This window comes from Cetorhinus maximus, chromosome 13, assembly GCF_964194155.1.
Source record: "Cetorhinus maximus chromosome 13, sCetMax3.hap1.1, whole genome shotgun sequence".
Taxonomy (NCBI): Eukaryota; Metazoa; Chordata; class Chondrichthyes; order Lamniformes; family Cetorhinidae; genus Cetorhinus; species Cetorhinus maximus.
This window is the reverse complement of record NC_135891.1, coordinates 75,308,580-75,452,758: the sequence shown is the minus strand read 5'-3', so window position 1 is coordinate 75,452,758 and position 144,179 is coordinate 75,308,580. Positions and strand designations below refer to the sequence as shown.

Here is a 144,179-nt window from a genome sequence, read left to right as displayed (position 1 = left end):
CATGATTTCCTTTCCACAAAACCATGAAGACTCTGCCTGATTGCCATGAATTTTTCTATATGCCCTGCTATAAGGTCTTTAATAATAGCTTCAAACATTTTCCCTAAGACAGATGTTAAGCTAACTGGCTTGTAGTTTCCTGCTTTCTGTCTCTCTCCCTTTTTGAACAAAAGGAGTTGCATTCACTATTTCCCAATCTAATGGAACCTTCCCTGAATCTAGTGAATTTGGAAAATTAAAACCAACACATCAACTATCTTACTAGCCACTTCTTTTAAGACCCAGGGGATTCTCCACCAATTTGCTAACTACCACTTCCCTGGCAATTGTAATTTTCATGAGTTCCTCACTTGCTTCCACTTCCTGTTTTACAGCTATTTCTGGGATGTTACTTGTGACCTCTCTCGTGAAGACTGATGCAAAATACCTGTTCAATTCATCTGCCATCTCCTTATTTTACCTTATTAATTCCCCAGATTCACTCTCTATAGGATCAATGCTCAATTTGTTAATTCTTTCCTTTTTTAATATCGATAGAAGCTCTTACTATCTGCTTTTATATTCCTAGTCAGCTTTCTCTAGTACTCTGATTTTTCCCTCCTTATCAATCTTTTAATCATTCTTTGCTGTTTTTTATATTCTGCCCAATCTTCTGACCTGCCACCCATCTTTGCATTCTTATATGCTTTTTCAGTAAGTTTGACACTATCTTTAACTTTTTTCGTTAACAACAGATGGTGGGTCCTCCCTTAGAATTTTTCTTTTTTTCTTGTTGGAATGTATCTATTCTGTGTATTCTGAAATATCTCCTTAAGTGTCTGCTACTGCATCTCTATTGACCTATCCCTTAACCTAATTTGCCAGTTCACTTCAGCTAGCTCTGCTTTCATGCCCTCATAATTGCCCTTATTTAAGTTTAAAATACTAGTCTTGGACCCACTCTTCTCTCCCTCAAACTGAATGCAAAATTCAGTCATATTCTGATTGCTGCTACCTAGGGGCACCTTCACTATGAAGTCATCAATTAATCCTATCTCGTTGCACAATGCTAGGTCCAGTATAGCCTGCTCTCTAGTTGGCTTCAGAATGGGCTGTTCTAAGAAACTACCCCAAAAGCATTTGATGAACTCTTGATCTAGGCTACCTATGCTGATCTAATTTTTCCAGTCTTATGTAGATTAAAATCCCCCATGATTATCGCCGTACCTTTCTGACAAGCTCCCATTACCTCTTCCTTTATACTGTGTAGTTACTTTTAGGGGGCCTGAACACCACTCCCACAAGTGACTTCTTGCCTTTATTATTTCTCATCTCTTCCCAAACTGCTTCTACATCCTCGTTTCCTGAACTTAGGTCGTCCGTCTCTAATGTGCTAATACCATCATTAATTAATAGAGACACCCCTCCACCTTTCCCTAACTTGCTCTCCTTCCTAAATGTCACATACCCTTCAATATTCAAGTGCAAATCTATTTCATCCTGCAGCCATGTCTTTGTAATGGCCATCAGATTGTATTTATTTATTTCCATTTGAGTTCTCAGTTCATCTGTTGTGTTTTGAATGCTATGTGCATTCAGATACTGAGCCTTTAGTTTAGTCCTTTTTATTATTTTTGTAACCTCTAGCCTTATCTGCTGATTTACTTTTAAATTTGTACTCTCTATCCCATTCTGTCATGTTCTGTTTATCATTTCCCATATTAATACCTTTGTCTCTTGCCTTGTCCCCACTCTTTGATTTACCACATCTTCCCAAATTTGATCCATTGCTCACACAATTTAGTTTACATTTTTAAAAATTCATTCATAGGATGTGGCTTCGCTGGCTGAGCCAGCATTTATTGCCCATCCCTAGTTGCCCTTGAGAAGGTGGTAGTGAGCTGCCTTCTTGAACCGCTGCAGTCCATGTGGTGTAGGTACACCCACAGTGCTGTAAGGAAGGGAATTCCAGGATTTTGACCCAGCCACAGTGAAGAAACGGCGATATATTTCAATGTCAGGGTCCTCTCTACATCCCTAATTATGCAGCTCACTAGAAGATCATCCCTAGCACAGTTCAGGTGTAGACCGTCCCAATGGTACAGACCCCAGTACTGCTGCCAGTGTCCCACGAACTGGAACCGGAACCCATTTCTCCCACACAAGTTTTTGAGCCACACATTCATTTCTCTAGTCTTATTTCCCTATGCCAATTTACACGTGGCTCAGGTAACAATCAGGGATTATTACTTTTGAGATTCTGCTTCTTAATTTGGTGCCTAGCACTTCATATTGACTATGCAGAACCTCCTTCCTTGTCCTGCCTATGTCATTAGCACCTACATGGATCACAACAACTGGATCCTCCCCCTCCCACAGTAAGTTCCTCTCCAGCCCTGAGCAAATGTCCCAAACCCTGGCACCAGGAAGCCAACACAGCCGTCTGGACTCTCGCTCTTTTCTGCAGAGAACAGTGTCACTCCCCCTCACTATACTGTCCCCTACTCCGCTACATTCACTTTTGTTCCCCCCACTTGACTGGTTTCCTGTACCACGGTGCCATGGTTAGCTTATCCACCCTGCAGCCCCACTCTCATCCAAACAAGCTGAAAGAACCTCAACCCTGTTGGACAATTGCAGAGGCTGAGACTCCTGCAATCCTGTCCTCTGGGTCCCCTTATCTACAGCAGCTGCAGTCACAACCTCCTGTTCCTGACCACTTTCCAAATTAGAAGACCCTATCCTAAGGGATGTGACCACCTCCTGGTAAAAAGCATCCAGGTAACTTTCCCCCTCCTTGATGTGTTGCAGTTGCTGCAGCTTGGCCTCCAGCTCAATGACTCTGAGCTGAAGCTCCTCGAGTTGCAAACGCTTACTGCAGACTTGTTTTCCCTGGATCACAATGGCATCCAGGAGCTTCCACATGCTGCAGCTGAGACACATCGCCTATCCTGCCATCCTGAATGTGTTTTAATTATCTACTTAATTATTTTATTCAATTACTTACTTTTCTTTTATGTATTTTATTAACCTTACCACAAGTTTGTGTACTATTTTTTCCTTAGGATTAGAATAGACCTTAACTATTTACCAGATGCTCACCAAACAGCTAGCTTCTTCCCCTGCAGTAGAGTAAGAACCAATTCCTACAGAATAAAAAAGTCAGAAAAGACAAAGGAGCACCTGCTTTCCCAACTCCCTCAATTCACCAAACCTACAGCATTCCATTCAGGTCACACTCCAGTGCTAGGTTGCACTGAGATGTCTATGACTATATGTTCTGAAACTAAAGAGACTAGCTGAGCCCCAGGTATAGAAAAAACAGTTCAAGGTAGTTTCCTTAATTAACTAACTCTGCTGCTCTTGTACTTCTGGGTGGTGGAGGCCATGGATTTGGAAGGTGCTGTTGAAGGGGAGGCGATGATGTAGTGGTATTGTCGCTGGACTAGTAATCCAGAGACCCAGGTAACGCTCAGGGGACTCAGTTTTGAATCCTGCCATGGCAGATGGTTGAATTTGAATTCAATAAAAATCTGGAATTAAAAGTCTAATGATAACCATGAAATCATTGTCGATTGTTTTAAAACCCATCTGGCTCACTAATGCTCTTTAGGGAAGGAAACCTATCATCTTTACCTGGTCTGGCCTATATGTGACTCCAAACCCACAGCAATGTGGTTGACTCTTAAATGCCCTCTTAAGTGGCCTAGCAAGCCACTCAGTGATAACAAGCTCACAAAAAAGGAATGAAACCAGACAGACCAGCCGGCATCGACTGAGGCACCGGAAACGACAATGGCAATCGCAGCCCTGTCAACCCTGCAAAGTCCTCCTTACTAACATCTGGGGGTGAGTGCCAAGATTGGGAGGGCTGTCTCACAGACTAGTCAAGCAACAGCCTGACATAGTCATCCTCACGGAATCATACCTTGTGATACCTAATGATCATGTCCCAGACCCAGCAGGGGTGGTGGCACAGTGGTATACAGTCGGGAGGGAGTTACCCTGGGAGTTCTCAACAGCGACTCCGGACCCCATGAAGTCTCATGGTATCGGGTCAAACATGGAAAAGGAAACCTCCTGCTGATGAATCAGTGCTCCTCTGTGTTGAACACCACTTGGAGGAAACACTGAGGGTGATAAGGGCACAGAAATACGCTGGATGGGGGACTTCAATGTCCATCACCAAGAGTGGCTCGGTAGCACCACCACTGACTGAGCTGGCCGAGTCCTAAAGGACATAGCTGCTAGGCTGGGTCTGTGGCAGGTGGTGAGGGAACCAACAAGAGGGAAAAACATACCTGACCTCATCCTCACCAACTTGCCTGCCACAGATGCATCTGTCCATGACAGTATCGGTAGGAGTGACCACTGCACAGTCGTTTTAGAGATGAAGTCCCACCTTCACATTGAGGATACCCTCCATTGTGTTGTGTGGCACTGCCACCGTGCTAAATGGGATAGATTTCGAACAGATGTAGCAACTCAAGACTGGGCATCCATGAGGCGCTGTGGGCTATCAGCAGCAGCAGAATTGTGCTCAACTACAATCTGTAACCTCATGGCCCGACATATCCTTCACTCTACAATTACCATCAAGGCAGGGGATCAACACTGGTTCAATGAAGAGTGCAGAAGGGCATGCCAGGAGCAGCACCAGGCATACCTAAAAATGAGGTGTCAACCTGGTGAAGCTATAACACAGGGCTACTTGCATATCAAACAGCATAAGCAGCAAGTGATAGACAGGGCTAAGCGATCTCAACCAACGGATCAAATCTAAGCTCTGCAGTCTTGCCACATCCAGTCATGAATGGTGGCGGAGAATTAAACAGCTCACTGGAGAAGAAGGCTCCACAATACCCCCATCGTCAATGATGGAGGACCCCAGCACATCAGTTCAAAAGATAAGGCTGAAGCATTCGCAACAATCTTCAGCCAGAAGTGCCGAGTGGATGATCCATCTCGGCTTCCTCCAGAGGTCCCCAGCATCACAGATGCCAATCTTCAGCCAATTTGATTCACTCCACGTGATATCAAGAAACGGCTGAAGTCACTGGATACTGCAAAGGCTATGGGCCCTGACATTATTCCAGCAATAGTACTGAAGACTAGTGCTCCAGAGCTTGCCGCGCCCCTAGCCAAGCTACAACACCGGCATCTATCCGGCCATGTGGAAAGTTGCCCAGGTATGTCCTGTGCACAGAAAGCAGGACAAATCCAACCCAGCCAATTACCATCCCATCAGTCTACTCTCCATCATCAGTAAAGTAATGGAAGGCGTCATCAACAGTGCTATCAAGCACTGGCTTAGCAATAACCTGCTCATTGATATAAAAGCAAAATACTGCGGATGCTGGAAATCTAGAACAAAAACAAAAATACCTGGAAAAACTCAGCAGATCTGACAACATCTGCGGAGAGGGATACAGTTGATGTTTCGAGTCTGTATGACCCTTCATCAGAACTAAGACATACAGAAATGAGAGGAAATATAAGCTGGTAGAAGAGGGTGGGACAGGAGAGCTCGATAGGGGGCCAGTGATAGGTGGAGGCCAAGAAGAGATTGCCAAAGATGTCATAGACAAAAGGACAAAGGGATGTTGACGGTGGTGATATTATCTAAAAGATGTGCTAATGGGGACATTAAGGGAAGCAAGCTAGTGGCAGATAGCCCTAGTGCGGGTGGAGTGGGGGGAATGGATCGAAATGGGCTAAAAGGTGGAGATGAAACAATAGATCGAAGTAAATTTAAAAATAGGAGGGAAGAGAAAAAAATGGTTGTATAAAGAAATAAATAAATAGATTATAAATTATTGGAAAAAGGGGGATCGGAAAGGGGGTGGGGATGGAGGAGAGAGTTCATGATCTGAAATTGTTGAACTCAATATTAAGTCTGGAAGGCTGCAAAGTGCCTAGTCGGAAGATGAGGTGCTGTTCCTCCAGTTTCCGTTGAGCTTCATTGGAACAATGCAGCAGGCCAAGGACGGATATGTGGGCATGAGAGCAGGGTGGTGTGTTGAAATGGCAAGCGACAGGGAGGTCAGGGTCATGCTTGCGGACAGACCGAAGGTGTTCCGCAAAGCGGTCACCCAGTCTGCATTTGGTCTCTCCAATGTAGAGGAGACCGCATTAGGAGCAGCGAATGCAGTAGACTAAATTGAGGGAAGTGGAAGTGAAATGCTGCTTCACTTGAAAGGAGTGTTTGGGCCTTTGGACGGTGAGGAGGGGGGAAGTAAAGGGGCAGGTGTTGCACCTTCTGCGGTTGCATGGGAAGGTGCCGTGGGAGGGGGTTGAGGTGTAGGAGGTGATGGAGGAGTGGACCAGGGTGTCCTGGAGAGAACGATCCCTGCGGAAAGCCGCTGGGGGGGTGAAGGGAAGATGTGTTTGGTAGTGGCATCATGCTGGAGTTAGCAGAAATGGCGGAGGATGATCCTTTGAACGCGGAGGCTGGTGGAGTGATAAGTGAGGACAAGGGGGACCCTATCATGGTTCTGGGAGGGAGAGGAAGGTGTGAGGGCGGATGTGCGGGAGATGAGCCGGACACGGTTGAGGGCCCTGTCAACCACCGTGGGTGGAAAACCTCGGTTAAGGAAGAAGGAAGACTTGTCAGAGGAACTGTTTTTGAAAGTGGCATCATCAGAACAGATGCGACGGAGGTGAAGGAACTGAGAGAATGGGATGGAGTCCTTACAGGAAGTGGGGTGTGAGGAGCTGTAGTCGAGGTAGCTGTGGGAGTCGGTAGGCTTGTAATGAATATTGGTGGACTGTCTATCACCAGAAATTGAGACTGAGAGGTCAAGGAAGGGAAGACCTGCTCACTGATGCTCAGTTTGGGTTCGGCCAGGGTCACTCAGCTCTTAACTTCTTTACAGCCTTGGTTCAAACATGGGCATAAGAGCTGAACTCCCGAGGTGAGGTGAGAGTGACTGTCCTTGTCATCAAGGCTGCATTTGACTGAGTGTGGCATCAAGGAGCCCTAGCAAAACTGGAATCAATGGGAATCATGGGGAAAACTCTCCGTTAGTTGGATTCATACCTAGCACAAAGGAAGATGGTTGTGGTTGTTGCAGGTCAGTCATCTCAGCTCCAGGACATGACTGCAGGAGTTCTTCAGGGTAGTGTCCTCGGCCCAACCATCTTCAGCTGCTTCATCAATGACCTTCCTTCCATCATAAGATCAGAAGTGGGGATGTTCGCTGATGATTGCACAATGTTCAGCACCATTCGCAACTCCTCAGATACTGAAACAGTTCATGTCCAAATGCAGCAAGACCTGGACAATATCCAGGGTTGGGCTGACAAGTGGCAAGTAACATTTGCGCCACACAAGTGTCAGGCAATGACTATGTCTAACAAAACAGAATCCAACTGTTGCCCTTTGATGTTCAATGGCATTACCATCACCGAATCCCCCACTATCAACATCCTGGGCATTGCCATTGACCAGAAACTGAACTGGACTAGCCATATAAATACTGTGGCTATAAGAGCAGGTCAGAGGCTAGGAATCATGTGATGAGTAACTCACCTCCTGACTCCACAAAGCCTGTCCACCACCTACAAGGCACAAGTCAGGAGTGTGATGGAATACTCTCCCCTTGCCTGGATGAGTGCAGCTCCCACAACATTCAAGAAGCTTGACACTATCCAGGACAAAGCAGCCCATCTGATTGGCACCACATACACAAACATTCACTCCTTCCACCACCAAAGCACAGTAGCAGCAGTGTGTACCATCTACAAGATGCACTGCAGGAATTCACCAAGGCTTCTTCAACAGCATCTTCCAAACCCACGACCACTAGCATCTGGAAGGACAAGGGCAGCAAGTAGATGGGAATACCGCCACCTGGAAGTTCGCCTCCAAGTCACTCACCATTCTGACTTGGAAATATATTGCTGTTCCTTCACTGTCGCTGGGACAAAATCCTCGAGCTCTGTGGGTGTACCTACACCACATGGACTGTAGCGGTTCAAGAAGGCAGCTCATCACCAGCTTTTCAAGGGCAACTAGAGATGGGCAATAATTGCTGGCCCAGCCAGCGGAGCCCACATCCCGTGAATGAATAAAAAAAATGGTAGCTTTGGTGAGTTGTTGCTGTGCGCCTTGTAAGATGGTACACCCTGCTGCCACTATGCATCGGTGGTGGAGGGAATAAATGTTGAAGGTGGTGGATCAGGTGCCAATCAAGTGGGCTGCTTTTTCCTGGATGGTGTTGAGCTTCTTGGGTGTTCTTGGAGCTGCACTTGTCCAGGCAAGTGGAGAATATTCACTCATGCTCCTGACTTGTAGATGGTGGACATGGTTTGGGGAGTCAGGAGGTAAGCTACTCACCACAGAATTTGCAGTATCTGACCTGCTGTTGTAGTCACAACATTATTTTGGCTGGTCCAGTTGAATTTTTTGTCAATGGCAACCCCCAGGATGTTAATGGTAGGGGTTCCTTGATGCTAATGCCTTTGAATATGTGATGATCCATGTCATGGGGAAAGCCTGTATTTTATTTTGTGTTATTGCTCTTTAAGAACAAAGTGGACTGGGAGTATTTTGAAAGAGGGTTAATTGGTTTTCTGATTATGACATCATAAAGTTCCAAGAAATGCCCATTTGACTGGGGTTGCCATGGGGATGAACAACTAAGAAGCTTAGGGTAAAGAGAAAGCTAATATCAGTGCCATTGGGTTTCAGTCTGTGGGAGGGATTTTCTGGCTTTGCCTGCAGCTGGGATTGTTTGGTCCCACTAAAATGGACTTTTGGCTGGGTTGCTGAATCTCCCACAACAGGTCCTGCCACAACAGGGCCGGAAAATCCTGGTCTGTTTTTCTGTTTGGCAGTTCAGAAAACTGGAAATTCATGCAAAGAGAAAACAAGCAAGACTCACTATGAATGGAATAGTTTCTGTTTAGTAGTCTATGAACAGATCCTGAAAGTAAAGCAAGTTTCTGAGAATCGATCAGAGACTGTGTTATTATATGTTACACAGTTGGAAAGGACAGAACACTGAAGACAGGAAAAGCAAGGGGTTGTGGGTTGGACAATACTCATTGCTGCTGTTGAAGTGGTGCCAGAGCCCACCAGACCATTTAAAGGGTTCAGGGAAAGGAGTCTTTGGGGGTTCTGTTCCATCAGGACTGTTGTGACCCAAGTGAGAGAGCGTTTATAGACGTGCCCATTGTTCATGTTAACCGTGTCCATGTCTTCAAATGGAATATAGCTGTTGGTGATTGTTACTCAAGCGCTGAAATGGTTGGATGGGAAATGAGAGATCCTACAAAATGACGGCCAAGTTGGAAAGACTGTGAGATTATACACGATGCCACATTTGTGTGGGGAGTAATGCAAGTGCTTGTAATTATGTGAGGCGTATCTTGTTCTATCGACTATTTAAAGTGATAGTTATCTTTTTATTTGAAATCTTCTTCCCTGCTAATTCACCTGTTAATGTTTTAGTTATGTTGATTTTAGTTGGTTTTTAAAGTAAAAGTTTTAGAAAGTGAAATCTTGTCCAGCGTTTTTTTTTCATTGGCGTTGTGAGGATTCCTTTCTTTTTGAAAAGTTATTGGTCTTCAAGGGGATCATAACAAATGTCTAATGGTGGTTAGATTCTCCATTGTTGGAGATTGGCCAACCCTATTTGGCCTCAGCTGGTGCTTAGGTCTTTTCACAAATTGTTTTTGCAAATGAATTCGTGGTAGAGCACTTCAAAGGGCATTAAGAAGCAGCCATTTTTTGTGGGATTGGAGTCACATAGCAGACCAGGTAGGGATAGCAGATTCCCTTCTCTGAAGGACAATAGTGACCCTGGTATGGTTTGGAGTGCCTTTCGCTAAGACAACTGAACCTGATATGCAGAGATGCTATGAGTGCCAAACAACACCAGACCATACGAAACAGAGCTACTTAGAGAATGAAAGCTGTCTCACAGGTGGTACAGCCATGTGAGGAAGGGTGAAGTAACTCCCCTATTCTCCCACTCCAGGTCTGACTCTAACAGGGTTTTTTGTGACTTTAGAGAAGATGTGCTTTGCCAATTCTGTAAGAGTCTCAATGTTGATGCTTTTAGGTTGTAAAGAATTAGTCAGGCAGCGTTTCATAGGTTAAACAAAGAGCAAGTTAAGTTTATTGAAACTATTTCCCAAACTAAAAAAATCTATATAAATCCCAACCACATACGTGATGATGCAGTGATTCTATGTTGCAGCCATTTTTTTCAGTTGTCTTCCTGGATGTAGTTGTAAGGAGCAAATTTCCATGTTTAATTCCCAAGATGTCTCAGTTCGCAATAGATTTCTCATCAGAGGATGGTTACTTTGCAAACTGGCCAGCACATCCAAGAGAGTGAGACAAAGAGGCACACAACTTCAGCAGCCTGTGTTAATTACAGCATTACCTGGAAAAACTCAGCAGGTCTGGCAGCATCGGTGGAGAAGAAAAGAGTCGACGTTTCGGGTCCACATGACCCTTCAACAGAACTGAAGTATAGTTAGGAGAGGGGTGAAATATAAGCTGGTTTAAGGTGGGGGGCGGGGGAGAGAAGTTGAAGGTGGGGTGGTTGTAGGGACAAGCAAGCAGTGATAGGAGCAGATAATCAAAAGATGTCACAGACAAAAGGATCAAAGAGGTGTTGAAGGTGGTGATATTATCTAAGAAAATGTGCTAATTAAGAATGGATGGCAGGATACTCAAGGTACAGCTCTAGTGGGGGTGGGGTGGAAAGATTGACAAGGTATTAGTTGTAGATTTAAAAATAATGGAAATAGGTGGGAAAAGAAAAATCTATATAAATTATTGAAAACAAAAAAAAAACAAAAGGGAGGGGGAGGAAATGGGGTGGGGATGGGGGGAGGGGGCGTTTAAGATCTAAAGTTGTTGAATTCAATATTCAGCCCGGAAGGCTGTAAAGTGCCTAGTCGGAAGATGAGGTGCTGTTCCTCCAGTTTGCATTGGGCTTCACTGGAACAATGCAGCAAGCCAAGGACAGACATGTGGGCAAGAGAGCAGGGTGGAGTGTTAAAATGGCAAGCGACAGGGAGGTTTGGGTCTTTCTTGCAGACAGACTGCAGGTGTTCTGCAAAGCGGTCGCCCAGTTTGCATTTGGTCTCTCCAATGTAGAGGAGACCGCATTGGGAGCAACGAATGCAGTGGACTAAGTTAGGGGAAATGCAAGTGAAATGCTGCTTCACTTGAAAGGAGTGTTTGGGCCCTTGGACGGTGAGGAGAGAGGAAGTGAAGGGGCAGGTGTTGCATTTTCTGCGTGGGCATGGGGAGGTGCCATAGTTGGGGGTTGAGGAGTAGGGGGTGATGGAGGAGTGGACCAGGGTGTCCCGGAGGGAACGATCCCTACGGAATGCCGCCGGGGGGGTGAAGGGAAGATGTGTTTGGTGGTGGCATCATGCTGGAGTTGGCGGAAATGGCGGAGGATGATCCTTTGAATGCGGAGGCTGGTGGGGTGATAAGTGAGGACAAGGGGGACCCTATCATGTTTCTGGGAGGGAGGAGAAGGCGTGAGGGTGGATGTGCGGGAGATGGGCCAGACACAGTTGAGGGCCCTGTCAACGACCGTCGGTGGAAAACCTTGGTTAAGGAAGAAGGAGGACATGTCAGAGGAACTGTTTTTGAAGGTAGCGTCATCAGAACAGATGCGATGGAGGCGAAGGAACTGAGAGAATGGGATGGAGTCCTTACAGGAAGCGGGGTGTGAGGAGCTGTAGTCGAGGTAGCTGTGGGAGTCGGTAGGCTTGTAATGGATATTGGTGGACAGTCTATCATCAGAAATTGAGACAGAGAGGTCAAGGAAGGGAAGAGAAGTGTCAGAGACGGACCATGTGAAAATGATGGAGGGGTAGAGATTGGAAGCAACATTAATAAATTTTTCCAGGTCCCGACGAGAGCATGAAGCAGCACCGAAGTAGTCATCGATGTACCGGAGAAAGAGTTGTGGGAGGGGGCCAGAATAGGATTGGAACAAGGAATATTCCACATACCCCATAAAGAGACAGGCATAGCTGGGGCCCATGCGGGTACCCATAGCCACACCTTTTATTTGGAGGAAGTGAGAGGTGTTGAAGGAGAAATTGTTCAGTGTGAGAACAAGTTCAGCCAGACGGAGGAGAGTAGTGGTGGATGGGGATTGTTTGGGCCTCTGTTCAAGGAAGAAGCTAAGGGCCCTCAGACCATCCTGGTGGGGGGGTGGAGGTGTAGAGGGATTGGACATCCATGGTGAAGAGGAAGCGGTTGGGGCCACGGAACTGGAAATTGTTGATGTGACGTAAGGTGTCAGAGGAATCACGGATGTAGGTGGGAAGGGACTGGACAAGGGCAGACTGATCGTGTCAGCCTGTTCCTGCCCCACGGAACGCTTTTCTCGTTATCTTCACTCCCTTCTCTCTCCCCTTGTCCAGTCCCTTCCCACCTACATCCGTGATTCCTCTGACACCTTACGTCACATCAACAATTTCCAGTTCCCTGGCCCCAACGCTTCCTCTTCACCATGGATGTCCAATCCCTCTACACCTCTATCCCCTACCAGGATGGTCTGAGGGCCCTTAGCTTCTTCCTTGAACAGAGGCCCGAACAATCCCCATCCACCACTACTCTCCTCCGTCTGGCTGAACTTGTTCTCACACTGAACAATTTCTCCTTTAACTCCTCTCACTTCCTCCAAATAAAAGGTGTGGCTATGGGTACCTGCATGGGCCCCAGCTATGCCTGTCTCTTTATGGGGTATGTGGAACATTCCTTGTTCCAGTCCTGCTCCGGCCCCCTCCCACAACTCTTTCTCCGGTACATCGATGATTACTTCGGTGCTGCTTCATGCTCTCGTCGGGACCTGGAAAAATTTATTAATTTTGCTTCCAACCTCCACCCCTCCATCATTTTCACATGGTCCGTCTCTGACACTTCTCTTCCCTTCCTTGACCTCTCTGTCTCAATTTCTGATGATAGACTGTCCACCAATATCCATTACAAGCCTACCGACTCCCACAGCTACCTCGACTACAGCTCCTCACACCCCGCTTCCTGTAAGGACTCCATCCCATTCTCTCAGTTCCTTCGCCTCCGTCGTATCTGTTCTGATGACGCTACCTTCAAAAACAGTTCCTCTGACATGTCCTCCTTCTTCCTTAACCGAGGTTTTCCACCTCGTTGACAGGGCCCTCAACCGTGTCCGGCCCATCTCCCACGCATTCACCCTCACGCCTTCTCCTCCCTCCCAGAAACATGATAGGGTCCCCCTTGTCCTCACTTATCACCCCACCAGCCTCCGCATTCAAAGGATCATCCTCCGCCATTTCCGCCAACTCCAGCATGATGCCACCACCAAACACATCTTCCCTTCACTCCCCCGGCGGCATTCCGTAGGGATCGTTCCCTCCGGGACATCCTGGTCCACTCCTCCATCACCCCCTACTCCTCAACCCCCAACTATGGCACCTCCCCATGCCCACGCAGAAGATGCAACACCTGCCCCTTCACTTCCTCTCTCCTCACCGTCCAAGGGCCCAAACACTCCTTTCAAGTGAAGCAGCATTTCACTTGCATTTCTCCTAACTTAGTCCACTGCATTCGTTGCTCCCAATGCGGTCTCCTCTACATTGGAGAGACCAAATGCAAACTGGGCGACCGCTTTGCAGAACACCTGCGGTCTGTCTGCAAGAAAGACCCAAACCTCCCTGTCGCTTGCCATTTTAACACTCCACCCTGCTCTCTTGCCCACATGTCTGTCCTTGGCTTGCTGCATTGTTCCAGTGAAGCCCAATGCAAACTGGAGGAACAGCACCTCATCTTCCGACTAGGCACTTTACAGCCTTCCGGGCTGAATATTGAATTCAACAACTTTAGATCTTAAACTCCCCCTCCCCCCATCCCCACCCCGTTCCCTCCCCCTCCCTTTTGTTTTTTTTTGTTTTCAATAATTTATATAGATTTTTCTTTTCCCACCTATTTCCATTATTTTTAAATCTACAACTAATACCTTGTCAATCTTTCCACCCCACCCCCACTAGAGCTGTACCTTGAGTATCCTGCCATCCATTCTTAATTAGCACATTTTCTTAGATAATATCACCACCTTCAACACCTCTTTGATCCTTTTGTCTGTGACATCTTTTGATTATCTGCTCCTATCACTGCTTGCTTGTCCCTACAACCACCTCACCCTCAACTTCTCTCCCCCCGCCCCCCACCTTAAACCAGCTTATATTTCACCCCTCTCCTAACTATACTTCAGTTCTGTTGAAGGGTCGTGTGGACCCGAAACGTCGACTCTTTTCTTCTCCACCGATGCTGCCAGACCTGCTGAGTTTTTCCAGGTAATTCTGTTTTTGTTTTGGATTTCCAGCATCTGCAGTAGTTTTTTGTTTTTAATTACAGCATTGTCTTTTTGTTCTCTCTTGCCTGCTTGGTAAGGTGTCCTTAAAGTATCTTGCTGGCTGCATATTCCAGAGAAATTCTATTAGTTCATGTCTGCTGCAATTATTGTTTTGGATCAGATAATTACAATTTGATGTCTTTGTTCTTTGTCTTATCTCAGAAACATTTGAGAAGTCTGAGGATGGTTTGAAGCCAACAGAGGATGGGGTATTTTACCTCCCCAGGGGATTGACTGTTTTTTCACTCCACTTGGTTGAATGTGAACAAAGAAGAAAGAACAAAGAAAAGTACAGCACAGGAACAGGCCCTTCGGTCCTCCAAGCCTGTGCCGATCATATTGCCTGTCAAACTAAAACATTTTGCACTTCTGGGGTCCGTATCCCTCTATTCCCACCCTATTCATGTATTTGTCAAGCTGCCTCTTAAACACCACTATCGTACCTGCTTCCACCACCTACTCTGGCAGCGAATTCCAGACACTCACTACCCTCTGCATAAAAAACTTGCCCCGCACATCTCCTCTAAAGTTTTCTCCTCTCACCTTAAATCTATGTCCCCTAGTAATTGACTCTTCCACCCTGGGAAAAAGCTTCTGACTATCTACTCTGTCCATGCCACTCATAATTTTGTAAACTTCTATCAAGTCGCCCCTCAATCTCCGTCGCTCTAGTGAGAACAATTTGAGTTTCTCCAACCTCTCCTCATAGCTAATAACCTCCAGACCAGGCAGCATCCTGGTAAACCTCCTCTGCACCCTCTCCAACACCTCCATATCCTTCTGGTAATGTGGCGACCAGAATTGCAAGCAATATTCCAAGTGTGGCCTAACCAAGGTTCTATACAGCTGCAGCATGACTTCCCAGCTTTTATACTCAATACCCCTGCCGATGAAGGCAAGCGTGCCATATGCCTTCCTGACTACCTTATCCACCTGCATTGCCACTTTCAGTGACTTGTGAACCTGTACATCCAGATCCCTCTGCCTGTCGATGCACTTAAGGGTTCTGCCATTTACTGTATAATTCCTACCTGTATTAGACCTTCCAAAATGTATTACCTCGCATTTGTCTGGATTAAACTCCATCTGCCATTTCTCTGCCCAAGTCTCCAACTGATCTATATCCCGTTGTATCCTTTGACAATCCTTTTCACTATCTGCAACTCCTCCAACCTTAGTGTCATCTGCAAACTTACTAATTAGCCCAGTTATATTTTCCTCCAGATCATTTACGTATACTACAAACAACAAAGGTCCCAGCACTGATCCCTGCGGAACACCACTAGTCACAGCTCTCCATTCAGAAAAGCACCCTTCCATTGCTACCTTCTGTCTTCATTGACCAAGCCAATTCTGTATCCATCTTGCCAGCTCACCTCTGATCTCATGCGACTTTACCTTCTGTACCAGTCTGCCATGAGGGACCTTGTCAAAGGCCTTACTGAAATCCACGTAGATAACCTCCACTGCCCTTCCATCGTCGATCATCTTTGTCACTTCCTCGATAAACTCGATCAAGTTAGTGAGACACGACCTCCCCTTCACAAAACCATGCTGCCTCTCACTAATGCGCCCATTTGCTTCCAAATGGTAGTAAATCCTGTCACGAAGAATCTTCTCCAATAATTTCCCTACCAGTGCCGTAAGGCTCACTGGCCTGTAATTTCCTGGATTATCCCTGCTACCCTCCTTAAACAATGGAACAACATTGGCCATTCTCCAGTCCTCTGGGACCTCACCCGTAGCCAGTGAGGATACAAAGATTTCTGTCAAGGCCCCAGCAATCTCCTCCCTTGCCTCCCTCAGTACTCTGGGGTAGATCCCATCTGGCCCTGGGGACTTATCCACCTTAATATTCTTCAAGACGCCTAACACCTCTTTTTTGATCTCAACATGATCCAGGCTATCTACACACTCTTAAATTGTGTGTATTGTAGCAGTCTGGGCAGTTTTGTCATTGTTTCTTAGAGGGTTTCAGTTTTTTTAAATCCTTGTAACACAGGACATAGCAAGTGTAAGGAAATTAAAATTAAACTTTTCCTAGCCACTCCATTAGAGTGTTTTCGTTATGGTCATGAACTGTTCAAAGGAAATGGTGAAATGTGTTATTGAACGATCTCTTCTGGAGTGAATCCAGACACATTCTGATTTCCACAAAAGATTACAACATAGCTTGATGCTACATTTTTTCTGACCCGCCACTCAGCTGAAGGCAACATGTCTTTATAAGGTCATTGCTGAGGCAGCAAAGGCTGTCCACTCATCAGATGGGATGGACAGGAGTCTGTGAGTTCTCACTCTCCCTGATTTAGTCATTTTATTTTGTTGGCTGTAATTTGACATTCCAGGGCAGCATGCTGCTTCAGTGGAAATATAAAAACAGCTACATGCAACAAAGGAAAGGAATTCTGAAACCAAACTTTTTAACATCTGCAGCAGCATTCATCCCTGACATAGTTAGTGATCTCACTGTAAAGCACACATTGGCCCAAAGAAATACTACCACACACACACGCACTTTGACACAGATAGACACACAAGCAGCATTCAGACACTGGCACCTGCACCCGCACGCACACACACAAATACACACACACACATGCCAGAATTTTTACCTCATTGGGTGGGCACATGCCCAACCCGAGTGAATGTAAAATGACGCGTGATGATGTCGGCCGAGCGTTCTGATGTCATCACTCACGTGATATTTTGGTCAGCGGGCACGTGTGAGAGTCGGCAGTGCGCCTGCTGACAATTAACAGGCCTATTAAGGCCATTAAATTGCCAATCAAATGTAATTTTTCGCTGCCCGGCCTGTAACCTCGCTGCTGGGAGGTTGAGGTTGTTGGATTGCTTGAGGTCAGGAGTTCTGGGCTGTTGACATCTGTGCCAATCGGGTGTCCGCACTAAGATCCCTGCCCACATGGTGCTCCTTGCGGAACCGGCGATTGCCAGGTGTGCTGAAGAGGGGTGAACTGACTCAGGTCGGAAATGGAGCAGGTCAAAGCCACCATGAGGCGCTGTGGGCCATGAGCAGCAGTAGAGTTGTACTCGACCACAATCTGTAACCTCTTGGCCTGGCATATCTCCCAGTCTACCATGATCACCAATCCAGGGGATCAGCCCTGGTTCACTAGTGGGATGGCACCTGTAAATAGATGCAGCAATGCAACCTGACAAATACAGAGAGACACAACCTTTCGGTTAGCGGGATGGCGAAAAGGCCAAGCGGCCTTTACACTTCTTAGGAAACCTCATCCACGGGCAAGATGAGGTTTCCAACAGCAATTAAAAATAAAGTAAAAATTTAAACTTTTTATTAATAACATGTCCCTGCTCATGAGTCACATGTTCTTTAACATTTTAAAAATCTTTATTTTTGATTTTTTTTAACTTCAGCACTCTGAGGCAGCTCTGTGCCTCAGGGAGATTTGCCTGCGGACACCCGTGCGCATGTGCGATGTTCCCCACTCACTCTCCTACCCCAACCCACACAGGCAGCGCTGAGCGCTGCAGCATGCATTTCACGCTGGGCAGACCTTAATATGCTCGCCAGTGTGAAATCCTGGTCCGGCCCCCATTGCAGGTAGTGGTCGGCTTCCCAATCATCCCCAACCTCCCGCCTGCCCCCGCCAAGCCCGCTCGACAAGGGCAAAATCCTGGCCATATATATATACACACACACACATACAACACACATACACATACACACACACACACAACACACACACACAACACACACACACACAACACACACACACAACATACACACACACAAGACACACACACAACATACACAACACACACACACAACACACACACAACACATACACACACACATACACACACACATAACACACACAGTACACACACAACACACACACATGCACACACACATACACACACACACACAACACATACATACACACACACAACACACACACACACACAACATACACACACATATATATACGCACACATGGCATTACTACCGTGCTAAATGAGATAGATTTCGAACCGATCTAGCAACTCAAGACGGGGCATCCATAAGGCGCTGTGGGCCATCAGCAGCAGCAGAATTGTACTCAACCACAATCTGTAACCTCATGGCCCGGCATAACCCCCACTCTACCATTACCACCAAGCCAGGGGATGAACCCTGGTTCAATGAAGGGTGCAGGAGGGCACGACAGGAGCAGTACAGGCATACCTAAAAATGAGGTATCAACCTGTTGAAGCTATAACACAGGACTACAAGCGTGCCAAACAGCATAAGCAGCAAGTGATAGATAAAGCTAAGTGATTCCACAACCAATGGATCAGATTTAAGCTCTGCAATCCTCCCACATTCAGTTGTGAATGGTGGTGGACAATTAAACAACTCACTGGAGGAGGAAGCTCCACAAATATCCCCATCCTCAATGATGGAAGAGCCCAGCACATCAGTGCCAAAGACAAGACTGAAGTGTTCGCAACAATCTTCAGCCAGAAGTGCTGAGTGGGTGATTCACCTCAGCCTTCTCTGGAGGTCCCCAGCATCACAGATGCCAGTCTTCAGCCAATTCGATTCACTCCAAGTGATATCAAGAAACGGCTGAAGGCACTGGAGACTGCAAAGGCTATGGGCCCTGACAACATCCTGGCAATAGTACTGAAGACTTATGCTCCAGAACTTGCTGCACCCTTAACCAAGCTGTTCCAGTACAGCTACAATACGGGCATCTACCCGACAGTGTGGAAAATTGCCCAGGTATATCCTGTACACAAAAAGTAGGACAAATCCAACCCAGCCAGTTACTGCCGCATCAGTCTTCGTGATCATCAGTAAAATGATGAAAGGCATCATCAACAGTGCTATCAAGTGGCACTTGCTTAGCAATAACCTGCTCACTGATGCTCAGCTTGGGTTCCAGCAGGGTCACTCAGCTCCTGACCTCATTACAGCCTTGGTTCAAACATGGGCAATAGAGCTGAGCTCCCAAGGTGAGGTGAGAGTGACTGCCCTTGACATCAAGGTTGCGTTTAACCAAGTGTGACACCAAGGAGCCCTAGCAAAACTGGAGCCAATGGGAACCAGAGGGAAAACTCTCTGCTGGTTGGTGTCATACCTAGCACTGAGGAAGATGGTTGTGGTTGTTGGAGGTCATCTCAGTTCCAGGACATCACCACAGGAGTTCCTCAGGGTAGTGTCCTCGGCCCAACCATCTTCAGCTGCTTCATCAACAACCTTCCTTCCATGATAAGGTCAGAAGTGGGGATGTTCACTGATGATATTTTTCCATATGGTCTCATTATGAGCCTTTGGCTAAGCTCCAAGAATGGTCAATGTACTTGGCCCTGTAGGCTATTTGAAACAGCTTTGATAGCTTTGTTTGATTGACATCTTTATTACCTTGTAATAACGTGAACTTTCTTTGAAGGATTTTTCCTGCGTGTTTACCTACACAAGATTAAGAGATGTGGAGTGGATTAAAGCTTTTGTCATTGATACTATGAATGGTTGTGACTGATTGACAGCTTTATTAGAAAGTAAGCGGGTCAATGTATTTCAAAGGGAATGTTTAATTACTTTTATTGGGGGGGTCCTGACTTGGGTATAGAGATCCCCCAATGGTTCATGACTTCTCTGAGGTGCCGTGAATCACATCTACAAACAGAACAGCCCTGGCTCCATCAAAATTGTGGGTGGTTGAAAAGTCCACCCCTGCAATGAAGCCTGTGGAGCTCGAAAGAGCAGGAGTGCTCCGTGTGGTCTTGCTAACTGCACCCTTATCCCACACCGGCAAAAATTGCCAGAAATGGGAATGGGACGAGAATTGTGAATTGGGTCTCACTTGCTGTTTTTAAAAGCCTTCCGACTTGTCCTGACTCCATGAAACTCCAGGCCCTGTGAGAGGGATTAGATTGCAAAACTCACTGCTACTAGGAGTAGTTGAGGCAAGCAACATTGATACATTTAAGGAGAAATTAGATAAATAGATGAGGAGGAAAGGAACAGAAGGCTATGCTGATGGGGTTAGAAGAAAAAATATGCAGCATAAACACTGGCGTAGACCAGCTGGGTTAAATGGTCAGTTTCTCTGCTGTATATTCCATGTAATATTTTGTCATGTCCAAACATATTATTGATCTCAATGCTGAACTGCCCAATTACAATGCTCCTGATTCACTTCAGTGATGATACTTTAAGATGTGTGCTCTCCCCTGTTAACAGATCTCAAGTTTGAGTAACGAACGGTCCGAGGATTTATTTCCTGTAGTTCCTTTGCAAAGGATTTAAATTGCATGGCAGAACAGGCAAAAAGACCAACATTTATCCAGCTGAGATATTAAAACATTTTTAGGCACTGGGAGAACTTAATCATTAAGATAGAATATTTTGGTTGTTTTCCTACTGGTCAGCATCATAACTGAGCTTGCCAGAGAGAACCTTTCACTGCTAGACATCCCCATGAGAAACCTAAAACCCGCTCACCTAAATTAAGTACTGCACAATGCTAGTGGACTATCCCCGGTGTATTTTTGGGACGGGCAGGACAAAAGACAATGAGATCCTGTCCTTTGCTCCCTAAGCTCTGGAGTTCCCTCCACAAACCTCTCCATCTCTCTACATCTCTCTCTTCCTTTAAGCTTTTGGTTATCTGACCTGGTATCCTTTCTGTGGCTTGGTGCAAAATGGTTACTGAAAACACCCTTGTTAAACATTTTGGGATGTTTTGCTAATATTAAAGGCGCTATAAAAATTCAAATAGTTATTGTTGCTAAGATCTAAAAGCCCAGTGCATAAAGGCCTCCAAACTGTGGTACTGAACTACACAGGTCACTAACATTTGATTCATGTCTATACCCAGGCCAATCTAGAAACTAGTAAAAGCCGACCAGCAGCTTCAACACAAAGGCTGATACACCCCCAAGCTGCCCTCAGAAATGGGCTAGTAAGCCACACAGCCCAAAGGCAATTAGGGATAGGCAACTAATACTGGCCTTGCTAGTGACACCTACATCCCATTAAAGATAAAAAAGATAATAACAGAAAATCGATCATGAATATGCTCTATAACATGAGAAAACAAAGATTTGGATTGAAAGTGCAGTGGGACTCAGGTCCACCTTGATGTAAGTTGCAAGTAAACCAAAAATTCCACTACTATCATTGCTGAAGTAAACGGGCACAGTTTGTACTGGTGTATTAAAATATTACAGAAGGGAAAATGTGAGCATTGGAGGTGTGATGTTTATTATGTAGTCAGCTTAGAGGTTTGTAGCTACTGGAAAAACTGATTTTAACCTTTGTGGTGTGTTTTCTAGCCTTATGGGCAGGATTTTGCCCTTGTTGGGTGGGCGGGGCCAGTCGGGAAGCTGACCACTGCCCACGATCTGGGCTGGACCGCGATTTTACGCTAGGCGGGCCAATTAAGGCCGGCCCAGCGTGAAACACGAGCTGGGGCGCTCAATGCTGCCTGTGTACTGCCAACAGTAAGGTTGGATATTTAAATATTTAAGTTAATTGATACTTTAATAGATTTAATAGGCCTTTTAATTGTTGGTGGGCGCACTGCCGATTGCCCCGCAAGCCCACCGACCGAACTATCGCGCGACTGTGCGTTGACACTGGGGATGCTCGCCCAACGTCAATGCACGTCATTTCACGCTCGAGTGGGTCGGGCATGTGCCTGCCCACTGAGGTGAAAATTCTGCCCAATGAATTTTAATAAATGGTTAACTGGCCCATCAGAATAGCAGACAGGAATGTCAGATCAATGCACAAAATCCTTGTTCATTATTATCCCCTATCTTAATCTTTGTCAAAAAGCTTTATATTTACATTGGGACTTAAAGTCAGTAAATGTGTTGCCATTGAAACTCAAAACCATACAAGCCCTAGGCATCAGGGAACAATCCCACTTTGAACTCAACGATGTAGAAAAGGTCGCTGATGAAGCAGATGGTGAAGGTGAGGATGTTTTCATGAGGAACTCTTGAAAAACACAAGCAATTGAATTCCCTGAGAAACATAGAAAATTTATGGAACATTCAACCCATTGTGTTTGTGCCAGCCAGAAGAGTTATCCAATTTAACCCTGCTTTCTGGTCTTGGTCCACAGCCCTGTAGGTTACCTTACTTCAAGTGCATATCCACCTACAGTAAAATTTCTGTTATCCAGCACTCTACCAACCAGAATTCTCTATTAACCAGAATTCTGGGATTGGGTCTGTTTTTTGATTGGACATGCCAAACTCACCGAAATAGTCATCGGTGGCCCGTTCTCGCTCCGGTTTCAGCCTCCCGCTTCTCTGCAGCACCATCTCCCCTTGGCACTGCTCACTCGATTTGCACGCTCCTGCACCTCTTGAGACCTCAACAACCCTGTGATCATCCTGGAGCTCTCTCATTGGATGAAAAAGTGGAAGTCAGTTTGCATCTCAGTTAGCCAGCATATTTGATTAAATGACACTTCCCATCTCTGGAGCATGCCGGGTAACAGAGAATATTAAAATTTTAATGTTCGTGTTTAATAGAGAAGGAATTGGGGGTGTGATGTATTCAACGTTTTGATGGTACTGTTAGTCTTAACTCACTGTATTAAGATTGTGATTGAGTATAGGCACAGAACTATACAATATGCATGTATTTTTGTATCAGATATAGGAAAAAAAATCAAAAAACGTGATGATGTTTTCTGCCTCTACCACTCGCAGTGAACTCCAGATCCCCATTACCCTCTGGGTGAAAAAGAATGACTCCTCAACTCCTCTCTAATCCTTCAAACAATTACTTTAAACCTATGGCCCCTGGTTATTGACTTCTCTGTGAATGGAAATAGCTCATACAAAAATTCGTAGGAACATACGGATTAGGAGCAGGAATAGGCCATTCAGCCCATCGAGCCTGCCCCACCATTTAATAAGATCATGGCTGATTTGATTGTGGCCTCAAGTCTACTTTCCTGCCTACCCCCATATCCTTCGACTCCCTTGTCAACCAAGAATCTATCTAACACTGTCTTAAAAATATTCAATGATGCAGCCTCTACTGCTCTCTGAGGAAAAGAATTCCACAGACTAACAACCCTATGAGAGAAAAAAAATTCTCATCTTCACCTTAAATGTGAGAGCCCTTATTTTTAAACTATGTCCCCTAGCTCTAGTCTCTCCCACAAGGGGAAAGATCCTCTCAGCGTCCACCCTGTCAAGTCCCCTCAGGATCTGATATGTTTTAATAAGATCACCTCTTAATCCTCTAAACTCTAGTGAATATAGGCCCAACCTATACTTTTGTGCAGTAACTTTTTATGTGTCACCTTATCAAATGCCGTTTGAAAATCCAAGTACATCACACCTACAGATTCACCTTTATCCAACCTTTCCTCATAAGATAACCCCTTTATCCCAGGAATGAGTCAAGTGAACCTTCTCTGAACTGCTTCTAATGATATATCTTTTCGCAAATAAGGAGAACAAAACTGTACACAGTACTCCAGGTGTGGTCTCACTAAGGCTCTTACAGCTGCAGTAAAATTTCCCTACTTTTACATTCCATTCCCCTTGCAAGAAATGACAACATTACATTTGCCTTCCTAATCACTTGCAGTGCATGCATACTAACTTTCTGTGAATCGTGTATCAGGAGACCCAGGTCCCTCTGTATCTCAGAGTTCTGCAATCTCTCTCTATTTTAATAATAGGCTGCTTTTCTATTCTTCCTGCCAAAGTGGACAAGTTCACATCTTCCCACGTTATACTCCGTCTACTAATATTTTGCCCACTCACTTAACCTATCTAAATCCCTTTGTAAACTCTTTATGTCCTCCTTACAACTTACTTTCCTACCTATCTTTGTGCCATCAGCAAATTTAGTAACCATACATTCAGTCGCTTCATCAAAGGTATTTATATAGATTATAATAGTTGAGGCTCTGGTACTGATCCTTGTGACACTACATTGGTTACATCTTGCCAACCTGAAAATGGCCCATTTATCCAAACTCTCTGCTTCCTGTTAGCCAACCAATCTATCCATGATAATATGTTACCTCCCATACCATGAATTCTTATTTTGTGCAGTAACTTTTTATGTGTCACCTTATCAAATGCCGTTTGAAAATCCAAGTACATCACACCTACAGATTCACCTTTATCCAAGTTACCTGTTACTTCCTCAAAGAATTCTAATAAATTAGTCAAACATGATTTTCTTTCACAAAATGATGTTGACTCTGCCTAACTGCATCAAAATTTTCTAAGTGCCCTGCTAACACCGGCTTAATAATAGTTTCTAGCATTTTCCCTATGACAGATTTAGGCTAGCTGGCCTGTAGTTATCTGCTTTCTGTTCCCTTCCTTTCTTGAATAGAAGAGTTACATTCACTACTTTCCAATCTGATGGGACCTTTCCAGAATCAAGGGAATTTTGGAAAATTAAAACCAATGCATCTACTATCTCCGCGGTCACTTCTTTGGGGACCCGAGGGTGAAGTCCATCTGGTCCTGGAGACTTGTCAGCTTTTAGTTCTAATAATTTTTTCAGTACCCTTTCCCTGGTGATTGTAATTGTTTTAAATTCCTCCATCCCTTTCACCTCTTGATTTATAATTATTTCTGGGATGTTATTTGTCTTCTACAGACACAAAATATCTGTTCAACACTTCTACCATTTCTTTATTTCCCATTAGTAATTCCCCAGACACACTCTCTAGAGGACCCACGCTTACTTTAGTTACTCTTTTCCTTTTTAAATACTTGTAGAAACTCTTTCTATCTGTTTTTATATTTCTAGCTAGCTTTCCCCCATACTCTAATTACTCCCTCATTACTTTTTTAGCCATTCTTTGCTAGTTTTTAAATAGGTGGGAAAAGCAAACACATCCAAACACCAAACACATCTTCCCTTCACCCACCCTGGCGGCATTCCGTAGGGATAGTTCCCTCCGGGACACCCTGGTCCACTCCTCCATCACCCCCTACTCCTCAACCCCCACCTATGGCACCTCCCCATGCCCACGCAGAAGATGCAACACCTGCCCCTTCACTTCCTCTCTCCTCACCGTCCAAGGGCCCAAACACTCCTTTCAAGTGAAGCAGCATTTCACTTGCATTTCCCCTAACTAAGTCTACTGCATTCGTTGCTCCCAATGCGGTCTCCTCTACAGTGGAGAGACTAAACGCAAACTGGGCGACCGCTTTGCAGAACACTTGCGGTCTGTCTGCAAGAAAGACCCAAACCTCCCTGTCGCTTGCCATTTTAACACTCCACCCTGCTCTCTTGCCCACATGTCTGTCCTTGGCTTGCTGCATTGTTCCAGTGAAGCCCAACGCAAACTGGAGGAACAGCACCTCATCTTCCGACTAGGCACTTTACAGCCTTCCGGGCTGAATATTGAATTCAACAACTTTAGATCTTAAACTCCCTCCCCCCATCCTCACCCCATTTCTTCCCCCTCCCTTTTGTTTTTTTCAATAATTTATATAGATTTTTTTTTCTTTTCCCACCTATTTCCATTATTTTTAAATCTACAACTGTAATACCTTGTCAATCTTTCCACCCCCACTAGAGCTGTACCTTGAGTGTCCTGCCATCCATTCTTAATTAGCACATTTTCTTAGATAATATCACCACCTTCAACACCCCTTTGTTTCTTTTGTCTGTGACATCTTTTGATTATCTGCTCCTATCACTGCTTGCTTGTCCCTCCAACCACACACCCCCCCACCCCACCCCCAACTCCCCCCACCTTAAACCAACTTAAATTTCACCCCTCTCCTAACTTCACTCAGTTCTGCTGAAGGGTCATGAGGACTCAAAGCGTCAATTCTTTTCTTCTCCACCGATGCTGCCAGACCTGCTGAGTTTTTCCAGGTAATTCTGTTTTTGTTCAGGTCTAGAATAGCCTGCCGTCTGGTTGGTTCTAAAATGCGCTGCTCTAAAAAATTATCCCGAAATCATTCTTACGAGCTCATCTTCCAGGCTACCTTTGCCAATCTGATTCCAATCTAAATGTAGAGTAAAATCTCCCATGATAATTGCAGTGCTTTTCTTAGAAGCCCCAATTACTTCTTCCTGTACGCTCATTCCTACAGTATCGTTACTGTTAGGAAGCCTAGAAACGACTCCCACAATCGATTTCTTCCCTTTGCTATTTCTTATCTGTACCAAAACTGATTTTACATCTTGATCTTAAGAACCAATATCATCTTTCACTACTGTACTAATGCCATTCTTAATTAACAGAGCAACCCCGTCACCCTTTCCTAGCTTTCTGTCCTTCTGAAATGTCAAGTGCCCTTGACTCTTCAGAGCCTGGCATTGGTCACCTTGCAATCACATCTCAGTAATGGCTGTCAGGTCATATATATTTATTTCTAACTGAGCTGACAAGTCACCTATTTTGTTACGAATGCTATGGGCATTCGGAATCTGATACAGAGCCTTCAGATACAGAGCTTCTTCCCACCCATTCTATTCAGGACTCTCCCAATTTTATATACCTTAATTAAATCTCTCACTCTCCTCTGTTCCAAAGAAAACAATCCCAGCCTATTTAGTCTTTCCTCATAGCTAAAATTTTCCAGTCTTGGCAACATCCTTGTAAATCTCCTCTGATTTACAATCGCTTTGTTCCGGTAATGCGGTGATCAGAACTATAAACAGTACTCTAATTACATTCTAAGTAGAGTTTTGTACAATTCTAGTATAGCCTCCCTGCTCTTATACTTGGCCAATAAAGTATCTATCTGTCTTGCTACCTTCAGGAATCTTTGGGCATACACTCCAAAGTCCCCCTGTTCCTCTACATTTCACAGTATTGCCCCATTTATTGTGGACTCCCTTGTCTCGTTTGCCCTCTCCAAATGTATTGCCTCAAGCTTCTCTGGGTTAAATTCCATTTGCCACTTTTCTGCCCACTTGACCTCCATTGATAGTTTCCTGCAGTCCTCAGCTTTCTTCCTCTCTATCAACTACATGACCAATTTACCTGTCATCTTGCCAAAAACCTTGCTAACATCCATGTACACTACCATAAAAGCGCTATTCTCATTGACCGTCTGTTAACTCCTCAAAGAGTTTAATCATGTTAGTCAGACATGCCCTTAACATATCTATCCTGATGGTTCTTGATTAATCCATATCATTCTAAATGACAATTTATACCAATAATTGGAGTTATTACTTGGGCTCTCCCCTTTTTAAACAATGATACATTATTAGCAGTACTCCAGTACTATGACTTTTTCCAGTGAGGGTTGGAAAATGATGGTCAGAGCCTTTGCTATTTCTTCCCTTGCCTCTCTTAACTGTCTGGGATACATTTCACTCAAGTCAGATATTTTATCCCATTTCAAGGATGATTAACCTCTTAATATTTTCTCCCTCACTGTGTTTATTCTATCCAATATTTCACAACTCTCTTCCTTAACTACAATGTCTGCTTTATCTTGCTCTTTTGTAAAAATTGGTGCAAAATATTCATTAAGACCAACATCTTCCTTTTTGGTCTCTAATTCTTGCCTGTTATTCTGCTGTGCTTTATGCATTTATAAAACATCTTTGGATTTTCCATCATTTTGCTTGCCAATACTTTTTCATACCATCTTTCTGCTAACTTCCTTTTTAATTTCACCCCTGTGCTCCCTATACTCCTCTAGGCTTTCTGCAGTATTGTGCTTTTAGCATCTGACATAAGATTTATTTTTTGACTTACCCTACTCTATAGGCTTTTGATATCCAGACAGGTCTGGAATTAGGAGTCCCATCATTTTCCTTAGTGGGAGCATATTTGTACTGAAATCTGACTATTTACTCTTTGAATGCCTCCCACTGCTCGGACTCGGATTTACCTCCCAAGTAACTGTTTCCAGTCCATTTTTTGCTAAATCACATCCCAGCTTAGCAAAATTGGCCTTTCCCCGATTGAAGATTTTTATTCCTGGTCTTTCTTTGCCCTCTTCCATAATAACACTGAATTATGATCACTAATGCTAAAATGCTCTCCCATTCATACACCTTCCATCTGCCCAGCTTCATTCCCTAAAACTAATTCTAGAACTGCCCCTTCTCTTTTTCCACCTGCTACATATTGGCTAAAAAAAAGTTCTCCTGATTACATTTTAAGAATTCTGCACCCTCTAAACATTTTTCACTAATTTTATCGTATTTAATATTAGGGTAGTTGAAATCCCCTAGTATCACTGGTCTATTCAGTGGCACCTTAACTGAACAGACCTGTATGCAGCAGGGGGCCACTAGCGGGTTAGGAACCCCTTTGTAACTGAAGTGAGGAACATAGAGACAGAGGAAATAGGAGCAGAAGTAAGCCATTTAGACCCTTGAACCTTGTCCGAGTTTTGCCATGGCTCTTTAACTGAGTCATGGCATTAGTATCCTGCTTCTGGGTTTCCCAACCGAGTGCAAAGTGTGGGCTGGATGATGACCCATACTTTGTCAATGCAGGCTCTGTATTTAATGGATCCTAGTAGGGGCCAGAATGGCTACAGGAAAGCTGAAAGAAACTGAAAGTAAGAATGTGAAAGGAATACTTGGGAAGGCACTTGTATTCTCTGCAGTTTAGAAGAATGAGAAATGATCTCATTGAAGTGTACAAAATTCTTACAGGGCTCGACAAGGTAGATGTAGGGAGGATGTTTCCCATGACTGGGGGCAGAGGGGGGGTTCTAGAACCAGGGGACACAGTCTCAGAATAAGAAGGTCATTTAGGACTGAGATGAGGAGGAATTTCTTCACTCGGAGGGTCGTGAGTCTTTGGAATTCTCTCCCTCAGAGGGCTGTGAAGGCTCAGTCATTGAGTATGTTTAAGACTAGGATCAATAGATTCATCAAGGGATACGGGGATAGTGCAGGGAAATGGTGTTGAAGTAGATCAGCCATGATCTCATTGAATGGCAGAGCAAGCTTGAGGGGCCAAATGGCCTACTGCTGCTCCTATTTCCTATGCTCCTATGTCCTCTGGTTTTCTGACATTATGCTGAAGGTGGTGAGTGTCAAAAGGAGATCCTTCTTCCTGTGGACAGGAGGAAGAGGCCATGTAACAAACTAAATGAAGCAGGCATTGCCGGAAGTTGTGGAGGCATTGAGCAACTGGAGCTTTTCTCTTTATTCTTTTCATGGGATGTGGGCATCACTGGCAAGGCCAGCATTTGTTGCCCTTGAACTGAGTGGCTTGCCAGGCCATTTGAGTACAGAGTTGAGTCAACCACCTTACTGTGGATCTGGAGTCACACATAGGCCAGTCTAAGTAAGGATGGCAGATTTCTTTCCAGATGGGTTTTTACGACAATCAATGATAGATTCATTATCACCATTACTGGAAGCAGTTTATGTTCCAGATTTATTATCTGAATTCAAATTCCACTTGCTGCCTTGGTGGGATTTGAACACATGCTCCCAGAGCATTAACCAGATCTGTGACCTCACATAGGTACCATGGGACCCAAGTTGCAGGTTCTGCAGCACACCCTTCTTCGCTTCATACACCAACCACAGGGCCAGATCCTCATCGGGCTGACCGAGATATGCCTCCAGGTCAAGCACCTCCTTGACCCTGGATTTCCACCTCTTTATTGACACCTTCGCGTACTCCTGACAGAAGATGCAGACGTGAGCCTTGCCCATGTCCCACCATATCCTCAAGGAGGGGAAGCCTCCCCGCTTCCTTCTCCAGCCAGCCCAGAAACGACGGAACGAGTCCAGGAACCGCTCGCCCTCCAGCAGCAGGTTGTTGAAGTACCATTATGCTGACCCTGTCCAAGCGCAGAATGGAATGAGCTCCGCGCACACCACACGGTGGTCCGAGCACAGCACCCACCGCACAGAAGCTGACGGGACACAGGACACGAACACCTTGGTAACGTAAAGGCGGTTGAGTCTGGATGGAAATGTCGCCAGATGTCCAAGTCGAAGGACCCGACCAGGTCCCACAACTTACTCACACTTAGCGTGCATGCTGGGTACCAAGACGGGATCTTAAGTTTATGGAGGATTTTCACATGGACAATGATCTAATACCCTCAATTGGAAAATATTAGAATTATTCAGAAAATGTAAATCAATGTCTTCGATTGCCTTAAACCCAATGTACGGACAATTGGGATTTCCTTTACTTTGATAATCCTTCCAGGGAATACACATATATAACTTTAATCTCACCTCACGTCAATCAGGAGTTGAATGGCCTTTACCAAGCACTTGGATGTCTTTTCATTCATGAATAGAGAACAATGAAGAGAGATGGAAATATAGTTATGCTGACTGCACCAACCAACTGAAAATGCTCATTCTCCACACAGTCCACACTTGCAGGTTTGACTTTGACAAATTGACTGGATTAAGAGGTGATCTCTTGAAGGTGTTTAAAGTGTTAAAGGGATTTAATAGAGCGGACAGGAAGAAACTATTTCCTCCGATGAGAGGATCTAGATAGAGGGGACATCATTTTAAAATTAAAACCAGACCATTTTGGAGTGAAATCAGGAACCATTCATTCACAAGGGGATGTAGAAGTCAAAATTGGAAATTCTCTCCAAACGCTTTGGGACCCATGTCAATTAGAGCTTTCAAGACAGGTTGCTAGATGTTGGTTGTATATAGCGGGTCAATATGGTGCTATGACTATGGTTTATTTTAATGTATATTCATTCATGGAATGTGGGCATCACTAGCTAGGCTAACATTTATTGCCTATCCCCAATTGCCCTTGAGGTGGTAGTGGTGAGCTGCCTTCTTGAACCGCTGCAGTCCATGTGGTGTAGGTACACCCACAGTGCTGTTAGGGAGGGAGTTCCAGGATTTTGACCCAGCGACAGTGAAGGAATGGTGATATATTTCCAAGTCAGGATGGCGAGTGACTTGGAGGGGAACTTCCAGGTGGTGGTGTTCCCATGTGTCTTCTGCCCTTGGCCTTCTAGATGGTAGAGGTTGCGGGCTTTGAAGGTGCTGTCGAAGGAGCTGTTCAAGAAGCCTTGGTGAGTTGCTGCAGCACATCTTGTAGATGGTACACACTGCTGCTACTACGCATAGGTGGTGGAGGGAGTGAGTGAATGTTAAGGTTGTGGATGGGGTGCCAATCAAGCTGGCTGTTTTGTCCTGGATGGCGTCAAGCTTCGAGTGTTGTGGCAGCTGCACTCATCCAGGAAAGTGGACCACATTCCACACTCCCGACCTGTGCCTTGCAGTTGAAGAGTTTCTAGGGAGTCAGGAGGTGAGTTACTTGCTGCAGAATTTCCAATCTCTGACCTGCTCCTGTAGCTAAAGTATTTTAATGGCTGATCTGTACCTCAGGGGTTGATCTGTACTTGAGGGGTTGAATGGCCTACTGCTGTTTCCAGTTAACACCTCTCAGTCACCTCAGTGCTGCAGTTCAGCATTCTTAGTGTTCAGGATATGTACCGCCCAGGTGCCAGCAGACCAATAAATATTCAGACAAAAAGCTTGCAGCTCTGAAGTTTCTTCAGCAGTGAGTCATTTTATTTGGTCAACATCACCAGTGCAAATGCAGATCAAGTCATAATTCCCCAAGGCAACTGTTTTGATGTGCAAAAAAATCAAAAACATACATTCCCTTTTAATCCAGTTCCTGTGCTATTTTTGATGCAAATATAGTGTCTTGTTTTTGTGTTGAAGGTCCAGCACCAGAGCATGCGGCTTGTATAAAATAGTACAAATTAGTGGAGATCATGGTTTCCGTGCTGGGGGGTTGGGGGAGGAGGGTTGTTGGGCATTTCTGGACCTTTCAAAAGGGGAAAGTATGACTTTTTGGCTACAGTTGATCACAAACATCTCAATTGATTGGAGCAGCAAAAAAAATATCAAACAAGATGGTCCAATTAAATGGAGTGGAACCAGAATGGAACCACGGTACATTAAACAAGGCTATACAATGGTCACCATGGTAACTGTGATCGGCGCTCTGCCAATAGGACATTCAACATAGCTGCAGGCAATGGAGCAGCAACTCAAACACACACTGCTTCAACCATTTAGAACGTAAAATTCACCAAGACACCAACATTTAGAACAAATATTTGTGCAGTACAATTCCTGGGTGAACAGGCTCAATTCGAGACTCAGTAAGCAAGAGTTCCTGCGCAGGGTTTCACTGGAACTCACTCCAACTGAAGTGAGACTTTCCTTTTGTAAAAGATACTTGCCTGTGGACATAACACATTAAAATGTGCAGCAGGTTAAAGTGATTCCCTTAAGAGGCATAGCTGTTGAACTGGGTACACAGCACAGTTCTCCACCCCATGAATCCAGCAGCCCACACACGTGGCAGGTTGTGTACACATACAGCTTAGGAGTTTAAAAATATATTTGGAAATGGGAGAAGAATGAATGGATTGTAACCCAGCCCAGGCCACGATAACAGCATGAGTCTTTTTAGCTGACAATCAGAAGTTTAAGAGAAAGCGTCTGTTTTTCTGGTCTAAAGGAGTTGTTAAGGGACTTAGAATGAGTTACTTGATAGAGAAGGGCCCAATTCAAATCAACTGCCAGTTTCTCCTTTTGTAATGGGCATACTCTATCATTCAATGAACACAAGGGCCCAGTGTGCAACAGTTTATAACATACAGAATATAAGTGGTCAAAAGGGGCATCACCCAACCCACAAAGATAATAATGGTGCATTTCAAATTCAAAATTGCCTGGGAACAGTTCTGCGCACTCAAGTGATGGTCACACGTGGTGGGGCCAACAATGAAGGAGTAAAAGAAAGCAAAAGCTGTAAAAGTCAAGGCATTGCTTCAATCTGCTTACTGATGTCTCAAAGGAACTTGGATTTTCCCAGATAGGAAGGAAGCCTGCTACCTAAAAGCTGAGGAGTGAACATGGAAGAGACCTTTGTGCCTCGACCCACAGAACACCACCCAGTGTTCTCGTTACAAAGGAACTGAAAAGATTTGAGATCTGATGAAGGGATCAGCTGGGAAACCCATCGCCATCCAGGGTCTACTAAATGACATCACCCACTGAATGAAGAACAAAGCAAGCGATTACAAAGGTTAATAGCATAATAAACATATATGGAGAGCAGTAATTAAGCCCAGTAATTAAGATCACATTTCACAAGGTGCAGGCTCCACCTCGAGAATTTAAAAAAACAAAAAATAAGAGGACAGGTTGTCACCCGAACCATGATGAAGCTGGTCCTGTCTCACACACCAGGGCAGAGTTTATATATAGGGAGCTGTGCTTATTCTAACAATAGGAGAGAGACTGTGTGCACGCGTGAGGGAGGAAAAGGAAAGAGTTCACTATCACAATAAAAATACTACAAATACAAAATAAAAACTTTGGTCGGCATTCAGTATTCAATAATTGGGCTGAATGAATTGGCACTTGCTCAACGAGGGAGAGGCTGAGATGGAATGTTCAATCGCGAGCAGTCAGCTGGCAATGGTTGCTGGGGGTTCTGTTCCTTAAGGTTCTCTTTTATAAGTTGTGGAGCTCTTGTAGAGTTTGATCAAGGACCTGGTGCATACCCATGTTCTCTTCTTTTGCACGCGTAACTTGTTCTACAAGAGAGAAAAAACACTCGTGTCAATGCCAGATGAGAAAGACATGGAATTTACTCATCAATTCCCTTAAGAAAACATGGTAAAAACCTGACATGGCAAGTCAGGGAGAGCAATCTCTGTACATCCATTGCAATGTAAGCCCTTCTCATCCTTGGTGATCTTAAGAAATATTTTTAATTGGGGGTGGGTAAAGAAGAGCAGCACCTAACCCAAAATAACTTGGATGTTAATCAAAAGTTTGGAATCTTTATTCAGATAGAAGCCAGAATTATTTGGCCAACTCAAATGAATTTGGATTTACAAAAGGGCCGCTTATTTATGACATGGCTTCACTGGACCATAGCAGTCCATATCATTGGCATCAATTCGTAAACATGATTATAAATTGAAATCTGTTTTAAGTCTTCAGCGTTATTGTTTAATTAGGTGAAGCTTGGTATGGGGTATTGGGGTCCAAGAACATTTCTACAGAGCTTCAGGGATTATCTGTACTACATTGCCATGTGGACGGGCATCAAGTTGAATATTCTTTTGCCTAACAGACAAGGCCCCATTCAGACTATCTTACTATTATCCTCCCATCAAAACCAAGGGCCCACATTTCAAAAGAATTTGATATATGAGAAGAATCAGAGATACACAACAGATAATGTATGCACATTGGGATCCTGATGCTTGGGAGATCATTCGCACCCATGATTCAACTGCAGCCAGGAATTCTCTCCTGGTTATTCATTAATCTACATGTACACCGCAAAGATTCCCAGTGCCAATGGTCTCTGCATGTTTGACATTTTAAATTTAGGAAAACAGTTTTGATGCATGTTAAATCTCCCCTTCCCCACACTGAATCCCAGAACTCATGCCTGTACCATCCCAGGTGAAACGTACGTAACTGAAGTAAATGGACCTTTGCGCCACTGATCCGTGTAGTGCCGGCCCTGAGCTGGGTGATGGATTCAGTACTTGCAGTCTTGCGGAGTGCTGATCTCATCACACCCATAATGACCCTGGGAAGCAGCACACGTCACAGAACGAAAGCGTTTTAGTGAAGACACCAGTCAAAAATACTTGCCACCAGAACAGTGACGTGGGCCTGACCATCCATTCATTTAGCTGGGCTGTTTGACTGCATAGGTACCTCCAGTTCAGGCTCTGAAGTTGAAAGGCAGGCACTGTACTTTAAATCAAGGGTAACTGGAAGAAAAGTTTGCTTCAGGGCTTTTCTGGGCTGGAGGAAGAGGTGGTATCCAGCAGGAAATAGTTTGGGGTCATTAGTGAAGCACGTTTACTGCCAATTGTAAACATGCAGTCTTAAGCAGGAGAGAAAAAAAAAGTTGATGCAGAATCTGTACATGTTTCCCCAAGGAGCACAGTAGCAGAGTAATACACTGAAATCTGTCTCGCCAGCACAAAGGGCCCTTTACATTGGCAATGCCATTCAGCTTAGAAAGTGGTATGGAAAGTTTTATATTGGTGTATAAGGGGTTAGAATTGACAAACATTGTCAGGAATGAAGAATTCTCTCCGATTACACATTCCAGAGTCTGCCATTATGGTTTTTCGATTACTAACACAGATAGGATATTTTAGCTAGAAAACCTTATTATTCCCTCACCCCCTGTACCTTAATTAACTCGACATTACTTCCAAATTTCTATCGGCCAGCACATTGAGACAGAATTTGAACATCATTATAGGTGCAGCAGTGATTATATTGTTTGTTCAGTAATCTAGCGAATGTGAGTTCAAGTCCCAACATGTTTTAAAAAAATGGAAATCAAAAGCTGGTATGTATATGTGACCATGAAGCTGTTGGATTATAACAAGAAGCCAATTGGTTCATTAATGTCCTTTTGGAAAGGAGACTCAGCTAACCTTAATATAAAAGCAAAGCACTGCGGATGCTGGAAATCCGAAACAAAAACAAAAAATGCTGGAAAAATTCAGCAGGTCTGACAGCATCCGAATGGACTCGAAACGTTAACTCTGTCTTTCTCTCCACAGATGCTGACAGACCTGCTGAGTTTTTCCAGCATTTTTTGGTTTTTGTCGCAGCTGACCTTGGGTGACTTAAATCTTGCACCAACATGGCTGACTCCAAAGTGTCCTGGTCAGACCATCACTTGTATCAAAACTGCTATGAACAGTTCAAGAAGCTGGTGCAGCACCAACTTCTCAGGGTAACTAGGGGTATGCAATCAATGCCAGTCACGTCCCAAGAATTTATTTTAAAAAAAATTATTATAGATTGGAGGGGGGAAAGAGGAAATCAAGTTTTGTTTGCATTTAGTTTCCAAGTGCTTGGTTGTGACACGTTTGGTCCAACTCCATCAAATGAATATTGATGCTAAGGAATGGATGTCAGACACCCAATATTAACCCTCAAATTCCCAAGTCAGGAACAGCATGGATTATTTAATGAGTAAAGTTCACTCGACATCAGGTCCAACCTTGTAGCAGCCCCACCACTAGCGCCTCCCACACTGAACCCCTCCCCAGCCTAAGCACCAAAGTAACCAACCTGTGGCCTGAGTGATAATGCCAATGTAGAGTCTATTGACAGGTTTTGTGCTGTGGATCCAATGCCCAATAATGAACAGACCTAACTTAATTTCATTACACTCGACCGACACATGGGAAAGGCTGACTACCTTTCCTCCAAAATGATGTGGATTTCAGCCCAGCTCACAAGAGAGTCATTGCCTGACTCACTGCTGCATACAGTCTCCAAAACTTACTGTATATTAAGTGGCAAAACAGGGTTACTGCTAAAGGATAGGAATACTATGATTTTAGTCTAATTGCTGAGAAAACAGCAAGACTAATGTTGTGTACTGGGCACGAGCAAGTTTACCAGCAGCCCCAATTTAGCGAGTGTTTCTATTCAATAAGATCAAAACATGGTTTTAAAAAGTTCAGAATTATTACACAGACAGTAACATCTTCTCAGTATAATTATACAGTGTTTGAAGAGAAGATCTGAAAGTCAGATGGTATAAATTCAATGAATGTCAACCTTAGGGCATGGGTTAAAAATTAACGGGCAAGTTCCAACTGATGAAAGTTTATTCCTTGACTATGCAGATTTTAAAATCCAATCTGGAGATTGACTTCCAAACAACTAGACAACCTATAGCATCGTCTTCAACTCTAGAGCTTCTTAAACAAAAAGAGGTCTGATCCCTCAATCCAGAAATTCACACTTCAACCACTGCCTATAGCCTTGTGTGATGTGAAGGTCATCCCAGGAGCTGAATCCACAACCTGAAATTCTAATCTGACTTGTACGATGTGGTCATGAAGCAGAAACGATAAATTCAGAGATTGTACCAAGCGCTGGCTGGATCCACAGTAACGCAGCATGGGAACAAATCGTATGGGTTTAGAAAGAGTCTACATGGATTAGGATCAATTTGTGCATTAATGGAGTCAATATGAATGGTGCAAATCAACTCTTCCCAAACTAACAGTATAGTCTAGCAAGCCACTCAATTCAAGGGCATTTAGGGATGGACAACAAATGTTGGCCTTGCCAGTGATGCCCACATCCCATGAAATAATAATGAAAGTATTGTGAAGATGTGTATTAGTGTGTTGGGACAGGTCACATCATTAAGTCTGAGGAGCAGCAGATGAGAAAAGCCGTTTCTGAAAGACAGACAACTTACCCAAAAACCAAATCTAAAAGAGGCTTTATCCAGTAAGAGCTGACAGAGATCTCTCACTCCACCAGAGTGCCGTACAGTTGTTTGACCAGGAAGAGAAGGAGGAAGGTTTAAAAAGAAGACAGAAGCACGTAGAGTTGAAGAGCAGGAAGAATTCTAGATGGTGTCAGAGCAGAATTCAGCAGCAGCTCTAGAAAGCGGAGTATGTTATGACTATCGCTCATCTGATCTGAAAACCCCTTTTCGAATATCTTCACACAAAGTTCATCTAGTAGCAAAAAAGAAGGAATATGAAAACAGACTTCAAACATACCTCAACCAGTTCTCACGCAGCTCAACAGTTCTCAACTTCAAGTTACAAAGTCTAAGAAATTGTTAAAATCATGTCACATCTATCCTGGTGGGCTCAATAAACCCAGGTTAGACATGCTGCTAGCTAGATCTTGATCAGTACCCAGGTCAGTTCCATGTTCTGTTAACGCTAGGACACAGGGCGAATGAAATTCAAATAGACACCATCAGCTAAGAAGTCTCACTATCTCTTTGGGGACAGCCTCTTTCCTCACTAGTCAGAAGCTTGTGGGGTCAGGTCCAACTTGAGACTAGGCTGGCACTTCAGTTCAGTACTGAGAGAGTGCTGCACTGGCACAGGGTGCCGACTGTTGGATGAGATGTTAAATCGAGGCGCTCTCTGCCCTCTTGGATGGGTGTAAAAGATCGTCTGTCACTATTTCAAAGAGGAGCAGGGTGTTCGACTCTGGCCAATATTTATCCCTCAACCAATATCATTAAAAACAGATTTTCTAGTACGTGTCATGTTACTCTTTGTGGGATCTTGCTGTGCACAAATTGGCTATTGTGCTTCCTATACTGCAATAGTGACTACACTTCAAAATAATTTAATTGGTTATAAAGGTCTTTGGGAAGACCCAAGGTCTTGAAAGACAATATACAAAGTCTTTGGTTTTCTTTTATCACTAACTGCTGGTCTCTATTGGGTCCAGGCTTGTATTTTCCAGCCTTTGACAATCTAATACTTACAGAAAGGCACAAAAACATCAGTTACTGGTCACAGCTGGAGGCTCATAACTCATTTCTTCATACCACTGAGTCCCATCAATGCCACTACCAATACAATCACATCTTTAGCTACCAATCTGGTCCACTGTTGGCAGCTCAGAATGAAGCAGTTACAAGTTGCATCTCATTATGCTTTCCTTCACTGGACTGATTCATCCAATAGTTTCACTCTCTGGCTCTGCTAACTCAGACCCAGTCTCTTATTCCCTTGTCCACTTGAACAGGTTAAGATCCCTCAGTCTCTTCTATAGTTCACTCTTTAAGCAGATGTCCCATTTAAACTGTTTCCAATGTTATACATGCTGCTGCAAATATAAGTGGATTCAATAGTCTGGAGACACCACAAATGGCTCCAACTAGCAGTGCACAAGACAAATACAAAATTACTTTCCATTTGGTGTGGGCTCTAGGTTATATTCCCAAAATGGTCCAAAACTCTACTATTAATACTTTTCCTTCCATCTCCAATTAGTGTGAAAGACTACATGTACTAATAACATTTTGCCAGGAACTAGGCTGAGCCTCATCCAAACGGTTTTGTTTTCAGAATGCTAGTCAGCAGCAGATGGGCAATTGTGATATCTTTGCCAGGCAGAAAAGAGTGTGCCGCATGTAAAGTCAAGTGCTAACTGAAACTAGTTTATTCTGGTTTGATTAAATGGCCACAAGGGAGTGTCATTTCACTCCTCCTTTTACACAATGTTCAAATTCTAGAAGTTCTTGCCAACAAAGACGGATTTTGCTCTTGACCTTCAGTTGAAATTTCCACTTCATCAGACATGTCTGACTCTGACCTGAACTAGGTTTGGGCACACCTTGTGTTGGTGTAACTATTGATACTCTACTCATATCCCAACTATCCAATTCATCAGACTCATTTGATATTTTTTCCAGTTTTCTTCTTCTTTGTGAACCTTGGAAGGTAAACATAATCTATATGTACAAACTTCACCTTTCCTGGTTGTTCTTGGTAACCACTTAAGATGAGGTTCTTTCACCTTCTGGTTCAATCTTAGCTTTTTTTTTCTCTCACTCTACCCCTATCATGACTCTTTCTGCCTGGATTGTTTCTCTTCTACTGACTGCACTAAATGTGGCTTCAGCAATGAAAACCTTGTTCTGGGTTGTCTCCTGAGAAACAGTTCATCTGATGTCCTGCCAGGAGCGGTGCGAGGTGTGTTACAAAAAACAAACATTTGCCAGTTTATAGTTCAATGACAACTGACGTTTTTTCCAATTTGTATCTAGCATTTGTTTAACAAGAGCACGCTTCACAATTTGTACTGTGCGATCTTGTTGCTCTATTTGAAGCAGGATGATATGGTGGGACTCTGGTGCATTTTACCCTGCTCATTTTCATAAATGTTACAAAATCTTCTGAACGTCGTCTGGCACGATTTCCTCTGGAAACCCATAAACAGTAAACAAACTATGCAAAATATCTAGGATTTTGCTAGCTGTTGTTTGATTCATCGGAAACCCCTCGACTCACTTCGAATGGCAATCACAATGAATAGCTGCTGCCCTTCAAATTCTGAAAAATCCACGTGCAGCCTCTGCCATACTAGAGCTGCCCGTTTCCATGGTTACAAAAGGTGCTGATGGTGGTTTCTTTTCTACTGCTTGACATGCTCTACACTGTTTCACTGTCTCTTCTATGTCCTTATCTAACCCTGGCCACCAAAAATAGCTCTTCATTAGACTCTTTGTCAAGCTTATCTCTTTGTATTGTTCATGAAAATCACACAGCAACTACGACCTGTACCTTTCAGGAATTACAACTCTGGCTCCCCACACAACACAACCTGTCTCAACAGACAACTCATTCTTTTGCAGAAAAAGAGGCCTGATTTCCAAATGCAGTATTAGTCTCGGCCACCCATGTGTGACACAGTTGTGTACCCTTGCCAATACAGGGTCCCTTACAAGCTGCTCTACCGATGTCATCTGCTGTGACTGGTGACTTAGCTACGTGTGAAAAGAAAAAAACACCTTCCCTGTTAGGCTCCATCTCTGATGGGGACGGTAATCTAGACATTGCATCAGCATTAAACGAAGAAGATCGGAAGGTCATAGTAATATCACATTGACAAACAGGCAAAATCACAGCCCACCTCTGCATTCCAGCTGCAGGGAAAGTGGGTGCTGGAGACTTTGGGTTCAAAATAGCCATCAGTGGCTTAAGGTCAGTTTTGGTCATGAAACTATGACCATACAAGTAGTTATGAAATCTTCTTACTCCAAAAATCAAAGGCAATGCTTCAAGCTCTGAGCATAATTTCACACACTGACACTGAGCATACATGAAGCAAATACAACTCTACTCTCCTCAAATATCCCCATTCTCAATGATGGGGAAACTGAACTGGACCAGCTATATAAATACTGTGGCTACAAGAGCAGGTCAAAGGCTAGGAATCCTGTGGTGAGTAATTCACTTCCTGACTCCCCAAAGCCTGCCCACCATCTATAAGTCACAAGTCAGGAATGTGATGGAATGCTCTCCACTTGCCTGGATGAATGCAGCTCCCATAACACTCGAGAAGCTCGACATCATCCAGCACAAAGTAGCCCGCTTGATTGGCAGCCCATCCACAAACATTCACTCCCTCCACCACTGACGCACAGTAGCAGCAGTGTGTACCATCTACAAGATGCATGGCAGTAATTCACCAAGGCTCCTTAGGCAGCACCTTCCAAAACTACGACCACTACCATCTAGAAGGACAAGGGCAGCAAACACATGGGAACACCACCACCTGGAAGTTCCCCTCCAAGTCACTCACCATCCTGTCTTGGAAATATATCGCTGTTCCTTCACTGTCACTGGGTCAAAATCCTGGAACTCCCACCCTAACAGCACTGTGGGTGTACCTATACCACATGGCCTGCAGTAGTTCAGAAGGCAGCTAACCACCACCTTCTCAAAGGCAATTAGGGGTGGGCAATAAATTCTCACCTTGCCAGCAACACCCCCACCCTGTGAAATAATAAAAACTCTGATTGATGCCATGTTGACCTTCATGTTTACCAGAGCTCCACTTGTACGCTACTTGTACTACAACGACCTGCTAATTTTCACTGGGCAGCCTGTGCTTTGGATTGTGGGTCTCAACCAACCCCTCATTGACCTGGTGCTGTTCAACAACAGTATGCAGCGGCTGCCAATACCTCCAGCCAGTGTGTTCTCTGTTTACCTTCTTTTTACATGTCTTGGCAAGGTGATGCTTCTTGCAGCTGTAGCACTCTGCCTTCACAAATGGACAATTCTGTGCCCAATGTTGATCTAAGCACCGGTAACAGGACATTGTCGTACCTCTTCTCCAATTAACTGCTGTAATTGGGCCTTCTGTTTACTCAGCTTTAGCTTGTTTACTTTGGCAGACTGCAGCCGGCTGTTAACTCTGACTTCTCTCGAGTCACATTCCGCCATGGAAAGCTATGTTGAAAGTTAACTTTGGCAACGACAGCAGCTTACTGAAAATGCATTCACTTTTTAAACTGCACACAAATCTGCCCTGCAATAGTCGCTCTTGAAATTCTCCAAAATTGCAATGAATGGACGACTTTTTCAAAGCCACGATAAACTCACCAATGTCTTCACTGGGCAGCTGATTCTTTGTTCTAAACTGAAACTTTGTGTAATCTCCAATGGCTTGCTCCAAACGTAGTGCTGCTCAAACTTCCATAAAGCGGCGTGTTTTATGGCTTAACAGGGTGAGCAAATTCTTGAACGTTTCATATATTTCTGAGCCTGCTTCAGTCAAAAATATCACCTTTTCCTTTTCTCAGTCTTGTTAACAGCTGGATCATAAGGATTTGAGGATATTACTGGCAGTGGCTCCACTACACATTGAAAGACTCACGGTCATGGCTATACTCTCCCAGTCGCCCAATAATACCTATTGATGCGGCCATCTTCGGAAGTCAATCAACCCATGTGTACTAACAGCCTTTTCTCCAAGACCAGATTTTTAAAACTATTTTAGTGAAAACAAACTTCAATTCCTGTACTGGCTTCTCCAGAGCTTTTCCAACCAAATTTGTTTGGCTAGAGAATCCCAAAATCCCACCTTCATCACCCAGACTGTGATATCTTTGCAGGACAGAAAAGAGAGAGTGCGCCACATGTAAAGTGAAGTACCAACTGATATTAGGTTATTCTGGTTTGACTATATATACACATACATGCATACACAAATGGCCACAAGAGGGTGTTATTACACTATCACAGTTACAGCCATTGTCACTGAACGGTCCAGACTGCAGGGTGCCTGCTTTCAAACATCAGCAACATTCATGACAAGTTAGTGTGCCATCACAATCACATAATACTGCATTTGTCTTGTTTTAAGAGATAAACACAGTTACTCTGGATGTGGAAGCTGCACCTTTCTAGGTAAGAGTTTGAATAATCACTAAAGCACATTCCCCAAATGGTATGATATGCAGTGTAAATACAAGTGACAGCTAAAAGCTGCAGAACTGGTAACCATGTCCATAACCCTTTCACACTGTAGGGTGCACCCAAATTTAATGCTGCATGTACTGACCCAGGTTAAAGATGGTGTTATGCTCAGCTCAGCTGTTTTCCATAACGTCACCCATCTCTGCACCTGCCTTAGCTCATAGGCAGCTGAGGCCCTCATGCAGACCTTTGTTACCTCAAGCCTTAACTGTTCCAATGCCCTCCTGGCTGACTTCCCACAAACTTCAGCACATCCAAAACTCTGCTGCCTATGACCTCACACACTGTTCACCCATCACCCTGCTGGCTGACCTTCATTGGTTCCTGCAACGCCTTCACTTTAAAATACATCCTTGTGTTCAAACCCCTCCATGGCCCAGCCCCTCCTCCTCTCTGTAACCTCCAGCAGCACCCCCACCCTCCAGGATCTCCACTCTCCTCCAATTCTTACTTCTTGCACCTTCCCCACTCTCGTCACCCGACTATTGGCAGCCTTGCCCTCAGCTGTCTAGGCCTAAGCTCTACCTCTTCACAACTCTCACCTCCTTTAAAAAAAACTAACTCTTGACCAAACTTTTCGTCAACCCTCCTTCACTGGCCCAGTGCCAGTTTTTGTCTGCTAATACTCTGGAACATTTCCCACTTTAAAGCTGCTACATAAATTCAAGCGGTTGCTATTCTGTAAAACAACTCATTTCTCACTGGTTTACTGCAGGATTGTAGAAAGGATCCATCTGATGTTACACATCATGTTCTTGTTAGGAGTGTGCAGGTAGAATGAAACTCTTTCTAGTCCATTCTCTGCTGTTTTAATGCAGCTCAGCTGGCCTGTGTTCCAAAGAGCTGGGACGTACTTCATCAATGTCTCCTTTTCCTGTCAGCCCTGCGTCTCACTAAGCATCTTTAGGAAGCTCATTTTCCTGGGGCAAAGGAATTTTTTCAGTTGAAGGTCAATTAGGGATGGGCAACAAATGCTGGCCTTGCCACTGACACCCACATCCCAAAAAGGAACAAAGAAGTCCGTGTGCTGGGAATGATTTGGAGATGAATGGAGGTTGTGGTGGAGATGGGCCGCGATGTAATTAAATGGAGAGATCTAAACATTCCTCAACAAGTAACATTGAATCGAATCTCGAACCTGATGGATTATCATATCAGCAGCTGGAAAATGGTGAGAGCTTTGGGAAGAGTTTACTAGCTTGTTTAGAAAAACCTGTGAAATGTTGAAAGAAATAACACGATGTAGAAAAACTCTTTTTTTGCAACTACTGGCATGTGAAATGGGCAGTGTCTGCAATGATGGAACTTTATTGTTGCTCAATTTATCACCCCATGGCCCAGGTCGATCTCCCATTAAGGGAGAGTCAATGACTAGGGAGTGAAACTTGTAGCAGGGACTGAAAACATCGACTTCCCTTTTGCCAATAGAGTTGAAGGAATTGGAGACAACCATTCAGCCGGAGCCTGTTCCACCGTTCAATTAAATCATGTCTGATCACTGCCTTACCTCCATATGCCTTTATACACTCATCCATCATCCTCAATCTTTCAAATTTCAACTGACTGTCACAATGCAGTTTTTGTGTGAAGTTGAGGGAGTGCTCGGATAGGTGGCTGGTCCTCTACATTTCCATTGTGTTTTGTGTGGGAAAAGTGCTTCATTATTTCATTGCTAAATGGGAGCCTTTGCCAAATGACCCCAAAGCTGTGGGGCCCCATCACATAGCAGCAAGAGGCAATGGCACATAACAGAGCCTAGGTGCACTGGGACTAGTCCGGAGAGGGAGTTAGAAATGAGGCTTTTGAAATCACTGAGCTGTGTACAGTGGAGGTCACTGAGGAGGAGTGGAGCAGAGTGGGGGGGGAGGAAAATGAGGGTGGTGCAGCTCTCAATGGTTGGGGATTTGAGGCTGGAGCTGGGAAGGAGGAGATTGACCTGGGCCTAGGGGTGATAAATTGAGCAATGATAAAGTTCCATCATTGCAGACACTGCCCATTTCACATGCCAGTAGTTGCAAAAAAAGAGTTTTCCACATCGTGCTATTTTTTTCAACATTTCACAGGTTTTTCTAAACAAGCTAGCAAACTCTTCCCAAAGCTCTCACCATTTTCCAGCTGCTGATACGATAATCCATCAGGTTCGAGATTCGATTCAATGTTACTTGTTGAGGAATGTTTAGATCTCTCCATTTAATTACATCGCGGCCCATCTCCACCACAACCTCCATTCATCTCCAAATCATTCCCAGCACACGGACTTCTTTGTTCCTTTTTGGGATGTGGGTGTCAGTGGCAAGGCCAGCATTTGTTGCCCATCCCTAATTACTCTTCAACTGAAAGGCTTGCTAGGCCATTTCAGAGGCCAGTTAAGAGTCAACCACATTGCTGTGTGTCTGGAGTCACATGTAGGCCAGGCCAGGTAAGGATGGCAGATTTCCTTCCCCAAAGGACATTAGTGAAAATGGTTTTTTACGACAATGGTTCATGGTCACAATTACCGAGACTAGCTTTTTATTCCAGATTATTAATTGAATTTAAATTACACCAGCTGCCATGGTGGGATTTGAACCTGTGCCCCCAGAGCATTAGCCTGGGCTGATGTATTATCAACCCAGTGACATCACTGCTGCCCTGCCATCTCCATTACTTTGTGTGTGTAAAAGTGCTTCGCATTTCATTCCTAAATGGCCTGGCTCTAATTTTGAGATTATGATTCCTTGTTGTGGATTCCCTAGCAGAGGAGGAAAAGTCTGAACTTGAAAAGGACCCCACCTTAAAAAGTGAAGAAAACATGCAAAAAGGCCTAAAGCCTTTTACTAGCTTGACAGGAACTAGCGTTATATTACTAGCTGATTGCTAAAGGGTTCAAATTGTCTTAACGCCTTCATAGCGACAGGAGTGGACCATTCAGCTCCTTAAATCTATTCCAGTAATCACAGCTAGTCCGTATCTTAACTTTAGTTTATCATCTTTGTTTTATAGTCCTTGATACACTTACTCAAAAAATCTGACAATCCTGGTCTTGAAACTTTCAACGGAACCCCAGAATCCCTAACCTTTGGGAGGAAGATTGCAGCATAATCAAAGCCTGCTGAAGCATCCTTGTATGGTGGCATCCTAACCGTAAACCCAGGAGGTTAATGGTTTCCCCTGTGACAGTGAGCCACAAAGCAGGTGGTTTGCAGGTTTAAGCCCTGGCCTGTGGTACAGCTGATCGCAGCCAGGTGCTATGGCAGGCTCATTCGCCCTTGGTTAGGGAGGGGAGCTGGAATCACTGATGCCTTCAGCTACGGGAATTTTAAAAAATTCTTCCAAGGGATGTGGGAGTCACTGGCAAGGACAGTGTTTGTTGCCCACCCCTAACTGCCCTTGAACTGAGTGGCTTGCTAGGCCATTTCAGAGGGCAGTTAAAAGTCAACCACATTGCTGTGGGCCTGGAGTCACATGTAGGCCAGGCCAGGTAAGGACAGCAGATTTCCTTCCCTAAAGGGCATTAGTGAACCAGATGGGTTTTTAATGACAATTGATGATAGCTCCATGGTCACCATTATTGAGACTAGCTTTATATTCCACCAGCTGCCATGTTGGGATTTGAACCTGTGTCCCCTGGGCCTCTGGATTACTAGTCCAGAGACATTACCACTACACCACCATTGCCCTTTAATGTGTTGGTGTGAACATCAGGGAAGGAGCGTACTGGACTATGATGCTCCATGTGATCGAGTAGCTCACTGACACCCATCGTTAAGAGTGACTTGGTTAAGGTTTTAGAGGGTGAATTGCTGTTAAAAGGAACAAGGGAAGATGACAGAATATGTCGGAAATGTCTCAGTAAACATGACACCATCCTTTACTGGCTCCTACCCATCTCCCCAAAATGGAGGAACAAACTGAACCTGTTATAGAAAAGGAGAGCAACATTGGCCTGAACTGAGTGGCAATGAGGTGCATCAGCAAGAGCCAGATTAATTCTGGACCCCAGAGTGAAGCCAGTCAATCTGCCAGTCAAGAAATTCCAGGCAAGATAGAGACCTGGCTTTGGTTAAACTCAAATGTTGGAATTGCTCAAACACTCTCATAAAACCGTACCTCCACCAGCAATCTTCTATTCCCCATTGGATTTAGATCCTCAAAGATTTCCACAGCTCAAACACAATTAGTGAACAGACGATCACTGATTGGGAGCAGATCGCATCATCTCAGGGGCAAATACGACATTAAGGCTGTGAACAGTCCGATTCAATCCAGAAAACTGCCAGGGAGAGGGAGAGTCAATGACTAGGGAGTGAAACTTGTGGCAGGGACAGAAAACATCAACTTCCCCTTTCCCAATAGAGTTGAAGGAAATTTCTGATCACCCAGTACTGAATACTGGGGAGACAGTTTGACAGTAGTGTAGGAGTTGAGGTAGATCTGGGTGGTGTCAGCATACATAAGGAATTTGATGTGTTTTGGATAACATTGCAGAGGCACAGCCTATCTGGGCCAAAGTTAATTGACACCTGAAAAAAATGTGGGTAAATAGATGAAAGCCATCAAGGACGTGTTAAAGGCAAATTGCGTTTGATTAACTTGATTGAGTTCTTTGATGAAGTAACTAAGAGGGGTGATGAGGGCAACATACAAAATGTGGCACAGACGACAGCTGGTCATTCAGCCTACCATGTCTATGCTGGCTGCAAAAGACTATCCAACCTAATCCCACTTACCAGCTCTTACAGCACTTCTAATTGCACATCCAAGTATTTAAAAAGAAATTATATGAAGGTTTTTGCCTAAACCACCCTTTCAGGCAGCGAGTTCCAGACACCAACTACCCTCTGGGTGAAATGAATTCTCAACTCCTCTAATCCTTTTACCAAATTACTTTAAATTTATGATTCCTGATTATTGACCGCTCTGTTAATGTGATTAGGTCCATCCTATCCACTCAACCTCGGCCCCCCAATTTTACATGATACTGTGTATGTGGGTTTTCAAATGACTTTTGACAAAGTACCACATAATTGATGTGTTAAATTGACCAAATGTGAAATCAACACCATATTAATTTAAAAGTCGGAGATACTTATGTTGAGTGTTGTAAATCCCACAGTGTGCGCAAATGGAGCTTTAAGGGAGGGAAGTGACTCAACTGATTGACTGCACCAGGCCATCGAATATATTGGGTACATGAGTCTGATTACAAGACAAACCACATGAGATGGGACATGTTTTTATTTTTCAGAAAAAGTTTTTATATAATCATTATTAGCTTTAGGAAACCTCATCCCGCTCGTGGATGGGCTTTCCTAAAAAATGCAAAGGCCACTTGGCCTTTTTGCTTGCCCGTTGTTAGGTTGGATGGGCAGTGTAACATTCATGTCAATTACCTGTTTAATGGCCTTAATAGGCCTACCAATTATCGGCGCGCACCCGCCGAACGAAATATCATGAGACAGCGCGATGACATTGGGACGCACGCCCGACATCATTGCGTGTCATTTCGTGTTCTGGTGTGTCAGGCCCACCCCCGCATGCCGAATAGAAAATTCTGGCCTAGGTGTTGGTCTTGGGTCACTGGGTTGCACTCTTAGCCCCACTCCCAAAACATGTGCATATAATCCAGGCTAAAATTTCAGTGAAATACAGAGAGAGTGCTGCACTGTCAGAGGTGTTGTCTTTTGGATGACAGGTTAAGCAGAGGCCCTGTCTGCCCCCTCAGGTAGATGTAAAAGGCTCCATATTGCTATTCGAAGATCGCTTTCCCTGGTGTCTTGGCCAATATTTATATTTATCGCTCAAATAAGATTGCATAGAAATGTGGTCAGACTCCATAGCCTTTGGTTTTGAGCACTGCACCTTAGGAAGGATACATTGACCTCGGAGAAGGTGCAGTGTTGATTCACCAGAATCATACTGTGGCTTATGAGATCAAACTATGAGGACAGGTTCCATAAACTTGGTTTAGATACGTTTGAGTTTGAAGATTAAGGAGTGTTCTAGTCAAGGTACTTAAAATGTTAAAAGTATTAACAGGGAAGATAAGAGAGAAACTAGTTCCTCTGTTGGAGGAACCTAGAACAAGAGGCATTACATTAAAATTAGAGCAAAATTAGGAAGCACTTCTTTCACACAGAAAGATAACTGGAGTTCTGACCCCAAAATGCTGTGGATGAACTGAAACTTTCAAGACAGCAATTGATAGATCTTCGTTAGGTTAGGGTTACTAGACAAGGAAATCAAGAATATGGAGCTAAGGTGGATGAAAGGAATGAGGTGAAGACCAGCAATAAACTAACTGAATGATGGAGCAGGCTCAAGAGGCTTTTCCTAATTCAAAAATAGATTAATTCAACACTGACTGTTGTGTACTATTAACTGTGTGAAAATTAGCTTCCAACTTTCCCTCCAATGCAAAAGCGATGACACTTCATTGAAATTATTTCCTGAAGTCAAGAAAGATGCTATATAAATGCAATTCTTTTCTTCCTTAAATTCAATCCAAGCACCAATTTTCATTCTAAAGATTCAAAATGTACACTGTGTGTACTCGAGCCTCTCTCGTCTCCACAATACAATGCACAAGAGGCATAAGCACATTGAACCATCATTAGTCCAGTTCACTCAGTAGCATTCCTACATCTGGGGTCACAAAGGACGTGGGATCAAGGTCAATTCCGAGCTCTGGCACAATCTAAAACTTAAACTAAAGACTTAAAAATTATCTAGAGGGAGTGTAGCAACATTCAGGTCATTCGGTTAAAACTGCATTCCTCCCTCCACAGGTGCTACTTGACCTGTTGAATGTTTCGAATATTTTCTGTTATTGCAGAGGGAAGCACTATACTATGGGAGGTGGTGTCTTTTGGTTAAATCCCAGCCCGAGACGAGACTGACCCTGTACAATTTCTCTTCCTCTTCTGCTAAGCACAGAAATATACCATATTGCTTACTAAAGTAATTCAATTTGTTTAATAGTTGCTGAGAGGATGATATTTCCTCATGTGCAGGGAAATCTAGAACTAGGGGACAAATAAAGGTCTCCCTTTCAAAACGAGGAGGAATTTCTTCTCTAAGGGGTTGTTAGTCTGTGGAATTCTCTTCCCCAGAGAGCAGTGGAGGCTGTGCCATTGAACATATTCAAGGCTGATTTAGACAGATTTTTGATTGACAAGGAGTCAAGGGTTATGGGGGACAGGCAGGAAAGTGCAGTTAAGGCCACAATCGGATCAGTCACAATCTCATGGAATGGCAAGGCAGGCTCGATGGGTCGAATGGCCTACTTCTGCTCTTTTTTTTTAATAATCTGATGATCTATATTGTTGTAGTGACATGTGAGAGACGTGATTCAGTTTATTGAAATGGGAAATAAAAACAGAAAACGCTGAAAATACTCAGCAGATCAGGCAGCGTTTGTGGATAGAGTTAACATTTCAGGTCGAGGTCCCTTCTCTTTTTTATTTCAGATTTCCGGTATCTGCAATATTCTGCTATTATATAAATGGAAGTTTTTTCCTGTGGGTCAGTGATACACTCTCACCTCCGAATCAGAAGATGTGGGTTCAAGAGACTTTAATTAGACTCCAGAGCATTCCCGAGGGTGTGCTGCATTGAGATGCTGCCATCCGGACCAAACATTAAACCAAAGTCCCATCTGCCCTCAATGTGGATTGAAAAGATCCCATGGCCTTATTTCAAAGGACAACCAGAGGAGCTCCCTATGGTCAATGCTTACCCCTCAATGAACAACTGAGAGAGATAATCAGGTCGTTATCACACCGTTGCTGGTGGGAGCTTGCTGAGAAGCTGCAGCAGCGGCTACATTTGAAAAGAACTCCATTAGCCATAAGGAACCTCGAGATATCCTGGGAACGTGGATTAACTAAACGTGGAACGTGGAAACTAAAGGTTTGCATTTATGCTGTGTTGTATGTGAAAAATAATTATATTGACTTTTGAGGTGCAGTAAAGGTGCTTTCTTTAATCAGGAGAATTCATTAGCTTTCTGTTTTTAGTTATAGAATCACAGGTGAGAGAGGTCAGTTAAATTTAGACAGTCTCTATGTGATCAACTTGTGAATCCACTGGTACCTTCGTCAGACTTTAATCACTGATTCGGTTACCTCACTGGTGTTAGTGAATTACTTTTGACAAAAGAAACCAAAATATACCAGTAAGGGAAATATAAACAGACAACAGAGGAAACCAACAGCAAGAGAGTCCCAGCTTTATTTTCACACCAGGAAGTTGAACAGCAAGGGTAACAGAAAAGGAGGACTGATGCAATTAGCCAAATAATTGCAAATTAACAAGAATTCACGAAAGAAAATTAAGATGTAAAAAGAGCAGAGAGGCAAAATTGACAGGAGGGTGAGGCGGGAGAGAGATAAAAAGGTCATTTACAAAGAAGTCATGTCATTGAGGGCATGGTCTAACTCCTCACTGATGGCTTTATACTTCAGCTTCTGGGCATAGAGTTCATCTGGAGGTTGAAGGGCAGAGGGCACAGCCGGGCAGCCAGGTTTCAAGAAGTGACCGAGTGATTATGATGTAAAGAGGACATGTGATGATGGGATGAATGTGATGTTTGGTGGAAAATCAATGAAAAAGGTGAAGTGAAAAAGTGAAGGAAACAACAAAAAAAGAGAGAAATTATTGGAGTAAAATCAAAGCAAAAACAAGACAAGACTTTTCAGGATGACACTGGAATAGTGTTTGACGTTGGATTTAGAAAATAACTATTAGAAATAAATGAAATGCTGCAATAACCATGCATATTTGTTGTTTGGACAATGCACCTGTCTAAGGCAAACTCAAGCCTATACAAGGTCTAGTGGCAAAAGATCCTCCTGTTTCTATAAAATTTGTTTATTCTAAAAACAAACAACATGTCTTGTTACAGCAAGTGTCTCGATAGGTTCAGATATTCAGAAGTGCATAAATCGTTCAGGTAAAGAAATTCTATCAGCCCATATGATCTCATCCTTACAAAATACCAAACAATAGTACAGAACTGAAAAAAAAGATTCACAAGAATCCAAAATTTCAAAGGGAGCAACAGTTTATTCTGCATGACAAAAGGGTGCTGGTTGGTCGGCAAGTTGATTCTGATCGGTCAAGACATTGCCCTGGAGAGTACACTAGGGAACTATTGCCCCCACCCCTATCCCATGCTTTTGTTTAATTCAACAGAGGCCTGGACATGTTATTTTTGCCCGCAGAGGCCACATCCTTGTGTATTAATATCTGTAGCTTCTAGCAAGTATAAGTGAGCCAAATTGTGAACCCAATTGATAAATGTAATTCTTAGTACACTTGGGATTGTTCACCAATCTGCACCTTTTCTCATGTAGTATAAACTGCTGCTCCCTTTGAAATTTGGAATTCATGCATTTGTCCTGATGAGTGCACGACGAAAAGCTTCAACTGCATGTCTCTTTTTCCTAAAATACCAAACCTATTCCATCGCAGCATCTGCCTCTTTCCTAAACTAGATCTGTACTGTGATCTTACTTCAGCTGATAATCCTCAGAGTTAATCATGCCTTCAACACTCAACCTGTACCTCCATTCAGCTGCCATGATTTATTGGAATGATTGGTCTCAATTTCTCCATTTTGTTAAATACCCCTCCAAAATGACACTGAGAATCGTTTAGGAATCTCTCAATGACACTGGAGATGAATCTCATTATTAATCTTTGCACTCTAGGGCCTGACGGTCAGCATATCACAGTGACCAGACCTCTCAGTCTCAGCAGGTCACACTGCAGCTTCAACACGATCTGTGGGATTTGGAACCCAACATCCAATTTGTATTGTTTATTACCACGTCACACCGCTCAAATTATAAGTCCACTGATCACTTTCATATGGTGATAATGACACAAAAGGAAATGATTTGGCCCTTTGCATCCATGCCTGCTCTCTGCAATCCATCAGTCCCATTCCCCTTCCTTCAACATCCTCCCTGCAACACTCCAACCTCCCTCTTACTTACGCTCTCCACTCGGCAATTCCTGCTCAATGTGCAATCCAATTTCACCAGGACTCAATGGTTCTCCCTTCAGTGGCTCACTAAATTCAAAGGGTGGGAAGCAGCGGTGCACCTGGCACTGTCCCCCCAGCCCTCCCCAAAGGCTAGGAGCAGGAGCTGTAATGTACAGTGGGCAGAACTACTGTCCACTTATACCAAGTGTTAGACAATCATCCTAGCAGCCAGAGCGAGTCTGTACAGAACATTGATGCGTTTGAGCATCCCCTTCAATTTTATTTTGGGCGAGTGTAGGGAAATGGGTACATTGTAAAGACAAGGACAGGTCTATTGCTATCCCATTACCACCCTGTGTGCTAGGATGGCCTGTCAGCTTATGGATAGAGTCGGGAGGGGTGGGGAACCTCAGATGGAGCAGATTTGTCAATATTCACCTTTCCCCATATGGACCCACGTTATATCCTATTCGAATCTGCTTCCCTTTATTTTTTATTATTAATTTCAAAAACTTTGAAAAAGAAAAATTTGCTGAGCTATAGGGAAGGAGTGAGGGACTGTGACTAATTGGATAGCTCTATCAAGGAGCTAGCACAGGCCCGATAGATCAAATGGCCTACTCCTGATGTTCTATGATACATATGAATTATTCACAAACACTGCAGCTGGAGGAGGGCAGGGGTGGGGGAGTGGGGGTGTGAAGGGACCTAGAGCTGTTGAGACACAAATATTTCTGGCTCAGTCATTCAGCTTGTGACCACTGTTGTTGCAGTGAATGAGATAAATGGCATTGATTGGCACGTGGGAGATGCAGAGCATCCAAACATTCACAGCCGGCTTGGTTAATATTGAAAAAAATACAAGGCTAAGAAAATGGGAAGTCACAATTCATTAATGCTCCCCGCCAAGATTTTATAAACATTTTTTTTAATAATCTTTGCAACGGTTGAACATTTTTCTGGTGAGGTGAGGAGGGAGAATGTTGCTGGATTTTTCTTTGGACAAGGGAGTGTGACAGTTACCCTGGAAAACAGTTTTACAGGAGTTTGTGTGGGAAAGCCCAGGAGGGGGCAGTTAGGGTTGGAAATGGGCTGACTGTGGTGTCAGGTCCAGTAATTTATCACAGCCAATTCCATCAGCTCCCAGGGTGTAGATCTATGTGGGAGGGAGGGTTACGATGGTTTAAGTAAAGACAAAATTAAACACTACAAGTTTTTAAAAGATCTAAGTTACCAGAGCACAAAAAGTACAAAACTGCTTTCAGCGCCTCTCAAGAGAAATGATATCATGAGGAAAACAATCCCTTCTTAAAGCTTCTGCTCCTTACATGGCCTGAGCACACAGGTTAGTTTGAGCTCTGTACGTAGCAATAGGAAACAGTCTGGCCTGCTGCTTAAGTTCAAGTACTCAGCACTCTGTTACAGCTCTCATATGAGGGGTGAATCAGTGTCCGAGTGAAGCAAAAGAGAGAGTCAGAAAGAAGGGAGACAAAAGAAAGTGAGAATATATGTGAGAGAGAGAGAGAGAGAGAGAAAAAAAGGGACAGAGAGAATGAGAAATAGTGAGTCATTAGAAATCAAGAGGCAGACAGACACACAAGCAATTAGCTGGTGGAGTTATTAAATCAATGAGAAATCTTGTACCTTCCAGGTCATCGATGGACTTTTCCAGTTTGGCGACAGTCCTTTCAGCAAACTCCGCACGAGTTTCCGCCTGGGAATCAAAGTCAGATCAACAGGATTATTAAAAAGGATCAAGGTGGAAAGTAAAGATTACAGCCATAAGAAGTAAGTGTTGATACACTCAAACAGGATTGGTTAAGATAAAAGCAAAAAACTGCGGATGCTAGAAATCCAAAACAAAAACAAAAATACCTGGAAAAACTCAGCAGGTCTGGCAGCATCTGCAGAGAGGAGCACAGTTAACGTTTCGAGTCCGAATTCAGAAACAGACACTAGACATTCTGCTACATACCAGAGATCAGAGTAATAGTTTGAAGGTCAGGTATCCAACAGGTTGACCTGTACACTGCCAGGATTAATCTGTCAACTAACAGGCTGAATTTCTTTGTTACTTTATAATTTGCTCTTTGTTCCTAACTTCTCAACTGGAGGTTATATTTTGAAACATCAGTGTAGCCAGAATAATGACTTCATCACTGGAAGATGCTAATTCTGATGGCACAGTAAAAAAGAGGCAACATACCAGTCTGTAAAATACTTTTAGAAAAAAAGATTCTGCAGATAAGTGAAGGCTCTTGCTTCACATTCCCCACTTTTCTACACTGCTAAAGCTGGGTGGAGGATGGGAAGAGAAAGAAATCAGAATGATAAACATTGTGCAGATAAGAACTGTAAACATTCTGGAACCTTTGTGACTGACAGATAACAGCACCAGGTTTTACTCATTAACCCCAATTGGTTGATGTAAAAAGTGTCCGTTTTAAAATGGAGGAAAATAATTTCCCATATCCAGATTTATCCCACCCAAGGCAGTACCATTTTAATAATGCAAAACAGGCGTTCCATTAAATTTGAGCAGCACAGTATTAGAGGAGTGTGATTAATGACCTACCTCCTTGAGTTTGTCAGTCAGAATCTTGATCTCATCCTCATACTTGTCCTCCTTCTCAGAGTACTGTCAACAGAGAGTTCAGTTAGTAACAGTGCCAAGACTCCAGGCATCAAAATTTTATTCATAATCCTTAAACCAAATTACCAGAAACCAGGGGAATTTTCTTGCAATTTGAAGCATGCTGTTCCCATTTGGAATATAGGAACAGGAGGAGGCTGTATAGTACCCCTCCAAGCCTGTCCCGTCAATCAATTAGATCATCTCTACCTCAATTCCATGTCCCTTGATATGATCACCTAACAAAAATCTGAGAGTTTGTCTTGAAAGTTCAGATGGACCCCCCCTAACACCCACAGTCTTTTGTGGTGGTGGTAGTGGTGTGGAGGTGCGTTAGAAGGGCAGGGGAAGTGTTCCAGATTTCCAATACTCTGAAGAACTGCTTCCTGGTTTGGTTTTTAAGGAATGTACCAAAGCACCAAATCATGATGCCTATTTATTGGCGACTAAACCCACCCTCCTATTTGTCACTCCCTGCAGGTGACTAAGTGATAAAGAGTAATGAGTTAGAGGATACAAGAACAACTTGCAAAAGGGATTGGTGGATATTAGTGAATGTGTGGATCATGTTCTCCTAATCCATCTCACCACAGGTGACAACTCACTCTGGCACGACTGGATCACACACATGGCCAGTTATAAAGCCTGGACCATGTGGGTGGATTGTTTGCATACATGTCAAAAGTCCCATCATGCAGCAGAGGGTGAGAGAAAGTGCTTCAAATAAATCCTTCATAGATCAGACTGGCCAATGATTCAGAAACTGTTTTTATTTTACAGGAGTGAAAAATTAAACAGCAGTAAACCACGAATCATAAATTTTACAGAACAGTATTTTGCCAACAACTAATGAAACCAGTGAAGCAGATGAGTATCATCTCCAGTGGACTCTGGTCTGGAATTCACTGCCTCAACTGATGGTTGAGGCTGAAATGCTCAACTCATTTAAAAAGGTACCTGCATCGGCATCTGAAGTGCTGTAACCCGCAAGGCTACGGACCAGGTGCTGGAAAGTGGAATTAAAATGAGCAGCCAGTTTCTTTTTTCTCTTTTTGGCCGGAGCAGGCAAGATGGGCTGAATGGCCTCTTTCTCTATCATAACTTTTCTATGGATTTATGGGATAGGCCCCACGTTTGTGAAAAAGAAATGGTCTGTGCAGTCAGCAATCAGGAGTGGTATCTAATATGTCACTGACCAGTATTGGCACGAAGACAAGGAGAAGTAGTCATTCATACTGGAAGGCATACATTGGGTTAGCAGGCAGTGGGCTGGCGCAATTAAACTCGGGCATTCTGAGCAATATCCGTAGCTCAGATGTTACGCACTCTAGTCTCAGAGTTAGAAGGTTGTGGGTTGGAGTCTTACTCCAGCAATAATCCAGGCTGACGTTCCAGTGCAGTACTGAGTGGGTGCTGCATTACCTTTCAGATGAGACATTAAACCAAGGTGGACGTAAAAGATCCCATGGCGCTATTTTGAAGAACAGGGGAGTTCAACCTTGTCTTGGCCAGTATTTATCTCTCAATCATAAAAAACATGATTATCTGGGCATTATCACATTGCTGTTTGTGCGATCTTGCTGTGCGCAAATTGGCTGCTGTGTCTCCTACATTACAACAGTGACTAGCACTTAAAAAAGCACTTCATTGACTTTAATGCATTTTGGAACATTGAGGCAGTGAAAGGTGCTATATAAATGCAAATCTTTGTTTTTTTTTCATTTAGCTTACTGCTCCAAAACCCTCCTCAGTCTCCATGAAGTAGAGGAAGTTCCAAACTTGGCCAGCCTGGGACATGGATTAGTAAAGAGACAGTGAGAGGGGGAAAAGAGGAAAAGGCCTGGCTCTTATTACAAGCTTTATTTAACCCTGATTTTCTGGAGTAAAGGTGAGTCGGGAAAGCAGAGCCAGACCTTATCCGATTGAGCCTCCAGTGACTTGAGATTGTTGGTGACATTTTTCAGTTCTTCTTCCAGGTCACCACACTTCCTGCATAAAGAAGACAAAGCTAGAGTGAGAATTCAATGATATTGCGTGCAACAGAAGGTCAACATTAAATCCCACAGTGATCAGTATGAGACACACTCAATCTACCACAGAAGGTGGTGAAGAACAATCTAGGATAGGAATAGGAAAACTGTAGAGCCGTTCCACTTGCCTGATAAAGTTTTTGGGAATAATCAAGTTAAGGGAGCAGGTTGGGTCATTTATTAGATAAAATAAACCCCTCTCCATACCAAAATCACCACACGTACAGCCCTCCCCACACCAAAGTTTCCGCACACAGAGCCACATGGAAAAAAATCGATGATCATGACCATTTCAGTGATTTGACTGCACTATCCTGTTGCACTTGAAGGCTCATGGAGATGTAGTCTCATTAACATAAAGCCCTGTTCTAGTATTCACGGTTCATTTAAAACCAAAAAAGTGTCAAAACTGAAACATCCACTAACTGGTTTAAAAGCTGTGAACCAAAAAACAGAGTTGTACAAAGTTAGTGAATAGGCCTCATGCTTATACAATGTTTCAACCCATCCATCAAGGGACTTACATCTCCGAGACTTCAGCTCGCTCCTCAGCACGCTCCAGCTCTCCTTCCAGGATGACAAGCTTCCGGGCAACCTGTATAGGTCAAATAAGTTTAGCATAATGAGGTATCAGCAGGCATCAAGCTCACTTGAATATGCACAGTTCCCAAACAGGATCTCCTACCAGCATTAGGAGGCCAATTTCCACTTTAATGTAGAATCCCATTACAGCACAGCACACTTCCACCCATCAGCCAGCTCTATCACATGGTAAAGTGAAGGTCCCTCCCTTTAAACATCAGAGCAACCCAATTCCAGCCTCCAGCTTCAGAGAGGGAGCCAAACAAAGGGAGAAAAATAATTGGGAGCCTTCAGAGTTACGGGAACAGAGCACAACTTGGTCCGATTCTTATCTATCCAGTCATAGCCACAGTATCACTCCAATCACTTCTCTTCCTGCTCCCACACCGTTACCATTGGTGTCCTCCAAGGATCTGTCCATGGCCCCTCCTTTTCTCAAATACACCCTACCCCTCGGTGACAGCATTTGAAGACACGGTGCTAATTTTCACATGTACGCTGAAGCCACCCAGCTCCATCTCTCCACCGTCTCTCTTGACTCGGCCACTGTCTCTAAATTATCAGACTGCTTATCCAACATCCAGTACTCGATACGCAGAAATTTCCTCCAATTAAACATCGGATAACATTGAGCCATTGCCTCAGTCTCTGCCACAAATGCCATTCCCCAGCTACTGACTCCATCCCTCTTCCTGGCAATGATTTAAGGCTGAACCAGTCTATTTGCTATCATGTTGTAGTATTTGACCGAGATGAGTTTCTAACCACATATCCATGGAACTTCTAAGGCTGCCCATTTCCATCTCTGTGGCAGTACCAGACGTTGACGCTGCCTTAACTCATCTGCTGCTGAAACCTTCATCTATGTTTCCTCTAGACTTGACTATTCAACACAATCCTGGCTGGACTCCCACATTCTACTCTCGGTAAACTTGAGATCATCCAAAAAATCTCCTGCCCATGTCTGAATTCACCCAGAGTCTCACCCACCATCACCCTTGTGCTCACTGATCTATGTTGGGTCTCAGTTGAGCAAAACCATGATTTTAAAATTCTCACTCCAGTGGTCAAATCTTCTTTCTATTTTTGCAATCTCCTCCAGCCCCACAACCCACAGATATCTCTGCTCCTCTCATTCTGACTGTTTGGCATCTCTGAATGCAACTCCATTATTCAAAAAGGGAGGGAGACAGAAAGCAGGAAGCTATAGGCCAGTTAGCCTAACATCTGTCATAGGGAAAATGTTAGAAGCTATTATTAAAGATGTTATAGCAGGGCACTTAGTAAAATTCAAGGCAATCAGGCAGTGTTAACATGATTTTGTAAAAGGAAAATAGTGTTTAACCAATTTATTGGAGTTCTTTGAAGGAGTCACATATGCTGTGGATAAAGGGGAACCTGTGGATGTACTGTATTTAGATTTCCAGAAGACATTTGATAAAGTGCCACAGCAAAGGTTATTGCAGGAAATAAAAGCTCATAATGTAGGGGGTAACACATTGGCATTGATAGAAGATTGGTTAGCTAACAGGAAACAGTTGGCATAAATGGGTCTCTTTCAGGTTGGCAGGATGTGACGAGTGGTGTGTCACCAGCATCAGTGCTGGGGCCTCAACTTATTACAATTTATATAAATGACTTGGATGAAGTGACTGAAGGAATGGTTGCTAAATATGCTGATGACACAAAGATAGGTAGGAAAGTAAATTGTGAAGAGGACGTAAAGAGGCTACAAAGTGACAGATAGGTTAAGTGAGTGGGCAAAAATCTGGCAAATGGAGTATAATGTGGGCAAATGTGAAATTGTTTATTTTGGCAGGAAGAATAAAGCTCATCTAAATAGTGAGAGATTGAGGAGCTCAGATTCAGAGGGATCTGGGTGTCCTAGTGTGTGAATCACAAAACGTAAGTATGCAGGTACAGCAGCTAATTAGGAAAGCTGATAAAATGTTACCATTTATTGTAAGGGGAATTGAATACAGAATTTGGGAGGTTATGCTTCAGTTGTACACGGCATTGGTGAGACCACACCTGGAGTATTATGTACAGTTCTTGTCTCCTTATTTAAAGAAAGGCGTAAATGCGTTAGAAGCAGATCAGTGAAGGTTTACTAGACTAATACCAGGAATGGGCGGGTTGTCTTGTGTGGACAGACAGGACAGGTTAGGCTTCTATCCACTGGAGTTTAAATAAGAGGCGACTAATTGAAACCTTTAAAGATCCTGAGGGGTCTTGACAGGGTCGATGTGGAGAGGGTGTTTCCTGTTGTGGGAGAATCTAGAGCTGTTTGAAAATAAGGGGTCGCTCATTTAAGACAGATGAGGAAAAAGCTTTTCTCAGAGGGTCGTGAGTCTTTAGAACTCTCTTCCTCAAAAGGCGGTGGAAGTAGAGTCTGAATATTTTTAAGGTAGGGCTAGATAGATTCTTGATTAGCAAGGGGGTGAAAGGTTATCGAAGGTAGGCAGGAATGTGGGGTTGAGATTACAATCAGATCAGCCATGATATTATTATATGGCAGAGCAGGCTCAAGGGGCCAAGTGGCCCACCCCTCCTAAATCGTATGCTCATATGTATGTTTGTTCAAAGGGGAACAGCAGTGTTCATCACTGGCTGAGTGCATTGTGATATTGGTTACAAGAGTCCAACTGGTTTAATGGTTAATGAAGAGCAGTGTTCTGAACATCATTAATAGGTTGACTTTTGGTGCTCACCTCCTCATACTTGCGATCAGCCTCTTCTGCAATGTGTTTCGCCTCCTTCAGCTGCAGCTCCTGAAGCTCCATCCTCTCTTCATCCTTCTGCGCACGGTTCTCAATTACCTTCATACCTCTGAGTAATACAGCAGGGATTAAATGGGATAAACCAGCAATAAGAGCACAAGTATTGAGCTTCAAAATACTGAACTCCCAACAGATGAATCACAGAATCGTTATGCGCAGGTGGCGATCATTCAGCCCATTGTGTCTGCACCAGCTCTCCGAATGGGCAATTCATCTAGTACCATTCCCCCAGCCTTCTTCCCGTAACCCTGCACATTCTTCTTTTTCAGATAACAGTCTCATTCCCTTTGAATGCTTGAATTGAACCTACCTCCATCACAATTTCAGGTGGTGTACTCCAGACCTTAACCGCTCATTGTGTGAAAAAGATTTTCCTCATATCACTTTAAATCTATTCCCCCTCATTCTCGATCCTTTAACAAGTGGGGACAGTTTTTCCCCATCTACGCTGTTAATCAATCAGCATGATCTCAACCAATAAAATGAAGGATCAAATAGAATATGATTAAGAATAATATTGATATAGTGCACGGCTGTAAAAGTAGCAGATTCTGAGGAGTTGACAATTGTGCTTAAAATCAATGTAATTCACAATCTTAATTGTACTCAATATCAATAGATGTCAAGTGAAGAATGCACCAAGGACACACTCTCCCATCAGAAGGTGAAGAATGAATACATATAATGCAAGATAAAATGAATTTCAGCTGCTCATCTCCCAAGCCAGGTCACACAGAATTACATCAAACATACACTGCTGAAATAGGCCATTTGGCCCAGTTAGCCTATGCCAGCCTTTCCAGCTTCCTTTTAAATGCTTCATAGCATCCTTTTCAAATTAGGTCCAAGTCCAGTGACAGAAAGGAGATGGCCAAGGTCATTTTACTCAACAGTCTGACTCTCGAGGGTTTTAGAACAGAATGCCCTGTTCCATATAGCACATGGGCAACACACAAGAAAACTAAGCTACTGAATGGCAGACTTCCTAAAGACTAAACTATAGAATCGCCTATACCTGGTCAGAATAACTCGGGTTGTAACACCAGACTGCTTTCTTCATTGGAGTCTTCACTCCGTCACTGTAGGGAGTTGGGAACTTGTTCTTCTTGGGGGAAATAAATGAGCCAATTTACGTACAACTGCATTTTCAAAATCCTCACGGTTTAGCCTATAGCCCTCTATTCATTATTGACATTTCTGCAGCCGCTGTTTTGCCCAACCACACCCTCACCTCCATCTCTGATGCTTTAAGACAGAATCACAATGCAGAAGAGGCCCTTCGGCCCCTCGAGTCTGCGCCGACAGGTGAGAAACACCTAACCTACCTACCTAATCCATTTACCAGCACTTGGCCAATAGCCTTGAATGTTATGACGTGCCAAGACAGAATTTCAGTGTCCACTGAAATGATTACTCTCTCACATCCTGGCTATTCCCCTGGTATTATCCTCATCTCCACTCCCTTAAGTCCGAGGGACTCGAATGGATATGGTAGATAACTGGTTTAGCCATTCACTGGCCGGACCACACAAAAACAAAGTCAGGTCCTGCTTTCATCTGCTAAAGCTGTTCACTATTCCAGGACCACTCTGGAATGCAAAGATAACCCCCAGCTTCTTTTCTCTACTGCAAACCATCTACTTAAGCTGCTCTTCCATCTCCTCCACCTCCAACAGCAAATTCAAGGAGCTCATGGACTTTTTTGCCACTAAGATTGAGACCATCCAATCAGCTTCCTCTGCTGCATCCCTCCCTTTCCCGACCTCAGCTGGCCAAACTTCCTTTAATGCTCTCTCCTGCCCAGGCCCTGAACTCATATCATTCTCTAGTTTCTCTCCCGTTTCTCCACATGCCTCCTCCAAACATAGCTTGTCCATGAGACCTACATCCTGCTCCCTTAACCCACTAAACTGCTGACCACCCAACTTCCCCTCCTGGCTGCCATGCTGGCGCCCAATTGTAAATTGTTCTCGCTCTTCAGGTGTTGTCCTTCTCTCCTTCAAATCTTCCATTAGCACCGCTCGCCTCAAAAACCTAATCCTTCACTCCACCGTCCTTGAAAGCCACAGTCCCATCTCCAAACTCTTTCTTCTCCAAAGTCCATGAACCTGTTGTCGCCTCCCAATTGCTTACCATCTTTCCCAGAACTCCATGTTTGAATCCTTCAATCAAGCTTCTGCCCCTGCCACAGAACCAAAACAGCTCTTATCAAAGTCACCAATGACATCCAATGTGACAATTGCAAAGGTAAACTTTCCTTCCTCATCCCTCTCGACCTGTCTGCAGCCTTTGACATGGTTTGATCACACCATCCTCCTCCAACACCTCTCCACTGTCGGCCAGCTGGGGGAGACTGCTCTCACCTGGTTCTGTTCTTATCTATATAATCAGCCAGAGAATCACCTGTAATTGCTTCTCTTCTTGCTCCTGCTGTTAGAAACATCTCTCTCTCTCTCTCTCTCAAGACTTAAATTTTCTTTTACAAAATGGAAGGACATGGCATGATCTGGTCATCTGGATGCTAACCTGGGATTATTAAATTAAAGGTCATAAATTCACCTTGGAACTGTAAACAAGCGGGCCTCTTCCAAGAAATCACCTGACCTATATGGTACTTGAGAAAGTTGTTAGTTTGTGTTGACTTGCAAAGCACTTTAATTGTGAACCAGTTTTTTGAAGGCAGTTTTGTTGGAGAACAAGCTAAGGAAAGAAGGCTACCTCTCTACCCTACCTGAAATTGTGTGTGGCTATTAACCTGTAGCTAGAGAACCCTCATCTGAGTGTAACCAGTCTGCATTTGGACCTGCAATGCTGGACAGTTGGACTCCAGGCAATCAGTAAGGGGCACGTGAGGAGACAGGCAACCAAGTCAGAGTGAGATGGAGACTGAGTACGTAGCGTATTAGGTTCACGTGGGAATTCAGTGCATAGGGGAAAGAAGTGTGGTATACATAGTAATTATTCCAAGTTAAACTAAGTTAATTAACTAACATAAGTAACAATGGCTGGATAGGTGTTATGTTGCAGCTGTGGAATGTGGGAGCTTTTGGATGCTAAGATGATCCATGACAAACATGTCTGCAGAAAATGTAAACAACTAGAGGAATTCCAGATCAGGATTATTGATCTGGAAGCCAAACCGCAGACACTGCACAAAAGGGAGAAATACCTGGACACTTTATTCCAGAAGACAATCAGTCTTTTAGGATAAGGTTGTCCGCTTTGGTCAGTAGTGAGAGATAGGAGGATGTGACCGTTAAGTGAGATAGGTAATAGGACCGAGCAGACAGTAGTGGAGGAGCCTCATACTTTGCAATTGTCAAACAGGTTTGAGATGTTCACAACCTGTGTGGACGAAAGTGAGGTCTACAAGGTGGATGAGCAGGCTGGCCATGGCACAGGAAGCTGTTCAAGTGAGGGCAGCAAACAGGAATGTAGCGGTAAGGAAGTACAGTGAGGGGGATTGACACTGTTCTCTGCAGCAAAGAGTGAAACTCCAGAAGGCTGTGTTACCTACCCAGTGCCAGGGTTCAGGAGATCTGCTCAGGGCTGGAGAGGAACTTGTATTTGGAGGAGGAGGATTCAGATGTCATGGCCCATGTAGGTACCAACGACATAGGCAGGATAAGGGAGGAAGTTCTGCATAATCAGTATGAGAAACTAGGTACCAAATTAAGAAGCAGAACCTCAAAAGGTAATAATCTCTGGATTATCACCTGAGCCACGTGCAAATTGGCATAGGGCAAATAAGATTAGAGGGATGAATGCGCGGCTCAAAGACTGGTGTGGGAGAAGTGTGTTCTGGTCCGTGGGGCACTGGCACCAGTACTGTGGATAGTGGAAGCTCTACCGTTGAGACGGTCTACACCTGAACCATGAGATGAATGTTCTTGCAAATTGCATAACCAGGGAAGTAGAGAGGGCTTTAAACTAAACAAGGTTGGGGGGGAGATCAAGCTTGGGTAGTAGCAGCAAATCAAGGGGTAGATTCGAGGGAGGACACCATAATGGTAATGAGGGTCATAGAATAGCAGGAAGGGACAGAGATAAAACCTAAGAATACATCAATAGTCAAGACTAGATATTACAAAGATAACAAAAAGACAAAACTAAAGGATCTGTATCTGAATGCATTCATAACAAAGGAAATGAATTGATAGTGCAGATTGAAGTAAATAAATATGATCTTAAAGCCATTACGGAGATGTTGCCGCAAGATGACAAGGGTTGGGTCCTGAATATTGAAGGGTAAATGATATTCAAGAAGAGTAGGAAACTAGGTAAAGGTGGAGGGGTTACACTATTGATCAAGGATGGAATTGGTGCAATAGTTAGAGATGACCTTGGTTCAGATCATCAGGAAGTAGAATCGGTTTAGGTGGAGATGAGGAATAGTAGGGGAAAGAAGTCACTAGTGGGAGTGGTCTACAGTTCCCCTAACAGTAACCGAATGTAGGACAAAGTATACAAGAAGAAATAGTGGGTGCTTGTGATAAAGGGACAGCAATCATCATGAGTGATTTTAATCTACATATAAACTGGAAAAATCAGACTGGCAGCAGTAGCCCGGATGAGGAGTTCATAGAATGCTTTTGAGATAGTTTCTTAGGGCAGCACATTCTGGAACCAATCAGAGAGCAGGTTATATTAGACTTGCTATTGTGTAATGTGACAGGATTAGTTAATGACCTCAGAGTGAAGGCACCCCTAGGTAGCAGTGACCACAATATGATTGAATTTTACATCCAGTTTGAATGAGAGAAGAGTGGGTCTAAGACTAGTATTTTAAACTTAAATAAGGGCAACCATGGGGGCGTGAAAGCTGAGCTAGCTAAAATGAACTAGGATACTAGGCTAGGGGATAGATCAATAGAGAAACAGTGGCAGACATTTAAGAAGATATTTCAGAATACTCAGAATAAGTATATTCCTACTATAAACAAAAATTCTAAGGGGAGGACCCACTATCCATGGTTAACTAAGGGAATTAAGGAAAGCATCAAACTTAAGGAAAAGCATATAACTGCGCAAAGATGAGTGGCAGGGTAGATGATTGGTCAGAACATAAAGAACTGCAGAGAATGACTAAAAGGTTAATCAGGAAAAAGAAATTAGAGTATGAGAGGAAGCTAACTAGAAATGTTAAAATGGATAGCAAGAGTTTCTACAGTTATTTAAAAGGAAAAGAGTAAGTAAAATGAGTGTTGGTCCTGTAGAGAGTGACTGTGGGGAGTGAATAGTAGATAATAAGGAAGTGGCGGATGAAATGAACAAATCTGCCATCACTGAGGATACAAAAAACATTCCAGTAATAGCTATAAATCAGGAGGTGGAAGGGAGAGGGGAACTTAATGAAATTACAATCACTAGGGAAGCAGCACTGAGTAAACTGATGGAGCTGCGGCTGACAAGTCTCCAGGTCCTGATGGACTTCATCCTAGGGTCTTAAAAGAGGTGGCTAATGAGGTAGTAGATGCATTGGTGTTAATTTTCCAAAGTTCCCTAGATTCTGAAAAGGTTCCATTCGACTGGAAAATAGCAAATATAACCCCTCTATTCAAGAAGGGAGGGAGGCAGAAAACAGGAAACTATAGGCCAGTTAGTTCGGCATCTGTCGTGGGGAAGTTGCTAGAGTCGATCATTAAGGAGGTTATAACTGGGCACTTAGAGAAACTCAACGTAATGGGGAAGAGTCAGCATGGTTTTGTGAAAGGGAAATCATGTTTAACCAATTCATTAGCGTTCTTTGAAGGAATAACTTTTTTTTATTCATTCACAGGATGTGGGCTTCACTGTGGATAAAGGGGACCCTCTAGATGGACTTGGATTTCAAGAAGGCATTCGATAAGGTGCCACATCAAAGGTTATTGCGGAAAATAAAAGCCCATGGTGTAGTGGGTAACATATTAGCATGGATAGATGATTGGCTGGCTGGCAGAAAACATGAGTATGCATAAATGGGTCTTTTTCTGATTGGAAGGATGTGACGAGTGGAGTCCCACAGGGGTCTGTGCTGGGGCCTCAACATTTTACAATTTATATCAATGACTTAGATAAGCTGAGCGAAGGCACAGTGGCTAAATTTGCAGATGACAAAGATAGGTAGAAAAGTATGTTGTGAAGGGGACATGAGGTTGCAGATGGATAATAGGTAGGTTGAGTAAGTGGGCAAAAATCTGTCAGATGGAATATAATGTGGAAAAATGTGAAGTTGTTCATTTTGGCAGACTGTTACTTAAACAGAACAGCTGCAGAATTCCCGGGTGCAGAGGGATCTAGGTGTTCTAGTGCATGAGTCACAAAGTTAGTATGCAGGGACAGCAAGTAATTAAGGTGGCTATTGGAATGCTATCCTTTATCACGAGAGGAATTGAACATAAAAGTAAGGATGTTATGCTTCAGTTATACAGGGCATTGGTGAGACCGCACCTCGAACAGTGTATGCAGTTTTCATTTCCTTATTTAAAGAAGGATGTAAATGCATTGGAGACTATTCAGCGGTTTGCTAGATTGGTACCCGAAATGACCAGGTTGTTATATAAGGAAAGGTTAGACAGACTGGGCTTGTTTCCACTGGAGTTTAGAAGAGTGAGGAGTGACTTGATTGAAGAATATAAGGTCCTGGACAGTATCGACAAGGTGGATGAGGAAAGGATATTTCCTCTTGCGGGTGAGTCCAGAACTAGGGGGCACTGTTTTAAAATTAGGGGCCGTCCTTTTAGGACAGAGGTGAGGAGAAATTGAGGGTTGTGCGACTTTGCAAGTCTCTGCCTCAGGAAGCGGTGAATATTTTTAAGGTGGAGGTGGATAGATTCTTGTTAGGCAAGGGAATCAAAGGTTATCAGGGTAGATGGGAATGTGGAATTCAAAACAAACAGATCCACCATGATCTCATTGAATGGCAGAGTAGGCTTGAGAGGCCAAATGGTCAACTTCTGCTCCTTTTCCTATGTTCTTCTGTTTTGTGATGTTCTTGGGAGGTTACTCTATAGCGACTGAATGCACTCAGATTAAGGAAGTATGGCAGAGTTCATCATTGCTCACCTCTCACTCTCATCTGCTGCCTTCTCTGCCTCCTCCAGCTTCTGCAGGGCAGTGGCCAGACGCTCTTGTGCCCGGTCCAGCTCCTCCTCAACCAGCTGGATCCTTCTATTCAGCGCAGCGACCTCTCCTTCAGCCTGATCAGAAGGCAAAGGGACACATTTTAGATCCAATCTATTTGCATCACACTTTCACTGTAGAAAGTGCCGATTATACAGCAAGACTGATGGCAAAGAGCCTCTGCTGGGCTCAATGTTGGTTAAACTTTCCAACAGTGAAGACAAGGTGAATAACGATACAAGTTCGGAAGGCAATTATTGTCACTGTTCATTTCCTCTCTCTGATCCAGCACTGCAACCCCTAATTACAAGGGTCTCCTTAAAGGGCTCAGAAGGGAAACTTGCTAATTCAACAGAATGCTCAAGACTTGGTGACTCCCAATGGCTCAGTAGATTAGTCGAGTATCTAGACTACATACACCAGATGATCCCAGTTTGGATCTTCCACCTGTTGGGAGTTAGCTGGTCTTTCAGTTGCTTTGGGATGTTACAAACTGTTGTTTGTACAGAGTGAACTAAAGGGTTGGGGTGGGAGGGCATAGGAGGGAATCAATCAGGATTTCCATTCCTGTTAGTTATCCAGTGTTCCTGCTGGAATTTCACAGGACTTGTCCAGTTGAGCAGTGCCAGAGGGTGACCAGTGTCCCAGGGACTGTATCCTGGAGTGAGGAGCCCGCATCTTCTGCAGGGGAGACAATGAATACAAAAACCATTGACATTAATACAAAGTAGCCAATTGAAGATTGGCTGATTCAGACGCCTGTACTGAAATCAGACGTGCAAAAACATTTCTTAAATACTGACAGTGACAAATGTGTGTTGATATTTGTAACCACAGCATTAAGGTCAAACTTACTCAAAGAAATAACAAACCTTTCATTTACATGGAGCTGGTTACAGGGAGCACATTATAATCCTCCACCCATTACAGAGATTCATAAGCGCTTACCACACCTACCCCCACAACATAGAACACATTGGGGCTTCCCACTCCCCCAACCCCCTCATCTCAATCTCCAACATGTAGAGTCCACAAATGTACAGCCAGCCCAAGATAATTGGGTTGAACTTGCCTCGGTATTCACACTGTAGGGCCCTGCAGAGCTATACTGAGCTTCCATCAACTCCTTCACTGCCACATGCTGAGATAGAATGTAGGAATTGCTGGACAGAGAAAGACCAGGATCCATCTCATTCCCCTGCCATCCTGGTAGTCACATGATGCAATGGCTAATTAGAGCTATCAGTAATTAGTCTACAACAGACCCAGACATGAGGTGAGGAAAACCCCTGTGGTGGAGAGCTTCGGAAATCATAGGCCTAAAGTCACTTGTTCCTCCCAAGCACAATCCATTCACCACACGTCATGTCTCAAATTATTCTGCACTACATCCAAAAATGATATTTTCTGAAAGAAATCCATCTAATTTGAATTAATCAATATTAACTGCTTCCACTGGCTGTCTAGGTGGTTTGCTATACAGACTCATCATTCACTCACTGAAATGCTATTTTTGCAGATTAATTTTGAATTCTTCCCACCTCCTTTCAGTACCATGGTTGTACTGTTCTGGACAGGGTAAAGGAGACTTTCATGGTCAACATTATCCAGTCCCTTTATTGAGGGAAATTCTGCAACCAATTTGTGCGCAGGAAGATACCACAAAGAGCAATGGGAATAACAGACTCATCTGTAATTTGATGGTGCTAGTTGAGGGATAGGAGGCAGGAGGGATGATGAAAATTAACTGGGTCAGAGAACATCTTTCACAATGAGAACACAAAGTTAAATGAAGCGAATCCTGGGCTGGAGAATCAGTAACTTTTACTTAAATTGCTTATGTCTCATGGCTCCAATTTCTAAAACCTCCACCCATACATTCGTGACCTCTGGACTCGACTATTCCAATGCGCTCCTGGCTAACCTCCCACATTCTACCCTCCCCAAAATTGAGGTCATCCAAAACTCTGCTGCCCATTTCTTAACTTGTACCCAGTTCCCAATCGCCCTTGTGCTCACTGACCTATACCAGTCTCTGGTTGATCAATGCCTTCATTTTAAAATTCTCATCCTCATTTTCAAATTCCATCATGGTCTCTCAATCTCTCTAACCTCCTCCAGCTCCACAACCCTCTGGGATCCCTGCATTCCTCTAATTCTGGCCTCTTGGCACAGGCAGGAAGAGGGACAGACAGAACAAGAGAAAGCGAGCAGGCGAGAGAGAGTGGGGGTGAGCCAGAGAGTGGGCAGGAGAAGGGGACACAGTGCACAACTTGATTAATACGATTGGAACACACAAGTTCCCAGTTACTAATGTTTAACACTTTGCCAACCTTTTCTGGAAAAGTATCCCCAAGCCATCTCTTTGTGCCTCCTCCTTTATATCAAACCCATCTACTGAGAGCGAGGCTTTGCACTGTTCCAACCTCAGAGTCTGCTTTTGACACCACTTTGGTGAAAGAGCAGATAACAAAGCACATGACATCATTGGGTAAGTTAAGAACATTTGAAGGACTCGCCAGAAAGGGTGCTGTAGCTTTAAGACACTCGCAAATGTTGCCCATGTGTCATGTAATAAGTTGAAATGGAGAAGCTGCTTTGCATTTGCAGGAACCCACAGGAATGCAGAGAGATGTGATTGATGTTATGCAAGAAACGTGGGAGAGAATCCCATCTGCTCCCCCACTCAATACCAGCTCAGAGTCACACACAAGTAGAGAGTGGATTTCAACTCACCACGTGGCACGACTTCAACAATCAGGACTGGAAATCTAGAGCTCAGTCCCCAGGCAGAGTAATGTTTGTCCTTTAGGAGCGTCCCAACTCCTGAACTTTAAATCAACACAGTTATCAGAGCAGGACAGCCAGCTGGGAAATGACAAGTCAATGTGTTCCTTATTATGCAGGGATCGAGTCTAAATAAAATCCACCAAAGCATCTAAGTTAAATACTCTCCCACACACCACCCCTTCCTACCCACAACCCTACACTTTTTGTTGTGCACACCCCATTCAGTTAAGTGCATGTGTGTGCAGCCAATGTGCTAACTTGCTGCATGGCCACCCACCTGTGTACCTCAGAGGAAACACTGACCACCACCCCCACCCCCGCCACCACCACCACCATCAACATAAGCCTGGATTCTTCAACTCACTGGCTCAGAACTAGACACAAACACGGTCACAGAATAGTAATGATGAGCAAGGTCATTCAGCCCATAATAATTCATTCACCCAGACAAACCCTACCCTCCTCCCATAACTTCATCCAATTGTTCAAGTGATTCATGGCTTTTTGCTTCCACTGATCAATATGGGAGTTGATTCCAAACATTTATTACCCAGTGTGAAAAACATAATAATTTCACTTTTAACATTGCATGTTTCTAGTCTGTACCAGTGCCATTTTGTCATATTCTCAATGAAATTTAAAGCAGTTTTCCAGATCTACCTTTTCAATTCCCTTAACTATCTTAGATCCCTTATTAAGATATCTCCTGATCCAGACTGAAAAGCTCAAATTTCTTCTCCTAACTCAAGAGCTTTGACATTAGGAATCAATTTCTGGGCTTTATCTCCAGTATTCGTGTGTCCCAGTGAGTGATCAGAAAAGGAGTGACCGACCAGAACATTGAACACTTTGTTCATGACTTACTGTGGTTTGTATTCTATTGGTTTGATTGTATAGCTTAAGATCCCATTGTCAATTGCTACTCTGCATCATTTGGTCATTTTGAATGTTGGGTTGAGTCAGACTCCTAGATCCCTTTACTTCTGCAACATCATTCAGGTTGTCACAGAGGCCAGCCTACTGTCACAGAAAAAAGCCTCGTTCGGGTGGGGCTAGTGCCAAAACAATTTGTTTCAGTATTGAGTTCATCACAATCGAGAAGATTTTGCCAACATTTTTCTCCTGGATTTATTGGCATCTGGGAGACTGTTTCTGAAAACAGGAGAACAAAGGGAACAGTGACATCAAGAATTATAGCCGGGAATGTTTAAATATAAACAGAATATAAATCACACAACACACGATTCCAATTTCTTTACAGGTTAATCTCCGTTGTCCGGTACTTTGGAGCGTAGTGTAGTGTACTATGACTTGATGCTTATGGTGACTCTGCCAATCATTCTCCACAAAGATGTAAAACAGTAATGTCGCCACACCAGGAGAAAGGGAGATAGGGCCCCTCTGTTCTCCTAGGATCCACCACCACTCAAATCATCCAGGAAGCATAAACCCCAGCTGTAAACTCACAATCATGCACCCACCCCCATCCCCCACAACACCACTGCCTCTTCCGGATACTGCCTGTTACAGGGAGATCTGGATACAATGTCACTCCTGCACTCCCTGCTCCCAGGATTGTTAACAAATTGATGATTGCACAGGGTTCAACTGCATTTGTGACTCCTCAGGTATGGAAGCAGTCTGTGTCCACATGCAGCAAGACCTGGCTTGGGCTAATAAGTGGCAAGTAACATTCTCACCACACAAGTGCCAGGCAACAGGAGAATCTAACTGCCACTCCTTGACATTCGAAGGCATTGTCACTGTCAAATCTCCTACTATTGACTAGAAACTTAACTGGACTAGCCATATAAAAACTGTGGCTACATGAGCAGGTCAGAGACTGGGAATTCTGAGGGTGAGTAACTCACCTCCTGACTCCCCAAAGCCTGTCCACATCTACAAGGCACAAGTCAGGAGTGCGATGGAATACTCTCCACTTGCCTGGATGCAGCTCCAACACCACCCAGCGCTGGCCACACTGGGAGGAGCTAAGAATGTTACCATGGCTCAGTTGGTAACACTCTCGTTTTCTAAGTCTGAAGGTTTGTGGGTTCCAGGCAGGCTATTGGAGAGGAACTTGAACACAAAATTCAAGGCTGATACCTAGTGCAGTACTGAGAGAGTGCTGCACTGTTGGAGGTGTCATCTTTTGGATGAGTTGTCAAAATGGAGGCCCTGCCTCCCTCCCAGGTGGGTGTAAAAGGTCCCAGGGCAACATTTCGAAGAAAAGGTGAGTTCTCGCCAGTGTCCTGGGGCCTACTTTCACTCCTCAATCAACATCACAAAACAAACAGATTATCTGGTCATTATCACATTGCTGTTTGTGGGAGCTTGCTGTGTGCAAATTGGCTGCCTCATTTCCTACATTACAGTGGTGACTACACTTCAAAAAGCACTTCATTGGATGTGCTGAGGTTATGAAATGTGCCATGTAAATGCAAGTCTTTCTCTAATCAACCATAATTGGCTTGGCAAACCAGCATTTGCTTGATGAAATTACTAGCTCCATTACCACTTGATGAGAATTCAGCAGCCCTTTAAAAGCTGCTTTAGGTTCCAAGCTCTCAGGTGCTGAGGGTCTAAACACCTCCTCTTAATTTCTTGCTGCAGACCACTTTCTCCTAGGAAGTAGCAGGTCTTATATAATAGAAACAAAGGCCCTGTTGACAATTGCATGGAGCTTAACTCCTCTCACCAAAGTACATGCAAACGTTCATATTAGGACCAGGAGTAGGCCATTCGGCCCTTCAAGTTTGCTCTGCCATTCAATATCATGGCTGATTTGATTGTGGCCTCACCTCCACATTCTGCCTACCCCTGATACATTCTTGACTAACAAGGAAGTCAACGGGTATCTACCTCTGCCTTAAAAATATTGATCCTGCCTCCACTGCTTTCCGGGGAAGACAGTTCCAAAGGTTCACAACCCTCGAAATAATTCTTCTCATCTCTGCCTTAAATGCGAGACCCCTTTTATTGTTAAATTGTGTCCCTTAGTTCTAGTCTCTCCCACAAGGGGATAGATACATCCTCTCAGCATCCACCCTGTCAAACCCCCTCAGGGTCTTAAGTGTTTCAATAAGATCACCTCGCATCCTTCTAAACTCCAATGGATACAGGCCCAGGCTGTTCAACCTTTCCTCATAAGAAACCACCCACAACCTCCCCACACCCCTCAAAATCCCAGGAATCAGTCGAGAGAACCTTCTCTGAACTGCTTCTAACGTGTTTATAACCTTTCTTAAACAAGGAGACCAAAACGGTACAGGGTACTCCAGATGTGGCCTCACCAACCCCCTGTATAACTGTAGCAAAACATCCCTACTTTTATATTCCACTCCCCTTGCAATAAACAACAACATTCCATTTGCCTTGCCAATCACTTGCTGTACCTGCATATTAACTTTTTGTGATTCAAATAACAAGTGATGCATATTGACATACAAGTAATGCAACCAAATCATTCATTACACAACTGTGAATGAGTCAAATGAAAAGACAGCTTATCTTTTTTAAAAAAGAATTGAACTCCAAATCTAAAGCCAGATTAGAAATGTATAAAATGTAAAGGGAAAGGAGGGGTCCACTGCAAACCTGAGAATTAGAACTAGGCTGTTCAGGGGTGAAAGGACTTGCATTTTTATAGCACCTTTCACAATCTCATGTCCCAAAGTCCTTTAAAGGCAATTAAGTACTTGAAGCGCAGTCACTATATTAATGTAGCCAATTTTTGTACAAAAAGATCCCACACACAGCAATGAGATAAATGACCAGATAACTGTTATTAGCTGGTGGTTGATATTGTTCTCCTTGAAAATAGTGCCATGGAATATTTTACATCCATCAGTGCAGACAGAGCCTCAGTTTAACATCTCATCTGAAAGATGGCATCTCCGACAGGGGTGCGTTCCCTCAGGACAGCTGGGGGAATGTCAGCTTAGATTGTGTGCTCAAGTCTCTGCAGTATGACTTGAACCAACAACCTTGCAACTCAGATGGGAGAATGAAGTCAGGAAGTACTTGATCACACAAAGGGCCATGGAAATCTGGAACTCACGCACTAAGCGTTTGTAGTCAGGGGTCAATTGATTTGTTCGATAAGCTTATTAAGGGATATGGAATCAAAGTGGACAAATGGAGTTGAAGTACAGATCTAGTTGAATGGTACAACAGGCTTGAGGGGCTGAATGGCCTTCTCTTCCTATGTAGAGCAATCTGCATGAAAACGTTGCGACTCCTGGGGAAGAGAGTTCAGAAGCTCAAACTATAATCAAACTCTCACAGGTTGACTGGGAATCCGTTTCATGTGGTGACAGCACTTCAGCCTTTGTGCTGCACTGGGTAGGTACGGATAACATTCTCCTCCCCACCTCCAGCCCATCATTCCACCCAGACACACAGGGAACTGGAATGTGGCTCACAGGAATCACACGGCTCTTGAATGCCAGCCCTACAGCTCCAACAAAGCAGGGAGTCAGCTCTTGTGGGAACTATTCCTTGTTACACAAAAAAATCGTTAGGATGTGACCGACTCTAATTTACATCATCCACTAATTGCATTAAAGTGACATTCCCTTCAAAATGATCTCTGCCAATTAGCTGCTGTGCTTGAGTGGAAGGATATTAACCCATTTCTATTACGGTTAATCAACCTTCAAAGTTTAAGAGCAAACGGCAGGATTTCCGAGAGGGTTCTTGGCATCAAAATCCCACCCCTTCCTCACTCTGACAGGGCTTGACTTATTCCTTATATGGTAAAACTCAGCTCAGTGAGGGCGAGACATTGCTCAGTATTGAGAGAATCAGATATACGGGCTCACACTAATCTGGCACCCACACGATAAGGGAGCAAAGGAGAAACAAGAAGCCGCACATTCCTCAGCTGCCAATGTTCTGATACTCTTGCAGACTTCCGAAATTTCAGATCCTTTGAGATCTGTCGACTATTTCCACTCACTGAACAAAATACAAATCAAAATTTGACATCCCGCTTCCCCCACACCCCCCACCCCCAAGCACTCTACTTAGGCAACCCTATAAATAGCACGATGCAAATTAATGGGTTCTCTCCTCCCCAGGAAAGGCCTCTTTTATTGCCAAGGCAACAGAACAAGTTCAGTTTTGTCGTCTTCAGGGTTTTTTTAAATTTAAGGTGGAGCTAGACAGAACGTAGAACTTTTAACAGCTCTAAGTACGGCTGAATTGCATAACTCAGGTCAACTTTCTGTTTTACATTATATGTTCTTCATATGAAGAGCATTTCCCACAAGCAGCAGTCAAGGAATGTAACATACTGTAGACCATAATACCACAATTTACAGCTTTGCTACATGCGGCATTTTGACACAACATCATCTGATGTTTCTCAAGCTTCAAATCCTGAAATGCAAATGGATCTTCCGTCAGTAACGTTCCCAGGGCGACCCAAGTCAAATGGCCCCGTATAGTCTGAATTTGCATTCAATCTTCTGACCCACAAGGATCACCATGATCCGCATTAGGAGTTCTTTGCTTTTCTGAGGGGAGGAGAGAGACAAAAAGGGCAGGGAAGGAACATCCTTACTGATTATCAGGAGGCCAGTTAATTGGGGCAAATCACAAAAGTAAAGCCTCAGCTCTTAGGCCTCCGTGAGCGAGATGATTCCAGATAATAAACTTTCACATAATGTGATCAGAAATTCAAGATCTTCTACGCAAGAGAACGTCAGTGTTTGAGGTGTTCCAACTGGCTTTACCATTGTTGCAATAACTCAAAACATTCCTACATCCACCCTGTTAGTCAGCCACTGGTATCAAGATCAAACATTACTGAACTGCAGAGGCTTGGCTGGAGGACTAATGAACTGGCTTCATTTGATCTGGATAAATGATTAACTTCTTAAACATTCTTTGACAGCAACTGGCTAAAACTTGAAGATCCTGGGGCTGGTACTTTTGGTCAGATTAGGGTTTGCAGTATTTGTCCTAGTTCAAACCTGTATTGTTGGGATACTGGACTGATTTCACTTAGGCCTTTAGGAAATCTCCTGCTGTAACAAAAATTAATTACTTTGAACTTTTCCAAGGCATGGTTCAAAGTTACACTGATAGAATTAGATGAATTGGGGTGGGAGGAGGCTGGTTTGCAGCATTAATACCAACTGAGGGGCCTGTTTTTGGTGCTGTGGATTCTATGAAAAACTAGAATTTCATTAATTTGTAAAGACATCAACTCTTCCCAGTCTTAGCCTCCTTTCCAACTTCTTTCAAACCAGCTTCAAGAAGCTGCCCCATGACGTGAAATGATCCAACAACTCTTCAGTGGCTTTCCGCCTCATTACTATTTTCTTAAAAATGAAGATTTTCAAAATTAAAACAAGCTCTTCACAGAACTTGGGCCAGAAAGTCAACAACAAAATTCACGTGTCTCTTGACCTTCCAAACCAAGGAGAACAAAATCAGCCGGTTCCCCTCCCTCAAAATCATCTCCTAGATCAAGAAGAATAACATCACGCCAGCATCGCCATCGCGCTACCTGTGGAGAAAAACCCACTGGTCCTACAAAAAGCTTCAAACAAAAACTTGAAATCCCTCACACTGGAAGACAGCTCAACCTCACCTTGTTGTAGAAATATGGAAACTGCTTGGTGAAAAGAAGACCAAAGTCCATCGGGTTTGCCTTCTACAATCTGGGTAGCCTCATGGTACAATAACAGTGGAGTTGATTAGCAATTAACCTTTCTCAATGAGTCTACAATAGAGGCAGACATGATGTGAGGAAAACCACCAATGGCAGAGGACTTTGGGAATCATAGATCCAAAGTCACCTGCTCCTTCCAAACTCATTGGCCATGTCTTGTCTCAATTTACTCATATACCGAATCCCAAGATCTTATTTTCTGTCAGAAATCTAATTTAAATGTATTAATACTGCTTCCACCATCTCTCTAGCGAGCCTATTCCACAGACCGACCATGCACTCACTGAAATATTGTTTCTGTAGTTTAGTTTTCAATTCCCCATCCCCACCCTGAGAAGTGCTCTGGTTCTACACTTCTGGATGGTCATGGTTTTTGTTATCTCATCGCTTCAAGTCTAAAAAACACAGCCATCATATCATCTCTTTTCTTTGCCGTGAGAACATGGCCGTAAACATGTACATAGTGTTCTTCCCACTGTGCGGGTCTTGTGAAAAAGGAAACTAATACACTAAGGTTTACACCTCTTCTCAGGCACACCACAGTACAATTCCTTTCATACTTGGATGCAGGAAGTATTTCTATAAAACTGGATAATCAATAAAACGTCCCAGTGATTTGAGGTTTGAAATGTTCTGGTTGAATCAAGTGTGATGTTTCGATCATTTATAATATCAAATGGGATATTTGTGATGAGGCAGAAAGAAGAGGGTTGATTACAAATGTAAGCAGAGCAATACAAAGGCTTAGGGGGTTAAATGACCACGGCAGGTTGCATAATCTCTGCCTATATTCCCTTGAGTTTGGAGGATTGAGGGGTACACCCTCTGAATGAGGGGATTTAATCATAAAGTTAGAGCTAGGCCACTGGGGAATGAAGTGAGGAAGCATTCCTTCACATAATAGAAATGTGCATGTTTGTGCTCATGCATTGAAATGCCGAATGTTTTTAGTGAAAACCTGGAATCATTTACCGTAAAGGATGGGGATGCTGATGCGCAATTTGAGCTTTCAAGATTGAGATAATTAAATTCTTGTTGTTGGGCAAGGGTATCGAGGGTTATGGAGCCAAGGCAAGTAGAGATCAGCAAAGATCCATTAAAATGTCAGACCAGGCTGGCCTCCTTCTGTTCCTACAACAGAAATTTAAAGGCGAAATATTGTGGGTTAAAAGTCAGTTCTGTTCATAATTGACTCGAGCAGACTCAAGGACAAGTAGACTACAGACCCCAGGCCAAAGACAAATCTCCTACAGCACAATGACACAGGTTAAAACAGGATGCCCTCAGTTAGCTGGATCCTCTGCAAAGCAGATAGCTGAGTCACCAGGGTGGGCTGCCCCAATGCACTGAACAGTCTGGCTGAGGAGCTGGGCTTCAGATAAAGATGGGAGGGGCTGTCTTTCAGATGAGACATTAAACCAAGACCCTATCTGCCCTCTCAGGTGGATGTAGAAGATCCCTGGCACTATTTGAAGAGTTTTCCTGCGATCAATGTTTATCCCCGAATAAATAGCTGATTATCTGATCATTATCATGTTGCTGTTTGTGGGATCTTGCTATGTGCAAATGACTGCCACTTCTCCTGCATTACAACAGTATCTCTGCTTCACAAGTACTTCGTAGGCTGTAAAGCAATTTGGGACACAGTGAAAGGCACTATACCAATACAACTCTTTGATAAACCACACCTACAGGAATTGCAAGTCCTTGAGGGAGGGAAGAAACTCAGCATTTCAAAAGTACAACCATCTTTATATCTTAGCAGCTGGACTATTCATAGCCCACACAACATTTGGAGAGGAAGTGGGTCAGGATGCTGGAATTCATATTTAGACTGTGATGATAAAAAGGCAGTTTCTTTTTCCAAAATCAGCCCATTATTAAGATGGCCTCTCACAGGCAGCTGCTGACTCACTGCCATCAGACTGAGATTTCCCCCCAGATCCAAGACTCATACCAAGTGTCGTATGAATACTCAACAGAAAAAAACAAAATCAATTTACAGCAAAAAAGTAGAGAGCTTGATCAGCCCCAGGCGTCAGCCGAGAGAAAGCCATCAGGCCAACAATTAGCTTAAGGTCAAATCAAGCATATTGACCCTTACACTGAATTCAATCTCAAAGTACTCACATTACCTGAACACACTGACGAACACTAAGATGATTGCAAAGCAATCGTCAGGTCACATTTGACCGTAAAGAGATTACAGACTTAGCGAGGTAAATTTGGACCTGGCTCAGAGGAGAGGTCCTGTCTCAAACTGAGATTTGACTCCTATAACCTGTACATTGCAGCTCCTCTTGGAAGCATCTTGTGGGTCAGTCCAATTGGAAGCCTGAACGAGGCCTAAATAACAGGCTTTCATGCCACCTGAATTTTAACTCCTCTGCTCACAACTGCTCAGCGACTGCCCATGCACAGGTCCAAGGGGAATGCAGTCACAACACCCACAAGCCTGGCACTTTAGGGATATGGTGACTGAGTTGTTGGGGGTGGGGCGTGGGGAGGGAGGGGCACAGGCAGGACAGAGTGATAAGGGTGTCAAGGGAGGGGCATCATATGGTGTGGTCAAACAGTCCAGTGCAAACCATCACTGCCACTATTTCAAAATCTTTGACCAACCATTAGTCACTTATTGCACACAAAGCATTTGGAAATATCCTTTCCCAAAAGATCCATTATGTGTGGGCTAAATTTTATTTAAAAAGTAAGCGTACATACAAGAATCTGGCCCCTATCCTCGGAGAGAGAACCTCCCTAATACACTCCTTCCTCTTCCACCTTAAGAGCTGCCCAGCTAGTTTCCACTCCAGACCCGAGAGACATTTTATAGCAGAGAATTCATACAAACAGATCAAACGATGCAGGCTCCTCTGTATAAAATGTCTACAAGCTGTTCCATTTTTCTGAGGTGTGGTCGTGCAGTTGAGGGTCCAAGGGGGTAATATTCAAGCCTTCCCAGTGAGTGTGGAGATTACAATGTCTCAGTGCAGTTACTCTCTCACCGCTCCCTCACTGCACAGATTTGTGGGTTAGGAAGGAAGTCCTATTGTTCAAAACAGGAAAGGTCTCACTGGGTGTGTACGGTTCAGGAGGCCAGTGAAACACGAATTCAACCAGAATTTGAAAAAAATACTCGAGAATTCGATGGAGTAACTAAAGTAATTGCACAAGGGCACTCCCTTCTGTCACTTGCCTTTGAGGTCTGCTACACTAGAACACAACTGTTACATCTTGGTCCTCGGTGTCTGAGATAACAGAACAGTATTACTGAGGGCGTGCAAGCTTTCCTCCAACAGTTGGAATGAGGCCAAGACAGAAAAGACATCGATAACAAATAACAGAGTCTAGGTAAACACTGAGAAGTAGCCAGACAGATCTAGGCATCTGGAGCTTCATTGATTTTAGTGGCAGCCTTGATTCAGTAGATAGCACGCTCACCTCTTAATCAGGAGTTTGTGGGTTCAAGGCCCACTCCAGAGACTTGTGCATATTATCCAGGACTGAGGGAGCACTGCACTTTCACAGGTGCCATCTTTCGGATGAGACGTTAAACTGAGGTCCCATATCCTCTTAGGTGGATGTAAAACAAAAACTCCCTATGTAGCGTTTGAAGTGGAGCAGGGTAATTCTCCTTAGTATAAAAGCAAAAAACTACAGATGCTGGAAATCCAAAACAAAAATAAAAATACCTGGAAAAACTCAGCAGGTCTGGCAGCATCTGCGGAGAGGAACACAGTTAACGTTTCGAGTCCGTATGACTCTTCAGCAGAACTAAGTAAAAATAGAAAAGAGGTGAAATATAAGCTGGTTTAGGGGGGGGGGGGGGGACAGGTAGAGCTGGATAGAGGGCCAGTGATAGGTGGAGATGGCCAAAAGATGTCATAGACAAAAGGACAAAGAGGTGTTGAAGGTGGTGATATTGTCTAAGGAATGTGCTAATTAAGAATAGAAAGCAGGACAAGCAAGGTACAGATAGATAAAACTTTATCTCTACCTTTTAGCCTATTTCGATCCCTTCCCTTCACCCCACCCCCACTAGGGCTATCTGTACCTTGCTTGTCCTGCTTTCTACCCTTAATTAGCACATTCCTTAGATAATATCACCACCTTCAACACCTCTTTGTCCTTTTGTCCATGACATCTTTTGGTTATCTCCACCTATCACTGGCCCTCTACCCAGCTCTACCTGTCCCACCCCACCCCTTAAACCAGCTTATATTTCACCTCTTTTCTATTTTTACTTAGTTCTGTTGAAGAGTCATACGGACTCGAAACGTTAACTGTGTTCCTCTCCGCAGATGCTGCCAGACCTGCTGTATTTTTCCAGGTATTTTTATTTTTGTTTTTAATTCTCCCTAGTGTCCTGGCCAATATATATCCCTCAACCAACATCAATAAAATCTAGTCAATATCTCATTGTTGTTTGTGGGAACTTGCTGTGCACAAATTAGCTGCTACATTCAAACAGTGTCCATTTTGGAATGTACTTAATTGGCTGTAAAGAGCTTTAGGAAGTGAAACCCCATCAAGTACAACTCCCAGGAACATGAAGTTGAAAGCTGTGCAGCCCCAGGGAGGGAGGGGTAAGTATAGTAAAACAGGAGGCATCACCAGTCAGTGTCCACCTTTATAATCCAGGAATTGGTATGAATCATAAATGCGCTTTTCAACTGAAGGCAACTTATAATGAACATGCTCAGCCTAGCGTAAAACGCCGAGACTGCATTGCTGCACTCTGGAGTTCAAGAGCAGTGCATCACAAATACCATGGAAAACCTAACTGGAGAAACATTTGTCAAACAAGGCCAAAAACACTCTGGATAAGGAAGCTGGGAGGCTCCAAGATTACGGAGTAGGGAAGTGGGCCAGTGATTACTTCATTCCATCTGCCTGGGCTGAATTCAAGCCAGGTCTTGAGGTGAAAAGACAATGTCTAAACACCACCTCCCACACACTCAGTTAAAGCACACAGGCTTTGCTATGGGTTTATAATCCAGACTTTAATGAAAAGCTGTACTATTGTGAAGAAGACTGAACCTGCACTTATAGAAAGCTTTACATGACCTCTGGGTACCCCAACACACTCCACAGTCAATGGAGTATTTTCAAATTGTAGTCAGTGCTTCAATCAAGGAAAACCCAACAACCAATTTGCACACCAAGTCCCTACAACGTGACAATGACCAGATAATCAGTTAGTTGAGAGATAATGATTAGCTAGGACCCGGGGAGAATGCCCTTGCTCTTAGAATAGAGGGTTGTGGGTTCATGTCCCACTCCCGGAAACCAAGAACTGTGATTGTACTCAAAAGAGTTGCTCTTAGAATCAAAGAAAGGTTACAGCACAAGAGGAAGCCATTCAGCCCATTGTGTCATGCTGGCTGTCTGTAACAGCAACTCACCTAGTCCCATTTGCCCATCTTTTCCTTGTAGCCCTGCAAATGTCTCTTCAGATAATTATCCAATTCTCTTCTGAAAACGGCGATTGGGTCTGCCTCTACCACACTCCAGATCCTAAACACTCACCGCCGAGAAAATTTCCTGCCTTACGTTGCCTCTGGTTCTTTTACCAGTCACTTGAAAATCGGTGTCTTCTGGTTCATGACCGAGAACCCTGCCACCTCCATTAAATGCCATCCATAGAATCACAGAATGATTACAGCACACTAGGAGGCCATTTGGCCCATTGTTTCAATGCTGGCCCTCTGAAGGAGCAATTCACCTTGTGCCACTTCCCAGCCTTTTCCCCGTAGTCCTGCAAATTTTTCCTTTTCAGATAATGATCCAATTCCCTTTTGAACGCCTCAATTAACCCTGCCTCCGCCACACTCTCAGGCAGGGCATTCCAGAACTTAACCACTCGCTGTGTGAAAAAGTTTCTCATGTCGTCATTGCTTCCTTTGCCAATCGCCTTTATTCTGTGCCCTCCCATTCCCGATTCTTTCATGAGTGGGAACAGTTTCTCCCTATCTACTCTATCCAGGCCCTCATGATTTTGAATGCCTCTATCAAATCTCCTCTCAATCTTCTCTTCTCCAAAGAAGACAGTCACAACTTGTCCAATCTATCTATGTGACTGAAGTTCCTCATTCCTTGAACCATGCTTGTGAATGTTTTCTGCACCCTCTCTGATGCCTTCACATCCTTCCTGAAGAGCAGTGCCAAGATTTGACACAATACTCCAGTTGAGGACGAATCAGTGCTTTATACAGGTTTAACATAACTTCCTTGCTTTTGTACTCTCTGTCTCTACTGATGAATCCCAGGATCCCCTATGCTTTATCAACTGTACTCTCAACCTGTCCTGCTACCTTCAATGATTTATGCACATATACACTCAGCTCCCTCTCTTCCCTTTAGAATTGTACGCATTATTTAAAATTGTGTCTTTGCAATTTTTTATACCAAAATGAATCACTTCACACTTCTCTGCATCAAATTTCACTTGTGAACTATTCGCCCATTCCACCAACTTGTCTATATCCTTTTGAAGTTTTACTCTATCCTCCTTACAGTTCACAATGCTTCCATGTTTCACATCATCTGTTAAGTTTGTAACTGTGCCCTGTATGCCAAGGTCTGGGTCGTTAATATATATCAGGAAGAGCAGGGGTTCTAACACCAATCTCTGGGAACTCCACTACAAACCTTCCTCTAGTCTGGAAAACAACTACTACTCTGTTTCCTGTCACTCAGCCAATTTCGTGCATGTTGCTGCTGTCCCTTTTTTTCCACAAGCTATAACTTTTCTCATAAGTCTGTTGTGTGACACTATACAAATACCTTTTTGAAGTCCCTGTATACCATATCAACAGCATTACCCTCATAAATCTGTTACCTCACAAAAAACTCTAGTTAGTTAGTTAAACATGATTTGCTCTCAAATCCATGCTAGCTTTAATTAACCTGCATTTGTCCAAGTGACTATTAATTTTGTCCCGAATTACCATTTATAGAAGCTTCCCCACCACCAAAGTTAAACTGACTGGCCTGTAGTTGCTGGGTTTATTTTTACTCTCTTTTTTGAACAAGGGTGTATTGTTTGCAATTCTCCAGTCCTCTGGCACCACCCCTGAGTCTAAGGAAGACTGAAAAATTACAGCCAGTGCCTCTGCAACTTCCACTCTCACTTCCCTCAATGTTGTTGGATGCATCTCATCTGGTCTTGGTGCCTTATCAATGTTAGGTACAGGCAGCCTGTGCAATACCACCTCCTTATCAATTTTAAATCCTTCACGTGTCTAAATTACCTCCTCTTTCACCATGACCTGTGCAGCATTATCTTCCTTGGCAAAGTCAGATGCAAAGTATAATTTAATACCTCAGCCATGCCTCCATGCTTTAATCCACTTTTTGGTCCTTAATTGGACCCACTACTTCTTTTACCACCCTTTTACTATTTATATGCCTAAAGACAACTTTGAGATTCTCTTTTATGTTAGCTCACACTCTCTCTCTGCTTCTCTTCTCTTATTTGCTTTTTCACTTCTCCTCAACCTTTCATATTCAGCCTGGTTCTCAACTGTATTATCCACCTGACATCTATCATAAGCACATTTTTCTTCTTCATCTTAATTTCTAATTCTTTTGCCATCCAGGGAACTCTGGATTTGTTTGCCCTACCTTTCTCCTTGTGGAAATATACTTTGACTGTGCTCAACCCTTCTCCCTTGTAAAGGCATCTTGTTGTTCTGTTATACTTTTATCTGCTAATCTTTGATTACAATTTATCTAGTCCATTCTTACCCCATTGAAGTTAGCTTTCCTTCAGTTAATTATTCTTGCTTGATTGTTCCATGCCCTTCTCAATAGCCAACCTAAACTTATGATACAATGATCACTATCACTTAAATGTTATCCTACTGACACTTGATCCAATCCCAAGAACCAGGTCTAGTAGTGCCTTTCTCGTTGGACTGGAAACATACTGCTGTAGAACATTTTCCTGAATGCACTCTAGAAACTCTTGCCCCCTCTGCCCTTTACACTACTAGCCCAGTCTATATTCAGATAATTAAAATCTCCCATTATAACTTCTCTATTAATTCTTGCATGTCTCTGTTACTTCCTTGCAAATTTGTTCCTCTACATCCTTCACCCATAGACTACATGAAGCAATGTAATTGCATCTTTTTGCTCTTTAGCTCAAGCCAAATAAATTTTGCCCTTGACCCCTCTGGGACATCCTCTCTCCCCAGCACTGCAATGCTCTCTTTAATCAATACTGTCATCTCCTCCCACTTTCCTTCCTATCTTTCCTGGACATCTTGTATCCAGGAATATCTAATACCCAGTCTACAATGAGCCGGGTCTCAGTTATCGCCACAACTTATTTCCATGTAGCTATCTGCATCTGCAACTCACCAACCTTATTTACCACACTCTGTACATTCACATACATGTACTGTGACCCTAATTTAGACGTTAATACTTTCCCTCTTATGCTGAACCCACCCAATGCTTTATTGTTTCCTACTCAAATGTTATCTGTCTCTCCTGAAATTCCTTGCAGCTTGGCATCCCTCTCTGGTATTACCTCCTCCTCATTCCCACATCCCAGCCAAGTTTGTATAAACCTTTGTGGGGACCCTGGCCTGCCATGTGGGAATCCAGAGCCGCTGCACTCACCTCCTGATTAGGATTTTGCTGAAAAGAGAGAAATGCTGCCTAGGCACTAACCAAACGCTGCTCATATGGTGGTGGCCACAGACTCAATAGCAGCCTTCAAAAGGGAATTGGAGAAATACTTTGATAGTTCCAGGGATAAACAGAAAGTGTGGGGTGTGGGATTACTGGACTGCTCTTTGAAGGACCTGCTAAAGACTCAATGGGCCCAATGGCCCCCTTCTGTGCTGCACTATTCTATCAATCTCTGATGGTTCCAATGATGACATTGCACATTGCTAGATTATAGACCAAATGTCCTGCGACACACTTCAATGCTAGCCAGCTCCTTCAAAATGAATACAACTTGCACTAAACAACATCTAAGATAAAAAAACATTCTAAAATGGTTCACAGAAAACTAATTGAACAAATATTGACTAGTCAAAGAAGGTGATATTTGGAGAATGACTAACAACATGGTTAAAGAGAGGGTTATTAGGAGGATCTTAGAGAATGAGAGAGGTGCCAAAGGGCTTAACAAGGAAAAGCGCAGGATCCAGACGGTGGGCATGGCTGCTAATGACAGGAAAGGCGAGAGCGGGGAGAAGGAGAGGAGCAGACGTTGGTGAAGGGAGTAGGGGACGCAAAAGAGGCCAAAGTTGGAAGATTGTAGAGTTTTGAGACTAGTAGGACCAGAGAAGATTGCAAAGAAATGTAGAGTGAGGCCATGGAAAGATTTGAACATAAGGACGAGAAGACAGTGGAAAAAAATTTAAATGAGAGCACAGGGACGATGGACGATAGGATACAAGCAGTCGAGCTTTGGTTGTTCAAAAATAACTCAAAGTCTCCCAATCTTAAAAGGGTTACGAAGCCATCAATATGACAGAGATGACAAGTCAATGTCAAGGAGAAGGAACATTCAAACAGGAAGGGCAACATTAAACACTGGCACAAACAGATCACTATGATAGCGTTTGTATATATTCAAAGACATAATGAGCAAGAGAGAGAGACAGACAGTTAGACAAAGGACCGGCTTCAGACATGTCAGAGACTGAGGTTGATTTTCAGAAGTTAATGCAATATAGAATCCTTCATCCTTCTATTCTCACCAGGGCTTTAAGGGGACTTGTTGTAAATTGAACCATTGAAACATTCACAGTGCCAAACACAGGCAAAGGTTGGACTTTACTGGGGAACATTCAGCTCAAGGAGCTGAATTCCAGAGCTTAGGATGGTGCAAAGTAAGGAATGTGCAGGGAACCAGAATTGGAGCAGTGCAGGAATTTTAGGGGGTTGTAGGACTGGAGGAGGTTCCAAGACAAGGAGGAGCAAGGCCAACACTTCACTGGTCAGGAGTACACTCACTTCAAGCACCTAATAAAAATGACAAAAGCCATGGAAGCCTTTTGGTTTCCCAGAATGTGGATGTCTGGACTTTAGCAGTGACTTTCCTGCATCTCTTAGCACTGTGCATGGAACAGCATCAATCTCAGTGCCTGGCATCCACACCCCAAACCACTGCAACAGCATGCAGCAGAATCACAGAAACTCCAATCAGGCCAGGCAGAGAGCCTGGACCATATGCGAAACTGGCACCAGGTAAAAAGGGAAGGCTGCTATGACAGCTCCTCAGCTTCCTCGACAACCACCATTTTCATTCTGAAAGTGGTCAGAGTGGCTTCAAACACAGAGGGCTAAAACTAAGAGATAATTCACTCCCCTTTAATGCAGGGAGGGGGTGAGTTTGTACCAGAAGTCAGAGAGGATAATGCATTTTGTTCCTCGCAGGCACATCGGACAGAATTTAATGGTCGCAGCGGTGGGCCTATCCATCAACTGGAGAACCACTGGCAATCCCGGCATGGCCATTTGTGGGAGCTTTGTTGGGGTTAAATTCCAATCAGGCAGTCTGCTAGCTGCTATTAGGGTCCCTTGTTCCTGCAGGGGGAATTTCCCACAAGAATTCCTCCTGCGAGGAGGATATCCCGCTTCCGAGAGCTGCCAGCCAAAGACCGGAAGCTCTCCAGTACTGGCACTGCCAGTGGGAGAGATGGCCGCTGCCTGTACTCCAGTTGGCCCCTGGAGGTGTTGGGGGAGGGGGGGGGGGTGTCGTCTTCCTGCAGGGGCAACTCTTGCCATCGGCAGGTCTCTCTGACACCCCCTCACATCCCATCAGGCTGAAGGCATGTCCACCATATTAGAACCTGTTGCCACTGGCAAGAGAGTTGGTAACTAGAGAACACCGACTCCAAGTAATTATCAAAAGAACCATAAAATGGTTACAGCAGAGAAGGAGGCCATTTGGTTCATCGCATCTTGACAGCTCTCTGCGAGGGCAACTCGATTAGTCCCTGTCCTTTCCTGCAAACTGGACGGGAGATAAGGAGAATTTTTTTAATGCAATGAGGAATTATTGTGATCCGCAATGTGCTGCCTGAAAGGGGATGGAAGTAAATTCAATTGGAACTTAGATAAGGGAAGTGGATAAATACTTTAAAAGGAAAAGTTTGCAAGATTATGGAGAAAGAGCAGGAGGGTGAGATCTACCCAAGAATGTGCCTCTTCTGTACTCCATGATCTGATGATTCTAGATGACTCAACTGCAAGCAGGACAATTTTCACAAGAATGTTTTAAAAATTCCTTTTAAAGCAGTCCAGATCCGCTCTTTGTGAATCGATTACAGTAAAAGGAAAGCGAGTCACAGACACGTCAACTGAAAGCAGCTTAGATCAACTGACGGAAGGCTGATTTAATGTGGGGGAAATAGAAATCCCAGAAGATTCCCTCCCGGTGTCAGCTGTGACTCAGTGGGTAGCACCCTCACCCAAGTTGTGTGTTTAAGACCCACTCCAGAGAGTTGGGCAGTACTGAGGAAGTGCTGCACTACGGAAGGTGCCATCTTCAGGTGAGACTTCAGGTTCTGACCACCCTTTCAGGTGGATGTTAAAATTTCATGGTACTATTTTGAAGAGCAGGGGGCCCTGGAATCCAGACCAATATGTATCCCTCAATCAACATCACAATATAATCTGGCCATTATCTCACTGCTGTTTGAGAGACCTTTCTGTGTGTAAATTGGCTGCTGCATTTCCTACTTTACCACAGTGACCACACTTTAAAAAGTACTTCATTGGTTGCAAATCACTTTGGCCTGAGGTTGCGATAAGTTCTATATAAATACAAGTCTTTCTTTCTTTTGTTGCAAGGCCATCTCACAGCCAGTTACTAACACACTCCCCAAAAGAGAATCAGTTTAGATTCAAATACAGACATTCAGGATGGTGGACTGACACACTATATTTACATGTACAGTACATCACATTAATCACATCCAGTAGCAGGACAGTTACATGGGAAATTGCAAATGCATTGCACACAATGTAGACAGCTACAACAAAAATATTTCAAAAATTCCCACTTCTTTGGATAGACTGCTCACAATCTTGGTGCTATACTTGACCTGGAGATGAAGCCTCTGGTCACAAATCCATACATCACTAAGACTGCTCCATTTTCACTTCTGTAACATCATACGAAAATACGAATCAGGGGCATGAGTAGGCCATTCGGTCCCTCAAACCTCTCTGCCTTTTGATAAGATAACAGCTGATCTGATTGTGGCCTTTATTTTCCCGTCTATCCCCTATACCCTTTAACTCCTTTGACAGTGAAGAATGTTGGCAACTCAGTCTTAAAAATATTCAATTACTCAGCCTCAAATGCTCTCTGGGGAAAGGAATTCTACAGACTAACAACGCTTAGGGAAAAAAAATTCTCCTCATCTCTGTCTTAAATGGGAGGCCCCTTATTTTTAAACGATGTCCCCTAGTTCTAGTCTCTCCCACAAGGGACAACATCTTTTAAGCACTCACCCTGTCAAGTCCCCTCAGAATCTTATGTTTCAATAAGATCACTTCTCATTCGTCTAAACTCCAATGGATACAGACCCAACCTGTCCAACCTTTCCTCACAAGATAACCCTTTCATCCCAGGAATCAGTAAAGTGAACCCCCTCTGAACTGCTTCTACTGCAGTTATATCCTTTCTTAAAAAAGGAGCCCAAAACTGTACACAATACTTCATATGTGGCTTCACCAATGCCCTCTACAACTGTAGCAAAACTTCCCTACTTTTATATTCCACTCCCCTTGCAATAAACAACATTCCATTTGCCTTCCTAAGAAGCGCTTACTGTACCCGCATATTAACTTTTTGTGATTCATGTACCAGGATACCCAGATCCCTATGTATCTCAGAGTTCTGCAATCTCTCTCCATTTAAATAATATGCTGCTTTTCTATTCTTCCTGCCAAAGTGGACAAGTTCACATTTTCCCACATTATACTCCATATGCCACATTTCTGTCCATCCACTTAACCTATCTGTATTACCTTGCAGACTCATGTCCTCTTCACAACTTACTCACCTACCTATCTTGGTGTCATCAGCACATTTAGCTGCCATACATTCAGTCCCTTCAGCTAAATCATTGATAAAGACTGTAAATAGCTGTGGCCCCAGCACTGATCCCTGTGGCACTGCACTCAATAAATCTTGCCAACCGAAAATGACCCATTTATCCCTACTTTCCTGTTTCCTGTTAGCTAACCAATCCTCTATCCATGCTAATACACCATGAGCTCTTATTTTGTTAGTAACCTTTGATGTGGTACCTTGTCAGGTGCCTTCTGGAAATCCCACATATTCGGATATTCCCATGTTTGTCCACATTGTTTGTTACTTCTTCAAAAGAATTCTAATAAATTAGTCTTTGACTTCACCCCTGTCTCAGCTCATCTGTTGCTAGAGTCCTTCATGCCTTTGTTACTTCTAGACTTGATTATTCCAACACAATCCTGGCTGATCTCCCACATTCTAATCTCTGTAACCTTGAGGCTCATCTATCTATTCCGGTGTTCTAACACACACCAGGTCTCTTTCACCCATTGCTCATGTTCTCTTCTACTTAGTTTGGCTCCTGGTTAAGCAACACCTCAATTTTAAACTTCACATCTTCGTTTTCAAATCTCGGCACGGCCTCACTCCCCACTATCTCTGTAATCTCCTCCAGCCCCACAACCCTCAGATCTTTGCTCCTACAATTGGGGGAGATGGTGGTGCAGTGATAATGTTACTGGACTAGTAATCCAGAGACCCAGGCTAATGCTCTGGGGACATGGATTCAAATCCCACCATGGCAGCTGGTGAAAGTAGTTTCTCCTGAATTCCTGTTTGAGTTATTTATGACGCTTTAGTTTTGGATTCCCCCACATGTGGAAACACTTTTTCTACATCTATCCAATCAATTCCTTTCTGAATTTTAAGGACCACTACCAAGCCACCCCTCAACCTTCTCTTTTCCAGGAAAATGAGCCCCAGCTTGTCCAATGGTAAGGACATCCTTTCACTTCTGGGATCACCCCCATAATTCTTTTTTGCACCTTATCCTCCTTATGCCTCCATATCCTCCTTGAACGAGAACACCACACAGGACTTCAAGCTTGGTCTAACTAAGACTCTATTCAAGCTTAACAATTTTTCTGCTTTTCAATTCTCTCTCTTTCTTTCTGGAAAATGACCCCCAGCACTTTACTTGCTGTTGTAAAAATAGTCTTATTAATCTATGATGTTACTTTTAGCAACTTGTATGTCTGTGCCCCTCCAACCCTCTATCATATGTAAACACTATTTTCAGTCATATCAAGATTCACACCTCACACTTAGCAGCACTGAAATTAATTTGCTAATTACTCCCCATTTACAAATTCATTCATTAATGTTTTCAGTATTTTGTCACATTCTTCCTTTGTGTTAAAGACAATTTTGTGTCATCCACAAATTCTGAAATTGTACAACTAATTCCTGATCCAAATCATTAATGGTGAACAACAGTGGTCCCAGCGTCGATTCCTGTGGAATACCACTTCCCACCATTTGCAAGTCTGACTATCTACTCAAGCAGTCCTACTGTTTTTTTAAATTTTTAGTCAGTTTACTATCCATTCTGTTACTTGTCTCCTGATCCCACATGTTCCAATGTTAAGGGCTGAATTTTAAGCTCATCTGCCAATAGAGGGGCCTGTAAAATTCTCTGGAAGGCCTTGCCACCACTCTCCTGCCCTCCCCGACCTTCTTTTTCATATATATTATTTCACGGGACGTGGACGCCATTGGCTAGGCCAGCATTTATTTCCCATCCCTAATTGCCCTTGAGAAGGTGGTGGCGAGCTACCTTCTTGAACCACTGCAGTTCATATGGTGTAGGTACACCCACAGTGCTATTAGGAAGGGAGCTCCAGGATTTTGACTCAGCAGCAGTGAAGCGACATATGCAGCGACATATTTCCAAGTCAGGATGGTGAGTGACTTGGAGGGGAACTTCTGGGTGGTAGTGTTCCCATCTATCTGCTGCCCTTGTCCTTCTAGATGGTAGAAGTCACGGGTTTGGAAGGTACTGTCAAAGGAGCCTTGGTGAGTCATTGCAGTGCATCTTGTAGATGGTACACACTGCTGTCACTGTGCGTCATGGTAAAGGGGGCAAATTGTGAAGGTGGTAGATGTGCCGATCAAGCGGGCTGCTTTGTCCTGGATGGTGTTGAGCTTCTTGAGTGTTGCTGGAACTGCACTCATCCAGGCAAGTGGAGAGTATTCCATCACACACCTGACTCGTGCCTTGTAGATGGTGGACAGGCTTTGGGAGTCAGGAGATGTGTTACTCTCCACAGAATTCCCAGCCTATGACCTGCTCCTGTAGCCACAGCATTTATATGGCTGATCCAGTTCAGCTCTGATCAATGGTAACCCCCAGGATGTTGATAGTGGGGGATTCAGCAATGGTAATGCCATTGAATGTCAAGGGGCAATGGTTGGACTCTCTCTTGTTGGAGGAGATGGTGATTGCCTGGCATTTGTATGGCAAGAATGTTACTTGCCACTTAGCCCAATGCTGAATGTTGACCTGTCAACAGTTTACAGTGGGATGGGCAAGGTCAAGGCCAGCACACCCACCCTTGCCTCAATTGAGGCCCTTAAGTGGACACTTAACAATCACTTAAGGGCCATTTTCCTTGGGGCTGGTGCAGTTCAGAGGCCCAGTGAAAGGCTGGAAAGTCACTATGCTCAGGTCTTGGGTGGGGACAGGAGTGGCAGGTGCCTCCTTTCCACACTGGGCACCCCCCCAATGCAGTCCCTCCATCAAGACCCCCAGCCCCCTTGAGGCTCAGCTCCCTTCCGTGAGACTACCTGCACTTCCCTGGTCCTGGACTTTGACTTTGAAGACTGACTGCTTGTAGTCCCAGTCCTGGCCTCACCACTACAGAGCTGCTAGCCAATCAGATTGGCCGGCAGCTCTCGAGGCTGGACTTCCTCCTGAGTGAGGGACAGAAATCCCATCTCCAGACATCAAACACTCCTTGGAGTATTAGATGGCTGCAGGGCAGGAAACCCTGCCCTCAAAAATGCTGCCCCAAGTCAACCAGGTAGTACCTTATCAAAGGCTGTTTCAAAATCCAAATATATTAACAAAAAGCAAAAATATATTACATCACCCTTGTCTACTGGTATAATTCTTCAAAGAATTATCATGGCCAGTCAAGCTTGACCATTCCCCCTTGAAATTTGAGTTAGCTGCTCCAAGTATATTTTCGGTTTTGAGATCAAACCAATTTACGTTTTATATGAAATTGTAAAATATTTTATATATAACTCCCTGGACTTCTTTCTCCCTTTTTAAATACAGGAATCACATTTGCTGTTTGCTAGTCCTCTGACACTGTTAACTTTTCTAATTTTTTTACATATGTAAAATTGCATCTATGTCTAGCCTACACGGATGCAATTCATCCACCTCTTCACATTAATTAATTTGGTAAGTTTGCTCAGTCAATTGTACTTGTGAAGAATTTGTGACATAGAAAAGTTTATGACAAGTTTTAAATTAAATTGAGACATTTCTCACTGAAGAGAACTCATTGAACTCATCGCTTAAAATTGCTTCTTAGTTGGATTTTTCTCCCCTTCCAGCTCAACTTTTTCTCCCTCCCTTAGATCCCCCCTCCCTGCTTTCTCTCCCTCCCCAAGTTAAAGTTATATTTCTTCACTCTCTTTCTCTGGAAGTTGTGCCCTTGTTTTCCCACCGCCCCACCCTCAGCGACACTAGGACCCGGGTCCACCCACCCCCCCCCCGACTCGGTGACCACCGCCCTGCTTTGTGAGAGCCGGACCATCAGCCGCTCTCCTCCCCCGGGTCCCCTTGCCCGCCGATACACATACGCCGCGCCGCCGCTCTCACTGACTTTCTCCCGGAATTGGCGCTCGGAGTCCAGCTCCCGCTGCAGCCCCTCGGCTCTCTCCTCCGCCTCATCCGCCTGCTGCTGCAGGGTCTGAATCTTCCGCCGCACTGACTCCAGCGAAGTGGCTCCGGCCATGGTGAGGTTTGAGGTTCTGGGCTCGGGGACAAGCTGCTCTGTCTCTCTCAGAGTTTCTGCAACTACTAAAGGGAGGATCCGCCAGCCCCTCACACACCAATAGGAGCAGAGAGGGGGCAGCGCCATTACAACATAGGGAGGGGACTGCCAATCTAAAATATGGAACATTTGTCCTTATATGGGAATGAGTGGAAAACAGGGGGGGGAAAGTGTCAGAGAAGCTTAAGAAGCTCAGCCCAGCAGAAAGTTTCAGCTTTCTGTTTAAAAACCGAGCATTAGATGTCCTCATTCTGCTTTCATCAGCGTCTTCTGAAACTGTAGGTTAATTCTTTCTGTCTTCTCCGTCCAGCTGGACCCCTCCCTCTGGCCGCTTATCCCGTCTACATTGGGAACTGCTAGCGTGATAGCAGGCCTCTCAGCCTTTCTGTTCCCCTCACTCACTCTAACCCCAGGTCCCTCTCAGCAACACACGGTTTTCTCAGATCCAACCCTAGTAATTGTCACTAGACCTGTTGATAAAGGTGGAGGCTGAAAGCCAGCCCTGACACCATCTCCAATCTCCCCATGGACCATGACCCCACTACTGAACATCAAGCCATCCTTTCCAAGTCTCTCACTGATCTCATCATCTCTGGTGATCTTTCCTCCACAGCCTCCAATCCCTAAACTTACACACCATCCTGACAAAGCTGGAAGCTACCAAAACAGGACTCCTTCCTGACATGATGACATCCACATCATTGGAGAGACAATGGGGGGCAAGCGGGGGAGAAGTATTAAAACATGTCCCCATCGTAGCCAGGGAAAGGAATGGGCACAGGTCACTGTGGGAGCTTCACTGAAGTAAGTGGACTAAGGGTCAAAAATACCAGGTGTGAAATTATCTGGTACCAGACAGTGGCGAGAGCGACTAAAAAAATACCAGACTGTCCAGTACAAAACCAGGCATCTGACCTTCGTAATCCTGACTTGGAAATATAGCACTGTTCCTTCACTGTAGCTGGGTCAAAATCCTGGAACTCCCTCCCTAATAGCACTGTGGGTGTACCCACACCACATAGACTGCAGTTGTTCAAGAAGGCAGCCCACCACCACCTTCTCAAGGGCAATTAGGAATGGGCAACAAATGCAGGGCCAGCCAGGGAAGCCCATGTCCCTGAAAGAATGAAAAAACACAGTTCTTTCTCTTCCCAAGATCCACAAATAGTACTCAAACAAAAACAAAAATTGCTGGAAAAACTCAGCAGGTCTGACAGCATCTGTGGAGAGAAAGACAGAGTTAACGTTTTGAGTTCGTATGTCTCTCCTTCAGAACTAAAGAGAAGGTCGATGGATGCCCTTGCAAATGGAAAGTTGTCTCAAGTGGTGTTCCACAGGGCTCGGTGTTGGGACTCTTGCTGTTTGTGTTATATATTAACGATTTGGACATGAACGTGGGGGGCACGATTGGGAAATTTGTAGATGACACAAAGATTGGCCGAGTAGTGGATAGTGTAGAGGATAGCCATAATCTCCAAAACGATATAGATGGGTTGGTGGAGTGGGCGGTAAAGTGGCAGATAGATTTTAACATAGAGAGGTGTGAGGTCATCCATTTAGGGTGGTCAAACAGTTACAGGGATTACACAATAAATGGGAATATACTAAGAGGGATAGATGAAGTGAGAGATCTTGGCGTACAAGTACACAGGTCCCTGAAGGCAGCAGTTCAAGTAGACAAGGTTGTAAAGAAGGCATATGGAATGTTCTCCTTCACTGGCAGAGGTATAGAATATAAAAGTAAGGATATAATGTTGGAATTGTATAGAACACTGGTGAGGCCACAACTGGAGTATTGTGTGCAGTTCTGGTCACCACATTATAGGAAAGACATAATAGCTCTGGAGAGAGTGCATAGGAAGTTTACAAGAATGTTGCCAGGGTTAGAAAAGTATAGCTACGAGGAGAGATTGGATAGGTTGGGGTTATTTTCCTTAGAACAAAGAAAGCTGAGAGGTGACTTGTTTGAGGTGTACAAAATTATGAGGGGAATAGATAGAGTGGACAGGATAAAATTGTTTCCCTTGGTGGAGAATTCTAGAACCAGGGGACATAGATTCAAGATAAGTGGCAGAAGGTATAGGGGAGACATGAGGAAGAACTTTTTTACGCAGAGGGTAGTGGGTGTCTGGAATTCGCTGCCCAAGTTGGTGGTAGAGGCAGAAACTTTAAACTCTTTTAATAAGTACCTGGATCTGCACCTTAAGTGCTGTAAACTGCAGGGCTATGGGCCGGGTGCAGGAAGATGGGATTAGAAAGGGCATCTGGATGTCCTCGGGCTGGCATGGACAAGATGGGCCGAATGGCCTCCTTCTGTGCTGTAACTTTTCTATGGTTCTAAGTAGAAATGTGATGAAATATATACTGTTTAAGGGGGGTGGGACAAGTGAAGCTGGATAGAAGGTCAGCGATAGGTGGAAGCAAAGGAGAGATTGCAAAAGATGTCATAAACAAAAGGTCAAAAGGGTGTTGATGGTGGTGATACTGGCTGAAGGAACTGTTAATGGTGACATTAAGAGTAGAAAGCAGGATGAGCAAGTGACAGAGGCCCTGGGGGTGGGGTGGGGGGAGGGGACAGTGTGGGAAAAAAGATCAAAATAGGCTAAAAGGTGGGGATAAAACAATGAATGGAAATAAATTTTAAAAATAATAATGGAAGTAGGTGGGAAAAAAATGTATAAAAATTAAATAAATATTGAAAAATAGTACTGCTTTGGTAGACCAATCACTTCAGCCTGTCCTTGTCCCAGGGAACTTATTTGTTCCCTTTGTCACATATGCCAGTGATTATTCTGACACCCTCCACCACTTCTAACAGTTCCCAGTACTCAATGCCTTGTTAATAAAACCTAAATACCATAGGCTTTATTAATTGCTCTCTTAACATGCCCTGCCACCTTCAATGACATGTGTAGATAAACACTGAGGTCTCTCTGTTCCTGCACCTCCTTTAGAGTTTCTCCCTTAATTTTATACTGTCTCTCCATATTCTTCCTGCCAAAATGAATTACCTCACACTTCCCTGCATTAAGCTTCATCTGCCATATGTCTGCCCAGTCCACCAATATTGTCTGTGTCTTTTTGGAGTTCAAGACTATCCCCATCACAGTTGACAATGTTTCCAATCATCGTACCATCTGCAAATCTTGAAATCATGCCCTGTACACAACAGTCTAGGTCATTAATATATATCAAGACCCAGGGTTCCAACACTGACCCCCGGGGAACTCCACCATTGACCTTCCTCCAATCTGAAAAACAATCATTTATCACCACTCTCTGTTTCCTGTCACTCAGCCAGTTTCTTATCCAAGTGCCTACTTTCCCTTTTATTCCATGAGCTAGAATTTTGCTCACAAGTCTATTGTGTGGCACTGTATACACCACATCAACAGCGTTGCCCTTATCCACCTTCTCTGTTACCTCCTCAAAAAACTCCAGCAAGTTAGTTAAACATGATTTTCCCTGAATGAATCCATGCTGGCTATCCTTAATTATCCCGCACCTGTCTAAGTGACTATTGATTTTGTCCCGAACTATAGTTTCCAGAAGTTTCCCTACCACTGAAGTCAAACTGACTGCTCTGTAGTTGCTGGCATTATTCTTGTGCCCCTTTTTGAACAAGTGTGTAACATTTGCAATTCTCCAGTTCTCCGGCACCACCCCTGTGTCTAAGGAAAACTGGAAGATTATCACCAGTGCCTCTGAAATTTCTACTCTCACCTCCCTCAGTATCCTCAGGTGCATCTCATCTGGCCCTGGTATCTTATCAATTTTAAGTAAAGATAGCCTTTCTAATACCTCCTCCCTCTCAAGTGTAAATTCCTCGAATGTATCAGTTACCTCCTCTCTCACCTCGGTCTGAGTAGCATCCTCTTCTTTTGTAAAGACAGATGCAAAGTACTCGCTTCATACCTCTGCTGCTTCTCCTGCCTCCATATGCAAGTCTCCACTTTTATCCCTAATTGGCCCTTACCACCCTTTATTATTTACATGCTAATAGAAGACCTTGGGATTCCCTTTTATGTTATCTGCCAGTCTCTTTTCATGCTCGCTTGTTGTATTGTGAGGCCTTAAGACCAACCCGGACATACAGATCAGTAAACCTGACAAAGGGATGGGAGTAGTTACCCTTAACAAGCGTGACTATATCAACAAAAAGCACGCTATTCTTAATGACGAGTCTAAATTCGATCCATTGGACCTGCCGCTCAACATGACCGGATAGTCTTGCTTGAAATCAAGCTAAGAAAATGCTTGCTGGACTTGTGTAAGAGCAATGAGCTGCCATGTGGTATATATGACAGGGTTGGTCCTCATGGCTTGCTGTGTCCAGGTATGTATGGGCTGCCCAAGACACACAAAAGTGATGTCCCTTTACACCCTATCTTATCCATGACCGGTTCTGCACGACATGAATTGGCCAAATGGGCGAATTGTCACAACCAGTTTTGAGCAAGTTTTCCACATTCACGGTGAAGGATTCCTTCACATTTGTGAAGACCATACAGGACTTGAATATCGATAGCAATGCTGTGCCCATGTGCTCTTTTGACATTGTTAGCCTATTCACAATGTTCCACTTAAAGAGGCCATAGATATTTGTGCTGCAGCACTATATCATGGCAATCTAGATCCACCAACATTGCATGAATCAGTATTCATTGAGCTCATAAATACAGCAATTCACGCAGTTGAGTTCAGTTTTAATGACACCATGTTTGCCCAAATAGATGGTGTTGCCATGGGATACCCTCTAGGCCCAGCTCTCGCAAACATCTTTGATGGGTTCCATGAGAAACGTGTCTTCGATGGAATAACACCTAACCTCCTACCCCTCACATATTTCCAATATGTGGATGATACGTTTACTATATTTAAATCTGCAGCAGCATGGAATAATTTCCTTACATGTCTTAATGGGTCCCATCCTGCATTCAAATTCACCTTTGAAATGGAGCAGTCAAATGAACTCCCTTTCCTTGACGCACTGGTTGAGAAATCTGCCAGGGGTTCTCTACCATGGTCTACCACAAGCCTACCTTCAGTGGTCAGTATACGCGTTGGGATTCTTACAGTTCCACACAATAAGATTGGTCTTATCAGCAACCTCGTAAATAGGGCCTGAGCCATTTGTTCACCATGCAAACTTGATGCTGAAATAGGTGCATTAAAGACATCCTGCAGGATAATGGTAACCCTGATCAGAACATTTCATGCTGAATATCGCGCAGACTCATGAATGGGCCTAAGGCCATCACTTTTAGCCCTGGGATGTGCCCAGTCTGCCACAGATTACTCTGGAAGGACAAGGTATCTCAAGCTAGCTGTTTCACACTGCTACTATGCAGTAGCAAGTATTCGTCACTAACAGGATGCTGCCGTCAGGCCACAATTGAGTAATGTGGTATATGAATTTCAGTGCCAGTGTGATGCTAGGTATGTAGGCTGTATATCCCAAAGACTGGTGGATCGTATCAAACAGCATGTTCCTTCCGCTGTTCGTAACGGGCAGGGTACAGACCGTACCCAACCCCATCCCATGCTTGCAAAATTCAAAACATGGAGTCCAACATTAGATGTGATTCCCCAGTTGGACAACATTTGCTAAATAATCATTTAAGATTGTCAATCGAGCTCGAGGTGTGGCGCATTTGCATGTACTGGAAGCTACACATATTAATACATAGAACCCTGTTTTTTGCAGACAGAACGAACAAAGTAAGTGAAAGCCATTTGCTGGTTCATTCCCCAGGGCAAGGCCTTGACCAATCAGAGTCAAGCTGCCTGGTTTAAATTTCAAACACTGCTCGGCAGTTAACTGTCAGTCACCATTAACTGGTGCATTCTCCGTGGCCACGCATCCACCAATCAGAGTCCACTTGCCAACCAATCAGAACTCTCTTCTCATACAGTATAAAGTTGTTGTTTCCTCTGATATTGGTTTTCTTGCGATTGACCTGATGAGTGCAAGATGAAAAGCTTCAACAAAATACTCCGCAATACTCATGTTCTCTGTTACCAGACGACTATTTTTGTATTAGTTATTTCTGTGCCTCTTGCTGGTTAAAGCTGTTTAAAGATCTTTCAATTAAAATTTTGAGAGCTTTTTTGATAAAAAAAGGAAGAAAATCATTATTTCCCTCTTGAAGTTTTTTGTTTTGGCAGTTTTCACAATGTTCCAAATGTATGAGCTTGTCATTTTCCCTGAATTTACCCTGATTTTAATTGGATGATCTAACTTTCCTCCAATAAAGAAAGAACTTGTATGTATATAGCAGCTTTCAAAACCTCAGGACATCTCAAAGCACTTTACAGAAAATTAATTACTTTTGAAGTTTAGCCACTTCTTCAGCTCTCTGCCCACAGGAGGTCTGGCTGACAGAGTCACGACCTGCACCAGGTAGGGCAGGAAGGCAGGCCCGGAATCCACCATAGCTGCAACAGGTATCAGACCCCCATGCTGTTGGCGCCAGTCTAATCCACACCAGCTATCCAGCCAACTGGCCCCCAAGGAGTCTGAGTTGCTGTGGTAACATACACCTTTACTTGCACGTTGTAATCTGGAGCTATGGATAGTGATGGTAGATTTAATTTAATTCCATCACATCACTTCAGCCTATCCTTGCCCCAGGGAACTGATTTCTTCCTATCTCGATTCTTTTATTCCCTTTCCCACCTATGTCTGATTATCCTGACGCCTCAGTAGCTCTATGCATCAGAAGAGTGGTTAGCTGTGAAATTCACTCTGTAGCGCTACGGGTGTTATTTTATCTTCAAAATGGCGTCTGTTGTGTGCCCCGAACATTTTGCTGAGGGCACCAGTGCACCTGCAGGGAGCGTGTAACACTGATTTTACTCCAGCTCTGCCAGTTTGGAGCTCAACTTTCCACTAACTTTCTCTTAAACACACACACAGGAGAACATGTCTTCAGCAGCAAGAAGGACCCACCCCCTACTGTCCCCCACCCCCACCACCAGTGTTATTTAAAGAGACTTTCAGCTACTTTTGGGTTAGTTGCTGATTAATTTCTACTGGTTCTTGATGCGATTCTAGAAGTGTTAGGGTCGTTTCCGGAGTTGCTAAATACTATAGGCAGTGGTATGACACATGCTGAATAACTTTGTCCTGACTTAAAAGATTCTATACAAGCCACCTGCTCCCAGGCGTCCCCCTTGGACTACAGCTTGACGAGGAGAATAAGCAGAGGCAAAATAGAGCAGCGCAAGCTGCTGGAAGAGGGAGGAGGAGAAGAGCTCTCAGCAGGAGGTCATATCCACCCACAGTATTCAGAATTCCCCCAGCTGAACCTCAATGAGGAACAGTGTGTCATATATTTCCACTATATTATGGCCACTTGTTGCAGCCTGAACTGCAGCCTGAAAGTAAGGCAAGGATGCCATTGCCAAGTGTCTGCGAGGGTGAGCATGGTTCAGATCATTTGTCCAGACTGGAGCAAACAGTATTTGCAACATTTATCCACTTGCTGCATTGAAAGATCACTGCAGCTCTGGTTTCCAAGACAGTTGAATACATTTCATTGTCTCTTGTCCGAGAGAAGCAGACAGAGTGAGGATTGCAGCTTTTCCCATGGTGCAGGGTGTCATTGAGCCATTGACTACGTCCATGCCGCTTTGTGGGTGTCGCACATCAACTCTAACATGTCCTACAACTGAAAGGGATTCTGCTCCCTCAATGTCCAGCTGGTGTGCGACCATATGCAGCTTATCATACAGGTAAATGCAGAGTATCCTGGCAGCAGTCACAACAGCAGTCCGCAACAGTCTGCTGTGCTACCTGTATTTGAACCACAACAATCCAGACGGTGACCACTGGGTGACGAGCTCTCCACTGACAAGAAAACCCATGATTCCCATGTGTAATCCAAACACATGTGAACAGCCCTAATGAAAAACCAGGCTGCCAATCAAAATGTGGTCGAGCAGATTATCGGCCTTTCCACTGCCCAGCCCATGCTGGAGGAGCCCTGAACTCAACAGAGCACAGCTCAACATTCATCCAGGTCTCCAGCATGCAGCACAGCCCTGGCCGCCAACTCCACAGCAACCAGCTGAGGAGGAGAAGAAGGAGCAGGAGGGGGAGGAGAAAGAGAAGAGGCAACTAACACAGCCCTTTCTGGCTGGGCTGTCCGCGATCAACTCATCTGAATACAACCCCAGTGAACCTCAATTCCCCATCCACCAGCAATTACACACCTTATCATCCCTCTGTCACTGACCATCACAGTGTCCTCTTGGCCACAATGCTGAAATAAAAGCCAACACAAAACAACCATTCCTTACAATGTTATAATCAAATATTTTCACACTCTATTGCCTACAAAAGTCAACTATTGTGCATTCCCTGAGTGAGTGTCTTCCGAGTGCCTTTCCTGGCCTAGTGCTCCTACACAGTACTACCCCAGTGACTGCTGCACGGCTGCTGACTTTCACTGGGGCAGACTGCAGCTGGCCTTGCGGGATGACTTGAAGCTGCCCTGGGCTTTTGAGGACCCGGCTTCAGACTGCAGCACAGTGACAGGAGCAGCACCAGTCTGGGCACCAGCAGGGCTCCGATGGAGTGGCAGTGGTGGGAGGACAAGTGCTGTTATCTTGAGAGAGGGCAGCAGGATCGTGCTCCATGGAGCCACTGCCACTCTCCTGGGGTGGCACCTCAGTGATCCTGGTAATCCACTGTGCTGACATGAGGCCTGTAAGCCCCTTTGAGAACTGGCAGCAGCCATGATGGCAGCAGTCTGGACCTGCCTGGTAACAAGTTGAAATTGCATAACTTCAGTCTGACCTTCTGCTGTAACACCCAGACATCGGGCAACTCCTGCTTGCACTGCAATGGAAGCTGAAATATCGACTGTCAGACGCTGCATCATGGATAAGTCTGTGGGTGACTCATGGATGTGTCTAAAGAAGGGGTGAATGGCAGAATGATGAACAGCTAGGGCAAATCTTCGGCTCGGCGAGCGGGGGTGGGGCCCACTCGCCCAGGGGTAAAATGACGCATGGTGATGTCGGGCGTGCGTCCCGACGTCACCACGTGTCATTCCGATCTTCAGTTTGGTGGGGAAACACCTGAATCAGCTGCGCGCCCACCAAACTGTCAAAGGCCTATTAAGGTCAGTTAACTCTCATTAAATAAAACTGAGCTGCCCGTCCAGCCTTAAAGTTGGTGGGCAGACGAAGTGCTCAGGCGGCCCTCGCATTTTTCATGGAACCTCATCCACGGGAGGGATGAGGTTTCATGAAGAGTTTTAAAGTGTTGTAAAAATTTTTAATAAAATGAATAGACATGACCCAGCCCATGTGACAGTTTCACATGAGGGGACATGTCTTAAATTTTTTTTTTTCCCTTTATTAAATCTTTTTGCACTTAAACTAATCTCCCTGAGGCAGCTCTGCGCCTCAGGGAGATTTCTGTGCTTTTTCTGAAATTGTTGAACTAAATGTTGAGTCTGGAAGGCTCTGAAGTGCCTAATGAAAGGAGGAGGTGCTGTACCTTGTGTTTACATTGAGCTTCATGAGAACATTAAGATAAAAACAAAAAGCTAAAAGCTACTGCGGATGCTGGAAATCCAAAACAAAACAAAAACAGAATTACCTGGAAAAACTCAGCAAGTCTGGCAGCATCGGCGGAGAAGAAATCAGTTAACGTTTCGAGCCCTCATGGCCCTTCGGCAGAACTGCAGCATAGTTTCAGCAAGGGAGAAATATAAATTGGTTTAAGGTGGGTGGGGGGGGGGGGGGGGGGGGGGTGCGAAGAGACACATTGAGGGTGTGGTGTGAGCAGATAATCAAAGGATGTCACAGACAAAAGGGTCAAAGAGGTGTTGAAGGTGGTGGTCTTTGTCTGAGAAAAGTGCTAATTAAGAATGGAAAACAGGATATTCAAAGTACAGCTCTAGTGGGGGTGGGGTGGAAAGACTAAAGGTTTTAGTTTTAGATTTAAAAATAATGGAAATAGGTGGGGAAAGAAGAATCTATATAAATTATTGAAAAAAAAGCGGGTGGGGGGGGAAAAAGAAACGGGGTGGGGATGGGGGGAGGGGGAGTTTAAGATCTAAAGTTGTTGAATTCAATATTCAGCCCAGAGGGCTGTAAAGTGCCTAGTCGGAAGATGAGGTGCTGTTCCTCCAGTTTGCGTTGGGCTTCACTGGAACAATGCAGCAAGCCAAGGACAGACATGTTGGCAAGAGAACAGGGTGGAGTGTTAAAATGGCAAGCGACAGGGAGGTTTGGGTCTTTCTTGCGGACAGACCGCAGGTGTTCCGCAAAACGGTCGCCCAGTTTGCGTTTAGTCTCTCCAATGTAGAGGAGGCCGCATTGGGAGCAACGAATGCAGTAGACTAAGTTAGGGGAAATGCAAGTGAAATGCTGCTTCACTTGAAAGGAGTGTTTGGGCCCTTGGACGGTGAGGAGAGAGGAAGTGAAGGGGCAGGTGTTGCATCTTCTGCGTGGGCATGGGGAGGTGCCATAAGTGGGGGTTGAGGAGTAGGGGGTGATGGAGGAGTGGACCAGGGTGTCCCGGAGGGAACGATCCCTACGGAATGCCGTCAAGGGGGGTGAAGGGAAGATGTGTTTGGTGGTGGCATCATGCTGGAGTTGGCGGAAATGGCGGAGGATGATCCTTTGAATGCGGAGGCTGGTGGGGTGATAAGTGAGGACAAGGGGGACCCTATCATGTTTCTGGGAAGGAGGAGAAGGCGTGAGGGAGGATGCGCGGGATATGGGCCGGACATGGTTGAGGGCCCTGCCATCCACGGTCGTTGACAGGGCCCTCAACCGTGTCCGGCCCATATCCCGCGCATCCTCCCTCACGCCTTCTCCTCCTTCCCAGAAACATGATAGGGTCCCCCTTGTCCTCACTTATCACCCCACCAGCCTCCGCATTCAAAGGATCATCCTCCGCCATTTCCGCCAACTCCAGCATGATGCCACCACCAAACACATCTTCCCTTCACCCCCCTTGACGGCATTCCGTAGGGATCGTTCCCTCCGGGACACCCTGGTCCACTCCTCCATCACCCCCTACTCCTCAACCCCCACTTATGGCACCTCCCCATGCCCACGCAGAAGATGCAACACCTGCCCCTTCACTTCCTCTCTCCTCACCGTCCAAGGGCCCAAACACTCCTTTCAAGTGAAGCAGCATTTCACTTGCATTTCCCCTAACTTAGTCTACTGCATTCGTTGCTCCCAATGCGGCCTCCTCTACATTGGAGAGACCAAACGCAAACTGGGCGACCGTTTTGCGGAACACCTGCGGTCTGTCCGCAAGAAAGACCCAAACCTCCCTGTCGCTTGCCATTTTAACACTCCACCCTGTTCTCTTGCCAACATGTCTGTCCTTGGCTTGCTGCATTGTTCCAGTGAAGCCCAACGCAAACTGGAGGAACAGCACCTCATCTTCCGACTAGGCACTTTACAGCCCTCTGGGCTGAATATTGAATTCAACAACTTTAGATCTTAAACTCCCCCTCCCCCCATCCCCACCCCGTTTCTTTTTCCCCCCCCACCCGCTTTTTTTTCAATAATTTATATAGATTCTTCTTTCCCCACCTATTTCCATTATTTTTAAATCTAAAACTAAAACCTTTAGTCTTTCCACCCCACCCCCACTAGAGCTGTACTTTGAATATCCTGTTTTCCATTCTTAATTAGCACTTTTCTCAGACAAAGACCACCACCTTCAACACCTCTTTGACCCTTTTGTCTGTGACATCCTTTGATTATCTGCTCACACCACACCCTCAATGTGTCTCTTCGCACCCCCCCCCCACCCACCTTAAACCAATTTATATTTCTCCCTTGCTGAAACTATGCTGCAGTTCTGCCGAAGGGCCATGAGGGCTCGAAACGTTAACTGATTTCTTCTCCGCCGATGCTGCCAGACTTGCTGAGTTTTTCCAGGTAATTCTGTTTTTGTTTTGTTTCATGAGAACATTGTCGGAGGCCAAGAGCAGAAAGGAGTGGGAGCAAGGTGGAGAATTAAAATGACAGGCAGTCAGAAACTTGCGGTCATCCAGTGAACAGAGGTGTTCTGCAAAGCAGCATTTGGTCTCCCCAGTATATTCTTATTGTGAGCAGTGAATAAAGTATATTAAATTTAAAAGAAATGCAAGTAAATCATTGCTTCATGTAGGAATATTTGGTGCCTTGGAGGGTGAGAATGGAAGAGGCGAAAGGGAAGGTGTTACATCTTCTGCATTTGCATGCAAAGGATGGGCAGTAGGAGTGATTGTGGAGATTTTTTTTTTATTCATTCATGGATTGTGGGCTTCGCTGGCTGGGCCAGCATTTATTGCCCATCCCTAATTGCCCTTGAGAAGGTGGTGGTGGGCAGCCTTCTTGAACCACTGCAGTCCCTGTGGTGTAGGTACACCCACAGTGCTGTTAGGGAAGGAGTTCCAGGATTTTGACCCAGTGACAGTGAAGGAATGGCGATATATTTCCAAGTCAGGATGGTGAGTGGCTTGGTGGGGAACTTCCAGGTGATGGTGTTCCCATGTGTCTGCTGCCCTTGTCCTTCTAGATGGTAGCCATAGTGGGTTTGGAAGGTGCTGTCTAAGGAGCCTTGGTGAGTTGCTGCAGTGCATCTTGTAGATGGTATACACTGTTGCCACTGTGCATCGGTGGCAGAGAGAGTGAATGTTTGTGGATGTGGTGTCAGTCAAGCGGGCTGCTTTGTCCTGGACTGGGTCAAGCTTCTGGAGTGTTATCGGAGCTGCACTCATCCAGGCAAGTGGAGACTATTCCATGACACTCCTGACTTGTGCCTTGTAGATGGTGGATAGGCTTTAGGGAGTCAGGAGGTGAGTTATTCTGACCTGCGCTTGTAGCCACAGTGTTTATATGGCTAGTCCAGTTTAGTTCCTGGCCAATGGTAACCCCCAGGATGTTGATAGCGGGGGATTCAGCAATGGTAAAGCCATTGAATGTCAAGGGACAATGGATAAGTTCTCTCTTGTTGGAGATGGTCATCGCCTGGCACTTGTGTGGCATGAATGTTACTTGCCACTTGTCAGCCCAAGCCTGGGTGTTGCAGAAGGAAGAATCCCTCACCTTCCATTACACCAGCCTCATGTTTAATGGATCACCTCCATTTTTACCACCTCCAGTGTGATGCCACCACTAAATGCATCTTCCCACTCCCTCCACTTTCAGCATGTTGTAAGGACCATCCAAGACCCCAAATGTTCCTTCTAGATGAAATAGCGATTCACTCGTACTCCTTTCACTTTTGTAAACTGAATTTGTTGCTCACAATGTGGTCTCCTCTAAATTGGGGAGACCAAATGCAGACTGGGTGGCCAATTTCTGGAACACCTCCATTCAGTCTGCAAGCATGACCCTGAGCTTCCTGGTCACCTGTCATTTTAATTCTCCATCTTGATCTCACTCATTCTGATAAAAGGTCATTGACCTGAAACATTAATTCTGTTTCTCTCTCCACAGATGCTGCCAGATCTGCTGAATATTTATAGCCTTGAACTCTCCCACTGACACTCTTTTGTCCTCCTCCCTTCAATACTTTGAGAACTCAATGTTCCTCCATCTCTGGCCTCATGACACTTCCCACTCTTTTCACCCCACCATAGGTCACCATGCCTTTTGCTGTTCAGGCATTAAACTCTAAAGTTCCCTCTCTAAACCTCTGTGTCTCTCCGCCTCTCCCTCCTCCTTGAAGACCCTCCAGAAAATCCTCTCCTTGACCAAACTTTTAGTCACCCCTCCTAGTGTTTCTTTTCTTGACTTGGTGTCAGTTTTTGTCTTATTATGTTAATGTGTGCACCTTAGGACCTTTTTCTGCGTTAAGTTGCTTTATAAATACAAGTTTTTGTTGTTGGGTTATTCTTGTGCATCTTTATGTTTTCCAAAGATCTTTTTGTGCTGAAAATTTCTCATAATTCTCTTGCTTGACTGGAAAACCTTGGTTTTATTCCACCCACGGTGGTTGACAGGGCCATTGACTGTGTCCGGCCCACCTCCCGCACATCCGCCCTCACACCTTCCTCTCCCTCCCCCTTGTCCTCACTTATCACCCCACCAGCCTCCGCATTCAAAGGATCATCCTCCGCCATTTCTGCCAACTCCAGCGTGATGCCATCACCATACACATCTTCCCTTCACCCCACCCCATTGGCATTCCGTAGGGACTGTTCCCTCCAGGACACCCTGATCCACTCCTCCATCACCCCCTACACCTCAACCCCCTCCCATGGCACCTTCCCATGCAACCACAGAAGGCGCTACACCTGTCCCTTTACTTCCCCCCTCCTCACCGTCCAAGGGCTCAAACACTCCTTTCAAGTGAAGCAATGCTTCACTTGCACTTCCCTCAATTTGGTCTACTGCATTCGCTGCTCCCAATGCGGTCTCTACATTGGAGCGACCAAACGCAGACTGGGTAACCACTTTGCGGAACACCTTCGGTCTGTCCGCAAGCATGATCCAGACCTCCCTGTCGCTTGCCATTTCAACACACCACCCTGCTCTCATGCCCACATGTCTGTCCTTGGTTTGCTGCAATGTTCCAGTGAAGCTCAACACAAACTGGAGGAACAGCACCTCATCTTCCGATTAGGCATTTTACAGCCTTCCGGACTTAACATTGAGTTCAACAACTTCAGATCATGAACTCTCTCCTCCATCCCCATCCCCTTTCCGATCCCCTTTTTTCTAATAATTATTATTTTAAAAAATATATTTTTCTTTTCCCATCCATTTCTATTATTATTTTAAAATTTATTTCTATCCATTGTTTTATCTCCACTTTTTAGCCTATTTCAATCCCTTCCCCCCACCCCACCCCCACTAGGGCTATCTGTCACTTGCTCATCCTGCTTTCTACCCTTAATGTCACCATTAGCACATCCTTTAGCTAATATCACCACCGTCAACACCCCTTTGTCCTTTTCTCTATTTTGTCCTTTGGCAATCTCTCCTTTGCCTCCACCTATCACTGGTCCTCTATCCAGCTCCACCTGTCCCACCCCTCTTAAACAGCTTATATTTCACCTCATTTTTATTTCTCCTGAGTTCTGATGAAGGGTCGTACGGACTCGAAACGTTAACTCTGTATTCCTCTCCACAGATGCTGTCAGACCTGCTGAGTTTTTCCAGCTATTTTTATTTTTGTTTCAGATTTACAGCATCCGCAGTATTTTGCTCTAATCATAGCCAGAACCTATCTGGCAATGGCTTCTCTTCCCACCACTGTCCATCCCCCCCCACCCCCCCCCCCAAGGACCTGTCTTTGATCACCTCCTCTTCCTCATCTACAAGTTCCCCTTTACTAATCATTCATCATTCACAAACAGGGCTCAACTTCTCTGTGAGCTCTGTGTTTCTTCTACCCCTCTGACCCGTTTACTGCCAATGTGCTTTCAGGTTCCTTGTCCAATATCTATCCGTGGATGAGCCCCAATTTCCTGCAAATAAACATTAGTAAAACCAAAGCCACCACCTTCAGTCCCTGTCACAAACACCATCCCTCTCCCCAGCCAGTTTCTCAAGCTGAACCAGACATTTAAAATCTTGGCATCCTATCTGAGTTCACACTGAGATTCCGACCCATATCGTGTCCATCTTAAAGACTATCTACTTCCACCATTGCCCACCCAAGGCCCTCTATTGCTGAAACTCTCACCCCTGCCTTTATTATCTCCAGATTCAACTGTTGCAGTGCTCTCCTGGCCAGATCTCCATCCTGTACCCTCTTTAAATTTTAGCTGAACCAAAACTCTCCTGCCACTATCCTATCCCATATCAAGTCTGTTCAACCATTGCCTCTGTGTGCATTGGCCTAGATTGGCTTCCAGTCCATCAATGCCTCAATTTTAAAAACTTCACCCTGTGTTTGAACATGACTATGGAACCTGCTTCCACCACTCTTTAAGGGAGAGCAGCCCACATCGTAACAACTCACTGTATTAAAGCCTCTGTCGTACTTCTGTAATTATCTTAAACCTGTGCCCACTGATTATCACCCTTCCAGTCAGTGGCAACAATTTCTCCCTATATAGTCTGTCAAAAACTCTCAGAATGTTGAACAACTCTATTAAATCTCCCTTTGACCATCCATATGTGAAGGAGAATAAGCCCAGTTTCTCTGACATCTCTAAATAACTAAAGTCCGTCATCTCTGGTACCATTCTAGTTGAGTCTCTTTGCACACTCTTCAGGACTTAACATCCTTTTTAAAGTCTGCTTCCCAGAATTGAACACAATCCTTTAGCTGAGGCTGAACCAGTGATTTATAAAGATTCTGTATAACTTGCATCCAATCTGTTTTATTTCAAACCCACCGCCCAGTCATAAGAACAGTTCTTTCAAAGTACTTATCCCAAGAGACATTGTGCCCATTATCCTGATGTCCCAAGATCAGTTCCATGAATAAAACCACCCCTTCTGAATCATTAAGGGAGAAGGCCAGTGACATTTCTAATTACTTACGTCTGAAGCTGTCTTCTCAGACTGTTGCAGCTTCTCCTGAGCATTTTTGAGTCCCTCTGATAATTTGTCCAGTTCATCCTCTGTACCTTTCATTTTCTTCTGCTGGCCCATCAGTTCTTCTTCAACCTATCCAGGAAAAAGGATAAGAAACAGCCAGGTCACATAGGAACATAGGAGCAGGAGTAGGCCATTTGGCCCATCGAGCCTACTCTGCCATTCAATTAGATCATGGCTGATCATTTACCTCAATGTCACTTTCCCGCGCTATCCCCATATCCCTTGATGTTATTCGTCTCCAGAACTCTATTGATTTCTGTCTTGAACATGCTCAATGATTGAGCTTCCACAGCCCTCTGGGGTAGAGAATTCCAAAGATTCACCACCCTCTGAGTGAAGAAATTCCTCCTCATGTCCCCTGGTTTTAGACTCACCAGCCAGGGGAAACATCTTATCCACATCTACACCGTCACACCCTGTAAGAATTCTGTAAGTTTCAATGAGATCACCTCTCATTCTTCAAAACTCCAGAGAATACAGGCCCAGTTTCCTCAATCTCTCCTCATAGGGCAATCCTGACATCCCAGAGCTTAGTCTGGTGAACCTTTGCTGCACTCCCTCTATGACAAATATATCCTTCTTTAGGTAAGGAGACCAAAACTGCACACAGTACTCCAGGTGCAGTCTCATCAATGCTCCATATAACTGCATCAAGACATCTTTACTCCTGTGCTCAAATCCCCTTGCAATAAAGGCCAGCATACCATTTTCCTTCCTAATTGCTTGCTGCACCTGCATGTTAGTTTTCAGTGATTTATGAACAAGGACACCCAGGTCCCTTTGGACATCAACATTTCCCAATCTCTCACCATTTAAGAAATACTCTGCATTTCTGTTTTTTCTACCAAATTGAATAACATCACACTTATTCACATCATATTCCATCTGCCATGTTCTTGGCCATTCATTTAGTCTGTCCAAGTCTGCTTGAAGCCTCCTTGCATCTTCCTCACAACTTACATTCACACTAGTTTTGTGTTATCAGCAAATTTGGAAATATTACAATTGGTCCCAAAATACCACAACTCCCACATTCGGCAAATTTAAATTCTATCTTCTCAATAGATGATTTAAATGTTGATTTAGCTTTACAAAGCAATAAGAATAATGTTTGGAGTCACAGGTTGACAGGAAAAACTGTAATTGAACAATTGGCTGCATTTAAAGAGGAGCTGGTTTGGACACAGTCAAGGTACATTCCCACAAGAGGGAATGTTAGGAGAAACAAAAGAACAAAGGCAGAGTTCCCTGGACACTGAAAGAGATAGAGAGTGAACTGAAGCAGAAGAAGAGTGCAGATGATAGATGTCAGGTTGATAATACAAATAACAGCCATGCTGAATATAGAAAGTCCAGAGGGGAAGTGCAAAAAGAAATAAGAGCAGCAAGGAGAGAGTATAAGAAGAGGTTGGCAGCTAACATATAAGGGAACCCAAAAGTCTTCGATAGGCATATAAATAGTAAAAGGGTGTTTTTTTACCCTTCCTTCATGGGATGTGGGTGTCACTGACAAGGCCAGAATTTGTTGCCATCCCTAATTGACCTTGAATTGTGTGGTTTGCTAGACCATTTCAGAGGGCAATTAAGAGCCAACCACATTGCTGTGGATCTGGATTAACATGTAGGCCAGACCTGGTAAAGACTTTTAGATTTTCTTCCCTAAAGGACACTAGTGAACCAGATGGGTTTTTACAACAATCGATGATAATTTCATGGCCACCATGACTGAGACTAACGATAAATAAAGCCTACAGGATTCTGGGCTTAAAAATACAGGCAAAGAGAACAAAAGCAAGAAAGTTATGGTGAATCTGTATAAAACACTGGTTCAACTTCACCTGGAGTATTGTGTCCAATTCTGGGCACCACACTTTAGGAAGGATGTGAAGGCATCGGGGAGAGTGCAGAAAGGATTTACAGGAATGGTTCCAAGATTGAGAGACTTCAGTTTCGTGGGCAGATTGGAGAAGCTGGGACTGCAGCTCTCCTCAGAGGAGAGAAGGTTGAGAGGAGATTTGATCGAGGTATTCTAAATCATGAGGGGTCTGGACAGAGTAGATAGGAAGAAACTGTTCCTATTGGCAAAAGGATCGAGAACCAGAGAAGCAGAGAAATTAAAGGAATTGGCAAAAGAACCAGAGGCGACATAAGGAATGGTTCTGGAATGCACAGCCTGAGAGTGTAGTGGTGGCAGATTCAATCGTGGCTTTAAAAGGGGAGTTGCATCATATATGAAGAGGAAAGATTTGCAGGGCTAAGGCTAGGACAGGGAGTGGGAGTAGCTGAGTTTCTCTCGCAGAGAGCTGGCATGGACATGATGGGCTGAATAGTCTGATTCTGTGCTGTAACCATTCTATGATTCTAATCTAGGTTAGATTTTAATTTCTGTTTTTAAATTGTATTCTCATCCCTCACGAGACTACGACTTACATTATAATATACATAGTATGACATTAGATTATAGTAATGTACAATGTGAATTACAATATCCCATTCTAATATATACTATATCAAACTATCCCAATATACTGTTCACTTTATCACATTACCGCACTGTAACATCCACTATGAATCACATGATTCATTATTATATATACTAATCACACTACCCCTTTAAATATAAACTTTACTCCATAATAACATACACTGTATATTAAATATATACTTCATTAAATATATATTATAATTGGAAATCAGGAAATGGCAGTATTACTAAGTAGCTATTTTGTATCAGTCTTCACAGTACAGGATGTGGATAAAATACCAAAGATAAATGGGAAATTAAAAATACAATAAGGGAAGGAACTAACAAGAATCAATATAAAGAGTAACAAATGAGATTAAAGATAATGAAATCTCTAGAACCACATGGTTTCCACCCCAGAGAATTAAAAGTAAATGAGGAATTATCTTCCAAAACTCTCTCGATTCAGAAATTGTCCTCATGGATTGGAACATTGCTAATGTCACATTATTTACTGCTAGAGTGGCAGCATCCTCTTCTCTAGTGAAGACAGATGCAAAGTCCTCATTTAGCACTTCAGCCTTGCCCTCTGTCTGCCCAGGAAGATCTCCATTCATGTCCTGAATCAGCTCCACCCTTCCTTTGACTACCCATTTGCTACTTCTGCCTTTATAAAAGACTTTCGAGTTCCCTTTTATGTGAGCAGCTAATCTAGTCCCATACTCTCTGTTTGAATTTCTTATTCCTTTTTTTAGACTTTTTATATTCAGCTTGGTTCTCTAGAGCATATGAACCGTACAGCTTTGCAGATGATATAAGATCTGTGTGAGTGTTTGCTCCGTAGTTGATACTTCACTTCTTCAGGTGGATCTTAATGCGTTGGGAATTGGGCTCATGATTGGCAAGTGACGATTAATTTGGACAAGTGTGGCATTACGCATGTGGGCAGAGCGAATGCTCAACTTTCATACACCCTTCAGGGAAAAACATTAAAAATGGTGGAGAAGCATCAAAAGGATCAAAGTGTTCAAGTGCATGGATCTCTAAAGGAACATGAGCAATGCCATGGGGTGACAGCCAGAGTAAATAGAATTTTGGATGTGGGTATTGCTGGCTAGGCCAACATTTATCACCCATCCCTAATTGCCCTTGAGAAGGTGGTGGTGAGTTGCCTTCTTCAACCACTGCAGTCCCAGTGGTGTAGGTACATCCACAGTTCTGTTATGGTGGGAATTCCAGGATTTTGAGCCAACAACAGTGAAGGAGTAATGATATAGTTCCAAGTCAGGATGGAGTGTGGCTTGGAGGGGAACTTGCAGATAGTGATGTTCCCATGCATCTGCTGTTCTTGTCTGTCTAGCTGGCAGAGGTCATGGGTTTGGAAGGTGCTGACAAAGGAGCCTTGATGAGTTTCTGCAATGCATCTTGTATATGGTACACACTGCTGCCATTGATCATCAGTGGTGGAGGGAGTGAATGTTTACAGTGATGGATGGGGAGCTGATCAAGAGGGCTGCTTTGTCCTGGATGGTGTTGAGCTTCTTGATTGTTGTTGGAGCTGCACCCATCCAGGCAATTGGAGAGTATTCCATCACACTCCTGACTTGTGCCTTGTAGATGGTGGACTGACTTCGGGGAGTCAGGAGGCGAGTTACTCTCTGCAGAATTTCTAGCCACTGCTCTTGTAGCCACAGTATTTATACAGCTAGTGCAGTTCAGTTTCTAGTCAATCGTAACCCGCAGGATGTTGATAGTGGGGGATTCAGCGATGATAATGCCATTACATGTCAAGGGGCGATAGTTAGATTCTCTCTTGTTGGAGATGGTCATTGCCTGGCACTTGCATGGCGTGAATGTTGCTTGTCACTTGTCAGCCCAAGCCTGGATATTATCCAAGTCTTGCTGCATTTGGATATGGACTGTTTCAGTATCTGAGGAATCACGAATGGTGCTGAACATTGTGCAATCATAAATGAATATATCCACTTCTGTCTTTATGATGGAAGGAAGGTCATTGATGAAGCAGCTGAAGATGGTTGGGCCTAGGACGCTACCCTGAGGAACTCCTGTAGTGATGTCCTGGAGCTGAGATGATTGACCTCCAACAACCACAACCATCTTCCTTTGTGTTAGGTATGACTCCAACCAGCAGAGAGTTTTCTCACTGATTCCCATTAACTCCAATTTTGCTTGGGCTCCTTGATGCCAAACTCAGACAAATGCTGAAATTAAAACAGAAAATGCTGGAGAGGTTCAGCAGGTCTAGCAGCATTTTCTGCTTTCATTTCAGGTTTCCAGCATCAGTAGCATTTTGCCTTTAATTCAGTCAAATACAGCCTTGATGTCAAGGGCAGCCACTTTCACCTCACCTTCGGAGTTCAGCTCTTTTGTCCATGTTTGGACCAAAGCTGCACTGAGGTCTGGAGCTGAGTGGCCTTGGTAGAACCCAAGTTGAGCATCAGTGAGCACCAGGCCATTGCTGAGTAAGTGCCGCTTGATAGCACTGTCGATGACATGCTCCATCGCTTTGTTGATGATTGATATGTGCCAAGCTCATGAAGCTACAACACTGGAGCACAAACATGCTAAACAGTGGAAGAAGCATGCCAAAGACATGATTAAGTGATCCCACAATCAACGGCTCAGATATAAGCTCTGCAGTCCTGCCACATCCAGTTATGAATGGTGGTGGGGGAATTAAACATCTAACTGGAGGAGGAGATTCCACAAATATCCCCATCCTCAATGATGGGGGAACCCAGCACATCAGTGAAAAGGACAAGGCTGAGGATCTGGCAACCATCTTCAGCCAGAAGGGCTGATGAGAGCAGGCTGAAGGGGTGGTAATTAGCTGGATTGGATTTGTCCTGCCTTTTGTGGACAGGACTTTTCCTGGGCAATTTTCCACATAGCCGGGTAGATGCCAGTGTTGTTGCTGTACTAGAACAGCTTGGCTAAGGGAGTCCTGGAGCACAAATCTTCATTTTTATTATGTTATCATTTACTGTGTCCAGTCCTTTCAGCCATTTCTGACATCAAATGGAATGAATCAAATTGGCTGGAGACTTGCACCTATGATGATGGGGACCTCAGGAGGATGCTGAGATGGATCATCCACTCAGCCCTCCTGGCTGAAGATGGTTGTAAGATCTTCAGCCTTGTCCTTTTCACTGATGTGCTGGGTTCCCCCATCATTGAGGATGGGGATATTTGTGGAATCTCCTCCTCCAGTTAGATGTTTAATTCCCCCACCACCATTCATAACTGGATGTGGCAGGACTGTAGAGCTTATATCTGAGCCGTTGATTGTGGGATCGCTTAACCATGTCTTTGGCATGCTTTTTCCACTGTTTAGCATGTTTGTGCTCCTGTGTTGAAGCTTCATGAGCTTGGCACCTATTTTTAGGTATGCCTGATGCTGCTCCTGGTACGTTGGCCTACAATTTTCATTGAACTAGGGTTGATCATTTGGTTTGGCGGTAATGGTAGAGTGGGGGATATGCCGGGCCATGAGGTTACAGATTGTGTTCGATTACAATTCTGCTGCTGCTGATGGCCCACAGTGCCTCGTGGATGCCCAGTCTTGAGTTGCTAGATCTGTGCGAAATCTATTCCATTTAGCACAGCGGTAGTGCCACTCAGCACGAGTAATATTACCATTCGGCTACTGTTCCTGACAACATGCTGCTTGAGAATGCCATTTCTGAAAAAATCTATGAAGGTAACAAATAAACTACACAGTGGGCACCTGCCAAAGGTGACAGAGAAAAAGGTCGACCATGGCTCCCTTTCTATAAACCCATATAAAGTGTGAATGTCAACTTCTGTACAGGACAACAATTCCGGAAAGAATTCATACTTGGAATAATTTGCAAGGCGACCAGCCTGATGAGTTTGAAGCTTTCAATATTCCATTCAAATTGCTGCTGTCTGATGTTGGCTGAATCTCAGAACCAGTCTTCTACTGAATGACAAAATGGCCTTTGATGGGCAGACTTGTGGGATTCGAAAAAGTACAAAGGATTAAGCACATTTGGGGAGGCCACCTTGCAGCTCATTAGGGAGAGAGAGTAGGCTGGGGGAGGGAGAAGGTGGAGGTGTCCAGAATGCAGCAGCAATGTCACTGCTCAATGTATGATCTAACCAGGTGAGCGGCATCCAATGAGGCTAGAATCACAGAATTGTTACAGTGCAGAAGGAGGCCATTTGGCCCATCCTGTCTGCACCAGCCCGCGGAATGAGCAACTCCCTTATTGCCATTCCCCAGCCTTCTCCCCGTAACCCTGCATATTCTTCCTCTTCAGATAACAGTCTAATTCCCCTTTGAATGCTTCAATTGTCTCCATCTCATTTTCAGACAATGTATTCCAGACCGTAACCATTCGCTGTGTGAAAAAGTTTTTCCTCATGTCGCTTTTGCTTCTTTTACCCTAAATCTGTGTCCTCTCGTTCGCGATCCTTTCACGAGTGGGAACAGTTTCTCCCTATCTACTCTGTCCAGACCCTTCATGATTTTGAACACTTCGATCAAATCTCCTCTCAGCCTTATCTTCTCTAAGGAAAATAGTCCCAACTTCTCCAATCTATCTTCCTAACTGAAGTTCCTCATCCCTGGAACTATTGTCCTGAAACATTTCCCCACTCTCTCCAGTGCCCTCACATCCTTCCTAAAGTGTGGTACCCAGAACTGGACACAATACTCCAGCTGAGGCTGAACTAGTGACTTATACAAGTTCAGCATAACCTCCTTGCTCTTGTACTCTGCCCCCATTAATAAAGCCTAGGATACTGTATGCTTTATTAACTGCTCTCAACCTGTTCTGCCACCTTCAATGATTTATGCACATTTACACCCGGTTCCCTCTGCTCCTGCACCCCCTTTAGAGTTGCATCCTTTATTTTATATTGTCTCTCCATGTTCTTCCGACCAAAATGAATCACTTCACATTTCTCTGCATTGAACTTCATCTGCCACCTGTCCACCCATTCTACAAACTTGTCTATGTCCTTTTGAAGTTCTATACTACCCTCCCCTCACAGTTCACAATGCTTCCAAATTTTGTATCATCTGCAAACTTTGAAATTATGCCCTGTGCACCAAGGATCAGGTCAAAAGGGGATCCCAAGGCCTTCTATAAGCATATAAATAATAAAAGGGTGGTAAAAGAAAGGGTAGGGCCGATTAAGGATGAAAAAGGGGACTTGCATGTGGAGGCAGGAGAAATAGCAGAGATGTTGAATGAATATTTTGCATCTGTCTTTACAAAGGAAGAAGATGTTACCCAGGCTAAGGTGAGAGAGGAGGTAACTGGTACACGCGAAGAATTTACAATTGAGGAGGAGGTGTTAGAAAGGCTATCTTTACTTAATTTGGATAAGGTATCAGAAACAGAAGGCCGTGAGAGTGGAAATTGCAGAGGCACTACTGATAATCTTCCAGACTTCCTTAGACACAGGGGTGGTGCCGGAGGACTGGAGAATTGTGAATGTTACAGCCTTGTTCAAAAAGGGGTGCAAGGATAATGCCGGCAACTACAGACCAACCAGTTTGACTTCAGTGGTAGGGAAATGTCTGGAAACAAAATGTCTGGGACAAAATGTCTGGTACAAAATCAATAGTCATTTAGACAAGTGCAGGATAATTAAGGGAAAATCATGTTTAACTAACTTGCTGGAGTTTTTTGAGAAGGTAACAGAAGGTTGATAGGGGAAATACTGTTGATGTGGTGTATGTGGATTTTCAAAAGGCATTTGATACAGTGCCACACAACAGACTTGTGAGCAAAATTCTAGCTCATGGAATAAAAGGGAAAGTAGGCACTTGGATAAGAAATTGGCTGAGTGACAGGAAACAGAGAGTGATGATAAATGGTTGTTTTTCTGGTTAGAGGAAAGTTTGTAGTGGAGTTCTCCAGGGTCAGTGTTGGTACCCTTACTCTTCCTGATATTCATTAATGACCTAGACTGTGGTGTGCAGGGCATGATTTCAAAATTTGCAGATGATACGAAGATTGGAAACATTGTCAACAATGATGAGGAGAGTCTTGAACTTCAAAAGGACACAGACATGTTGGCGGATTGGGCAGACAAATGGCAGATGAAGCTCAACGCGGAGAAGTGTGAGGTGATTCATTTTGGCAGGAAGAATATGGAGAAACAGTATAAAGTAAAAGGAGAAACTCTAAAGGAGGTGCAGGAACAGAGGGACCTCGATGTAAATGTACATAAGTCATTGAAGATGGCAGGGCATGTTGAGAGAACAGTTAATAAAGCATATTGTATCTTAGGCTTTATTAATAGGGCATTAAGTACAAGAATAAGGAGGTCATATTGAACTTGTATAAGACACTAGTTAGGCCTCATCTGGAGTGCTGCATCCAGTTCTGGGCACCATACTTGAGGAAGGATGTGAAGGCTTTGGACAGAGTACAGAGGAGATTCACAAGAATGATTCTGGGGCTAAAGAACTGTAGCTATGAGGATAGATAGGAGAGGTTAGGTCTGTTTTCCTTGGAGAAAAGAAGGCTGAGAGGAGACTTGATAGAGGTATTCAAGATCACGAGGGGTATGAACAGAGTAAATAGTGAGAAACTGTTCCCACTCAAGAACTAGAGAGCACAGATTCAAAATAATTGGCAAAAGGAGTAGAAGTGATGTAAGGAAAGATTTTTCACCCAGAGGGTGGTTGGAGTCTGGAACGAACTTCCTGAGAGGGCGGTGGAGGCAGGTTCAATCGAGGTATTCAAAAGGGAATTGAGTGGCTATCTGAAAAGAAATAATGTGCAAGGTTACAGGGATAAGGCAGGGGAGTGGGACTAGCTGGAGAGCTCTTCCAGCGACCCAGTGCAGACTCAATGGGTCGAATATCCTCCTTCTGCACTGTATAGATTCTGTGATTCTGTGATTAATATTTTTCAGGAAAAGCAAGGGTCCCAACACTAACCCCTGGGGAACTCCACTACAAACCTTCCTCCAGCTTGGAAAACATAAATTGACCTTTACTCTCTGTTTCCTGTCACTCAGCCAATTCTGTATCCATGCTGCTACTGTCCCTTTTATTCCATGAGCTATAACTTTGCTTACAAGTCTGTTGAGTGGCACTGTATAAAATGCCTTCTGGAAGTCCATGTACACCTCACAATTGCATTGCCCTCTTCAACCCTCGCTTTTACCTCTTTAAAAAACCCTAGCAAGTTAGTTAAACATAATTTTCCCTTCAGAAATCCATGCTGGTTTTCTTTCATTAACCTGTATTTGTCCATGTGACTATTCATTTTGTCCTGAATTATTGTTTCTCGACATTTCCCCATCACTGAATTAAACTGACTGGCCTGTAGTTGCTGGGTTTATCTTTATTCTCTTTTTAGAACAAGGGTTCTGGCACCACCCCTGAGTCTAAGGAAGACTGGAAAATTACGGCCAGTGCTTCTACAACTTCCACTCTTCACTTCACTCAGTATTCTTGGATGCATCTCATCTGGTCTTGGAACCTTATCCACTTTAAGTGCAGACAGCCTATCCAATACCACCTCCTTAACAATTTTAAACTCTTCAAGTGCATGAATTACCTCCTCTTTCACCATGGCCTGAGTTAGCATCTTATTCCTTGGTAAAAACAGATGCAAAGTATTCATTTAATACCTCAGCTATGCCCCATGCCTCCCTGCTTAAATCCCATTTTTGGTCTCCAATCGGCCCCACTCCTTCCTTTACCACCCTTTTATTATTTATATGCCTATAGATAACTTTGGGATTCCCTTTTATGTTGGTTGACGGTCTCTTTTCATACTCCCTCTTTCCTTCTCTTATTTGCTTTTTCACCTCTTCTCTGATCCTTCTATATTCAGCCTGGTTCTCAATGGTATTTTCACCTGACATCTGTCATAAACACACTTTTTCTTCTTTATCTTAATTTCGTTGTCATCCAGGAAACCCTGGCTATGTTTGCCTGACCTTTCCCTTTTGAGAGGATATACCTCGACTGTGCCCGAGCTGTCTCTTCTTTGAAGCTAGCTTGTTTTTCTCACCAACCTTTGGGTCCAATTTATTCAGCCCAGATCTGTTCTTATCCCGTTGAAGTTGGCTTTCCCCAGTTAATCATTCTTACTCTGGATAGCTCTTTGTCCTTTTCCATAATCAGCCTAAATCTTATGATACAGTGATCTCTGTCCCCTAAATGTTCTCCTATTGACATTTGGTTCACTTTGTCCACCTCAGTCCCAAGAACCAGGTCTAGCAGTGTCTCCTTTCTCGTTGGACTGGAAACATACTGCTGAAGAAAATTTTCCAAAATACACTCTAAAAACTCTTGCCTCTCACTGCCCTTTACACTACTACTAGCCCAGTTTATATCCGGATAATTAAAGCTCCCCTTTTCATCTAATTTCCTTGCAAGTTTGGTCCTCTTCAACCATCTCACTGGTTGGTGGCCTATAGGCTACACTGAACAATGTAATTACATATTTTTTGTTACTTAGTTCTAGCGAATTAGATTCTGTCCTTGACTTCTCTGGGACATCCTCATTCTCCAGCACTGCTATGCTCTTCGTAATTCCGCCGCCCCTCCCTCTTTTCTTCCTTTCCTATCTTTGCTGAACATCAGGTGAACATCAGGTGGGTGGAAATGTAACTGAATTTTAAGCATGGACTTAAAGTGGCTCTAAATAATTTAAGATTGGTGCTAATCTCACCTGAAAGATCAATTGCAAATAAGATTCAATTTTCCACTAATATGAGTAAAATTCACAGCACTTGGAACAAATTCATTCATGTTTATCTCTGATTTGTGTCGTTAGTTTTGATTTATCCCCAGTTTATGTTTCCTCAGCCAGGCCCACTATAAAGAGATAAAAACAAAAAGCTAAAAGCTACTGCGGATGCTGGAAATCCAAAACAAAAACAGAATTACCTGGAAAATCTCAGCAGGTCTGGCAGCATCGGTGGAGAAGAAATCAGTTAACATTTCGAGCCTTCATGGCCCTTCGGCAGAACTGAAGCATAGTTAGGAGAAAGGAGAAATATAAACTGGTTTAAGGTGGGGTGGGGGGGCGGGGGGTGTGGGGGGAGAGAGAAGTTGAGGGTGTGGTGATTGTGGAGATAAGCAAGCCGTGATAGGAGCAGATAATCAAAAGATGTCACAGACAAAAGGATCAAAGAGGTGTTGAAGGTGGTGATATTTGTCTAAGAAAAGTGCTAATTAAGAATGGAAGACAGGACATTCAAAGTACAGCTCTAGTGGGGTGGGGTGGAAAAGACTAACAAGGTTTTAGTTTTAGATTTAAAAATAATGGAAATAGGTGGGGAAAGAAGAATCTATATAAATTATTGAAAAAAAAGGGGGGGGGGGGAGAAACGGGGTGGGGATGGGGGGAGGGGGAGTTTAAGATCTAAAGTTGTTGAATTCAATATTCAGCCCGGAAGGCTGTAAAGTGCCTAGTCGGAAGATGAGGTGCTGTTCCTCCAGTTTGCGTTGGGCTTCACTGGAACAATGCAGCAAGCCAAGGACAGACATGTGGGCAAGAGAACTGGGTGGAGTGTTAAAATGGCAAGCGACAGGGAGGTTTGGGTCTTTCTTGCGGACAGACCGCAGGTGTTCCGCAAAACGGTCGCCCAGTTTGCGTTTGGTCTCTCCAATGTAGAGGAGATCGCATTGGGAGCAACGAATGCAGTAGACTAAGTTAGGGGAAATGCAAAATGCAAGTGAAATGCTGCTTCACTTGAAAGGAGTGTTTGGGCCCTTGGACGGTGAGGAGAGAGGAAGTGAAGGGGCAGGTGTTGCATCTTCTGCGTGGGCATGGGAAGGTGCCATAAGTGGGGGTTGAGGAGTAGGGGGTGATGGAGGAGTGGACCAGGGTGTCCTGGAGGGAACGATCCCTACGGAATGCCGTCAGGGGAGGCATCCTCCCTCACGCCTTCTCCTCCTTCCCAGAAACATGATAGGGTCCCCCTTGTCCTCACTTATCACCCCACCAGCCTCCGCATTCAAAGGATCATCCTCCGCCATTTCCGCCAACTCCAGCATGATGCCACCACCAAACACATCTTCCCTTCACCCCCCCTGACGGCATTCCGTAGGGATCGTTCCCTCCGGGACACCCTGGTCCACTCCTCCATCACCCCCTACTCCTCAACCCCCACTTATGGCACCTCCCCATGCCCACGCAGAAGATGCAACACCTGCCCCCTCACTTCCTCTCTCCTCACCGTCCAAGGGCCCAAACACTCCTTTCAAGTGAAGCAGCATTTCACTTGCATTTCCCCTAACTTAGTCTACTGCATTCGTTGCTCCCAATGCGGTCTCCTCTACATTGGAGAGACCAAACGCAAACTGGGCGACCGTTTTGCGGAACACCTGCGGTCTGTCCGCAAGAAAGACCCAAACTTCCCTGTCGCTTGCCATTTTAACACTCCACCCTGTTCTCTTGCCCACATGTCTGTCCTTGGCTTGCTGCATTGTTCCAGTGAAGCCCAACGCAAACTGGAGGAACAGCACCTCATCTTCCGACTAGGCACTTTACAGCCTTCCGGGCTGAATATTGAATTCAACAACTTTAGATCTTAAACTCCCCCTCCCCCCATCCCCACCCCGTTTCTCCCCCCCCCCCTTTTTTTTTCAATAATTTATATAGATTCTTCTTTCCCCACCTATTTCCATTATTTTTAAATCTAAAACTAAAACCTTGTTAGTCTTTTCCACCCCACCCCACTAGAGCTGTACTTTGAATGTCCTGTCTTCCATTCTTAATTAGCACTTTTCTTAGACAAATATCACCACCTTCAACACCTCTTTGATCCTTTAGTCTGTGACATCTTTTGATTATCTGCTCCTATCACGGCTTGCTTATCTCCACAATCACCACACCCTCAACTTCTCTCTCCCCCCACCACCCCCCCACCCCCACCACCTTAAACCAGTTTATATTTCTCCTTTCTCCTAACTATGCTTCAGTTCTGCCGAAGGGCCATGAAGGCTCGAAATGTTAACTGATTTCTTCTCCACCGATGCTGCCAGACCTGCTGAGTTTTTCCAGGTAATTCTGTTTTTGTTCCACTATAAAGAGACTTTTTTATGGTATAGAATTTGGAGACACTTTTTTTTATTCATGGATTTCCAAGATTTCACACTCAGACAATTTGTAACTCTATAATACTTGACTGAAAATAATGAAGCTACATATATAATCTGTCTGTGTGTTCTATCTTTGTTGAAAAGGATCAAAGACTTCAACACAATGGGTGTGAGAAGTTCTTTGATTGCTGAGACTGGTTACTAAATTGCTTACTATTTAAAACATTATCAAAGTTAGTTCATTGGCATCTAAATTACACAAGACTTTATACAGCTCCCATTATATCCGACAAAAAAATTAAACTTATTACGCTTGGCATTAAGATAATTTATAAATCCCATGTTGTACACCCATTTTTCCATTTCATTTTTATCTGCTGTCACCCACTATACATCCCCCCGCTGTCCCACTTAGTGTATGAACACCATTTTTCTAACTTGTTCAAACAGATTCAACAATTCATAGAAACTCTTTGTCTTTTTTGTTGCCTCCAAACCTCTCTTAAAAGAAAAAAATAGTCAAATAAATCCTGAAATGTGCAAATTGTAAAATAAATCATTTGAAAGTCTTATTAAATTTCAGCTTGTAATCATTCAGGGAGAACCACTGTCCTATTTATAGTTGAGACAATTTGAATAGTGAACACTAAGATAAAAGCACTTGGTCCATTACTGTTATTTGTAGATATCCCAAATCCCTCAGAAACCCCAGCTAATTCCTTGACTCTCCAATGATGCCATTTTTAATTGAGAGGATTAGCGAGATTGCTGACTATTCAGTTGCTAACGATTGAGGAATCTCTTGGGTCAAACGAATGGCATCAGATGGCTTTAGTGCCATCTCCAGTTGCAAGGCAACAGCTGCCCAGGCCTGTCTGAGATTAGCAGTGGACTACAGTCAGGAGAAAGACCTAATGGAATTAAAAGTCACACTTTTTTTTGTTAATTCATGGGATGTGGGCTTTGCTGCCCGGGCAAGCTTTTATTGCCCATCCCTAATTGCCCTTGAGAAGGTGGTGGTGAGCTGCCTTCTTGAACCACTGCAGTCCATATGGTGTAGGTACACCCACAGTGCTGTTATGAAGGGAGTTCCAGGATTTTGTCCCAGTGACAGTGAAGGAACGGCGATACATTTCCAAGTCAGGATGGTGAGTGACTTGGAGGGGAACTTCCAGGTGGTGGTGTTCCCACATATTTCTGAAGAAGAGTCATATGAACTTGAAACATTAACTCTGTTTTTCTCTCCACAGATGCTGTTAGACCTGCTGAGTTTTCCAGCATTTTCTGTTTTTGTTGCAGATTTCCAGCATCTGCAGTATTTCACTTTTATCTACAGATGGAGTTTTATTTGCCAAAGATATTAAGGAATATGGGGCAAAACTGGGCATATGGAGTTACATCACAGGTCAGCCATGGTCTCACTGAATGGTGTGGACAAAGCTCAAGGAACCAAATGGCTTCCTCCTGTTCCTATGCTATTAAGTATAGCTTATCGGACACTTCCGTAATCTTAAAGATCTCAATCATGTCATGTCTCAGCCTTCTCTTTGCCAGGCAAAAGGGCTTCAGAAAAAATTGCAGTGTCATGGCAACGGAGTGGAACTAATTGAATAACTTTCACAGAGCTAGCACAGGCACAATGGGCCAAATAGCCTCCCTCTGCACTATAAGATTCAATAGTTGTCTGAGGGTTTGAGGTCATCATGTGTCCCAGACTAGAACGCAAAACCCTCTATAAATACAGGTTGCACAAATAGCCAGTGCATGCACAGGTGCACCGATGTATACCCACACACATATACAGAACTGAGTGTATGTACCGACACCTCAGGATTCACAATGTAATTCTTGGAGAGCTGAGAACTGCTCAGTGACTGATGTGTTTTAGTCTCTGATCTGGAAAAACCTGGTAGTCAGGATTTCACATTGGAATGCCTGGAATGGTTTCATTTTATGAATCTCCTTTCTATTAATACCGGCAGGGATGATTGCCCAGATCGGTGAGTAGCTCCTCGACACACTGCTCTTCACCTGTCATTCACTCAGTGCAGAGAAAATCCCCCCAGGAGGAGACCAGGTCTAATTTGACCAGGCAGCTAGCACCAAATAAGGGCTCAGCAGATCAGCTATATAATACAATGAAATGGCAGGAATGTCTCAAGGGGACATTAAGTAAATGCTAAATGAGTTAATGGATCCATCCTTAGTTCAGTTAATAGCATTCCCACCCCAGAGTCAGAAGGTTAACAGTTTGAATCACAGTCCCAGTTGAACAGGAGTTGAGAGCTCTAGTTTCGGAATATTGAGCTGACATGAATACTGAGGTCCTGTGAGAGTGGAGTGAGGGCCCTTTCCCGGATCACATTTAACAGGCCCTCTCACTCCCCCAGTAATGAGTAAGGGTCAGAGAGATTGAAGACAATGTAAATGAAAATCCTGATATGCGTAATATGCTCTGCAAATCAATATCACACGTTTTACACTGTCAGTCAAAGTCAAAATAACAACATTGGCCCCGCCAATTAATCCAGCTTCTTCACTCAGTAACCCCTCTCCCCCCAGCACTCTGTGTTACTGACTGTATCTCTACTGATGTTAATCCAGCTCCTTCACACTGTCACTCAGTAACCCCTTTCCTCCCGGAACCATGTTTTACTGACTGTATCTCTAATGATGTTAATCCAGCTCCCCCACAGTCACTCAGTAACTCTCTCCTCCTAGCACCCTGTGTTACCGACTGTATATCTACTGATGTTATTGCATCTCTCTCACACTGTCACTCAGTAATCCCTCCCAAGCGTCATGTTATTGACTGTATCTCTCCTGATCTTAATCCAGCTCCCTCACTGTCACTGAGTAACCCCTCTCCCTCAACGTCCTGTATTACTGACTGTATCTCGACTGATGTTAAACCAGTTCCCTCACACTGTCACTCAGTACCCCTGTCCTCCCAGCACCCTGTATTATTGACTGTATCTGCACTAATCCAGCTCTCTTGCAGTGTCACTCAGTAGCCCCTCCCTCATTGCCTTGCATTGATGACCTTATCTCTGATAAGATTCAGATTTCCAGCATCCGCAGTATTTTGCCTTTATCTCTATTGATGTTCATCTGCTCTGCTGAATACCCTCCTTCAGCTAGAAGCCAGTGCTAATAACCATAACCCAAATTCACTGACTGACATGTTCCTTGTCCTTTGTTTTAATCAGGCATTGGGTGGAATTTTAATTTTGTTCATTAGATTAAAACAGACGTTTTCAGAGGGCTTACATACACTCCCCCGGCCAACATTTCCTCTATGAGGTATCTAAAAAGCAACCAGTCTGATACATGTTTAAACTATCATCACATGTTAAAACTATTCACATTAACTGATGGGCTGTGAGACAGACAATAGAAAATAACGAGTTTTAACCTAACACTAATTATTTTAGCTGTTTATAATAATTAAAAAGAATCAGGTGACAAGACATATTCTTTAGAGGTTATTTATTTTCATGTTGTTATGTCAGCATTTGTGAGAGTTGTGAATGATTGCATATTTATAAGAGAGAGAATGACCCAGGGGTTAATAGTTGATGGTGACAGCAGCTGCACAGTAATGAAAGAGTCTGTGTTTACTGATCTTCTATCAGAGATAGGGTGAGCAGACCTTGAAATAATACTGGGAGTAGACTGATAGGTGGCTGTGTTCTGTAAAATATCCCTCTCCTCTATGACTGGTGCATGATTCCTACATGGATAATGTTTATTTTCCTATATGGTTGGCTCATGTGTCATTTGAAAAATGCGTGTCCCCTCTATGATTAACGTGTGTCTCCCATATGGTGGGTGAGTCTCCGATGTAAGTGGCAGGCTACCCAGGACATGTATGTTATAGAATGTCTTTCAGAGCAAGGAGATTGAATTTAGAATCAGATGCCCCAACTAACAGCATTCCAATGACCTGTGCAGGTGTTTAGTCATTGATCCCATTCGGAAACCTGATCCCACACCCGTTATTATATTTCCTTATGTGACCTAAAGTTAACCCATATTTGATTTGTTGCTGTGAATGTTTTACGATGTTAAAGGCACAGTTTAAAAGGCCAGTTGTTGTTCTGAGGATCCGTGTAGTTCCCAAAAGGTTCCCTCACTCTCTGAACTACCCTGCTCCCAAGATTTGTGACAGATTCCAAAAGTTGCAGTTTTCAGCTAAGATTTTTAAAGATTAGAGAGCAGATGGAAGGGCAAGAAATCACACATGCAGTCAGTGAGTTCACACTCACGGCTCAGTGTGTTCACACTCGTGGTCAGTGTGCTCACATTCACAGTGAGTTTACACTCAGTCAGTGAGTTCACTCTCCCAGTCAGTGAGTTCACACTCATGTACAGTGAGATTACACTCGCAGCCAGTGAGTTCACTCTCATGTACAGTGAGCTTACTCTCGCAGTCAGTGAGTTTACACTTGCAGTCAGTGTGCTCACACTCGCAGTCAGTGTGCTCACACTCGCAGTCAGTGTGCTCACACTCGCAGTCAGTGAGGTTACACTCAGTCAGTGAGTTCACTCTCGCAGTCAATGAGTTCACACTCACATACAGTGAGCTTACTCTCGCAGTGAGTGTGCACTTGCAGTCAGTGTGCTCACACTCGCAGTCAGTGAGTTTACACTCAGTCAGTGTGCTCACACTCACAGTCAGTGTGCTCGCACTCACAATCAGAGAGTTCACTCTCGCAGCCAGTGAGTTCACACTCATGTACAGTGAGTTTACTCTCGCTGTCAGTGTGCTCACACTCACAGTCAGTGAGTTTACTCTCGCAGTCAGTGTGCTCACACTCACAGTCAGTGAGTTTACACTTGCAGTCAGTGTGCTCACACTCGCAGTCAGTGAGTTTACACTTGCAGTCAGTGTGCTCACACTCACAGTCAGTGAGTTTACACTTGCAGTCAGTGTGCTCACACTCACAGTCAGAGTTTACACTTGCAGTCAGTGTGCTCACACTCGCAGTCAGTGTGCTCACACTCGCAGTCAGTGAATTTTTCATTCACAGGCAGTGGGTTTACACTCACAGTCAGTGAGTTTACACTCGCGGTCAATGAGTTTGCACTCACGGTCAGTGAGTTTACACTCAGCCAGTGAGTTTACACTAGCAGTCAGTGAGTTTACACTCGCAGTCAATGTGCTCACACTCGCAGTCAGTGAGTTTACACTCGCAGTCAGAGTACTCACACTCACAGTCAGTAAGTTTACACTCGCAGTCAGAGTGCTCACACTCGCAGTCAGAGTGCTCACACTCACAGTCAGTGAGTTTACACTCGCAGTCAGTGAGTTTACACTTGCAGTCAGTGTGCTCACACTCACAGTCAGTGTGCTCACACTCGCAGTCAGTGAGTTTACACTCACAGTCAGTGTGCTCACACTCGCAGTCAGCGAGTTCACTCTCGTGGTCAGTGTGTTTACACTCACGGTCAATGTGTTTACACTCACGGTCAGTGAGCGAGTGAAATTGTGAGTACAACTTGCCTTAACTGATCTGGCACTGAACTAGAATAACTGAAGTAGTTTGGATGTAAATATTCCCCTTCTCTCTGATAGGATTACCATAAGAGGCAGAAAGCTGCATTCAGCTTCCACACTCCCCCAGTTCACTTCCAGTTTGAATATCTTTAAAGCTGCTCAGTGAGCTTACTCCCCTTCAGGCAACTGGGTCTCACTGACGCATGAACTTTTCTCTCACCCTGGGCTCTCTAATCTTTTCTAACATTTAAGATATTTGCAGCATCTTCCTTTATTTATACTACGGAGATGGGAGGGAAGGACTCAGTCTTGTACTTTCCATTATGCACTTTCTCTCTTTCTCTCTCTCTCACTCTCTCACACTCTCTTTCTCTCTTGCTGTGTATCTTTCTCACTCCCTCTCTTCCCTGCTCTCTCTAGCTCCCTTGCTCTGTTTCTCTTGCTCTCCAATTATCTGTTCCCTTTAATATTTCCCTCTCTTGTCATTAATTGCTTCTATACCTTTGATTTGATGAAGTGAATATTTCTCTTTTGTATTAGGAAGAGTCGCAGGCATCTACTGGTCAAAATATAGTATCTCTGCCATAACCAGCTCAGGATAAGGGCCAACACCACTGCTGGGTTTGAATGCTTCCTTCTTTCTCTCTTATTTGGTTTTTTCTTTCTCTCTCTCAAATCCCTATATCTTTACCTTTATGAGAAAGTCAAAATGAGCCCCAGTATGTTTCTTCACATCAGTCCTGCATCTTCTCTGTCCTCATGTCCCCTTGTTCTGCATTAATATAAATAATGTTCAGCATTAATCTCTCCCCCTTCATTTAGTATCTCTTACACATTAACAAGGTTGTCTCTCTCATTTACCTTTTTGTAAGCCTGAAGACACACAAGGTTTTCTCACCTGACAATGTAACCCAGTCCCTCTGAAATTAAGACCAGCCTTGTGGAATTTAACCATTTCCCTTGCACTGCAGTGAGCAGAGGTGAATGCAGTATTCAAGCTGTAGCCTGACCTGGGCATTATACAACCTCAGCACACACCAACCTAGTTCGCCACTCATTAATTCCTTCCAATTCCCTTGCTATCTTTTCTCCATCGTGGCTCTCCAAACCTTTTCTTAAACCAACCTGCTTGAACTTTTCTTCTGCCGCTTTCTTATCTGCCTCTGCCTGCTCCGCTCTGTCGATGGCATTCTCCTTATCGAGCTTTAGCATCTGCATCTTTTTCTTGATGGCTTCCATGGCTGCTGGAGGAGAGGAGACGTGCAAGTGGAAGAAGAACTTTTGAAAAAGCAGAAGGTTTCTCTGAGAAAGCTTGTAACGGAGGCAGAGCCTGGGCAAAGCAGGACTCAGAGCGAGAGAGTGAGAGGTACTGAGCACGCAGACTCAGCCCACTCTGCTTTAAATTCCTTAAAGGAAAGGAATTACATTTTTGGAAAGGTTCCCTTTTCTCCCAGTTGGCCTCTGATCCTTGGATTTGATGACTCTCTTTGGAATGAGCTGGTGTAATCAGCTGTTCTTGGTCAATGCCCGTATTTGGGGCTGTGTTTATTCTGAAGAAGATCATGTTGCTGTATTTAAAACCCATCGACAGGTTCTGAGAGGAGAGAACGCGTTGACATCTACACAACCTCCTTTTGACAAACTTCATTAACACCTCCCTAGTATTTTGAAGTGAACACCTCCCAGCTGCTTAAGGAGCATTGACAATATTTTGCCAGTGAGACTAAGTTGGGTGTCTTTTAAATATTTCCTTCCTTGCTAATGTTTCATTAACCCTTTGATGGCCCCTGGTTGTGTTTTTGCCCAAGTGAAGATCAGGGTTTGAAAAACATCTGGAAATAAAAAAAGACAGGCAACAGCAAACGTGATAAAACCTGCTTCCCTTGTCTTGTCTGGATTTCTGTGACTTCAGTCCCACACCAATGTTGGGAGACTCTTAACTGTCTCCTGAAATTCTGCCTTAGCAAACCACTTAGTTGCATCAAACTGCTACAAGGAATTAGAGTATTGTTTTAGTCACTCATGGCCACATCTGGCTAGAGCAGTATTGGTTCCTGTTCTTGTCCATAAAAAAATAATATTCTAGGATCATCCTGGAATGCAGAGATAACCCCTGGCATTTTTGCTCTGAGTGCAAATATTCTTCCCTGCCTCCTCCACCCTCACCTCCAACAACATGTTTCAGTGGCAGAGTGGTTATGACACTGGACTAGTAATCCAGATGCACTGCAGCAACTCACCAAGGCTCCTTCGACAGCACCTTCCAAACCCTACTTCCAAGCTACTATCTAGAAGGACAAGGGCAGCAGACACATGGGAACATCATCAGCTGGAAGTTCCCCTCCAAGCCGCTCACCATCCTGATTTGGAAATATATCGCTATTCCTTCGCTGTCGCTGGGTCAAAATCCTGGAACTCCCTTCCTAACAGCACTGTGAGCGTACCTACACCACATGGACTGCAGCGGTTCAAGAAGGCAGCTCACCACCACCTTTTCAAGGGCAATTAGGGATGGGCAATAAATGCTGGCCTAACTAGTGATGTCCACATCACATGAAAGAATAAAAAAAGGATTAATGATTCATAGATATGAGTTCAAATCCCACCATAGCTGTTAGTGAATTTAAATTCAATAAGCTTAATAAATCTGCAACTTTAAAAGTTTGTAAAGATAATGGTGACTGTTAAACTGCTTGATTGTTGTAAAAACCCTGTCTTAGGAAAGCAAATCTGCCATCATAGCCTGGTTTGGTCTATATGTAACTCCAGACCCACACAATGTGGTTGACTCTGAAATGGCCGAGCAAGGCTCTCAGTTGTAGCAAACTGCTCTGGTAAAGCCTAATAGGAATAAAACCAGGTGAACCGCCCAGCACTGACCTGAGCGCTGGACAAAACAATGGCATACCCTGCCCAGTCGACGCTGGCATCTAGGGACTTGTGCTAAAATTGGGAGAGTTGCCTCAGACTAGTTAAGCAATAGCTTGACATGATCATACTCCCAGTGTCATACCTTACAGACAATGTCCCAGGCTCCACCATCACTATCCCTGGGGATCTCAGTCCCATTGGCAGGACAGACCCAGCAGAGGTGGTGGCACACGTATACAGTCAAGAGGGAGCTGCCCTGGGAGTCCTCAACATTGACTCCAGACTCCATGAAGTTTCATGGCATCAGGTCAAACATGGGAAGGAAATTTCCTGTTGGTTACCACCTACTGCCCCCCTCAGCTGATGAATCGGTGCTCCTCCATGTTGAACACCACTTGGAGGAAACACTGAGGATAGCAAGGGCACAGAATGCACTCTTGGTGGGGGACTTCAATGTCCATCACCAAGAGTAACTTGGTAGTACCACTAGTGACCGAGCTGGCCAAGTCCTGAAACAATCCTCGCCAATCTACCTGTTGCAGGTGCATCTGTCCATGACAGTATTGGTAGGAGTGACCACCGCACAGTCCTTCACGGTGACCAAGTCACGTCTCCACACTGAGGACACCCTTCATCAGGAAGTGCGATACTACCACCATGCTAAATGGGATAGATTTTGGACAGATCTAGCAATTCAAAACTAGACATCCATGTCTGAACAGCAGAAGCTGTATGTGATAAACAGAGCTGAGTAATTCCACAACCAACAGGTCAAATCAAAGCTCTGCAGTCCTGAATGGTGGTGACAATTAAATAACTAATAGAAGGAGGAGATTCTAAAAACATCTCCAGCCTCAATAATGCCAGAGGCAAGTACATCAATGCAAAAGACAAGGTTGAATCATCTCCAGCTGGAAGTGCCGAGTGAATGAACCGTCTCGGCCTCCTCCGGAGGTCCCCAGCATCACAGATGCCAGTTTTCAGCCAATTCGATTCACTCCGTGTGATATCAAGAAATGGCTGAAGGCACTGGATACTGCAAAGGCTATGGGCCCTGACAATATTCTGGCAATAGTACTGAAGACTTGTGCTCCAGAACTTTCCGCACCCCTAGCCAAGCTGTTCCAGTACAGCTACAACACTGGCATCTACCCAGCAATGTGGAAAATTGTCCAAGTATGTCCCACCACAAAAAGCAGGACAAATCCAACCCGGCCAATTACCGCCCTATCTGTCTACTTTTGATCATCAGTAAAGCGATGTCATCATCATCACAGTCCCTGACCGAGTGTAGCATCATGGAGCCCCTGTAAAAAAATTGATGTGAATGGGAATGGAGGGGATGCTTTCCGCTGGTTGGAGTCATACCAGCACAAAGGAAGAAGGTTGCAGTTGTTGGAGGTCAATCATCTCAGTTCCAGGACATCACTGCAGGAGTTCCTCAGGGTAGTGTCCTAGGCCCAACCATCTTCAGTTGCTTCATCAATGACCTTTCTTCCATCATAAGGTCAGAAGTGGGGATGTTTGCTGATGATTGCACAATGTTCAGCAGCATTCATGACACCTCAGATACTGAAGCAGTCAGTGTCCAAATGCAGCAAGACCTGGACAACATTCAGGCTTTGGTTGCTAAGTGGTAAGTAACATTTATACCACACAAATGCCAGGCAATGACCACCAACAGGAGAGAATCTAATTATCTCCCCATGACATTGATGAATCCCCACTATCAACATCCTGGGGATTATGATTGACCAGAAACTGAGCTGGGCTTGCCATATAAATACTATGGCTACAAGAGCAGGTCAGAGGCTGGGAATTCTGCAGTGAGTAACTCACCTCCTGAATCCCCAAAGCCTGTCCAACATCTACAAGGCACAAGTCAGGAGTATGGGATGCTCTCCACTGGTTGAAGTCATACCTCACACAAAGGAAGACGGTTGTGGTCGTTGGAGGTCAATCATCTCAGCTCCAGGATATCACTGCAGCAGTTCCTCAGGGTAGTGTCCTAGGCCCAACCATCTTCAGCTGCTTCATCAATGACCTTCCTTCCATCATAAGGTCAGAAATGGGGATGTTCACTGTTGATTGCACAATGTTCAGCACCATTCGCAACTCCTCAGATACTGAAGCAGCCCATGTCCAAATGCAGCAAGACCTGGACAACATTCAGGCTTTGGTTGCCAAGCGTCCACTTGCCTGGATGAGTGTAGCTCCAATCAACGCTCAAGAAGCTCGACACCATCCAGGACAAAGCAGCCCACTTGATTGGCACCATATCCACAACATTCACTCCGTCCACCATCGACGCACAGTAGTAGCAGTGTGCACCATCTACAAGGTGCACTGCAGCAACTCACCAAGACTCCTTAGACAGCACCTTCCAAACCCAGGACCACTACCGTCTAGAAGGACAAGGGCAGCAGAGGCATGGGAACACCACCACCTGGAAGTTCCCCTCCAAGTCACACACCATTCTGACTTGAAAATATATCGCTGTTCCTCCACTGTCGCTGTGTCAAAATCCTGGAATTCCCTCCCTTAACAGTGCTGTGGGCTTACCTACACTACGTGGCCTGCAGTGGTTCAAAATAGTGGCTCATCACTACCTTTTCAGTGTCTTAACAATGGTGCTAATATCTCATTAACCAATAAAAAGAAATAAGTGCAAGGAGCCTATAGACTTCTTTTACGCTAAGTTTGAGACTAACCATTCAGCTGCCTCCCTTCTGCTAGCCTCTCGGATGAACTTCCCCTTCCTAGCCCTAAACCCCTCTTATTCTCTAGTTTCTTTCCTGTGTACCACTGTATTCTCTCCAAGCTCACCTCCTGCTTCCTTGACCTGATTCCTACGAAACTGTTGATTGTACAACTTCCCTTTCTGGTCGCTGATATTGTTGAGAGTTTTCTCTCCTCAGGTATTGTCCCTTTCTTATTCAAATCTGCTGTCATAACACCTCTTCAAAAAACCCTTTGCCCCCTCCATCTTTGTAAACTACCACCCTTTTGACAATCTCCCCTTCCTCTACAAAGTCCTTGAACATATTGACAACCCCCAAATCCATCCCCATCTTTCCCGAATTCCATGTTTGAATTCCTCCAATCAGGTTTCTGCCCCTGCCAAAGGACCAAAAGAGCTCTTATCAAAGTGACAAACAACATCCTGTGTGACTGTGAGAAAGGTAAACTTTCCCTCCATGTCCTCCTCGACCTGTCTGCAGCCTTTGACACGATGGCCCACACCATCCTCCTCCAACACCTCTCCACTGTCATCCAGCTGGGTAGGATGGCTCTCACCCGGTTCTGTTCTTATCTATCAAATCGTAGCTAGAGAACCACCTGCTATAGTTTCTCTTACCATGCCCACACCATTTTTTGTACTCCAAGGATCTATGCTTGCCCCGCACCCCTTGATCCTCCTGTTCCTCAGCTACATGCTGCCTCTTGGTGCCATCATCTGAAAAAAACGTTAGTTTTCACATGTACACTGATGATACCCAGCTCTACCTCACCACTGCCCAGCTCTATAAAAAACACCCAGCTCAACCTCACCTACCTCACCGTACTCTACGTCACCACCACCCAACTCTACCTCATCACCCAGCTCGACCTCACCGCCACCCAGCTCTACCTCATCTACCTCACCATACTCTACCTCACCACCACCCAGCTCTAAGTCACCACCACCCAGCTCTACCTCATCTACCTCACCATACTCTACCTCACCACCACCCAGCTCTACCTCACCACCACCCAGCTTTAACTCATCTACCTCACCATACTCTACCTCACCACCACCCAGCTCTAACTCACCACCACCCAGCTCTACCTCATCTACCTCACCATACTCTACCTCACCATCACCCAGCTCTACCTCACCACCACCCAGCTCTACCTCACCACCACCCAGCTTTAACTCATCTACCTCACCATACTCTACCTCACCACCACCCAGCTCTAACTCACCACCACCCAGCTCCACCTCATCTACCTCACCATACTCTACCTCACCATCACCCAGCTCTACCTCACCACCACACAGCTCTACCTAAACACCACCCAGCTCTACCTCACATACCTTACCCAGCTCTACCTCACCTACTTCTCCGTACTCTACCTCACCATCACCCAGCTCCACCTCACCTACCTCACAAAGCTCTACCTCACCTACCTCTCTGTACTCTACCTCACCACCACCCAACTCTACCTAAACACCACCTGGCTCTACCTCACCTACCGCACCCAGCTCTACCTCAACACCACCCAGCTCTACCTCACCACCACCCAGCTCTACCTAAACACCACCCAGCTCTACCTCACCACCACCCAGCTCTACCTAAACACCACCCAGCTCTACCTCACCACCACCCAGCTCTACCTAAACACTACCCAGCTCTACCTCACCACCCAGCACTACCTCACCTACTTCACCGTACTCTACCTCACCACCACTCAGCTCTACCTCACCTACCTCTCCGTACTCTACCTCACCACCACCCAGCTCTACCTAAACACCATCCAGCTCTACCTCACCTACCTCACCCAGCTCTACCTCACCACCACCCAGCTCTACCTAAACACCATCCAGCTCTACCTCACCTACCGCACCCAGCTCTACCTCACCACCACCCAGCTCTACCTCATCTACCTCACCGTACTCTACCTCACCACCACCGAGCTCTACCTCACCACCACCCAGCTCTACCTCACCACCACACAGCTCTATAAAAAACACCCAGCTCTACCTCACCACCGCCCAGCTCTACCTCACCACCACCCAGCTCTACCTCACCACCACCCAGCTCTACCTCACCACCACCCAGCTCTACCTAAACACCACCCAGCTCTACCTCACCACCCAGCTCTACCTCACCGTACTCTACCTCATCACCACCCAGCTCTACCTCACCTACCTCTCCGTACTCTAGCTCACCACCACCCAGCTCTACCTAAACACCACCCAGCTCTACCTCACCTACCTCACCCAGCTCTACCTCACCACCACCCAGCTCTACCTCCTCTACCTCACCATACTCTACCTCACCACCACCCAGCTCTACCTCACCACCGCACAGCTCTATAAAAAACACCCAGCTCTACCTCACCTACCTCACCCAGCTCTACCTCACCACCACCCAGCTCTACCTCACCACCGCCCAGCTCTACCTCATCTACCTCACCGTACTCTACCTCACCACCACCCAGCTCTACCTCACCACCACCCAGCTCTATCTCACCACCACCCAGCTCTACCTAAACACCACCCAGCTCTACCTCACCACCCAGCTCTACATCACCTACCTCACCGTACTCTACCTCACCACCACGCAGCTCTACCTCACCTACCTCTCCGTACTCTACCTCACCATCACCCAGCTCTACCTAAACACCACCCAGCTCTACCTCACTACCCAGCTCTACCTCACCTACCTCACCGTACTCTACCTCATCACCACCCAGCTCTACCTCACCTACCTCTCCGTACTCTACCTCACCACCACCCAGCTCTACCTAAAGACCACCCAGCTCTACCTCACCTACCTCACCCAGCTCTACCTCACCACCACCCAGCTCTACCTCACCACCACCCATCTCTACCTCACCACCACACAGCTCTATAAAAAACACCCAGCTCTACCTCACCTACCTGATCTAGCTCTAACTCACCACCACCCAGCTCTACCTCACAAGCGCCCAGCTCTACCTCACCACCACCCAGCTCTACCTAAACACCACCCAGCTCTACCTCACCACCCAGCTCTACCTCACCTACCTCACCGTACTCTACCTCACCACCCCCCAGCTCTACCTCACTGTACTCTACCTCACCACCACCCAGCTCTACCTAAACACCACCCAGCTCTACCTCACCAACCAGCTCTACCTCACCTACCTTACCATACTCTACCTCACAACCACCAAGCTCTACCTCACCTACCTCACCGTACTCTACCTCATCACCACCCAGCTCTACCTAAACACCACCCAGCTCTACCTCACCACCCAGCTCTACCTCACCTACCTCACCGTACTCTACCTCACCACCATCCAGCTCTACCTCACCTACCTCACCGTACTCTAACTCACCACCACCCAGCTCTACCTAAACACCACCCAGCTCTACCTCACCACCACCGAGCTCTACATCACCACTGCCCAGCTCTAACTAAACACCACCCAGCTCTATCTCACCTACCTCACCGTACTCTACCTCACCACCACCCAGCTCTACCTCACCTACCTCACCGTACTCTACCTCACCACCACCCAGCTCTACCTCACGTACCTCACCATACTCTACATCACCACCACCGAGCTCTACCTAAATACCACCCAGCTCTACTTACACACCACCCAGCTCTACCTAAACACCACCCAGCTCTACCTCACCTACCTCACCCAGATCTACCTCACCTACCTCATCCAGCTCGACCTCACCAAAACCCAGCTCTACCTTACCTACCTCACCCAGCTCTTCCTCACATACTTCACCCACCTCTAACTCACCACCACCCAGCTCTACCTCACCTACCTTACCATACTCTACCTCACAACCACCAAGCTCTACCTCACCTACCTCACCGTACTCTACCTCATCACCACCCAGCTCTACCTAAACACCACCCAGCTCTACCTCACCACCCAGCTCTACCTCACCTACCTCACCGTACTCTACCTCACCACCATCCAGCTCTACCTCACCTACCTCACCGTACTCTAACTCACCACCACCCAGCTCTACCTAAACACCGCCCAGCTCTACCTCACCACCACCGAGCTCTACCTAAACACCACCCAGCTCTAACCAAACACCACCCAGCTCTACCTCACCACCACCGAGCTCTACCTCACCACTGCCCAGCTCTAACTAAACACCACCCAGCTCTATCTCACCTACCTCACCGTACTCTACCTCACCACCACCCAGCTCTACCTCACCTACCTCACCGTACTCTACATCACCACCACCCAGCTCTACCTCACGTACCTCACCATACTCTCCATCACCACCACCGAGATCTACCTAAATACCACCCAGCTCTACTTAAACACCACCCAGCTCTACCTAAACACCACCCAGCTCTACCTCACCTACCTCACCCAGATCTACCTCACCTACCTCATCCAGCTCGACCTCACCAAAACCCAGCTCTACCTCACCTACCTCACCCAGCTCTTCCTCACATACTTCACCCACCTCTAACTCACCACCACCCAGCTCTACCTCACCACCACCCAGCTCCAACTCACCAGCGCCCAGCTCTACCTCTCCTGCTTCACCCAGCTCTCCCTCACCACTACCCAGCTCTAGCTCACCACCACCCAGCTCTACCTCACCACCCCGCTCTACCTCACCTACCTCACTGTACTCTACCTCACCACCACCCAGCTCTACCTCATCACCACCCAGCTCTACCTAAACTCCACCCAGCTCTACCTCACCACCCAGCTCTACCTCACCTACCTCACCGTACTCTACCGCACCACCACCCAGCTCTACCTCACCACCACCCAGCTCTACCTCACCACCATTCAGCTCTACATCACCTCCCTCACCGTACTCTACCTCACCACCACCCAGCTCTACCTCAACTACCTCCCCGTACTCTACCTCATCACCACCCAGCTCTACCTAAACACCGCCCAGCTCTACCTCACCACCCAGCTCTACCTCACCTACCTCACCGTGCTCTAACTCACCACCACCCCGCTCTACCTCACCTACCTCACTGTACTCTACCTCACCACCACCCAGCTCTACCTCACCACCACCCAGCTCTACCTCACCACCACCCAGCTTCACCTCACCACCACCCAGCTCAATCTCACCTACCTCACCCAGCTCTACATCAGCTACCTCACCCAGCTCTACCTCACCACTACCCAGCTCCACCTCACCTACCTCACCCAGCTCTACCTCACCTACCTCATCCAGCTCTAACTCACCACCACCCAGCTCTACCTAAACACCACGCGGCTCTACCTCACCTACCTCACCCAGCTCTACCTCACAACCATCCAGCTCTACCTCACCGCCCAGCTCTACCTCACCTACCTCACCGTACTCTACCTCATCACCACCCAGCTCTACCTAAACACCATCCAGCTCTACCTCACCACCACCGAGCTCTACCTCACCTACCACACCACCACCCAGCTCTACCTAAACACCACCCAGCTCTACCTCACCCCCACCGAGCTCTACCTAAACACCACCCAGCTCCACCTCACCTACCTCACCCAGCTCTACCTCACCTACCTCACCGTACTCTACCTCATCACCACCCAGCTCTACCTCACCACCACCCAGCTCCAACTCACCAGCGCCCAGCTCTACCTCTCCTGCTTCACCCAGCTCTCCCTCACCACTACCCAGCTCTAGCTCACCACCACCCAGCTCTACCTCACCACCCCGCTCTACCTCACCTACCTCACTGTACTCTACCTCACCACCACCCAGCTCTACCTCATCACCACCCAGCTCTACCTAAACTCCACCCAGCTCTACCTCACCACCCAGCTCTACCTCACCTACCTCACCGTACTCTACCGCACCACCACCCAGCTCTACCTCACCACCACCCAGCTCTACCTCACCACCATTCAGCTCTACATCACCTCCCTCACCGTACTCTACCTCACCACCACCCAGCTCTACCTCAACTACCTCCCCGTACTCTACCTCATCACCACCCAGCTCTACCTAAACACCGCCCAGCTCTACCTCACCACCCAGCTCTACCTCACCTACCTCACCGTGCTCTAACTCACCACCACCCCGCTCTACCTCACCTACCTCACTGTACTCTACCTCACCACCACCCAGCTCTACCTCACCACCACCCAGCTCTACCTCACCACCACCCAGCTTCACCTCACCACCACCCAGCTCAATCTCACCTACCTCACCCAGCTCTACATCAGCTACCTCACCCAGCTCTACCTCACCACTACCCAGCTCCACCTCACCTACCTCACCCAGCTCTACCTCACCTACCTCATCCAGCTCTAACTCACCACCACCCAGCTCTACCTAAACACCACGCGGCTCTACCTCACCTACCTCACCCAGCTCTACCTCACCACCACTCAGCTCTACCTCACCTACCTCTCCGTACTCTACCTCACCACCACCCAGCTCTACCTAAACACCATCCAGCTCTACCTCACCTACCTCACCCAGCTCTACCTCACCACCACCCAGCTCTACCTTAACACCATCCAGCTCTACCTCACCTACCGCACCCAGCTCTACCTCACCACCACCCAGCTCTACCTCATCTACCTCACCGTACTCTACCTCACCACCACCGAGCTCTACCTCACCACCACCCAGCTCTACCTCACCACCACACAGCTCTATAAAAAACACCCAGCTCTACCTCACCACCGCCCAGCTCTACCTCACCACCACCCAGCTCTACCTCACCACCACCCAGCTCTACCTCACCACCACCCAGCTCTACCTAAACACCACCCAGCTCTACCTCACCACCCAGCTCTACCTCACCGTACTCTACCTCATCACCACCCAGCTCTACCTCACCTACCTCTCCGTACTCTAGCTCACCACCACCCAGCTCTACCTAAACACCACCCAGCTCTACCTCACCTACCTCACCCAGCTCTACCTCACCACCACCCAGCTCTACCTCCTCTACCTAACCATACTCTACCTCACCACCACCCAGCTCTACCTCACCACCGCCCAGCTCTACCTCATCTACCTCACCGTACTCTACCTCACCACCACCCAGCTCTACCTCACCACCACCCAGCTCTATCTCACCACCACCCAGCTCTACCTAAACACCACCCAGCTCGACCTCACCACCCAGCTCTACCTCACCTACCTCACCATACTCTACCTCACCACCACGCAGCTCTACCTCACCTACCTCTCCGTACTCTACCTCACCACCACCCAGCTCTACCTAAAGACCACCCAGCTCTACCTCACCTACCTCACCCAGCTCTACCTCACCACCACCCAGCTCTACCTCACCACCACCCATCTCTACCTCACCACCACACAGCTCTATAAAAAACACCCAGCTCTACCTCACCTACCTGATCTAGCTCTAACTCACCACCACCCAGCTCTACCTCACAAGCGCCCAGCTCTACCTCACCACCACCCAGCTCTACCTCACCACCCAGCTCTACATCACCTACCTCACTGTACTCTACCTCACCACCACCCAGCTCTACCTAAACACCACCCAGCTCTACCTCACCACCCAGCTCTACCTCACCTACCTCACCGTACTCTACCTCACCACCCCCCAGCTCTACCTCACTGTACTCTACCTCACCACCACCCAGCTCTACCTAAACACCACCCAGCTCTACCTCACCACCCAGCTCTACCTCACCTACCTTACCATACTCTACCTCACAACCACCAAGCTCTACCTCACCTACCTCACCGTACTCTACCTCATCACCACCCAGCTCTACCTAAACACCACCCAGCTCTACCTCACCACCCAGCTCTACCTCACCTACCTCACCGTACTCTACCTCACCACCATCCAGCTCTACCTCACCTACCTCACCGTACTCTAACTCACCACCACCCAGCTCTACCTAAACACCACCCAGCTCTACCTCACCACCACCGAGCTCTACCTCACCACTGCCCAGCTCTAACTAAACACCACCCAGCTCTATCTCACCTACCTCACCGTACTCTACCTCACCACCACCCAGCTCTACCTCACCTACCTCACCGTACTCTACATCACCACCACCCAGCTCTACCTCACGTACCTCACCATACTCTACATCACCACCACCGAGCTCTACCTAAATACCACCCAGCTCTACTTAAACACCACCCAGCTCTACCTAAACACCACCCAGCTCTACCTCACCTACCTCACCCAGATCTACCTCACCTACCTCATCCAGCTCGACCTCACCAAAACCCAGCTCTACCTCACCTACCTCACCCAGCTCTTCCTCACATACTTCACCCACCTCTAACTCACCACTACCCA

The 144,179-nt window shown here is 44.8% G+C and overlaps 1 protein-coding gene across 5 annotated transcripts; it reads right to left on the bottom strand.

The window, feature by feature from the left end:
• Positions 1–32,585: 32,585 nt before the first annotated feature.
• LOC144688711 (tropomyosin alpha-1 chain) lies at positions 32,586–131,705 on the bottom strand. 5 transcript variants are annotated; one of them, XM_078555580.1, is made up of 9 exons: positions 131,431–131,705; positions 111,217–111,342; positions 68,139–68,272; positions 61,026–61,143; positions 58,257–58,327; positions 57,616–57,691; positions 55,646–55,708; positions 54,715–54,784; positions 32,586–33,881 (listed from the first exon to the last, which is right to left on the bottom strand). In XM_078555580.1, the coding sequence occupies exons 1-9, from the start codon at positions 131,542–131,544 to the stop codon at positions 33,799–33,801; spliced, it is 855 nt and encodes a 284-aa protein (XP_078411706.1). In that variant the 5' UTR covers positions 131,545–131,705; the 3' UTR covers positions 32,586–33,798. The 5 variants fall into 5 exon arrangements, with proteins under 5 accessions (XP_078411706.1, XP_078411708.1, XP_078411710.1 ...); XM_078555581.1 differs by lacking the exon at positions 32,586–33,881 and adding an exon at positions 51,414–51,564 and having other exon boundaries at positions 131,431–131,663; XM_078555582.1 differs by lacking the exons at positions 111,217–111,342; positions 131,431–131,705 and adding an exon at positions 94,579–94,803.
• Between the last annotated feature and the right edge of the window lie 12,474 nt (positions 131,706–144,179).

Bases quoted from the DNA above. Each gene is read 5' to 3' on its own strand.
- LOC144688711 (XM_078555580.1), bottom strand. From the start codon at position 131,544: ATGGAAGCCATCAAGAAAAAGATGCAGATGCTAAAGCTCGATAAGGAG. The intron at 68,273-111,216 runs GTAAGTAATTAG...CCTTCTGATCAG, and splicing joins CTGAGAAGACAGCTTCAGAC to GCTGAAGGAGAGGTCGCTGC. The intron at 55,709-57,615 runs GTCTGGCTCTGC...CTCTGTTGACAG, and splicing joins TGGAGGCTCAATCGGATAAG to TACTCTGAGAAGGAGGACAA.